Source organism: Rattus rattus, chromosome 5, assembly GCF_011064425.1.
Source record: "Rattus rattus isolate New Zealand chromosome 5, Rrattus_CSIRO_v1, whole genome shotgun sequence".
Lineage (NCBI taxonomy): Eukaryota > Metazoa > Chordata > Mammalia > Rodentia > Muridae > Rattus > Rattus rattus.
This window is the reverse complement of record NC_046158.1, coordinates 105,619,189-105,727,516: the sequence shown is the minus strand read 5'-3', so window position 1 is coordinate 105,727,516 and position 108,328 is coordinate 105,619,189. Positions and strand designations below refer to the sequence as shown.

General features: G+C 38.5%; 1 protein-coding gene across 3 annotated transcripts; it reads left to right on the top strand.

Moving 5' to 3' along the window:
- Nucleotides 1-13,505: 13,505 nt before the first annotated feature.
- Nucleotides 13,506-98,432, top strand: Trpm7 (transient receptor potential cation channel subfamily M member 7). Of its 3 annotated transcripts, XR_004388031.1 has the most exons (41): nucleotides 13,506-13,773; nucleotides 15,847-15,965; nucleotides 30,843-30,922; nucleotides 34,697-34,735; nucleotides 37,763-37,961; nucleotides 40,082-40,295; nucleotides 41,817-41,941; nucleotides 44,121-44,292; nucleotides 46,073-46,247; nucleotides 47,406-47,529; nucleotides 49,574-49,646; nucleotides 54,660-54,760; nucleotides 56,417-56,551; nucleotides 58,221-58,274; nucleotides 60,368-60,508; nucleotides 61,694-61,828; nucleotides 62,662-62,942; nucleotides 64,614-64,842; nucleotides 65,598-65,753; nucleotides 65,831-65,974; nucleotides 68,143-68,271; nucleotides 70,326-70,604; nucleotides 71,674-71,848; nucleotides 73,023-73,149; nucleotides 75,702-75,886; nucleotides 77,618-77,750; nucleotides 78,794-79,506; nucleotides 82,030-82,097; nucleotides 83,809-83,899; nucleotides 85,792-85,859; nucleotides 87,738-87,772; nucleotides 89,224-89,249; nucleotides 90,039-90,087; nucleotides 90,835-90,885; nucleotides 90,964-91,029; nucleotides 92,116-92,399; nucleotides 92,497-92,579; nucleotides 92,723-92,928; nucleotides 94,466-94,517; nucleotides 94,622-94,728; nucleotides 97,022-98,432. XR_004388031.1 is itself a non-coding variant. In XM_032904142.1 (40 exons), exons 2-40 carry the CDS (start codon nucleotides 15,915-15,917, stop codon nucleotides 97,150-97,152), a joined length of 5,637 nt encoding a protein of 1,878 aa, XP_032760033.1. In that variant the 5' UTR covers nucleotides 13,506-13,773; nucleotides 15,847-15,914; the 3' UTR covers nucleotides 97,153-98,432. The 3 variants fall into 3 exon arrangements, 2 of the variants coding, with proteins under 2 accessions (XP_032760033.1, XP_032760034.1); XM_032904142.1 differs by lacking the exon at nucleotides 90,039-90,087; XM_032904143.1 differs by lacking the exons at nucleotides 15,847-15,965; nucleotides 90,039-90,087 and having other exon boundaries at nucleotides 13,645-13,773.
- The last annotated feature ends 9,896 nt before the right edge of the window (nucleotides 98,433-108,328 follow it).

Sequence of the window (108,328 nt, the reverse complement as noted above, 5' to 3'; positions counted from 1 at the left end):
CAGGCTGGCTTCCAACTCAAATCCTCTGCCTCCCTGGTGCTGGGATTACAGGCGAGCACTGACACTGCCCAGCCCCATTGTTATTCTCTTAATTAAGGTACTCATATAAGACTAGGGGTGTAGCTCAGTTTATAAGTGCTATGCTGTGGGTTTGAGCCTTAGCACTATATTAAAAAGTATTCATGCCAGGATTGGGGATTTAGCTCAGTGGTAGAGCGCTTGCCTAGCAAGTGCAAGGCCCTGGGTTCGGTCCCCAGCTCCGAAAAAGAGAAAAAGAAAAAAAAAGTATTCATGCCAATAACGGGTTTATTCATATCATCTAAAGGTTGGAAGGTACATGGCAGAAAACATGCATATGCTGTGAGTTAAGAGAGATAATCAGTTGGGAGACTTATATTTAGATTTAAATAAAATTAATTTATGTTCTCTTAAAAATTACATTAGTTTGAAGTTCATCTTGTTACACTAGAACATGGGAAACAGAATTAAATTTTATATTAAGGTCATTTCCATTTTTATAATCCTATGAGGTCTACAGTCTTAAGGTTTCATCTTCTTGGGTTGTCCCAAGTGGCCCAGGTCAAGTTTAATTCAAAGTAGGGGCTGTGGGTGTAGCCTAGTGAGAGTTAATGCTTGGCCTGATAGCTAAGAGCCCTGATTTGCTTCCTAACACTAAAATCTATCAATCAAAAGTAACAATGTTTGTCCCCAGGACCCCCAAAATAGAATGCATCAGAAACGCATGAGTTCCTGTGTGGTGGTCTGAGAAGGGTTTCCACAAGCTGGTGTTTGAATGCTTGGTCCCCAACTGGTGAGCCTGTTTGGGATAAATTAGGAGGTGTGGCCTTGTTGGAGGAGATGTGTCACTGGGGATGGGCTTTGAGGCTTGCAAAGCTCCCTCCCTCCATAGTGTCTTCCTCTACCTCCTATTTTAAGTCAGGATGTGAACTCGCAGCCGTGGCCCAGCTCCATGCATGCCTGCTGCCATGCTGTCTGACCTGATGAGCTGACCCTCTGAAACAGTGGGCAAGGCATCCGTTAAATGCTTTCTTCTGACTGTGGTGTCATTTGTTCTGCAGTATTTCTGTCCACACCTATTCTCAATCAACACGTTTGTATCAGCTCTCGTCTGTTAAACACGTTTATCCCTGGGCCTTGGGCTTATCATTCTCGCTACATTAATGAATGTTATTGCTGGGGCTGCATATTAAATGTACAATGAATTATTTTGGCTTATTTAGAGGGGTTAGAGACATCACGCTATAGTAAGCCATAGTGTTTTGCTGATTTTGATTAAACTAATTTTAATGGTATAGCCATCCCTAAATCACCTGACTTATTTCTCAAGAATTAAAAAAAAAATCCAATACCATTTGTGTAAAATTTTAATCTGTATTTACAATACCTAAATTGTAGTCCAGAGACTTAACTGCTTAAATGTGAGTGATGCACTATCGAGAGTGGTTTTGAGATATTACAGATCATAAAAGCATGCTCTTGGTTTTAAATCTTCACTGTCTATTTTCAAATTGTTAACTGGTAGTTCTAATAATGAACGGATATTTATTCACATTAACACATCCATGTTTTTGAGAAACTCAGGAGATAGACATGTAAAGATGTAGGTCTGTTTAAACTCGACTACCTGGCTTTACACTTAATGCTATTTATTCTGCTATTATTCTAGGTTCCTTTAAAACAAGTTTTCAGGGTCTGAGGGTGGGTGGGTAGTACTCACCTTTAACCTTAGCACTCAGGAGGCAAAGGCTGGTAGAAAGGTGAGAATGGCTCCTTCTGAGAGAAAATGGGGTTCTTATAGAACTCTTAAAGGAATTACCTGGTCTGCTTTCTGGGCCATTTGCGTGAAGGATTTGAATAGAGTTTATCTTGAGGTAGTAAACACTAAGTGTCCTGAGACTGGTGACTTGGGATGCAGCCCCCAGGGACCATTCCTCTTGAACTGTTTACATAAGGCGTCTCAAGTCGCCAGTCAAGCTTCTAACAGAGTCCAGCTGCAGTAGATGGGGGATGTTGCTTTTATTTTTGGCCTTCTACCTTTCTGTCTCTATAATTAGCATGGAAGTTTTGCTAGATTTGAAGGGAAATTCCTCAGTATGGCTACTGATAATTTTATGTTTGTTTATTGAAACAAAGCCCTGGCAGCCTGGAACTCACAGAGATCGGCCTGTCTTTGCCTCCAGAGTGCTGGGAAGGCATGGGCCACCACATCTAGCTCTGGGAATTCCTTTCAGACTTTGTGTCCCTGAAAGAAGGCTTTTAAAACTTTTTTTTAATCTTTATTAACTTGAGTATTTCTTATTTACATTTCAATTGTTATTCCCCTTCCCGGTTTCTGGGCCAACACCCCTTTCTCTCCCCATCCTCCCCCCATTACCACCCTCCCCGTAACAATCACGTTCACTGGGGGTTCAGTCTTGGCAGGACCAAGGACTTCCCCTTCCACTGTGCTCTTACTAGGCTATTCATTGCTACCTATGGGGTTGGAGCCCAGGGTCAGTCCATGTATAGTCTTTGGGTAGTGGCTTAGTTCCTGGAAGCTCTGGTTGGTTGGCGTTGTTGTTCATATGGGGTCTCGAGCCCCTTCAAGCTGTTCCAGTCCTTTCTCTGATTCCTTCAACGGGGGTCCCATTCTCAGTTCAGTGGTTTGTTGCTGGCATTCGCCTATGTATTTGCTGTATTCTGGCTGTGTCTCTCAGGAGAGATCTACATGCGGTTCCTGTTGGCTTGCACTTCTTTGCTTCATCCATCTTATCTAATTGGGCGGCTTTATATGTATGGGCCACATGTGGGGCAGGCTCTGAATGGGTGTTCCTTCTGCCTCTGTTCTAAACTTTGCCTCCCTATTCCCTCCCAAGGGTATTCTTGTTCCCCTTTTAAAGAAAGAGTGAAGCATTTGCATTTTGGTCATCCTTCTTGGGCTTTTAAAACTTAATGGAGAGATGCATGCACATGCCACTGTGCATGTGTGTGCGCGCGTGTGTGCATGCACGCGAGCATGAATCTGTGTGTATGCCAGAGAAGAGTTGGGTTCTTCCTATCTGCACATGGCCTATAGGGATTGCTTTTGGGCTGGTGTTGTTAGATCTTGAGTACCTTTACTCATTGCTACCTTCTAGCCCTCCCTCAGAATAATTTTACAGGTAGAAAGTATCTTTCTTAAGTAATTATGTTTTGATGGGTGGGGTTGGGGGACAGGGGATGGAAGGTTGTGTCTTTCTGGTTTGGTGTTGATGATCTCCTTCAGGGACTGTATGTTAAACATGCTCTCTCCCACCAACTTACTCCCTTGGCCTTCTCCATAAAGTTCTCTCTCTCTCTCTCTCTCTCTCTCTCTCTCTCTCTCTCTCTCTCTCTCCCACACACACACACACACACACACACACACACACACACACACAAGTGCGTACTTGGTATACATGCACTAACAATTTTAAGAGGAAAGCTCTGAGGGTTCTGTGGCACACTTCAGTGATAGAGCACCTGTATAATATTCCTAAAGCCCTGCATTTATCCACAGCCTCCCATCATAAATATATAAATATATACATATCATAAAAGTTTTAAAATATTTTAGTTGTATAATTAGCATTTTCACATATGGTTGAAGAAGAACTGTTTTCATCTTCTTAAGTTACTCTGGAAATAGATATTCAATACTTATGAGGTACCAGACTCTGTGCTGTAATGGGAATTCCTGGAGAGAAGCTGTCTGCAAAGTCTGACTGATTAGAACGTCATGGATGTGAAGAGAGTGGAAGTTGCAGGGCCAGAGCCTAATTACAAGTTATCTCAAAGCTATCTTTAGCCCCCAAGTGCCATTCCTCACCCACTTCTGCTTGGACATAACAGCCTGAGACCTTACATCCTGCGACTAGCAGATAAAAGCTTTAGGAATGCATTAACTTAATAAAACCCTACTTCACCAACCAGAGGGCCAAGAATGCTCTCCGGTAGTGTCTAAAGCTTGCAGGGGGTTTTCTCCTTTTCCCATTGTGACAACCCACCTACACGATGTGCCCAGTGATGTATTTGAAAAGTGTTTTGATTTATGACTTTCTTTGTTTCTGTTAGTATAAAAAAATTCATGAAACTGATTCCATGTGAGAACATGGATTTTGAGGTCAACTGAATCTGTGTTCCTGACTTCCTTCTTCTAAGCTCCAGAATCAACTGTCTTCTATCTGCTTTGAGATGACAGCTGGTCTTTTCTTTTTCATCAACAGCATCAAGGTACTGGCATTAAAGATTAATTCAAAACATTCCAAGTGTTTATAATTGACATTTATTAAGTTTTCTGTTTGTGACAGGGTAATGCTTTTGAAATAGAATTTCAAAATCCGCAAGTCTATCCAAAGTAGTGCAACTGGTTTAATCACCCTCTGTATAAAAGATTCTGTGCTGACTGCCAAAACACTCGGAACTATCAAACTTCGAGGAATGGAGATGTTACATTAATTAGACATTCCACACACTGGCTTTCTTTCTGTTTGATTTGATTTGATTTGAATTACTTAATGTCAGCATTATTTTTATTTCATTTTTTGCCTGTAAGGGTGTTGGGTCCCCTGCTTTTACTAGCATTGAAAGCAAACCTTCAAAAGCTGACTAGATAGCTCAGTGCTTGCCGATTGAGCTTGAGGACCCCAAGTTTAGACACCACTTCAGGACAACAGGCAAGAACATTCACCTCAGTTTGCAGCTGTAAAAGCTCAACGGAGATCGTTCAAAGAGTTTGTGTTTTCGCTATTAAATTAAGATCATCTTGCATTCCACTTGCAATTTGGGCGCTAATTCTATGAAGCCAAAATTTATCATCAGGAGGCACTTCTGGCCAGAAGCCTCCTCTCTACCCTGAAGTCCTTTCTTCCTATAGTTCACCCGAGTCCACTCATTACCACACATCGGGTGTTAGAGAAGCCCTCCTGAAGTCTCAAGGCCACTATCAGTTCAGCTCCTTGGGGGTGGGGAAAGCTTGCATCTTCTCATTCATTTTCTTTTCAGAGCCGCCTTCTGACTCACAGGAAGAGAGAAGAACACTCCCACTATTGTACACAGAATTTAACTCACTGCACATCATTATTTCAAGTTATTTCGCTTTTATATGAAATTCACTTTTGCTCATCCATCTACCCTCCATTTTCTTTCAGTTTAGTAATTTTTCTGTATCTCCAAAAGCTAATTTATCCTGCACTTCAATAGCTAAATTTTGACAAATTGTTTTATATATATCTTGCAAATAAACAGACCTTCTTGCATATTTTTTAAGAGGAAAGTAAACCCCTATATCATCAAGACTTGGGGAGCATATTTTTAAATATTTTCAGGATGTTTTAAAACCTGGCTAGTGAGAGACATTTGTAATCACAAATTGTAATACTTTTAACTTACTGGTTTCTAAAAATGAAGTTTCTGGACCGAAGTTTATGATGGCAGAGCACATACCCAAGCGTGTTTAAAGTTAACCCACAGCACCAAAAATAAATATTAATTTAGTTAAATTTCAAACCTAGAATTAAGCCCATTATTCACTACTTTAAAAGGAAAACTTTTTTTCCACAAGCAGACATTATTTTAGCAGTAAATCTGGAACTCTTGCTTAAGCAAGGACACTAGAAATTGTATCCAAAACCGACCATTTCCTACACCGTCAAATATACAACGGTCCTCTTCACACTGTCCAACACTGGTCGGTGAGCAGATTGAGTTCTTATTTGTGTCGCCGTAAGGTAACTCGGGCTTCTTTTGAGGCTGTGGCATCCCAGGTGGAGGGGAGTGAAGGAAACAGTTTCACTTGGATGGGCTGCTGCAGTACAGCATACCAGTCACGGTTAGTCTGCTCTGACCATGTCCTCTGGTCAGCGCAGTGCTCCTCCCTCCCATATATCTTTAAAGTGAAGCCAGTGGAGGAACTGAGCACCACTGCCTTTCTCTTTATTCAGCACAGACACTCTGGGTTCCCCAGGGGAAGAAACAATTGCAGAAGGGGCTCTGGTCTGTATGTGGCCACAAATGTCACAGCCATCTGCTCTGCCTTTGTACATTCCTGTGAGATTTCAGAATCACAGACTTCTACAATGCCTCAACAGTAGATTCAAAGCTGGCAATGCCATCATGGAATATACCTCTGTTGTCTACAGAAGAGTGATACCCTTGAGAAAGTGTTTATGCCTTCTTTCCTGTACATCTTGGGAGCTGCATCAAATTGTTGGCATGTTCTGAAGAAGTTTGAATCGGAACTTTATTAGCATTTATTAACATCGGGAAAGAATTCAGCCCTGGCAGAAGCAGCCAAATGCAGCAATGTACAATAGAGATAGCTGTTCTTCCTGAGCCTGTTGCTTTGAAAATGTCAGAAGCTACACTTACACAGATTAGCCAGTGAACTGGATTGGTCTCTTAGCTAAACCACAAACACCATTCTGTTTCAGTGCAACTGAGAGTCCATTAAATATGCCCTTTAGGAGGGCCACCTATGGGTGGCATTTAGCCAAATCTAAAGGAATGACGTCAGGGTAAAGCAGCTTAAAACTTAAAACTCACCAACTCAATGGGCAGTGGTGGTGCAGACCTTTAAACTAGCACTAGAGGCAGAGAGGCAGAGGCAGAGGGAGAGGCAGAGGCAGAGGCAGAGGCAGAGGCAGAGGCAGAGGCAGAGGCAGAGGCAGAGGCAGAGGCAGAGGCAGAGGCAGAAGCAGAAAGGCAGAGGCAGAGGCAGAGGCAGAGGCAGAGGCAGAGGCAGAAAGGCAGAGGCAGAGGCAGAGGCAGAAAGCAGAGGCAGAGGCAGAGGCAGAGGCAGAGGCAGAAGGCAGAAAGGCAGAGGCAGAGGCAGAGGCAGAGGCAGAGGCAGAGGCAGAGGCAGAGGCAGAGGCAGAGGCAGAGGCAGAGGCAGAGGCAGAGGCAGAGGCAGAGGCAGAGGCAGAAGCAGAAAGGCAGAGGCAGAGGCAGAGGCAGAGGCAGAGGCAGAGGCTGGTGGATCTCTTCTTGAGTGTGGGTCCAGCCTGGTCTACAGAGTGAGTTTCAGGATAGCCAACAACAACTTGCTACACAACAAAACCCTCACTTTAAAAACCACTACCGGGGTTGGGGATTTAGCTCAGGGGTAGAGCGCTTGCCTAGTGAGCGCAAGGCCCTGGGTTCGGTCCCCAGCTCCGAAGAAAAAAAAAAAACAAAAAAAAACCCAAAAAACCACTACCTACCACCACCGCCACCAAGAAAGCACCAATGCCACATCATGCATAAGACTCTGTTGAGCCAAATTCATGACTATGTCTTCCACAATATCGGCTATCAGGTTGCAGGAGCAAGGGCCTGTGGCTTGAGTCAGGGCAGGTGAGGCCATCGTGTACCAGCTACAGATGTGGGTGGAAGAGGCTTGCTGGTGCCAAGTAGCCACCAAGACAAGAAAACCTCGCCCTAAGATGATCAACACCCAACTTCTCCCTCAAAAAGGTTTGAATTTCCAGAGATTTAATGTCCCCTTGACCCTCTATTTCATGTCTTTTCCCTGATGAAACTTTCTAATGTTTAAAATGGTTGTTGTGGGGTTGGGGATTTAGCTCAGTGGTAGAGCGCTTGCCTAGGAAGCGCAAGGCCCTGGGTTCGGTCCCCAGCTCCGAAAAAAAGAACCAAAAAAAAAAATAAAAAAATAAAAAAATAAAATGGTTGTTGTGGGCCTATTTGTATAGCTATTTCCTGAGATTAAGACCTTTTATCATCAGGGAAAGCTCATTGCGATATGGAATGTTTAAAAGGAGGCAAAACAAGAGGATACTCTGACCTGAGGTGAAAGGTTTCAGTAAGTTCCTGAAGATGACCACATCCACTAGGCCACTTTCTCCCCTAGCAGCTATAACCTGCGAGGGCTGCTGAGAGATATTTTTAGACAAGCTGGGTTGAGACAAACTCAAACCACTTGAGCTATTTGAAGGAGACAGCCTTCCTCGTGTTAAGCTGCCTTGAATGACTGACATCTTGGAGACTAAAATTTATTGTTGTTGTTGTGATTCTGGGACTCAAAGTCATAGTTTCTGTGGAAGCTCAAATAGATAGGCTGGTGTAGCAGGTGTAGTGGCTCATGGATTGATTCACTTTGCACTGTACGACCACAGAATTGCATGTTATGTCCATGTAGCATCTCACATGTCATCCTCCTCTATTTAGGAACAGCCTCTTGTTTCAATTTGACATGATGCTCTACATGCCAGAATTGGGGGACAAGATTATGAATTGAATTACATATTATGAAAGTGTTTTTATTTTCATGTATATGTGTGGTTATCTGTCCCTCTGTGTGTATGTGTCCTCAGGGGACAGAGAGCATGTTAAGATAGATACCTTGGAGCTGGAGTTACTGACAGTTGTGAGCCCTGACATGCTTACCGAGAGCTGAATTCTGGTTCCCTGGGAAATCAGTACTTAAGGTTTGTTTGCTTTTAAGCAAATGCCTATATATCATTAAGTGCTGAGCTGGGATACACTGGTGAAGATGGCTAAGGTGAAGATCCTCCTTCATTGAATGTTTAGTGGACAACGACAAATAAGTTGGTAATTAGAGTTGGAGAAATGCTCACAGCTGAGAGCACATACGGTTCTTCTAGAGGACTATCCACAGCCAACATGTCAGGGGGCTTACAGCTGTAACTACAGCTCCATGAGGATCCAATGCCTGTGGCTTCTACAGACAAGTGCACTCATTTGCAATACGATCAAAAATAAAATCTCTTTTTAAAAAGGTAAGTTTTAAATAGGAAATATACACTATGCAATGGGAACATTCTAGAAAAGGCTCCTCAACCAAACTGCATGTGTGTTGAGAAGAGAGCTACACATTCTCAAAATAAGAAGCTTGTAAGTTATGGTAATAATGGACACTTCATAGAAAAGTAGACATATAAGAGACAAGACTGAGGGGGTTGGGGATTTAGCTCAGTGGTAGAGCGCTTGCCTAGGAAGCGCAAGGCCAGGCCCTGGGTTCGGTCCCCAGCTCCGGAAAAAAAAAAAAAAAAAAAAAGAGACAAGACTGAAGTGAAAAATTTTAAGGTATGTAGGCTTTTGTATGTATGTACGTATGTATGTATGTATGTATGTATGTATGTATGTATGTATGTATGTATGTATGAATGATTGAAGCAAGGTCCCACTATATAGTTCTGACTGGCCTCAAACTCACAGAGATCCCCCTGCTTCTGCCTCCCACGTTCTGGGATTACACCCAGTCAAACTTGTTTATGAGAACAGCAGAGCCACTGAAGGATTTCCAGTGTAGGAGCGATTTAAAGGGCAATTCTTACTGCATTCATTCAGATATTCTCTTGTCTGGAATGCCTTCCTCAGTATATTTCCACAAGACTCAGTTGTAATTCAACTGCCTTGAAGATTTCCAAATGTCCCCCAGTTGTAATTAAATTCTATCATGGAATAATGACCTAGTGATGCCACAATCTTATCAGTTAGATATTGCTACATAAATTATCCAAGAAAATTAGAGGCTTGAAAAAAACACTTCCCTGGGGCCAGGATGTTGAGAAGGGCTTAGCTGACTTCTTGAAGAGTTCTGGAGTTACTGAGAATGCCGACGCCCTCCACAATGGCTTGGCTATATGGCTGGCAGGTAGGCTATGGGCGGGGCCTTAGTTCTTTGCCATGTGTACTTTCTGAAAGGCCGCTCAGCTTCTCTGATTGAGTGATCTGAAAGAACAAGATGGAAGCCAGAGTGTTCTCTGTGATCAAGCCTCAGAAGTCACACACTGTCATTTCTACAGTACCCCCATTGAGAGCTTGAGGTCAGCCCTCCTCGGTGTGAGACTGTTAACCGTAGGGTAAGATGAGGAAGGAGAGAAACAGGGAGGGTACGCACTATCCAGGCGGTTAATACTGTTTTGGTGACGTTTGCCTTCACTGTGGGTTCATCTTACATTTCACTTGCACTACTCACACTTGCAAGAGCCCATTCCAGGGACCCAAAAGTCTGTGCCTCCCTCAATGACCTCAGGACCTCCCGCAGACGTCATCTTCAGCATGATTATTATGATTATTGGAGTACAGGAAGATACAGGGCGGGTTGGGAGACGGCTCATCTGTAAAATTCTTCTGATTCTTGCTAGTGTGCATGTGTGTGAGGATTCTCTTTCCACCTTGACAATGGTCCAGGGATGGAACTCAGACCCCTTGGCTTGTGCAGCAACACCTTTACCCACTAAACTATTTTGCCAACTTCTGAAAAGCTTCTTGAATTAAATTTCTTTATTTTTAATTTTTAAATTATTTTTATTTTATGTGTATGAGTGTTGTGATGGCCATTCTTGGTTGTCAACTTGACTACGTCTGAAATGAACTATAATCCAGAAATGGAGGACATACCTGTGAGAAATTTTCACCTTGGTTTGAAGAGGGTGAATCCACTTCCAGTCTGGATCTTTGAGGTGGGAAGACATTTGGTCCTTTTGTTTGTTTGCTTGTTTGGTTTTTTTTTTTTTTTTTTTTTTCCAGACGGGGTTTTTTTTTTTAGCTGTCCTGAGCTCTGTGGACCAGGTTGGCTTCAAACTCAAGAGATCACCTGCCTCTGCCTCCCAAGTGCTGGGATTAAATGCCCAGCTCATTGGTCTAGACAGAAGCTTTTAATTCAGATCTTGAGGTGCTTGCTAGGCAAGAATCTGAATCTTAATGCAGAAAGACATACCTTTAATATGGGCCATACCTTCTGCTAGATGTCTATATAGAAGAAACTTTTCCTTTTTAACCAGAGTTTTAAACTTCACAAGAAATAAACTAATTTCATTTTGTTATATTTTGATTTTCTTGTTTGTCCTATCTCCTAGATTATAAAGAGAGAAAAGTCACAAAATGTATAGACTCAATTGAAATTGAAAAGACAAATATAGTTATTGAATGATTGCATGTTAATCAAGATCCTTGGAATATTCACTGGAAATCTATTATATATTTTTTTTTAATTTTTTTTTGAGACATGCTCTCACTATGTAGTTTTGGCTGGCCTGGAACTTGCTATGTAGACCAGATTGGCCTTGAACTCACAGAGGTAAGCATACCTCAATCTCCCTAGTGCTAGGATTAAGGACATGTACCACCATGGCCAGCAATTAAAATACTTAAAAACACTGTTCCTCCTAGGCCTACAAGATGGGGAGTGCCTGCAGATGGTTTATATACACCACAAAACTTGTTAGAGATACAGTGGTTGGATGAATTTTGTTGAAGAGGCCTGCCTCAGTGAACTGTGGGTTATATTGCTTGGTAGATAATGACTATTGAGCATGGAAGAAGCTAGACCAAACCAAATTAAGCGCACATTGTACAAAACTTCAGATAGTACAGCCAAAGTACATTTGTAGACACAAAGCAGGCTAGTGCAGTTGTCCCACCTTATACATGGGTTCTATGTGGACTCAATCAACTAAAGAAGGAAAGTATTTGGAAATAAAATTATATCTATATTGAACATTTTATTAATTGCTAAAGAAATACACGTTTGCATTTTGTTGGTTATTGCATGTATTAATTTATTTTTTCAAGAGGTTTTATTTTTGCTGTAATTTAGGCTAAGAAAACACAAATGTATGCACAACTGGGATTAGAGAGGACAGCGGAGGCCTATCATTTTAATGGAACTCAGGAGGAATAAGCCAGGAATGCTTCGTGATAAACTTTGTGATTAAATGCAGGGCTGTGGCTCTCTCTCTCTCTCTCTCTCTCTCTCTCTCTCTCTCTCTCTCTCAAGATTTAATTATTTATTTTATATATGTGAGTACACTGTTGCTGTCTTCCGACACACCAGAAGAAGGCATCAGATCCCCATTACAGATGGTTGTGAGCCATCATGTGGTTGCTGGGAACTGAACTCAAGATCTCTGAAAGAGCAGTCAATGCTCTTAACCACTGAGCCATCTCTCCAGCCCAATTTAATGTATTCTTGAAGATATATATTATGGGTATGGGGAGTCTTGGAACCAATTCCCTACAGAGACCTAGAGACACTTGCAGTGTGAATGTTGGTTCTCAACCTGTAGGCTGCATATCAGATATCCTGCATTTCAGATATCTACATTATGATTCATAACAGTGGCAAAATTATAGTTATGAAGTAGCAATAAAAAGAATTTTATGGTTGGGGGAGGTTCACCATAATATAAGGAACTGTGTTAAAGCCACACAGTGTTAGTAAGGTTGAGAACCACTGAGTTAGAGCGATGAGATCTGTACACACAGGAAGTGTTTAGCAAGGGTGCCAGAAATCTGGGACTAATGAATACGTTCATTGCCTTGATTGGAGTAGTGATTTCATGTCGAAGTTTATCAAATTGTACACTTAAATGTGTCAATTATTCATCAGTGAATCTGGTAGGGTTTTTTTTGGGGGGGGTGTTTAATTGAGACAGTGTCTCACTATGTATCTCTGGCAGACCTGGAAGTTGGCTTCTAACTCACAGAGATTTGCCTGCCCCTGCCTTCTAGAATTATAGGCGTTTGCCTGCCCCTCCCTTCTAGAATTACAGGCGTTTGCCATCTTGATTTTTTTTTTTTTTTTTTTTTTTTTTAGACCAGTAGTGGTACATGCCTGTAATCTCAGCACTCGGAAGGTTAAGGCAGGAAGATTACAGTAAATTTGAGATTAGTTAGAGTAAAAAGAGCAAAGATAGAGGCAGAACGGAGCTTCAGGCAGTGGAGCCTTTAAATTTGTAAGAGCAAAAAGATGATGTGTCAAAAGCAGATTTGGTTTTGTGTTTTTAAGACGGTGTTGTCATTCTAACCCTCACTAGTCTCGAATTTACTGCAATCCTCCTGCCTTAGCCTTTTGAGTGCTGGGATTATAGGCATGTGCCAACTACTCCTGGTCAAAACAAAAAACAAAAACAAAAACAAAACAAAACAAAACAAAAAAACCAAAATCCAAAAAACCTTTCAGGATGGCGAAAGCTGGCAATCCCAGAACTGTGGGATTAAAAGCAAATTCCATAGTTCAAGGTCATTTTAGACCAGGAGCCTGAGCCACAAGGGACTCAAAAAACACTAATTGTCTGACATTCCAGTTCCAGATGATCTAGGGCGGTCTTCCGAGGACACTGCACACATATGTTACACAGACATACATGAGGCAAAACACACATACACATAAAATAAGCCACTTATAATAGCAGCGATAATAACAGACTGCACCCTTGATGGGAAAGGATAACGTGTGGGAAGCTATCGCTAATAACCAACATAGACGGATGCGATAGCAAAAGAAACAAGACAATCGTGTCTGGCCGCGGGAGTTACTTTTTGGCGAACCCGGGGATCCGGTCATTAAAGCGGAACAAGTTCTCACAGACGGAGGCAGGGGAAGCTGAAGCCAGCAACACCAGGGAAAACCGCAGCTCTGCGCTTCCCGGCCGGCGGCTGGGCGGGGATTAGGGGTAGGCCGCAGTAAACGCGCCCTTCACGTGACACGCCCTCCGCGCGACGCACTCGACGCCCCCGTCACGTGGCTGCCGCGGCCCCGTCTCCGGCGGAGGCGGGCGCGGGCGCGTCCCTGTGGCCAGTCACCCGGCGGAGCTGGTCGCACAATTATGAAAGACTCGACTTCTGCTGCTAGCGCTGGAGCTGAGTTAGTTCTGAGAAGGTTTCCCGGGGCTGTCCTTGTTCGGTGGCCCGTGCCACCGCCTCCGGAGACGCTTTCCGATAGATGGCTGCAGGCCGCGGAGGAGGAGGAGGAGCCGCTGCCCTTCCGGAGTCCGCCCCTTGAGGAGAATGGTACGGAGCCGGGCCTGGCGCGGGCGGGCCTCGCGGGAGCCTGTGCGCCGCTCCGGGGAGCTCTGTGGCCCTCCGGGCGCCTCCGCTCGCAGCGAAGCCGCGGAGTTGACACGGAAAGGGAGGGAGGGCTGAGGTGTTACGGAAAGGAGAAGGGAGCGGGTTCCGAGCTGTGACTTATTGGCTGTGCCGCAGACTCTCTACAGGTACATTTTCTACTATTATTACTTTTTAATAGAACGGGAGTGATTTTGACGGTGTAGACTGCGTTGTGGTTCGGACTTTTCTTTAGCAAGGGACAGGGAAGGGACAATTCCTGGGAGGTTGAGACTGCGTTGCCAGGTCTGCGTCGAACTACCTCATCTGTTGTCCCAGACAGTTTGAAGCCAATGTGCAGACTGGAGGGAGTCGGTGTGTTGCAGCGTTGGCTAGAGCTTTTGTTGTTAAGGCCAGGAACCGGATTTGGAGATTTCTTACAAAGAAAGCCATTTAGATCTAGGATCTGAGCAGGAAAGGCATTCCTGCTCAGTAGTTTAACTTGATAGGCTTTATGCAAACTGGTGTTCCTTTGCCGAAGTCTGACAGGTTTAGTTTTCTTCTTTTCTCTATTTTTGAGACAAGGTCTTGCTTGTAACCCTGGCTGGCCTGGAACTCGCTGTGTATACCAGGTTGGCTCTAAACAGAGATCCGCTTACCTCTGCCTCCCAGAATTAAAGACGTGCGCCACCACGTCCGGCTAGGTTTAGAAGTGTCTTTAAAAAGTACATGTGAAAGTAATGCATTTCTCACTTTGGTTTGAGAAGTCATTGAAGACTACTTTTACTTGAGACTGGGTTACATGTAGCCCAGGCTGGCCTCAAATCCAGAGGCCCTCATTGAGTTCCTTATCCTCTTGCCTCCATCTTCTGAGCTCTGGAATTACAGGTGTCTGTCACCTCGCTTTTCCTATTTCTTGAAAGGAAAGTTCAAATCCCTCTACCTCTGCTAAATCATTTCATTTAAATACTTACGGCTTTGATTTAAAGGACTCTACTGGAGGGTGAGTTGAATCCAAGTGCCTTGCAAGTCGTTAAGTACTGCCTATTCAGTGGTATATCTAGTTTTTCATTTTAGATGGTAAACAGCATACATTTGTTTAAAATGTTTTCATTAACCTCCCCAACCCCCAAAATAGCTTTAGTTTTGTAAGTAATTCGTATATGGCACATAGTTTGAACTTAGTATCGTTTGGACATGCATAAACTTGTTGATTCTGTAAGAAGAACAGTCTCACTTTAAAATTTAAAATTAAGGGCTGGAGAGATGGCTCAGTGGTTGGGAGCACCTGACTGCTCTTCCAGAGGTCATGAGTTCAATTCCCAGCAACCACATGGTGGCTCACAACCATCTGTAAAGAGATCCGATGCCCTCTTCTGGTGTGTCTGAAGACAGCTACAGTGTACTTATATATAATAAAATGAATAAATCTTTAAAAAAAAAAAAAAAAAAAAAGAAGCAAAACACCGGGGTTGGGGATTTAGCTCAGTGGCAGAGCGCTTGCCTAGGAAGCGCAAGGCCCTGGGTTCGGTCCCCAGCTCCGGAAAAAAAAGAAAAAAAAAAAAAAAAAAAAAAAAAAAAAAACCAAGAAGCAAAATTTAAAATTAAGAATCTTAATTTTATTTTTTTGTCCTGCTTAATTCCTAATAGTGAGTTGAGTGATTAACATTACACTATGCATTTGAGTTATAGTAAAATCTTAGGAGAGCTTAAAATATTGTGTGTGTGTGTGTGTGTGTGTGTGTGTGTGTGTGTGTGTATGTTTCTTTTCCTCCCTCTTTTCCTCCTCCTTCCTCATTGTCATCTTTTTTTTTTCCCCTCCAAGACCAGGCTAGCTTCTAAATAAGAGATCTGCCTCCTGAGTGCTGGGATTAAATGCTTGCACCACCATACTTGACTAAAAAGTGGGTTCTTTATTCAATAATTCAATTCAGTTTCCTCACCTTTTGGGTCATCTGTCAAAAAAAAATCGCTTGGGAATAATGGGTCTATACTATATAATTCTTATTATAAATTGTTATTTTCATGAGTCTGTTACAGGCCATGGAGATGGTTCCTTGGGTAAAGGTGGAAAAGAAAGGGATTAAGATGCCAAAAATCAAAGAATTATGCCAGCCATGGTAGTGCACACTTTTAATCCCAGCACCAGGGAGGCAGAGGTAAGCAGATCTGAGTTTAGTCCTGCCTTGAAAAATCAAAATAAATAAATAGGTAACTTTTGTGGACTAGTATTTCTAGTGTTGTTTATAACCAACTGTTAAATGAAACCATGTTGTAATTTGATCATTGCCTAAAAGGTGCAGGTATGATGGTTGAAGGCATTACTTAAAATATAAACTGAAAAAAAATGCTTATTCCTGGGTGCATAGTTTACTGGCAGATTGATTGTGTATGGAGTATGTGTAATGCTTCGGTTCAATCTCTAACATTGGAGATGGGTAAGTAAAAGTTTTGAAGTGGTCTATCCAAGTTAGCACTTGGAAAACTGAATAGAATGTTCTAGTCAGAGGTTTTGTGACACGGTACCCTTATATTTTTGTCCAGTATTTGAACACTAGATTATATACTTCCGTGTTGAAAAAAAGAAAAAAGATTGACCGGTGGACTTGTTATTAGCATTAGCTGTAGTTCTTAATTCAATCACACAATACTTTTGGGTCGTAGCCGTTAATGATGTTTGCCATTGATAATTATTCAGCCTTGGTTCCCTTTCTTTTTAGGAAACTTTCAACATTGAATATGCTGCACATGTGTTTTGTGTTTTGTTTTCTCTTTTGAAAGTATGTTTTAAGTTTGATATCTGGAAATAAACTTAAGAGTAGTTGAGATTAGCTTGGAATATAAACATCATGAAGATTTGAGCTCCTCATTTATGTGAGTATATCAAAATTTAGATGAATGTAATTTTTTCTTTTAATTTATTAGTGCAGGTACCTACAAAGGCCAGAGCTAGAGTCCCCTGAAGTTGGAGTTACAGGCAGTTGTGATCTGTCTGATTGGGAATCAATTTCTAATCCTCTGTAAGAATAGTGTGTGCTCTTTACTGCTGAGCCATCCCTCCAGTACCAGGTGTCACTTTTTTTTTTTAAATGAGGTATCACTAAGTAACTGTGTAGCTTGGAACTTGCTGTATAGATCAGATTGGCCTTGAACTCATAGATATTCATCTGCTGCCTCCTGATTACTGGGACTAAAAGGGTGTACCACCAAGCCTGGTTCAGTGTGTCACCTTTAAATGGTATTTTACAATTATTAAACTAATTCCAATGGTTCGTGTATACAAATGAATTGGAGAATTGAACCTTTCAGTTTATTTTTAAAAGATAAAAAGATAATCTAATTTGAAGTAGATAAGTACTTTCAGAGATTTATTGACTCTGGTTTGGTTCAGTTTGGATTTAGAAAATGGTTCTCCATCTATACATCATGTTTTTGGGTAGTATGCTCAGTTCTCTGAAGATTTAGATTTGTATTTTGCCTTGTTTTTCGAGACAGGGATTCTTTGTGTAGTCTTGGCTGTCCTGGAATTAGCTCTGTAGATCTGGCTGCCTCTGCCTCCCAAATGGTGGGATTAAAAGTGTGTTGCCACCACCTCCCAGCTTTAGAATTTTTAGAACCTACTAAGTCTTGCTCTGTGAAGGTGAGAAGTTCTTCTGGTAGACTTGGCCCTTACTGAATCATCTTTATCTTATCTCTTTTATTTGGCTATATTGCCTAGGCTGATTTCCTAAGGGCCTAAGGGATGGATCCTATGTCTCCACCTTCTGGATAACTGTAACTAGTTGTACACTGCTCCATCTGATTTAATATATCATAGCCTGTTATCATTAACTTCTAAAGGTAAATGGTCCTTTCTTTCTCTTTGACGTCAGGAGCTGTGTCAGGATTAAAGTCTGTGAATTACTTTTTGTCTCTCCTACCGTTATTTAAACACACTAAAACCTTAAGTATCTCAACTATCTATATTCCAGACTGCCAGAAACCTCAACCTTTTTCTTTACTTATGGAAAGAAAAAAGACTCCCAAGTCAAGCCATATCAATAATATAGCAACCTTGACAGAATTTACTTATTGTAGATATACAAAGTGAAAGTTAGCAGTTACCCACTTTCTTCTGACAGTTTTGTAGTGTGCCAAAAGCGATAGAAGAAAAGGTAGCCAAGAAGCTGTTACTATGAGGAGGAGATTGGAAAAGGTTTTTTCAATTAGAGTGCTTCACCTTATCTTTTAGTGTGTGAATCGAGTCTTTAGAATCTTTAAGAATATAAATTTACTCTAACAGACACAGGATATTCTTGAATCTAATATGTTTTAAACAAAATTTGATAGATTAGCTAGTAGATATTAACATTTAGATCTGACTATTCTAAATGTTTTACATATGCCAATTACATACTGTTCACTCAAAAAATTATGAAGTAAACACTTTATTAGTTGCACAATCACTGATTAAAAGTTAAGCCTGGTGGTGGTGGCAGCAGCTATACAAGCAAGCCTTTAATCCCAGTACTCAGGAGGCAGAGGCAGAGGCAGAGGCAGAGGCAGAGGCAGAGGCAGAGGCAGAGGCAGAGGCAGAGGCAGAGGAGGTGGAATCAAGCTTCTAGGCCAGCCTGGTGTAGACAGTTCAAGGACAGCCAGAGAGCTATGCCAAGAAACCCTGCATCCTGAAGTTACTAATCGTTAGGTAGATGTTGATCTGCCAAACCAGATGCCTGGAAGTGGAGCTTGTTATTTAAGGAGATGTGTACTTGTGAGCTCTCAGGTGAAAGGTGTTAATGTTATATAGTTTTATTTTGTTTGTTTGTTTGTTTAAGTAAAATTGGAAGCTGGAGAGAAGTCTCAGTAGTTCAAGAGCACTTTGCTCTTTGAGATGATCAGAGTATGGTTCCTAGCATCTCTTTTGGGAGGCTCACAATCAACTGTAACTTCAGCTCCAGGGGACCTAACACCCTCTTGGTATCTGAGAGTATCAACACCTGGCACACACTCACAGACAATACACAGAATAAATCTTTGTTTTTAAAAAGTAAAATTGCTTAAAATTGGTAAAAATGGTTTTTTCATTAGTATACTATATTTTCTTCCAGTAACATGAAACCTAGTAGAATTTCCTTTATTACTAAGTTTCTTACATATAGACAACTCCAGATGCAACTCCATTTTATGTACTTTACTTTGACAGAGTATATGAGGGAGGGTTCTTAGGAGATTGGAAAAGTTATCTACTAAACCAAATATATTTCTTTGAGAGGAAATTCTGTATTAAGGAAATTCCAAAAACATATATGTATTAAAAAACTGTCAAAATACTCAGACAATGGTGTTAATAGCATTTGCTCACCGAGTAAAACCTGGGCTTTCTAGTAGATAATGCCCTAGTATTTCTTTAGGTACCCCTTTTTCAGATTAATTTTTGTTATATATCCAAATATTATCATTAGCTATTGGTGGGTGGGTCCATTTATTTGATGTATCTGCTGCATTGTTAGGAAAACAGCTACTTTATTAAGAGAATCTACCTCCAAGCATCTGCTTTGAGTGAGATATGTCTCTCGTAGTCTTGGGTATTTGAACACTTGCTTCACGTTTGATGATGCTGTTTGGGGAGGGTTAGGTATGCTTTGCTGGAAAAAGTATATTATTAGGGATGGGCATTGAGATGAAGAAGCCTAGCCTATTTCCAGTTCTTTCTCTGCTTCATATTTATAGTGAAGGATGTGAGCTCATGGCCATTTTCCTGCCATGATGGACTCCTCTATCCCTCTGGAATTCTAAGCCCCAATAAATTCTGTTTTATCACAGCAACAAGAAAGTAACTAATATATGCAATATGAACTATTAACAGTAAGCTGTCTCTCTAGCCCAGCGGTTCTCTGGGTTTCAGCCTCTTTGACTATCTCCAAAAATACTTAAATTATGTACGATTCATAGTAGTAGCAAAATTAGTTATAAAGTAGTAACAAAAAATAATCTTATGGGCTGGAGAGATGGCTCAGCAGTTAAGAGCACTGATTGCTCTTCCAAAGGTACTAAGTTCAAATCCCAGCAACCACATGGTGGCTCACAACCATCTGTAATGGGGATCCGATGCCTTCTTCTGGTGTGTCTGAAGACAGCCGCAGTGTACTCACATACATAAAATAAATACATAAATCTTTTTAAAAAATCTTATGTTTGGGGGGGTGTCACCACAAATGAGGAAACAATATTAAAGTGTAGCAGCATTAGAAAGGTTGAGAATCACTACTTTGTGCGTGTTTTTTGTTTGTTTGTTTATTTTGGTTTTGTTATTAGAGATAATGATTTCTTTAGGTGACCCTGGCTGTCCTGGCACTCATACTGTAGACCCAGCTGGCCTCGACTCAGAGCCACCTGCCTCTGCCTCTAAGTGCTGAAATTAAAGGCATGTGCCACCACTGCCTGACCCCCTCTTATAGTTTTTAATATTCTTAAAGTAAGTGTGTGTGTGTGTGTGTGTGTGTGTGTGTGTGTGTGAGAGAGAGAGAGAGAGAGAGAGAGAGAGAGAGAGAGAGAGAGAGAGACCCCTCTTAACCTCCCCACCAATATGCTCCAGGACTGCTTGGATTTACTTTGAGCAACACTGTAGGAATGGAACTGTGACATTTTTTTAACCTAACTAAAATACCTAAAAGCCAAGAGGTGACCTACCCAGTTCCTGATGCCCATCCCAATGTTTCATTCTGGACCTACTGATTGTAACTCTTGAGGAGCCTGCCTCATTTACTGACTCATCTCAAAGCTTTTTTGTTCCTTTTCAGTCTCAGACCTTGTTTGTTGCCCCAGAGCCAACATGGTGCCAGAAGGGACACCCTTTATGTTTTCAGCAACTTTACTTCCCACTGCTTGGGATGTGGGAACTGTAAGACTGGAATTGTGATGATGGATTAGCAAACAAAACCTTTAGTTAATTAGATGCCCACCCATCCTAGTAAAAATGGGATTTTTTACTATCCATTGTCACAAAAATGAATGATTTTCAGTAGCTGATAGCTATAAGTAATGCTGATTTCACTGTCTAGCTAGCAGTTTTAAGGGTGCTTGCTCAATTTTTTTTTTGTTACTAAATTTTGTTTTATGGTATTTCACAAATAACACATTTGAATGTATTCATTGTAGTTAGGGTTTTATTAATGGGAAGCATGTGGATTCTAGATAGTGAAAAACAGGTGTTTAGAACAGTGGTTACCAGAAGTAGAGACCCTTTCCTACCTGGTCTTCATAAAACAAGTGGAAGAAAGACGCTCAAGAAGAGCAAGGTAGGGCTGGAGAGATGGCTCAGCAGTTAAGAGCACTGACTGCTCATCCAGAGGTCCTGAGTTCAATTCCCAGCAACCACATGGTGGCCCACAACCATCTGTAATGGGATCTGATGCCCTTTTCTGGTGTCTGAGGACAGTTTTAAATAAATAATAAAAAAAAAAAAAAAAAAAAAAAAAAAAAAAAAGAAAAAAAAAGGTGCTATGTGGACGGTCACAGGCTCTGTGTGGCTAGCACTTTCTGGGCTTTTCCTCAGCTCACTAGCCCATTTCATTTCTGAGGAGTGCTTTCCCTTTCTGAAACTGTTTGTTAGTTTTGGTCCAATTCTTTGTTGGTCCAGTTAAATCGGAGCTCTCTGTGTAGCTCAGTCTCCCAGTCTTCCTGCCTCCATCTAAGCGCTGGGATTAGAGGCAGCACCACTACTTCCAGATAGTTTTTAGTAGTCAGTTGCAGATCAGTAAAGACATGGTTCTCCTACTGAGGGCCAAAGACGGGATTAGATCTGTCTGCTCTATGGTTGATCTAAGATCCAGCGAGGAACAGTTGATGCAGACTTGTTGATAATCCCAGACCTTTTAAAAAATTTATTTGACTTTTATTATTTTATGTATATACCTATTTCGCCTGCATGTATGTGTACTATGTGTGAGCAGTGATATTGAGGATAGAAAAGGGCATCAGACTCACTAGAATTGGAGTTACAGGTTGCTGTGAGCCACAGTATAAATGCTGGGTATTGAACTTGGGTTCTCTGGAAGAAGCATCCAGTGCTAGTAACCATGAGCCATCTATCCAGCACAATCTGGATTTTTGAAGTTTTTATCTTTAGTTTAGTCCAAGAAGATTCCTTGGTAAATATAGTAGTTATTTTTCTGTTGCGACATAGGGAGGCAGGGGGTTTGGGTTAGAGGGATAGAGCCTATCATGATGGAGAAGACCTGACAGCAGGAGCAAGAGGCCTACCTGCCAGTCAGGAAGCAGAGACATCAAATTTTATCTGTACATAGAAAGCAAAGAAAGCACAAGAAGTTGGGCCAACAAACTATAAAAACTACAGGTATTTTGCATCCAAAACCAATATAAACTTCAAGGTTTTTTATAATTCATAACTCCATAGTTCATGGTTATGTGGTGGTTTGAATATGTTTGGCTCATGAGAAGTTGGCACTGTTAGGAGGTGTGGCCTTGTTGGAGGAAGTGTGTCGCTTTATAGTCAGACTTTGAGGTTTCTTGGTGCTCAAGCTCTGTGCAGTGGAAGAAAGCCTCCTCCTAGCTGCCTGCAGAAGACAGTCTCCTTAGTTGTCTTCAGATCGAAGTGTAGACCTCTAAGCTCCTCCAGCACTATGTCTGCCTGCATGTTGCCATGCTTCCTACCTTAATGATAATGGACTGAACCTCTAAAACTGTACGCCAGCCCCAATTTGCCTTGATCATGGTGTCTATTTAGAGCAATGTAAACCCTAAATAAGATAGGATACATCTGATAAATTATATTTTCAAGTAATTTTGTTTTTAATCTTTATAATTTGAAGTTTCATCAGTAATTGTCTTAGGGGAGATGGCTTGGTGGTTAAGAGTACTGGCTGTTCTTCCAGAGGACCCAGGTTCAATGGCAAGCACCCATATGCCAGCCAGTACATTGTCTATAATGCAAGTTCCAGGGGATCTTGCATTAGATTTCACACAGAAATATATGCAGGCAAAACAGTGCACATAAAATGAAAACCTTTGTTTTTAAAAAAGTATTTCTGTTTTTATTGCTATATAAAACACTATAACCAAAAACAACTTGGGGGGAAAAGGCTTTATTCATCTATAACTCAGGTCACACTCCATCATGGAAGGAAGTAATTCAAGGCAGGAACTTAGAAGATGGAACTGAAGCAGATAACTTTGGAGCAATGCTGCTGCCTACTGACTTGCTCCTCATGACTTGCTCTGCTTCCTTTACACAACTCAGGACCAGCTGCCCATGGGTAGCAGTACCCACAGTAAACTGTGCCCTCCAAGTCAATTGTTAATCAAGAAGATGCCTCTCAGACTTGGAATTTGAAGGCATTTTCTGAGGTTCCTCTTCCTAGATATAATTCTGGCTTGTATGAAGTTGACAAAGCAATCAGGACAGCTGACTCCTTGTCAACTTGACACCACTACATTACTATTAAACTGTAACTCTCCCTTTCTTGTTTGAACATCCCAACTTTCTAAAAATCCAGCGGTTTTTAAAAATTAAATCACTTTAAAAGTTCAAAGTTTAAAATAGTGATAACTGTTCATGCAAAATATAAAAACAAGCTAAATGCTTTCTTATTTCAAAAGGGAAGAACCAGGGCATAGTTATATTCAAATCAAAGCAAAACCAAAGTCCAGCAGTAAAGCCAAGTGTTGGACATGTGGGACTAATGATCTTCTGGGTTCAAAGGACATGAGTAGCTCCATTCCTGTCTTTTCACATAGCATGTTTCATAGTCTCAGCCCAGCTTCGTTTTACAGTTGTTGACTTTGATGGTTGTTCCATGATGACTGACATCTCCAAAAGTCTGTAGTCTGTCCTGTAACTAGTCTGCACTTTCACTAGTAGCCTCTCCTGGGCTCTCTTCAGGGACTCTGACCCTGTCATATGGTACCAAGCTTTAGCTTTCCTCCATGGCTTCCTCATTCCTGAACCTTCTGCAACCGAGGCTGCACCTTTACACTGGCCTCTCATAGTGCCAAGCCCTTGCTGCTCCCCTCAACCATTTCATTCTTCACATGACCAAGTTTGGCTGCCAACATGAGGTAAAATCCTTGGCCCCCTCTGGACCAAACACTTCCCAGAAGATTTTGCCTCAGTGATGCTATTCCTCTTCTCTTCATTTTTTTCAAGGTCTGGTCATTTATTTATTACTTTCTTTGGTTGTTGTTATTGTTTTGTTTTTCAAGGCAGGGTTACTCTGTGTAGTCCTAGCACTCCTGGAACTCACTTTGTAGACCAAGCTGGCCTTGAATTCAGAGATCCACCTGCCTCTGCCACACAAGTGCTAGAATTAATTAAAGGGGTAAAGGGATGTGCCACTACGCCTGGGTTATTTGTTATTCTTAAAGACTTCTAACAAGATTTAGAAGTAGAAACTCACAGACAGCCTACATCTATGTCTCTTGGCAATCTGTTTCTGGCATATTTCTTTGGCTTCTTTCATTCTCTTGACTAAAGTTTGGCATTTTCTAAAGTCTTGTTTTTCTTCTTGTTTCTTCAGAGTAGTACATTGATATTTGTGTTGGAGGACATGTAGAGTAACAAGATGCTCAATCTTAGGTGCTTTGGTCTTGAGCTCCTTTTATTCTTTGTTCAAGGACTATCTGACAGCATATTGATGGTCATCATCTTTAAAGATACAGAAAAGCTTAGAGACTGTGAGCTTCTTTGGGCCCCAGCGATTGAAGCACAGTAGTATCTATTAGTCCAGGAATATTCTCATTTTCTGTATCTCTTTGTCCCTGTCTCTGTCATGCCCCTCCAGCCCTCCCCACCCCCCCATGCACACACTCTTCTTTTTTTTCCCCACATGGAGGGGTTTAATGAGAGAAGAAGAGAAGAGAAGTAAAGGCTGGCCATGAACACTTGGAGGAAAGAGGGGAGGGGAATGGGGAGAGAAGGGACAAAGGGGAAGAGGGGAAGAGCAGGGAGCAAGAGGAGATAGAGAGCTCACACACTCCTTTTTATCTTTCTCTTCCTCTCTCTCTCCCTCTCTATCCTTTCTTTCTCATAACAATACCCAAGTTGAGAGTGCTCAGATTGGCATCTACAATTTGTCCCACAATAGACTTATGCTTCCTTTCCCCAGTTTCCCTTGGTTATAACAACCAAAAGGTGCACTCTTTTGCTTCATGGGAAAACCTTGCTTGTTCCCACTGGTGATTCTTACCACATAACCCTTCTACTTTTTACTCAGAAGCAGTAGCAGCTACTTCTCTGGCCCATGTGCTTCTCCTAGAAAGTGCAAAGTTTGTGTTCATTGCCTACTTCTTTGAGTTTCTGACAACTGATGGCTGGAAAGGATATATTCATCTTGATGTGGCTGATCACTTAGGAGATGCCACAAAAAAAGAGCCGTTCTTTTCTTAGTCTTCTACTCCAGCTGACCAGTATGGGTTGTCCTTGCAAAGCAAAGATTTCACTTTAATGTCTCTAGTCTCCTGTTAATGAAAGCTGATTCATATGCACCAACTGACCAAAATTCAAAAATGGAATTGCCCCCATAGAGTGTTTTAAGGGACTCTTAAACTTTCCCCTGAAACTACACAAGCCAGGACTCTGTTATCTGCTCTGTTTTCAGCATTATAGTCTGCGTTCCCACAGCAGCTTATGAAGCTCTGAACATCCAATGGGTTTTCCAGCCCATAGTTCTAATATCCCCACAATTACCCCCAAAACATGATCAGTTCTATTATAACATCCCACAAATCTGGGTATCAATTTCTGTCTTATTTAGGGTTTCTATTATTGTGAAAAAACACTATAATCTAAAACAAGTTGAAAAGGAAAGGATTTATTTCATTTTAACTTTCAGGTCATACTCTACCATTTACTATGGGAAGTCAGAGCAGGAATTTGCAGGAAGCAGAAGTCATTGAGGAAAACCTGTTTACTGGCTTGGTCCTTATTGCTTGATCCTGCTTTCTTTTTTTTTTTTTTTTTTTTTTGGTTTTTTTTTTTTGAGTTGGGGATTGAACCCAGGGCCTTGCGCTTCCTAGGCAAGCGCTCTACCACTGAGCTAAATCCCCAGCCCTTGATCCTGCTTTCTTTCTTTTTTTTTTTTTTTACATTTATTTATTTATTATGTATACATCATACAGCTTTCTGCCTGCATGTATGCCTGCAGGCCAGAAGAGGGCACCAGACCTGATTATAGATGGTTGTGAGCCACCATGTGGTTGCTGGGAATTGAACTCAGGACCTCTGGAAGAGCAGACAGTGCTCTTAACCTCTGAGCCATCTCTCCAGCCCCGATCCTGCTTTCTTAAACAAACCAGGATCTGTTGCTCATGGATGGCAGCGGCCCCAATAATACATTGCACCCTCCTCTATATGAATCATTAATCAAGAAAATGTACCCACAGTCTTGCCTAGAAGCAATCTGATACAGGCATTTTAGGTGTAGTTTTCTTTTTTATAATTTTGCTTGGCTTCTGGGCTTGATGGCACTTGATTGTAATCTCTACACTTAGGGAGCTGTGATATTTCAATTACTCCAATATTAAGAAAACTTGCCTTGTTAGGCAAAACTGCATAAAGAATGAGTATTTGGGTAAGGGTTCAATTTCAAGTTTGAGGTACATTTTAGGTATAAAAAGAGCTGAATGCCAGACAGTTGATATGTGGCATGAGTTTGGGGTTAAAACATAGTTTGTTTTTTGAGGTAGATCTTTCAGTAGACTAGGCTGGCCTTAAACTCACTCCCAAATGTTGGAATTAAAGGTGTGTGCTACCTCACCTGGCCTGCAATTTTTTTTCAATGTTGGGATGGAATGTAGAAATAGACTTTTGTGAGTTATTCAATGTATAGTGAGCTAGCTATGAACATAATAGGAAAATATAGTTGGAAAGAAAGAAATTTAATGTCTGATTTTTTTTTTAAATCTTTTTTAGAAAATGAAGTATGCCAGCCTTTAAAAGGTTGAGAAGGAAGGTTGGGCATAGGGGTACACTCCTTTAATCTCAAGAGAGCAGAGGCAGGCAAGATTTCTGTGAGTTTGAGACCAGCCAGTTTCATGCTAAGTTCCAGGCCATCCAGGTCTGCATAGTGAGACTTGTCTTTAAAAAAAGAAAAGAAAAACAAACAATTGGGGAGGGCTGTGGAGAATGTAGTGGTGGTAGAACATGTCATTAGTTATGGGCATGTTCCTAAATTCAATCTGTAGCAGCCCCCACCTACTCCGGAAATGGGGAAGGAGAATGAATCTGCAAGGAAATGAAGAGTGGACCATACAGTAACATTCAACAATTATCTAATTTATTGAGTGCTTCTATTTTATAAGTGAGAACACAGTATGAGAATTAACCTGGGGATCTAAAGAAATTGCTAGTCTATCAAACTTATTTCACACCTTCAATCCCAGCACTCTAGAGTCAGAGGCACTTGGAACTCTGAGTTTGAGGCCAGCCAGGTCTACATAGAGCGATACCCGATTCAGTAACAGTGGAGCTTACCTGAGGAGGGTGACTTGAAAATCTGACTGCTTTACCGTAGGTTCTAGAAAGTACTGGAAATGTTCAGAGTTAAAAAGCCAAACTTTTCTCTAGTGCTCTTTGTGCTTATCCAGGTCGAGGCAGAAGCATGAACTGGGTAACTTGAGGGAAAAGTGCAGTCAAGAAAAGGTCTGTGTTCTTTCTTTAAAGGCTTGGAGATATTCTGCATCCTGATGGGAATAAACCAGTTAATATAAGGAAAAAGCTAGAAAATTGGTGAAGAATGTCCCTGATTTCAAATGTATGGGATTTAGGGCCAGTGGTTGTATTTGAATGGTAGCATAGTTACAACTGTGAAGGAAAAGTGAATGTTGATAGAGTAGGAGGGTAATTTTGTTGTTTAACTTTGTGTTACTTTGTTTTTGTTGAGACAGGGTCTAACTGTGTAACCCAACCTGACGATCACAGACTCCGTGTTCTCTGCCTTTCCAGGGATTGAATTCAATTTGCTAGTTTGTGCTACAAGTACTTTTGCCCTCTAGGTGATCTTGCCAGCTCTTATAGGAGTTTGCAGTGGTTTTGTTCTGGATAAGAGACTGAGAATGATGGAGAGTAGTTGAGAAGGAAATGCAGGTATACCTAGGGAGAAAAAAAAAAAAAAAAAAAAAAAAGACTAGCAAAGTTTCAAGTATTATAAAAAGACTGCCAGGATATGGAAGAGCTACGAGTTCTTTCCTGAGCAATCAAAACAGTCTTCAGAAAATAACCAGATTTTAGTTTACAAAAAAGGTTCTGGAAGGACTATGCAAATGGCCTTTGTCATGTAAGAAATGTTTGTAAAAGACTCTAAGTTCCATAGGGCCTAGTTGTAACTTTGTTGACTGAAGGTCATGTCGTAATTTTTGTCTAAATAAGCACATTCAAAGGAACTTAATACCTAGTAAATGGAGATTTTGAATGAGGTCAGAATGATTGAATTTCAGAAACAAATAAGATGAATTAAAATTTATCATTAATGTTTGAATTTCACTACCAACATTTTTTTCTAGAGGTTTCCTTTAGAAATATGAGTTCTTTGCCATCTACATGTGTGTAGGATATAACGTAAAAAAGAAATTTTATTTTTGCAGTCAGTGGTGGCACACATCTTTAATCCCAGCACTTGGGAGGCAGAGACAGGCAAATCTCTGAGTTTGAGGCCATCCTGGTCTGTGGAGTGAGTTCCAGGATGGCTAGAGTTATACAGAGAAACCCTGTCTCAAAAACCACCCCCTCCCCCCACATTTTTCTTATGCAGTGTCAGGAATTGAACCCAGACCTAATAGCTCTGTGGTCTCTGCAATCTCAAGACTACTCAGATTTAGAGACTTTCTTTTAACTTCTCCTTCTTGCTGTTTGCATACGTGTGTAGGTCTGAGGCATTTGGGAGTCAGTTCTCTCTCCCAATATGTGGGCTTCAGGAATCAGATTCAGGTTAGCACCTTTACCCACTGAAATATCTAACTAGCTCAGTGTTCCTTTTTGTCATTTTTTTTTCTTTCTTGGAGTGTGTGTATGTTCTGAAACAGGGTCTTACTTGGTAGGCCAAGCTCACCTGGATCTCAGTGCTCCATCCTCTTATCTGCCAAGTACTGGGATTACATGTGTGCCTCACTGTGCTTGGCTTAACAAACTGATTTTTTTTTTTTAATTTGTGTGTATGAACCAGTGCCACTTGTGGTCCTGGTAGAGGCCAGAAGAGTGTACTAGGTCCTCTGGAGTGGGAATTACAGTCAGTTGTAAACCACCTGATCTGAATGTTGGGAACTGAACTCAGGTACTCTTCAAGAAGGCCAAGAACTTTTAACTGCAAAGCAACCTCTTAGCCCCCATTATATTTTTTATTTTGGACATTTGGCTACTCTTTGTCACTGGCACCCACATTTTCCCTCCTCCAATCCCTAAGGCTATACTCTCACTTCACACAGTTTAGACCATATTTATAGCCTCGGTTGTCAAGATTGCACATCTCTGAAAAGGAAATCTCAACTAAATTCCTTTCTTCAGATTGGCCTATGGACATATCTGTGAGGCATGTTCTTAATGGGTACTCGTTGCAGGAGGGCCCAGACTACTGTGGGTGGTTCTGTCCTTAGAATAGCTGTATAAGACTGTAAACAGCATTTCTCTATGATCTCTGCTTCAGTTTCTGCCTTTACTTTCCTCAGCAATGAACTTTTAGTTGGAAGTGTAGGCTTAAATAAACCTTTTCTTCCTTGAGTTGTTTTTGGTTGTGGGCTTTTGTTACCACAAGAAGAAAGCAAACTAGAACAGAATATGTGACACATTATTCACATCTAAGAATTTTAGATACTTGTGTTTGTTTACTTCTTGGTTGGTTGGTTTTTCCAGACAGTGTTTCTCTCTGTATAGCCCCAGCTATTCTGGATCTCTTATCTATAGGACAAGGAAGGCCTTGAACTCGGAGATCTGCCTGCCTCCCAAGTGCTGGGATTAAAGGCCTAACTTGATACTTGTGGTTTTTATTTTGACTCCTAAGTACTTTATTTTAAATATTGAGGATTAATTTGATTTATTAATCACGGTGTGATCAGTCTGTATATTTTATAAATATATACATTGTCGGAATATTTGTTGATTCATCCTTATGGATAAATATACCATAACTTTTTGTGAATTTCCTATGTTGTGTTTGAAGAAAGTAAATGCATTTTTTTTAATGTGGGATGCAGAAGTGGGCACATATTTATCAAAATGAACTTGTTTATTGTGTTTAAAACCTTTTAATATGCATATCCTAGTTAGAAGTGTATTTAAACTTATGTGATCTAGAGTTATTGACATTTTCCTCACTGAGTTTTTGCTTTTTATTTTTTTTACTTACAATCTGATTGTGGTTAATCATAAGATTGACACATGAATTTGGTAGATTAAATGTTAATAACTTACCCTTACCGTATCTCCCGTCCAGGTACTTAAGAGCTCAGCCTTGTTTAACCTACAAGATGAGATGAGATACGCTGCTGCCTGGGTAGATCATAGATAGCCTACTCTGTTTCTGTTTCTTAGCAGTTTTTTCTGATGACTTTCCTTTGACTAGAACTTGGCTTGCTGCTCCTTGGCATCACAGCACCATTAGCCAGTCTGTGTCACTAAGCTTTCCAGAAATCCCTGAGAGATTAGGCTGGGCTTTGTTTTCTCTAAATTAAATGTGCCCCCCCCCCCCAGCTGGGGACAGAACCCAGGGCCTTGCGCTTGCCTAGCAAGCTCTACCATTGAGCTAAATCCCCAACTCCCACTTTTAACTCTTAAGTGGTAAGTGGTTCAGGATCACATTAATTCTTCTTGAGGCTTATGTTTTATTCTGAGGCTCTCATATTTAGTTTGTTTCCTTTGGCACAGCACTGTTAAATCATGTCAGATTTAAGTGGAATTATTTTAATGATGAAGGTGTACCATCACTGAGAATAATATATCACATCTATTTAGTGGTTTAAAGCAAAAATAAATACTATACATGTCTTTGTGTTTTTATTATAAAATTACTTCCTCAGATAAATTCGTTAACCATCTTTAAACTCTCTTTTAGTCCCAGAAATCCTGGATAGAGAGCACCTTGACCAAGAGGGAGTGTGTGTATATTATACCAAGCTCCAAAGACCCTCACAGGTAAGCATACATTGAAATTTAAATATAAATTTATTGTTATTTACATTTAGCAAACAAATGTACATAATAATTTGAGGTTATTGTTTTTATCTTGAGAATGGGAAGAGAGACTTAGCAAGGTACCCAGTGCTCTAGAATTTCTTTTCTCAAACTTTTTCTGAATCATAATTGTCTAAGCTACATGCAGCAGCCATCCATCCTTTGAAACAACTCACCAAATAGCCAAGCTGGGAGCTGTCTTAGTTAGGGTTTCACTGCTGCGAACAGACACCATTACCAAGACAACTCTTATAAATAAGTCCAACCTTTAATTGGGGCTGGCTTACAGGTTCAGAGGTTCAGTCCATTACCAAGGCAGAAGCATGCCAGCATCCAGGCAGGCAGGCATGGTGTAGGAGGAACTGAGAGTTCTACATCTTCATCTGAAGGCTACTAGCAGAATACAGGCTTCCAGGCAGCTAGGGTCTTAAAGCCCACACTCACAGTGACACACCTACTCCAACAAAGCCACAACTCCAAACAGTGACACTCCCTGGGCCAAGTATATCCCAACCATCACAGGAACCCTTCCTGTGTGCCCTCCAGGGTTGCAGGCACACAGTATTGATGGTGGGAGTCTAGACTCAGGACTTCATGTTTGTGTGACAAGAAGTATACTGACTGAGGCAACTTCCCAGACCCTGCAAAGGTTTTTAATTCTTTCAATCATTAGATAGCCTTAATGTCCCTGAAATAATTAACTTTTGTAATTATTTTTTCTAATGTAGCTTACTAAAGATATGTTATTGTTGGGGTTGGGGATTTAGCTCAGTGGTAGAGCGCTTGCTAGGCCCTGGGTTCGGTCCTCAGTTCCAGAAAAAAAAGAAAAAAAAAAAAAAAGATATGTTATTGTTATATCACAGGTAACACAGTGGGTTAATATTTAGGATCTTGGTTCTAAGGCACCATTTTCTTCCAGAAAAGTATGATTTTTGCTATTATTTAAAAACAATAGATTCAGAGCTAGTGGCGGTGGTACTTGCCTTTAACCCCAGCACTCCAGAGGCAGAGACTGGTCTACAGAGTGAGTTCTAGCACAGCCAAGGCTATACAGAGAAACTGTAAAAACAAAAAAAACAGAAACAGAAAACCCACCAAGACCTTTCCCCCAAAACACCATCATAATCAACAAAACTCAGAAGAGGTGATTGGGTGTGGTGATGCAAGCCTTTATTTAATCTTAGCACGTGGGAGACAGAGATGTGGGTTCTGAGTTCTAGGCCAATTTGGTCTATATGATCAGTTTCCAGTCTATCTAAGACAACTACATTGTGAGACCCTTTGCCCACAAACAAAAACAATAGATTGTATAAGTGTTGGGGAATTTATTTCTTGTGATATTGTTAATTTTACTCTGAAGTAGAAATAATATAAGCACTTGCCAGACATTAAAGGAACAACGACCTGTTACAAATACTTTAAGTGAAAGTCGCCTTTCTTACTACCGTTTTTTAGTCATAACTTCACAAAATATTCTGGTACTGTCCATTCCTTGACATAACTTCCAGAGAGAGAGAGAGACCTGGATAAAGTACAGTCATTCTCAGTTCAGCTCCCTAGCATTCATCTAAAAGCTAAGTATGGTATCATATGCCTGTATTCTTAGCACTGTGGTAAGCCGAAATAGACATATCCAGGGGCCATATTGACTAGTTAGTCTAGCTATAACAGCAACCCCAGGTTCAATGAAAGAGACCCTGTATCAAAAAAACAAAAACAAAAAACAAAACAAACAAACAAAACATCAATGTGGAAGGCTGGAGAGATGGCTCACTGGTTAAGAGCACTGACTGTTCTTCTGGAAGATCCTGGTTCAAATCCCAGCTTCCACCTTAGCTCACAATGATTTACAACTCCAGTACCAAGTGATCTAGCTCCCTTTTTTGACTTCCAGGGGCATTATATACATGTCCACAGACAGACATTCAGGGGAAAACACCTATACATATAAAAATAAAAAGTTGGAGAAGTGATCAAGGAAGTCTTTTTGGCTTTCACTCTTGCATAATCATATGCATACACTGTCTCCCATACCTTCTAGAAATAGTCTTTGCATGTCCGAGCAGAGGTATATATAACCTTCTTCTCAACTGTAAAGTTTACACTGTTTAATCTATTATGTTTATTACTTATCTTGGAGACCATTGCTTCATTCTTTCTGTCTGTTTTCTTCTTGAGACAGGGTCTTACTGTATAGCCTCACGGGCCTGACCTGGCTATGTAGACCAAGCTGACCTAGAGCTTACAGACATCCTTCTGTCTCCCACATGCACTAGCACACCTGGCACAGACACACACACACACACACCCACCCACCCACACACACACACACACCACACACCCACACACACACACACACCCACCCTTTACTTTTTTAGTGGTTCTAGGGATAGAACTCTTAAGCCTTACACATGCTAACATGTACTCTACCGCCGAGCTCTATCTCCAGCTTAGTACTTTTATATTCATTTGTTGCATGTTATGTCTAAATCATTTGTGTTAGTACAGTATACTTTATTGATGGATATTTTAGTTATATTTTGTTTTTCTTTGTTAGAAATGCTATAATGTATTTTCATTTTTTACCTATACTTCAGATACTTTAAACAGATTTTAGCACATGCTTTTTTTTTTTTTTTTTGGGGTTCTTTTTTCGGAGCTGGGGACCGAACCCAGGGCCTTGCGTTTCCTAGGCAAGCGCTCTACCACTGAGCTAAATCCCCAACCCCAGCACATGCTTTTTAAATGCTTTTTGGGACTACAGAGATGGCTCAGCGGTTAAGAGCAATGACTGCTCTTCCAGAGGTCCTGAGTTCAATTTCCAGCAACCACATGGTGGCTCACAACCATCTGTAATGGGATCCGATGCCTTCTTCTGGTGTGTCTGAAGACAGCTACAGTGTACTCATATAAATAAAATAAAAAAAAATTTTTTTTAAATGCTTTTTGGTTATCAGTGCTGAGGAGTTGAACCCAGGGTTTTATGCCTGTTAGACAGGTGCTCCGTCACTGAGTTATATCCACAAACCTGGCCCATACTTTTAGAATTTGGGTTAGAGTGTGAGCAATAGATATTTTTAATTTTGACAGGTATCATCAAATTGATGTCCATAAAAATATTGATATATATTTCTCCAGCAGATAGGACTTCCTTTTTTTTTTTTTTTTTTTTTTTTTTTTCCCTGGAGTTGGGGACTGAACCCAGGGCCTTGTGCTTGCTAGGCAAGCGCTCTACCATTGAGCTAAATCCCCAACCCCCAGATAGGACTTCCTTATGTTTTCATGAAACTATTTAAATATTAAAATTTTCCTGAGTCTTTCATATATGTATGTCTTTACTGTTAAATCTGTTCATATCTTTCCATTTTTATGTTAAATGTTAACAAATTGATTTGAGGATGCTCTACTAGGGAAACTAACTTTCTTTTCTTAAAATTTGTGTTTATGTCCTATTAGTTGCAGATTTTTCCTACATGTAAATGTGATTTTGCATTTAATTTGTCATTTTACTCTATTGTTTCTTGGTTTTATTTCAAAATTAAAAATACTTAAAACAATTCTATGCAAATTTAAAAGGTTAGTTAAATGTATAAACCAAGGTATGCATGATCTGTGGAATTTATAAAAGATATATGTTTAGATTTTGTTTTATACTTTTTAATGAACTTACTATTATTTACTTTAAAATAAATGTTTTTTTCTTGAACTAGTAATTTACCTTTCTACATTTTATAGATGTCTTCCAGGATGTCAGATTTGTCAGCAACTTGTCAGGTGAGTTTATTCTATACTACAGAACATTTGAAAAATAAACTTGACTAATATTTAAGAAACACCAGGTATGGCACAGTGTAAAAAAATTGGTGTTATTATATTTGCAGGATTTTTACTCAAATATTTGACAGTTCTGTTTCAAACTTAAAGCTACCAGAGTAAGGCTCTGAGAGTGAGAGTTAGTTGAGAAGAGAGGGAAGGAACAGGGGATTCTGACAAGCAAAACAGGCTGTGGGAAGATCTGACAGTTAATGACCCGTGGCTCTATTAGGAAACTACAGTGTAAAAAATAGAATGTGGTTGGTAGTCTGGGCTACCAGCATTCAGGAGACAGAGGCAGGCAGATCTCTCTGATCTCAAGGTTAGCCTGTCCAGGGCTACACAGTAATTCTGCCCTGCCCCCAAAACAAAACAAAACCCAAAACCCCAAACCAATTAGAAATGAGTAGGGACTGGTCATTTATGCTTAATATATAGTATATCTTCTGATTTTTTAATAAGAGGTTAGATGCAAGCTGGAGAGATGAATCCTTGGTTAAGAACACTGGCTGTTTTTCTAGAGAACCCAAGTTTGATTCCCAACAGCCAAATGGCAGCTCACAACTGTCTTTAGCTCTTGTTCCAGGGGATCCAGTGTCTGCCTTCAGCATCTTTGGCATTGCTTGCATGTGGTACACATACATAATTCAGATAAACACTCATACACAAAAAATTAACATGCTAGATTTTCTTCTCCTCTCTCCCTTTGCAGCCGTCATTCTTTTTCATGTTTGTTGTCTCTGTTGAAGACAGAAATCTCATGTAGTCCATGCTGGCTTCAAACACTTGGACCGAGGCTGAGATTTTCTACTCTCTTGCCTCCATTTCCCAAGTGTCGGACTTACAGATATGTGTATCACACCTTGCCTGATCTATCAATTCCTTTCTTTTGTTTCCTTTTTATTCTAGCTTGTTTAAAGACTTATTTCCCTTACCGTTGGTTTTCAGCAGTGTACTAGTTTTTGTTTTGAGATAAGTTCTCTCTGTAGCTCTGGCTGTCCTGGAACTCAGAGATCTGCCTGCCTCTTGACTTTTTTTTTTAATTTATTTTGTTCATATGAGTGTATTGTAGTATCTTCAGACATACCGGAAGAGGGCATCAGATGCTATTACAGATGACTGTGAGCTACCATGTGGTTGCTGGGAATTGAATTCAGGACCTCTGGAAGAGCAGTCAGTGTTCTTAACCATTGAGCCATTTCTCCACCCCTTGCCTCTGACACTTAAGTGTTGGAATTAAAGATACGTATGACTACTCCTGGCCATAGTATAGTTTTTTTTTTACTGCTGAGATACATGGATTCAAGAATTTTCAAAATTCAAGAAATTTCAAACTTTTTTTTCAATGTGTCTTCTAAATTTGTATTCCCATTTCTTTTTAAGGCTTGAATTTTATGCATTGAACTATTTGATGTCATTCTAACTTTTGAGATGTCTTTCAGTTCTCCTTCCTTGTGTTCACATTTCCTTAACTATCTGTGGCATATTTTTAATATTTGGATCTTTATAATACTTGTTTTATATCATCTGTCATTTTTATTTTATTTAATGATGTTTATTTCCTTTAATAATACCTTTTACTTCATTACATGCCTAGGATAAACATGTTAAACATGTTTTCAGTTTTGTTGATGTTTGTTTTGTTTTTGATGAGTTATTGCATATACCCTGCAAGCCTCAAACATGGTCGTCTTTCCTTGTTCTCCCAATACTTGTGGGGTAGCATGTGTGGCTTCATGATGAGAAGTTTTGATGAGTACTGAACATAGTGAATTTTAAGATTTGGAGGGGTTAGATTTTGGGCTTACTTTAACAAGCAATTAGGTGAATTTGTTTCAGGTTGGTCCTTTGAAGTTTTGCTTTTGATTTTAGTACTTGTGCTATTTAAGTCTAATTTAGGTTCATTAGTCAAACTCTACTTTTTTTTTAATGTATATAAATACATTGAGCTGTCTTCAGACACACCAGAAGAGGGCATTGGATCCCTTTTAGATGGTTGTGAACCATCATGTGGTTGCTTAGAATTGAACTCAGGACCTCTGGGAGAACAGTCAGTCCTCTTAACCACTGAGCCATCTCTCCAGCCCGACAAAACTCTTCTGAAAAGCCTGTTCTAGGACTTATGTATCAGAAGGCTGTTTGTTCATTCTAGCTATGCAAACTATTCTGTGCGCTGGATGAATTTCAGAATTGTTCCTATACAGATGGTCTGCCTGCATGCATTTAGAACTCTTTTCCTGGGATCACTTTTGCTTTATCAATTTTAAACTCTGCTGTGGTTTCCGTATTGCACAGCTCTGTGTTTTGTTTCTTACAGTAATGGTCCAGTAGGTACTTTAGGTAGCACACCATCACTCTTTGTGCTCCTGGCCTCAGGCAATGATTTATCACCCTTTGGTGACTTGGTAGATTAGTTTGGTTTTCTTGAATTCTGTAGTCCTGGAGTCATACATTCATCGTAGTGTTTGGCTTAGGTCACAGGCAACATAAATTCTACCCATTATTGTGTCTACTCAAATTTCATCTCATTCTGTAGCAAATATTTCTCTTATGTAGTTGTACCACATTTTATTTATTGTTTACATTACAGTTTTCATTATTAGTACACCAATGTACTTATTCCTATACTGTGGTAAAAATATCTACTTATAGATATCCTAAAATTAAAATGTCAAACTATTTTTATGTTCATTCATTTTAATTCCATTTTTCAATAATTTAATTTTAAAATTTACTTTCTAATTAGCTTACAGATTAGCAAGTTTCCTGGCAGCATTGACATTCATACTTAGTTTGGGTTGCGCCCTCCACCCCCATCCTCCTCTTCTCATATCCCTGTTTCCCATCCTGACTTGAAGCCCTTTTGTTGCCAGTCTTCCCATGTTACTTTCACACCATAGGTGTTTTATTACTCTTCCTACCTACTTTCCTTTCACTCTTTTAATTTTTTGAAAAGTCTCATTATAAACTCTTACTTTTTCCCTTTAGATGTTTCTGTGGTCGTTTGGTCAAGCAGCATGCATGCTTTACTGCAAGTCTTGCCACGAAATACTCAGATGTGAAATTGGGTGAACACTTTAACCAGGCAATAGAAGAATGGTCTGTGGAAAAGCACACGGAGCAGAGCCCAACAGATGCTTATGGAGTCATCAATTTTCAAGGGGGTTCTCATTCCTACAGAGCTAAGGTATGTCACTTACTGGATTTGTTTTTTATTTAGTTTATTTTGTAATATGTGTAATACCAAAACAGAGTAAGGTGCAGTGCATATATTAAAGTTCTTAACATAGGTTGACATAAATACAGAATTACTGTATTTTGTGGATCAGATCATCATTATAAAAAGTCTTAATTTCATGTTTATTGTCAGAATCTGTTTTCTGAGAGTTAAATCTCTTTTCTGTTGCTGTTAAATTAATGTTGCTGTTAAAATAATTTTGTCTTTTATCCCACACTAGATCTGGCACCATAGTGCCCATGACATCCGTTGGATGTTTAAACCTCAGTCAGCCAAGCCCCTCACCTGCTTTGCTCCATCCCATATGTCACACTGCCGATGGCTTCTCTCTGAGCCTGCCAACAATCTCTCTACCTGTCTAGTTCTCAAGGCAGGTTGCCACCATGCCAGACATATGCATCCCAATTCCATGGCGGCACAGTGTCTCCAGCCACCACACACTCTCTTGAATTCAATTAAATTACCACATGAAAGAACACACAACACAATAACCTCTGATCCAATTGGTAAGATATAATTGCCCATCTAGTCATACAAAGCCTTGTACACATCCATCCTTTAAGAATATTCATAACAACCTGTAAGTGTGCAGAGAGGAATCTTAACATCCGCCTCCATGTTCTCTCGGCTGCTTCTCCTCCTCTCTCACTCCCATCTCTTCCCCCTCTCTAAAACTTTTCTCCTACCCATTCTTCCTTCTTGTCTAATGACAGGCCTTGTTCTATCCTATACCCACCTTCACCTGTATAATGACATCATCCTACACTTTTCTTTCTCTTTTAACATTTTCTTTTTTTTCTTTTTTCTTTTTTCTTCTTCTTCGGAGCTGGGAACCGAACCCAGGGCTTTGTGCTTGCCTACAAGCGCTCTACCACTGAGCTAAATCCCCAACCCCTTAACATTTTCTTAAGATAAAAGGACTCATTTTTTTAGGCATTGTGACATATGCCTGACATCCTGCTACCTGAGAAGCCAAAGTACAAGGATTATTGAACCCACTTTTGGGATCAGGCTAAGCAGTATCGGAAAACCCTATGTGCTAAAAAATCAAATCCCCCAAAGTGGTAGCATGTATAGATGGTCTTTTAAAATCAAATCTTTGTATTTGAGTTTAAGTTTAAGCATTGTAGTATTAGCTATCTACTTGTCTTCCTTTTTTTTCTTTATTCACTTGTCTTATTTTGATTGGGTTCCTTTTTTTATTTTTTAAGATTTATTTATTTATTATATATAACTAGACTGTTGCTGTCTTCAGACACACCAGAAGAGGGCATCAGATCTCATTACAGATGGTTGTGAGCCACCATGTTGTTGCTGGGATTTGAACTCAGGACCTCTGGAAGAGCAGTCAGAGCTCTTAACCACTGAGCCATCTCTCCAGCCCAATTTGTTTCCTTTTATTCATACATTATTCTTCTGTTCTTTAGTGTGATCTTGTTATAAAGTACAGTTTGAACTTACTGCTCTGTTAAAAATTATCTCCTCCTTGCTTTTACCACTCAACAATGTAAGAACTTTTAGAACATCTGTAACTCCATTTTTTCTCTTGTGACTTATGTGCATTTGTTGGCAAATATTTAAATATTGCATATTTTTAAATTCTGTAATGTAATTTTAGTAATTTTATAACCTTTGCATCCTTCTCTTTGTATTAAGACATCATGCTCCTCTCCAAGTTTTCTTATTTTCCACAAATTCTTACTGCTTTTGTACCTGACTGATTCCAAAAACAAATGCAATTTGTCCTAATGCCTCTTACTCTTGGTATATTCATAGTTAAACAGGGCACTAAATGTTATGGATGGGTTAATTGATAATCGAGTATAAATAGATAAATTGACATCTTTATTTTGATTTTGGTGAGTTACAATGCTAGTATTATAAATATCACAGGAATTTTTCCAAATTTAAAAGCCATTTGCTATTTTTATTTCTAGGAGTGTAAGTATTTTGATAATGGCCCATGAATACTTCTTACATGATCTAACTTAAGTATATTTTTTTTGATTATCAGATGTTACATTATTAAATCTGCGAACATAGTTATTTTGGCCCTTTGTTTGTTTTAGTATGTGAGACTATCATATGATACCAAACCTGAAATCATTCTGCAACTTCTGCTTAAAGAATGGCAAATGGAGTTACCCAAACTTGTTATTTCTGTACATGGAGGCATGCAGAAATTTGAACTTCATCCAAGAATCAAGCAGTTGCTTGGAAAGGGTCTTATTAAAGCTGCAGTTACAACCGGAGCTTGGATTTTAACTGGAGGAGTAAATACAGGTAATATGAACACTATCAATTTTATTTAGTGTTTGCCAATCTTTCATATCAGTTTGGCATTTGGAATAACAAATTAGTATAAATATTTGATTCTTCTGTTACTCTATATAATCTTTGGTAATTTTCATTGATAGAAATATCTTAATCTTTTTGGTTGCCATTCAGGCCTTTAAAATACACACTTTAGGACAAAAGTTTGCAAAGCTGTGTGCCAGATCCGGCTTAGGTAATTCTTCTTGTGAATAAAGGTTTATTTGCATATAGCCACAGTCATTTGTCTGTACTTGTAACAAAGACTAGTAAGTACATACCACACACAGCCCAAATGTAATGCTTGTCTCAAACGTTTGCCAAAACACTTGCTGACTCTACTTTAATAAAGTCTTGTCACTTCTAACTACCGATAAACTGGTAGAAGAATGGTAGTCTGCTCCTTTGGTAGTGGTAAAGGCATGTCCTTTGGAGGCTGGAGAAATGGCTCAGCAGATAAGAGCACTGACTGTTCTTGTAGAGGACATGGGTTTTGTTTCCAGCATTCACATGATATCTCACAATTATTTGTAATTCCAGTTCCAGGGAATCTGATACCTTTTTCTGACTTTCTTGGGCACTAGGGACATATGTGATTCACATACATGGAGACATGTATACACATAAAAATAAAATTGTAAAAGAGAAAAGTGACCTTTAAAAATTAAATTTTCATCCTGGCAGTGATGGCACATACCTTTTATCCGAGCACCAGAGAGGCAGAGGCAGGTAGATCTCTGTTTGAGACCAGCCTGGTCTACAGAGTGAATTCCAGGACTGCCAGAACTACATAGTGAGACCATGTGTCAAAAAAATAAGTAAACAAACAAAACTAAATAAATAAAAAAATTAACTTTTTTAAAAAATTATTTTTTCATTTATTAGCCTCCCTTTCTTCAAGATCTTTTGTATAATGTTTAGTTAAACATTATTTATATAAATCACCTTAATTATCTTATTCATATTTTATTAATAATTATTTGTTTAGACTCATCGTAAGACATTATTTGAGCATGGTGTGTTATAAGTAACAGACAGACAACTTTTTAAGATCTTACAGGACATTAACAAACATTGTGGCTTTTACTCTTGAATAAGAAGGGAAAGGTTTTAAGGTGTTAGTTGGTAAGAGCAAAGATTATCTGAATATGTTGAAAATGGACTGCTTTTAAGCAAGCAAGGCAGTGAGAACAAATCAGTGCTGATGTTATTTTCCTTGTCTTAATGTGAAAGAGGAGATATAATTGTTACAAGAAGAAAATTATCCATCACTGTTAGGACTAGCCGATGTGATAGATTCATTACATGGGTTTTGGACAGTTGCAGTGGATTTTATATTTGTGGTTTTGTTAATCTGTGGTTATCTTACAATTTTTATAAGCTTGGCTTTGGACCGTATAGCCTTAGAATCTTATTTTAAATAAATGTCATAAATTATAATGTTAGAATGACAGGGTTTTTCTAATGGTGAATAAAATTTTGTATGAACAGGTGTGGCAAAACATGTTGGTGATGCCCTCAAAGAACATGCTTCCAGATCATCTCGAAAAATTTGCACTATTGGAATAGCTCCATGGGGAGTGATAGAAAACAGAAATGATCTTGTTGGGAGAGATGTAAGAAAGCTTTTTTTTATGTCTTAAATTTGAGCTTGTATACAAACAGGAATAATGCTAGCCAACTTGATAGACCATATCAGACTTTCACACTAAGTTTAAAACAAAATTTTCAGGGGTCTCTTTTGATCCTTTGGAAAATGTTTATCAATATAAATGCTTATAATAGTGTTGGTCCTTCTTTTTTTTTGGTTCTTTTTTTTTTTTTTTTTTGTTCTTTTTTCGAACTGGGGACCGAACCCAGGCCTTGCGCTTTCCTAGGCAAGCTCTAACCACTGAGCTAAATCCCAACCCCAGTGTTGGTCCTTCTTATTTTCTGTTTTTAATGTAGAATGTTATTTTAATATATTTCCCATATAATATTTGTATTTGTAACTGATTTTTTGTTTTGTTTTGTTTTTCAAGACTGTTTCTCTATGTAACTGTTGTTGTTCTGGGACTTGCTCTATAGGCCAGGCTAGCCTTGAAATCAGAGATATAACTATTTAGTTTAATGTTGAGGATTAAGCTTGTCACCAAGAGTAGGAATCATATGCTAGCGCTTTATTCAAGAAGATTGAAGATGTGGACTGGTTTATAGATATCAGGAGCCTATTAAAGTAAAAGTGGCTGGACGTGATGCTGCAGTGCCAAGGGCTTTGAGGTGGGGCCTTACCTGGCTGAGGGCCTTAGGTTCATTGCTGATAGGGCACCCACAGAGGAAATAAGGTATCACCAAAGGCACAGAGAGAACCCCTCGATGGTCAGGGGAATTTAGCAGCTCTGACTGTCAACTGGTTATTTATACAAATTTCACAGAACAAAGATAGGCTAATGGTTATTGTAAGTGGTACAGAATATTTTTTGATTTTTCATTTCATGTCCATGGTTACAAGTTTAGTTATACAATTAGAAAATACAAACAAAAACAGATTTTATTATTAACCCTATAACTCCAATTTAAAGAATATAAAGAATGTCTCCTCTGAAGCAAACACATTTATTACATGACAGCCAGCTTTTAGGCACTCCAGGCAAACAGAAAGTATCTGAACCAGTCTTTTTATGAAATACTAATACCTAACTTACTTTACTGTTGTGTCATCATTTACCCTGTGAAGTAGGAAATGTTTGTTTTAGTCAGTTTAGTCCATCTGTCTTAGTTACTGAGTTGTAGCCCTTCAGGTGTGTATACTGTAGAACCCCCCGTCTTTAAAATTTCTTTGCTGAGAGCTCTACATCTATAATAAGAAGAGACCTTGAATATGTAACCTATTCTCCTGGATAGCAAGTTTGTCAATTGACTCTGTTTACCCTGTGTCAATTATGCTGTTTGAGGTTGCTCAGGGGCAGATACTCAAAGAATATTTCTGGAGTAATGGCCTCATCTAGCCATATGCTTATCTGTGCTTAATGATGTCCAGGGCATAAGGAAAACTTGTAAAGAGTGGCCAATAAATTTAATTTTAGTATTTTCCTAAAAAGACTCAGATATAATTTTTCTTAATAAAAGAAATAAAATGAATTATAATGCAGAAAAGTCCCCAAGAGTGCAACACGCAGAGACCACAACTCAGAAATAAAGTGACAGCAATTGCAGCAATCTGTTCCGCTTTGCTGGAACTACATCAAGCAACTGTGCTAGTTTCATGATTCTCAGTGTTCCCAGTGAATATGGCTGTGCCATTGGAGGCTTTTAATCCCAGCACACAGCACATGGAAGCAGAGGCAGACCGGTCTCTGAGTTTCAGCTGAAGCCAGCTTGATCTATATAGCAAAGTTCCAGGCTAGTGGGGCTTTATAATGTAATCCTACTTTAAAAATAACCAAGAGGAAAAATTAATGGTAATCATTTTCAAATGATACTGAATTACTAATGTCTGTTTTAAAAGACTATATTTATGCTTTGGAAAAAAATCACTTTGACATTTTGCTGCTTTTTTATTGTCTTCTGTATTGTACTTTACTCACTTAAATAAATTTATAATTAGCACTGCATATTTTACTGCTCCTTTTGCATGCATGATAAAAACATGGCTCATTTTATTATTGCTCTTCACATACTTAAAAGTTTGTTCTTTTTCTTTATATATAAATGAAAATAGAATTATACGTTTTATCCATGGGTCACTTCAGAATTTATTTTACACTGTGTTGCATTCACCTCCCTTTCATTGACTCTTGTTTTCCTGTTGTTTAGGTGGTTGCCCCCTATCAAACCCTATTAAATCCATTGAGCAAATTGAATGTTCTGAATAATCTACACTCCCATTTCATCTTGGTGGATGACGGCACGGTTGGAAAGTATGGGGCAGAAGTCAGACTGAGAAGAGAACTTGAAAAAACCATTAATCAGCAAAGAATTCATGCTAGTAAGGGAGTTCATAGATTTTTTTTTTATTATTGTTAAAATACTCAAAGGTGTATTAATAGCCAGCAACATACTTGAAAAGTAGCACATTCTTTGAAGTAATTATACTTTTCTTTACATAGTAAGAGAACCTATAAAGCAACTAAAAAGCTGATCTAAACAAAATGGTAAGACCCAGGAAAAGACATCCTAAAAGAAAAGTTTTGTTGTTCTCATTGTGGGTTGTTTTTTTTTTTTTTTTTTTCTTTCTCTTTTTTTAAACTTATGTTGATATTTTTACAATATCCTATACAAACCCCTGTAGCTCAGGGTACTTACTAACATTCTTAATGTTTGTGGTCATTCTGATACATGACTTTGACTTTCAAGATAGTGATATAAAAGGACCAATATCACTTTGTTAAGAATTAGCTTTCCCTACAGTTTATAAAATAAGTCTATATTGCTGTTGGCACATGGGTCTTAAAAATTGATATTCTTGGAACAGATTTTTCTTTCCAACTATGACGGAACTTTCGCTTTCAACATCTATATTTTATTACAATCTGAAGTAGTTCTGTAACCTAGTATACAGAGAAGGTGAACTCTGATGAAGTGATACAGAAATATAAAATAACAGAACACGCATAGTGGAGTCACAATATTTGTGAAATGGAGTAATTTAAAAAATATTTTGGGGGCTGGAGAATGGCCATTAGTGGCTGAGAGCACTTGTTACTCTTGCAGAGGTTCTGAGTTTAGTTCCCAGCACCCAATCAGTGTCTCAGACCATCTATAATTTCATTTGTGGGGGATACAGTGTATTCTGACCTCTCAGGGCAGTAGGCACACGTGTGGTCCATAGATTGGCATTAGGCAAAACACTTATCCAAATAAAGTAAACAAATCTCTAAAAATTTTAAATTTTGTCTCCCCTACCCTGTGGGGTGACTGGAGGTCACAAGATACACCTGGCAGTTGGTTCTCAGGGTTCACTCTGTGGGACTTGGGGGTTGAATGCAGACTATCAGAAGCTTTGTTAACTGAACCATCATGGCCACCCTGAGAATTTGCAATGCTGTACAAATCTACAGTTAGACATATTCTGTGTTTTGTTACCACATTTAAGGTTGTTGTAAAAAATGAAGACTAGTATTCTTCACTAATTTTTTTATCTATTGTAAAAGTCTTCCACCCTTAATGATCAGTTCCCCTTCCGTAGCTCTCTCTAGTATTAATTTTTATACTAATGCCTCAACTACTTGGAATAAGAAGCATTGTAAAAATAAATAAAAATAGGTATATGATAGAAATTCAGCTAATACAGTATTAAAATGTAAAATCCCCCCCACCCCTGGTGGCTTATGCTTGTAATCACAGCTCTCAAGAGACTGAGACTAGAGATCTGCTTGGGTTACATATAAGACTTTCAAAAATAAGAAAAAGAAAAGGCTAGACATACTGAACCACAAATTATTCCTAACATACCTTGTCAAAAGTTCAATTAATAAATACACAAAGATTTGTTTTCAGTTAATATGCACATTCTAGTTGGTATTAAATCATATGTTGAATTTCCTAATTTTTCACCCAGAGGCGATTTCAGTGAATAAATGTTTAGAGCACTATTATATTGGTGCTTGGTTATTTATATATATACTGGCTATTGCTAACCTTCAGTGTTCAAGGTAAAGCCGACTGTCTGACAAGTAATTTTATTTTAATTTTTTTAATTTAAAATAATTAAGATTAATTTACTGAGTTTTGTCAGAATTTACTAATTAAACTTTTACCCTTTTCAGGAATTGGGCAAGGTGTTCCTGTGGTGGCTTTGATATTTGAAGGCGGGCCAAATGTCATCCTTACAGTACTGGAGTACCTCCAGGAAAGCCCCCCTGTTCCAGTTGTTGTGTGTGAAGGGACAGGCAGAGCTGCAGATTTACTAGCATATATCCATAAGCAGACAGAGGAAGGAGGGTGAGTGTAGAGTATAGCATACTTTACAGTATAGAGTGCTATAGCTTATGTAATACTGGATTTCTTTGTTTATTTGATGAGAATGAAAATCTCAATTTCAGTAAAATGCTTTGTTCAGACTTACGGCAGTAGTTTGTCTCATACATTATTGGTATGAAAGTACAATCTTTTTGATTTTTTTATTCAAAGGATTATTTTTATTATTGCTTCAGAAATATACCTTTGACCTGATTGTTTAATTTCACATAATGGTTTTTACAAGTAAAGCGGGTTTTGTTTTGTTTTTTAAGATTTTTTTATTTATTATGTATGCAGTATTCTGCCTGAATATATGCCTGTAAGCCAGAAGAGGGCACCAAGATCTCATTACAGATGGTTGTGAGCCACCACTTGGTTGCTGGGAATTGAACTCAGGTCCTCTGAAAGAGCAGTCGTGCTGTTAACCACTGAGCCATCTCTCCAGCCCTGTATAAAGTTTTTGTTGTAGGGTTATTTGTACAAGATAAAGACATAGAATATCTACCAAAAGAGGCCTAAGTAAGTGATGGCATGTGTATACAGTGGAATGACGACAGCTGAGTAACGAGGAACCTGTGTGTTAGAGTACTCAGCTAGGGCAGCACACACGATGGCATGTGCAGAGTAGTGTGTCCCTTATGCAAGGATGACATGCAAACTTGTGAAGCATTCCAAACTTTTAAAGAAGAGTTAAGAAAATTACTAAATAAGATCTCAGAGCACCGTGCAGGCTAACAGTGATTGCTGAAGAGAGGTGAACTGTAGAAGGCAAAGAGAAGAGGAAAGGAGATTTTGATTATGAATTGCTCATTGTGATACTCTGAGGCATGTAAAGTTTCCGTGTTTAAGGCGCGTTGGAAAATTATCTTATAAAGCCATAGGATATAGAATTGCCATTATGATACCTTGTGAAACCCAAGTACTAATACTACATCACATGCTTTGTTTAAAACATTCACAAAATAATTCAAAGTGAAAACACTCTACTCCTCTTCTTATGCCAAGGATTTAATAATAGGTATCTCAGGAAATTAGTTTTTAATATTAGTACAGAATCTCTAGAAGCTTTGCTTGTATTTCATTTTCATCCTACAGAGGAGATGAAATGAATGAAGTAAGTTGATTTTCTTCTTCTACCAGGAATCTTCCTGATGCAGCAGAGCCTGATATTATATCAACTATCAAAAAAACATTTAACTTTGGCCAGAGTGAAGCAGTTCATTTATTTCAAACAATGATGGAGTGTATGAAAAAAAAAGAGCTTGTGAGTAGATTTCAGCAGATTAAGCCTGTTATTTATTCTAATTCATATATTGTTTCATCTTTATGTTTTAAGTTTTTAAAGCTGTTCTGTCATTTCCTTATTGGTCTTCAATTGAGTGACATAGAAGGGCTAATTTTCATACAATATTAAGACTATGTTCTTTTAAGGGAAGTTTTATAACTGAGACTTAATTGACTGTGCCTAGTATTTAAGAAGAATGCAGAAAAAGAAGCAACATGGTTCAGTGGCTACTGGTGCTTGCCACCAAGTCTAATGACCTGAGTTTGATCCCTGAATTCACCTGATGGAGGGAGGAGAGAACCAACTCTCACAGATTGCCTTTTGACTTGTTTGAATTGCTGTGTGCAATTCTCTCTCTCTCCCTCCTTCCTTCACCCCCTCCTCTCATATATAAACACACACACACACACACACACACACACACACACACAGAGAGAGAGAGAGAGAGAGAGAGAGAGAGAGAGAGAGAGAGAGAATTGTAGTTGTTAGTGACTTCTAATAAAATGTCTGGAAAAATCTTTTAAGACTACTAGATTAAAAGTCTGTGCTGCTTAATTTTATACATGTAAACACAGGCTTATATTTTTAGAGATAAAATTTTAACAGCTCTGTCAGTACATAGAAACATGGATTTGTTGTCTGTTCTTGGCCTTTGGGCCTTGATCAGGTGTTGATTTGCCTTGTTTTGACTTTCATTGCAAGCTTTGTTCTCCATGAAATGAAATTAGTTGAACTTTTTACTAGTGTAGTAATCATCTTTTACTTTCTGAAAACTATCCAGGTAAAACCCCCTAAATTGCTTTATATTTCACTTGATTTACGTTCCTTCCCCCCCAGAATATGTGTGCTGCAAGGCATAGTGGTGCCCACCTGTGATCCAGCTCCTGGAGGGTGAGCAGGAGGGTTCTGAGTCGCAGTACAGCTAGAACAACTTTATAAGTTTTCTTTAAAAAAGTGTGTGTTGGGGGGTCACTTGAATAAGTTTTCACTCCGTAGAAAGAACAGCAAGATGTGCTCTGATAGTAATCTCTTGTCTCTACCCACAAATTGCTTATGTAAGCTAGAAGACATAAAATAGGGTAAAAAGAAGTGACTATGTTAGGAAACAAACAAGCCTTTAGTTAGTCTAGGCACACAGGAAGCAGGGTGCAGACAGGGCTACGCAGGGAAACCTAGTCTCAACAAAACAGAACAAAAAAGGAAAAAGAAAATACTGTTTTTGGATATGTCTGCTAATGTGATTGATGTAAGTAAAGAAGTCTTCATTTTCTGTTCTGTGTTTAGGTTTGAACTGATTTTAGATCACTTAGATCTATAGATTTAGAGATCTGTATAGTTATAGCAATATGTTAAGTGACTACAGAAATCTTTCTGTTTAAAAAAACATTTTGTGTGTATGGTTGTGTGGGCATGCATGCATGGAAATCACTTTGTGGAGTCAGTTTTTTTCTTCCACCTTTAGTGGCTTCACGAGGTGGAACTTAGTTGTCAGGTTTGTCTTACCTTTCCTGTCTTAACCTTTTTCTGTTGCTGTGAAAAGGCACCATGACCAAGGCAACTTAATAAAAGAACATTTAATGTGCTCTCATAATTTGAGAAGTGAGTTCATGGTCACATAGTAGGGACCACAGTGACAGGCAAGCATGGAGCTGCAGCAGTGCTGAAAGCTTACATGTTGAGATAACCACAAGGCAGGGAAGTTAACTTCTGGAATGAAGGCTTTTGAAACCTAGAAGCCCCATCCCTGGTAACAAACCTTCTCCACTCCTGATCCCTCTCCAATAGTTGTACCAATGAGGGTCTAAGCATTCAATTATGTGAGCGTACAAGGGCCATTCTTATTCAAATTGTAATATGTGGCAAACACTTTTACCCACTCAGCCATCTTATCAGACATATAAATATCTGTTTCTATACAAATTTTCATATAAACATTTCTCTTTATATGGTTTGAAATTATTTTTTGTTTTATAATATTTTAGCTTTAAAAATGAAGAAATAATATTAATATATTCTTAAATAGATCACTGTTTTCCATATTGGTTCAGAGGACCATCAAGATATAGATGTGGCCATACTTACTGCACTGCTAAAAGGTAAGGATTTTTTATTTTGTTATGAATCATTGTCTTTACATAGCCCTGCTGTCCTGGAAATCACACAGATCCTTCTTCTGCATCTGGCTCCTAAGTGCTGAGTTTAAGGTATGAGCCACAGATGCCAACTAAAAAGGTAAGATTCTAAAAACATGTTCTCTTTAGAGTATGTTCTATTTATATAAGGTAGAGCTTTTTCATGTCATGGTCAGAGGAGTTGATTTTTCAGTCATTTTCTTTATGAAAGGCACAGGTTAAATTTTAAGTTGGCAACAAAATAGTTTTATAGACTTAGAGTTTGTGTCTTGAAGATTTAACTGGATGGATGGAAGGATGGATGGATGGATGGATGGATGGATGGATGGATGGATGGATGGATGGATGGATTCATTCATTCACCATCCATCCGTCCATGTGTTTTTATATCCACATAGACATGAAATGGGATGTATTTCAAAAAATGACTTTAAAGGTAATCAAGTATTTACTTGATAGAAATAAGAGCTTACTTAAATAAGCTAATTTCTTTTGAAGAAAATATGAAAACCATGTGGTCTTTCTGAATACTAGATACCCAATGGTTTTAAAAAAATATCATAGTGATAAGTATTTTCAAAATCAGAAATGAAAATTATGCCCCATTGGGAAATTATGTCATATTTGTATATAGGGCAGGATCAAAAGTCTTGTTATCCATTAAGGTGTTCCAAATATTAGATTACAACAAATTATCACTATGTTTTTAAACCTAATATAATTAAGTATAAATCATCTTTGATCAAGAGATGCTTAAGTGTTCAGAAACCATAGATGTAGTAAGAAAGAGAGATGACATAAATATCACAACATAAGATAATAATAGAATACTATTTGTACTGTTTGCCATAGATTTTCTGTGTGCTAGCCCTTGTATGTAAGTGGACCATATCTTATTTTATCCTTCCATTGGTTCTACCTGCCCTGTTTTCTTTGTCTTTTCTTCATTTTACAAAGGAAGAATCTAAGAAATCAAATGATGAAGTCAAGGAATTTTAAAATCACCTATATTGGCCCATTGAGATGGATTAGTGGATCAGACCACTTTCCACATGAGCTTGAAGACCCTAGTTCTGTCCCTGGAATCCATAGTGGAAGGAGAGAATCAATTCATGAAAGTTGCCCTCTGAGCTACATGATGGCTGTATCGTGAGCACACCCAAACACATGCACAGGCACCCACACAAAGTAATTTGAAGGCTATAACTTAAAGAAAAAAATGAATGCCTTATGGAAAAAACGAATATGAAAATTTGAAGAAGAATCCAAACACTTAGATAATGAACTTGTATTCCATTATTATACAAAAATAGAAATGAGACCTTCTGTGTCCTGGCCCTAGTCCAATAAATGTAGCTCTCAATTCTTTTTTTTTTCCCCCACTGACTTTTTATCTTTTTTTCGTTTCTTTTCTTGGATATTTTCTTTATTTACATTTCAAATGTTATTACCTTTCCTGGTTTCCTATCCAAACCACCCCCTACCCCCATCACACACACTCTACCCAACTCCCTACCTCCATGAGGTTGCTCCCCCACCCACCTACTCTATCCTGCCTCTCCACCCTGGCATTCCCCTACACTGGGGCCTTCACAGGACCAAGGTCCTCTCCTCCCATTGATGCCCAACAAGGCCCATTCTCTGCTACATATGCAGCTGGAGCCATGGGTCTGTCCAGGTGTACTCTTTTGTTGATGGTTTAGTCCCTCAGAGCTCTGGTGGGTTGATATTGTTGTTCTTCCTATGCGGTTGTAAACCCCCTAAGTTACCCCAGTTCTTTCTCTAACTTCTCCATTGGGGACACCGTTCTCAGTCCAGTAGTTGGCAGAGACAGCTATATCAGGCTCCTGTCAGCATGCACCTCTTGGTATCTCCATAGTGACTGGGTTTGATGACTGCATGTGAGATGGATTCCCATGTGTAGCAATATCTGGTTGACCTTTCCTTCAGTCTCTGCTCCACACTTTGTCTCCATATTTCCCTCTGTATTTCTTCCCCCTTCTAAGAAGTACTGAAGCATCCACACTTTGGTCTTTGTTCTTCTTGAGTTTCATGTGGTCTGTAATTTGTACCTTGAGTATTCTGAGCTTCGAAGTCATTGTTTTTAATAGCTTAATAGTAGTACTCCATTGTGTAGATGTACTACATTTTCTGTATCCATTCTTCTGTTGAAGGACATCTGGGTTCTTTCCAGCTTCTAGCTATAATAAATTAGGCTGCTGTGAACATAGTGGCGCATGTGACCTTGTTATATGTTGGAACATCTTTTGGGTATATACCCAGGAGTGGTATAGCTGGGTCCTCAGGTAGCACTATGTCTAATTTTCTGAGGAACCGCTAGACTGTTTTTCAGAGTAGATGTACCAGCTTGCAGTCCCATCAACAATGGAGGAGTGTTCCTCTTTTTCCACATCCTTGCCAGCATCTGCTGTCACCTGGGTTTTTGATTCTGATTGGTGTGAGGTGGAATCTCAGGGTTGTTTTGCTTTGCATTTCCCTGATGACTAAGGATGTTATTAAACATTTCTTTAAGTTGTTATGTCTCCCTTTTCATTTCTGATTCTGTTAATTTGAATACTGTCTCTGTGCCCTCTAGTTAGTCTAGCTAAGGGTTTATCTGTCCTGTTGATTTCTGTCAAAGAATCAGCTCCTGGTTTTGTTCTTTTAGTTTTTACTTGGTTGATTTCAGCCCTGAGTTTATTTCCTGTCTACTCCTCTTGGGTGTATTTGCTTCTTTTTGTTCTAGAGCTTTCAGGTGTGCTATCAAGCTGGTGACATATGCTCTCTCCTGTTTCTTTTTGGAGGCACTCAGAGCTATGATTTTTCCTCTTAGCACTGCTTTCATTGTGTCCCATAAGTTTGGATATGTTGTGCCTTCATTTTCATTAAATTCTAAAAAGTCTTTAATTTCTTTATTTCTTCTTTGACCAAGTTATCATTGAGTAGAGCATTTTTTAGCTACCATGTGTATGTGGATTTTCTGTGTAGCTCTTAATTCTTATCAAAGAAGTTTGTTTTTACATAAGACAGGAACCTTTACAAAAAGCTATAGCTGCTTAAAATGTAGAGAATAACTATCAGTGGGATGCCCATTCCCAATTGCTACATTTACAACATAACCTGTAACCTAAGACAGGAACATTTTGAAAGAGAGGAGAGGAAAACTGTTAAAAGCTAGGGGACTAGGAAGTTGACTGTGATATTGTATCTTCTAGATAAGACAGTGTTACCACGTACAATCTCAGTGCTATCTAAACAAGACCTGAACAATGACAACACCATTGCTAGTTGGTGAGTCTTAAAAGCCCTGCTCCTGGATGAAGAGCTACAGGCAGTTAACCACTGCTGAGACAGGGAGACTTCGTCTTCAGCAGGAAGAGTCCCACATTTGGTTATGCAGCACTGGGTAGTCATCCTAGAACATAAATTTCATTTATTAAAAATAATTAAGTAGAAGTAAACTGTAAATAAGTGCTACCTCCTCCCTTCCCAAACAGAAAATTGCAGATCTTTTGCCTTACGTAAATGGTGCAACCATCTCGAAGCATGCTTTTGGTGTATCAGAAATCTTAAAGTGATATTCTTAAATCCAGTAAATAATCAAACATAGACTAAAATATACTTGAAAATTTTCAGAGTAACCTAAACATCTGTGTACTGAAATGTTAAACTATTTCAATTTAAAAGATTAACACATAAAAAATATAAGGCAGCTACTAAAGTTGTGTGTTTAATCATATTTGCTCTGTAGATTTTACCTGACTTTAAACTCATGATAGCCCTCATGCAGCTTCCCCACAGCAAGGATTACAGCTGTTACTGTCATGGTCATCTTTTATCCCATTTCTTCATATCTCTGTCTCTGTCTCTGTCTCTCTCTATACAGTATGTGGGCGCGTGCACGCGCGCACACACACACACACACACACACACACAGACAGATAGACACACACACATACACACACATACACACACAGAGTCACATGATTCAGGTACCTTCTTTAGTCTCTGAACTTGGAGTTCACAGATCCAGTGAGACTGGTTGAGAAGCAAGCTCCAAGGACCCACTAGTCTCTCTTTTTCCTAGCCCTATCCTAAGCCATAGGGTCACAGATGTGTCACCATATCTGTCTGTCTGTCTGTCTGTCTGTCTAACTTCTCTATCTATTCAAAGGTGCTAGGGATCTGAACACAGGTTCTCATGTTCTCATAGCATATCCTTTACCCGATCTTCCATCTTCACATCCACGATACTATTTATTCCATCTTTAAAAAGAAAGTTACATGATTTTAGCTGGTGTGTGTGCACATTTGAATGTGCCATGGTGCATGTGTAGAGTTGTAAAACAACTTGAATTGGGTTTCTCCTTCTACCATGTGGAGCCAGAAGATGGAGCTTAAGTTGTTGGGCTTGGCAGTAAGTTCTTTTACTCACTGAGCCATCGTTAGATCCCATTTAATGTAGAGTATACCCCTTTCCTAATAAAGTTTATGGTTATACTTAACATTTGTGCAGAAAAGTACTTGAAAAAACATTTTTCAGAATTTTTAAGATATTGAGTATTTTGTCTGTGATGGAAACAAATCATCTTTGTTTTCTCAGTTTCTGCATTCTGATTTTTTTTCAACTGAGGCTTTTTTTTTTGTTTTTTTTTTTTGTTGTTGTTTTTTGTTTTTGTTTTGGTTTGTTTTCTGGGTATTTGATTGTTTGTTTTTTGTTTTTTCTGAGACAGGGCTCTTACTCTGTAGACCAGCCAGGCTGGCCTCAGTCTCAGAGATCAGCCTGCCTCTGCCTCCTGAGTCTGGGATTAAAGGGGTGCACCATGTCTGGCTAAGCAATATAATTTTTATACTTGAACAGTAATGTTCCATCTTGGCGTATATGATCTATATAAAGTAAAGGGTTCTAGGGAAAGTTTATAAGTGCGTAGAAGGTGATGGAAACATATTTACCTACTGGTTTTCTTTATTCAATAGGTACTAATGCATCAGCGTTTGACCAGCTTATCCTTACACTGGCATGGGACAGAGTTGATATTGCCAAAAATCATGTATTTGTTTATGGACAACAGTGGCTGGTATGTAGATAATCTAAATACATAATATAATGAAGTTAACCACAGTGGACCTTTAATAATTTGCCACAGGTTTTATATTTAACTAACCACAGAATGAGTATTCTGTATGTAGTCAGATCTACTGAACATGTACAGATGTTTCCTTTCTTATTCCATAATCAATACAGTTTTAATATCTGCTTCTATTAAACTAAGTATCTTGAATAATCTAGAGATAGAATATTTTCGTTACTGCAGACAGCATACACCATTTTGTTAAAAGCATCCATGAATTTGTGTCTCTGAACCAGGTCCTTGAAATAGTCCCCACCACAAAAAGGAGTGATTATAAATTAAAAGTATAAGGACTGTGTTTCTACTCATATTTTACCTTCTTACCCACATATAAATATTAATAGTAAAAGTCATATATCCTTTACAACTTTGTTTTTTAATAAGGTATGAATATCTGTAAAAATTCAACAGTTGAAAAAGTCATGGAACTCTTGTTCTGTGTATATAATTCACTATAGCATGCCACGATGTTTGTTCAGTTCCTGTGAAGTTCCTCCTATTTACTATTTATTCATGGTTTATCTTTCTGCTCCTAGCAATTACATTTTGTGAGTTCAAGAGTATTTTTTAATTGTGTCCCGTCTTCACCTGCTCCCCCACCCCTCCCGCACACATGCACTATGTTCACTGCCTGAAAAGTGTCTGATAGTTTTTGTTATATGTCTAAATCCCTATGGAGACATGGTAAATGTGTAGTGTATCAAAGTAAAATTAAAGTAGGTTAGAATGTAAATATTATAAGTAAGAACAAATAATAGTTTGCACGTGATGAGAGAAAGAAAATAATCATATATAAAATAGGAATACTGTCCGTGATAAATTATAGGCTATTTGTAGAAAAACTTCATTCTTTTTTGTTTCTTTCTTTCTTTTTTTTTTAGTATAACATCAAACTATTTTCCTTGTCAGAGTACTGAATAGAGAAAAAGAATTTTTTAAAGCATGCTTCTGTCTTAATTTCATCATCTGTAGCTAATATGTGTGGTTACTAGGTAAATAAATATACATTAGAGTCCATACCCTCCTCTAGGTAAGGAAAATTAATAATGATTTGAAGATAGTGATATAAGATACTATAGAGAAATTGTGTAGTTGTATGGCAACCTCTGGGAACAGAATCAGAATATTTAAAATAATGATTTCCAAAATAATTTTTTGCTACAAACATCTAATGGTGAAGTAATGAAAGTATAGCTGGGATGTAGTAGTTGGTCTAGTTTGTGGGGAACCCTGGGTTCCATACCCAGCATGACATAAACTGGGAGTGTCGACACGCTTCTGTAATTGCAGCACTAGAGGTGGAGGTAGCAAGCAGGGACATCTACTCCCTGAACCATCCTGGCCCTGTTTCTCAGTTTAATTGATGGTGGACTTCTTGTAGCTTCTTTCTCCCACCCCCGTATAACCTTTGTTGTCTTACAAATAGAACATTTGTGTGATGTTATTTAGGGAGTACAGTGAATCTAATTATTTAGGTCACTGTTTGCATCGTTCTAATTCTATTCCCAAATTATTTGAGAATATATAAGTATAACTCATAAGGACTTGTATTTAAGTAATCAATAGTTGGAGGATGTGAAATCTATTAATTTGATACTCTAGGTTGGATCCTTGGAACAAGCTATGCTTGATGCTCTTGTAATGGATAGAGTTTCATTTGTAAAACTTCTTATTGAAAATGGAGTAAGCATGCATAAATTCCTTACCATTCCCAGACTGGAAGAACTTTATAACACTGTAAGTCTGAAATTTCTTTGTTCACCGTTTTACTGTCTTCTAAATGCCATTTTACCTGAAGTGCATATGCCTCTTGATAAAGTTTTCAGTGTCTTAGCTGCTACGGGGGAGAGATGCTCCATTCTGATAATTGTTACTATGTGACAGCCTGAAACCACTATACTGTTGCTGTTCTAGAGGCCCTCCTCTATTAACATAGTCACACAGTAAAAGTGAGGTTGACTTAACCCATCTTTGCTTTACCTTTATACTTTTTAAAAGAATAGGTCAACTTCTTACTTACAGGATGTGTTATTTTGGATTTTTTTGACTCTTGTTTATTGGAAAGCATATACTATATTTTTCTTCTTGTTCCTTACGTCTTACGTTCATTATTGTTGACCTTCTGGGTTTTTTGTTTTTTTGTTTTTTTTTTTTTTTTTTTTGGTGTGCTGTTTCACTTTTCTTGTAAAAACTTAGTTTTTTTATTTCATATTTCATGTTAGTACTACTAAGGAGGGTAAATACTTCATGGTTTTCTGTGGAGCCACTGTAAATTTAATTAAGCTCTGCTGTGAAGAATACTAAACAAAGCCATGGATTATAATTTCTAAAACACTGCATACTAATTCATCAATTTCTACTGCATTTTTATTCTTGGGTGTCTTTGTAGTGCTACTTGGTCATTTCTAATTAACTTTACTGTCACTGTTAATCATTTTAATTTTCTTACCTATATCTTTTAATCTCTTTCCTTGATCAAATTCATTTTTTCCCCCCTGGAGCTGGGGACCGAACCCAGGGCCTTGTGCTTGCTAGGCAAGCGCTCTATCACTGAGCTAAATCCCCAACCCCGATCAAATTCATTTTTAATAACATATTTAACTGTGTCTTTCTGTGGATTAGAAACCTTTTGTATCTGTACTATATTGCTTAATTGAAATAGAGACTTTGATTGTTTTAAAATTCTGAGACAGGGTCTCACTATATAGACATGGCTTGCCTACAACTGTCAATGTAGATCAGACTGTCCTGGAACTCAAAAGTGGGCTGCATCTGCCTCTAGCGTGCTGGGATTAAAGGCACTGTAAGGATTAAAGTGCTGTTTTCACTATGCTGGATGGATGGTAGTCACATTTATGCCCTTCCTGTTTTCCTCCCGTTGTTTTATTCGGTACCTCAACTTCAGATACTGTGTGTTCTCAGTATATTTTCTATTTTCTAAACACAAGCTTTTTAGAATGTTGATTACTTGATTATGCTGGCCTGCCCTTTTCTATCTAGCCTTCATTTATTGAAATTTTATTTTGTGCTTAAAGCAGGTCACATGCTCTACTGATTCCAAGAAACCTACTAGACTAGTTAAGAACAATTTCCCTGTGTGTTAAAATTTTCTTTTAAATAGGATTATATTCTTATTTTGGTTTTATTTGTTAATACTATCTACTATAATTACCCTGATCCTTATATGTCTCCTGTCTCTTGTTAACTCATGTAAAAATTAAAATGATTACTCACTTGGATAAACATGGAGTTTTATCTCTGAAATATAAATCAAATATAAACCGATAAAAGCGAAAATTGATTGTATTAGCAAAGAAGTATTTAGAATTTGCACAAGAGATTAACAAGAAGGGAGATTGTGTGTTTTAGTCTAAATCTAATAGGTTCCTCGTATTTTTCCCTAAAGAAACAGGGTCCGACTAATCCAATGTTGTTCCACCTCATTCGGGATGTCAAACAGGTAAGAGACTATCTTTGTTATAGTGAAACCTTAGCTTTTAGGGTTTTTTGTACTTCTTCCTTTTTTTTTTTTTTTTTTTTTTTGCTTCCAGAGCATTTTTTAAAATGGCAGTAGAAACAACAGCTCTTTGTACAAAGTAACATAAAACTATCTTTGTCATAAGAGCTTTGGCTCAACTGAAAGTAAGGACCCAGATTCTATTCCTAGCACCCACATGGGAGCTCAAAACAGTCTGTTACTCTAGTTTCCCAGGGTCTTGTGCCCTCTGCTGGTTTCTAGATACCAGGCACATGTGGTCCACAGACACACATATGTGTGAAACAAGTTTATGGTTAAAAAAAGCTATGAAATTAATACCAATTTTCTAAGCTTCTAGTCATATCAAATAGAACATGATACATTTTATGATATTCATTGGTCCAGAAAAGGAAGATCAGTGATTGAATATGTCTTCTTTATCTGATCAGAAATATCTTCCTAGACAGTTGTCTAACTGTAAAGTGAATGAGTGAGTGAGTGAGTGAGTAAGTGAGTGAGTGAGTGATGTACTAAGTATTTGGTCTCCATCCCTGAAAAAAGACTGAAATGTGCTGCCCTTCCTTAGCATTAGTCACAGTGGACTCTGCAGTATCTGAACAGATAGATGCAGCATGACACCTCTTTTCTCCTCTTGCTGTACTGTAATTTAGTCATTTTAACCATTTCTTAATTGATTTTAGTGTCTTTTAAATTACTGGTGGGAAATACAACTTGTTTTCTTTTTGTTTGTGAGATCTCTCTGCCTGATTCTCAAGTCCCAAGCACCACCACACCAGGCAGTAGTTCAAATATTTGAAGATTTCTAAAGCCAAAATACTTTTTTTGTTATATTTTGATTTGAGACAGCTCTGGCTGTCCTGGAAATCATAGAGCTCTACCTGCTTCTGCCTCTGCTTAACGCTGGAGTTAAAGGCATATGCTACTCTGCCTGGCTTAAAGTACTTTCAAAAATTCATTTTGTAAACACTTTCATGTTCTACTGTGAGTATACTATTAATATGCCCACCCCTACACCCCCCTCCTTTAAGACAGTGTCTCTTTATATAGACCTGGCTGTCCTGGATCTCAATATGTAGACCTGGATGGCCTTGAAATCACAGAAATATGCCTGCTTTTTTTTGCCTCATGATTTCTAGAATTCAAGGGGTTTGCCACCGCCACGGGTAATAAACCAAGCTTAATACAATTTCCATTTTTGTGGCTTTTTTTTTTTTTTTTTTTTTTTTGTAATATAGAACAAACAAGGGGTTGGGGATTTAGCTCAGTGGTAGAGCACTTGCCCAGCAAGTGCAAGACCCTGTTCGTCCCCAACTCAAAAAAAAAAAAAAAAAAGAAAAGAACAAACAAACTTTTAAGAAGTTGGTAGTTTATATATTAGAGAGTTGAAAGTTACAAATTTAAACATTTAAAAAGCAGGGGATTGATATTGATATGAAGGCAGAATTAGTTATTAATAAATAACATTCATCTTGTAGATTATCTTTAATATTTAATAAAAATTTTAAAATTCTGAAGTGTATACATTTTATAATTTCATAAATAGCTTATATTCTAAACGTTCATTTGTAAGTTGATTTACTGTTCTAGAATAATAAAATTGCAAATGATAGTTAAATCCTGAACAAGTGTATAAAAATGTGTGTGGAATGCAGTATAGCTAAGAGAGAAAATGTCTGTTTAAGAAGCATTTGTGAATATTTCTGGGCTAGTCTAGAAACAATACATTTTTGTAGAAAATGAAGTTTGTGAGATAATAATTTATCTCTAATAGTTTATAGCCTCTGTGTGTGAAATCTTGGAAGATATAATAATAAGCTGTCTCTCTGTATGTTGGACTTACTCAACCAATACCTAAGACCTCAAAAATGTCACCTCCTCACGAGTCTTAACTCATATAAGGAAAGAGAAACAGTCATTTATTTCTTTTGTAAAGATAACTCTTGGCAATACTTTTTATAGCAAATAAGTATTTCCTAATTTGGCAGATATTTCTATTCCTAGGCATGGCAAAGTAATAGTAACATTATTCTGTCTATTTAATATTTTGTTTCCAGGGTAATCTTCCTCCAGGGTACAAGATCACTCTAATTGATATAGGACTTGTGATTGAATATCTCATGGGAGGAACCTACAGATGCACATACACACGAAAACGTTTTCGCTTAATATATAATAGTCTTGGTGGAAATAACCGGGTATGTATAATTTTGGTGGTTAAATGTTAAGAATTAATTACAAGAGCTCAGTTTGATGGTTCATGCTTATAATCTCAGCATTTGAGAGGCAAGCGGTGCAGGAGAATGACTGAGTTTGAGGCTAGCCGGGTTTACATAATGAGTTACAGGTTAGCCAGAACTGTTGGTAAAACAAAATAAAATTAAGAGGATAGAAGTAGTTCCAAGGTAGAATGGTTCCCTAGTTTGTATTAGTCAGTCTTTAAGTTAGATGCCCGGGATCATAAAAAGGACAGAATGTTAGTTGCATTAGAACAGTGGCAGTTCAGGCAGTAGTGGCACACACCTTTAATCCCAGCACTTGGGAAGCAGAGGCAGGTGGATCTCTGAGTTTAAAGCCAGACTGGTCTTCAAGTGAGTTCCAGGACAGCCAAGACTACGTGGAGAGACCCTATCTCAAAAAACCAACAGAAAAAAAAAAAAGGATAGTGACAGTGATATTGTCTTTAAATGTGAGATTTTATCTGGGTATGGCAGTACACACCTTTAATCCCAGGGTTTAGGAAGTAGAGGCAGGAGGATCTCTGAGTTTAATGCTAGCCTAGTCCACTAGACTTCTAGGCCAGCCAGGGCTACATAAACCGTCACACAGACACACACAGACACACACACAGACACACAGACACACACACACACACACACACACACTCACACACACACACACCCAGGCCAGCCTACCAAACTCTCACTCTCTCTCTCTCTCTCTCTCTCTCTCTCTCTCTCTCTCTCTCTCTCACCCTCACACACACACACACACACACACACACACACACACCACACCCCCCAATGTAATTCCAATTCCTCAGATGGCTCAGCCAGGTCAGTCACTTGAGAGAGGCTTGGCAACATAGAGAGAGATCCATCACAGATAGAAAGAAAAACTACAGCTAGAAACTAGTTGAGTGGACTCGTAATGATACATATATAATCATTGGCTTTTGGCTGCAGAAGCAAGTTCAAAGCCAGCCTGGGCTACATAGAAAGACAATACTTCAAAAGAAAAGGAAAAAAGATGGTAGTCAAAATCCTATGTTATTTTTATACATTGGCAATATTTGCAAATATTTATGAATTACCCTGGAATTTTTTAAATAATATTTCAGCATGTTTTAATTTTTTAAAAAAATAATAAACTCTCATTCTCAGAGGTCAGGTCGAAATGCCTCCAGCAGTACCCCTCAGTTGCGAAAGAGTCATGAAACTTTTGGCAATAGAGCTGATAAAAAGGAAAAAATGAGACACAATCATTTCATTAAAACAGCCCAACCCTACAGACCAAAGGTACGTTTGTTTATTCTTTAAAGAAAACAGGTTTTTTCTGCTTATTAAAAATGAAAATATTATCCTTTCTAAAGTTTTGTTTTTATTAATTAGTATTACTATGTAAAAACTTTGATTTAGTGAGAACTATCATTTGTTTGTTTGTTTTTATTTGTTTTATGAAACAGAGTTTCTCCGTGAAGCCCTGGCTGTCCTGAAACTATAGAACAGGCTAGCCAGGAACTCAAAATATCTGCCTATCCAACCCCCCAAAAAACAAAACAAAACAAATATAAAATAAAATAAAAGTTTCTGCCACCACACCTGGCTTGAAAATTATCCTTTGGTTTGGGATATTTTTTATATCTTTAAAGCTTCAATTTTCATAAAGAAAGATAATCATTATAAATTAATGATTCTATTAAGGTTGTCCGGTTTTAGCCGTGATAATAACCAGATTCCAAAAATTTTTTGACTAGTTTTATTCTGTATAAAGAACAAAAGTATTATCTAAACTTTAAATTTGCATTTTATAAGATACTACTAGTTCATATATTATGATTATATATACTTTAACATTTTTGTTGAAAAGGCATTTTATAAAATGAATGATAAATTACAATAAAAGGTAATGTTTTTAAAATTTGTTTATCCTGCATTATGAAGTAGAATAGAGGATATTTTTATTAAAGTTTAATTATGTTGGTTGATATAAGACCTGTCATTACTGTCTTTACTGGTTTAAGATGCTGGAGGTGAGAAGCAAGCCTCTTTGCAGCCTATATCCCACATTTAATGTCCCCAGCCCTCATATGGCCTTACTGTGAGTCTTACAGTATTTGTTTCCTTTGAAGATGGATGCATCTATGGAAGAAGGGAAGAAGAAACGAACCAAAGATGAAATTGTAGATATAGATGATCCAGAAACCAAGCGCTTTCCTTATCCTCTTAATGAATTATTGATCTGGGCTTGCCTTATGAAAAGGCAAGTCATGGCCCGCTTTTTATGGCAGCATGGTGAGGAATCAATGGCTAAAGCATTAGTTGCCTGTAAAATCTATCGTTCAATGGCTTATGAGGCAAAACAGAGTGACCTGGTAGATGATACTTCAGAGGAACTGAAACAGTATTCCAAGTAAGTGACATTTTAGCATATATAAGTGTTTGCCTGCATGTTATAGTGTAATGTTCTTAAGAGGGATGTGTGTAAGGGTCAGTGGGGGTATACAGTTTATTGGTGTAACTAAGACATATTTTTTAGTTGCATTAGGTAATTTTAAAAATTGGAAAGAAACTGTTTTGCTGTTTCATATATTAAACGTTTCAGAAAATAATAAATGGGAGAAGTTAAATGCAGTAATGCAGCAGTTCTGTTAAGAATTGTGTTTGGAATGCAAGAGTGTTTTGAGGCGTGTTTTTAAGAAATGAACTGAATTTTAGCTGGGAGGACATTCTGAAGGATGGAATCACAAATACTAAGGAGTAAAATAGTTCACAAGTTTATAATTTACTTAGGGAGATACAGCGTTCATAGTAATCTGGAAAGGTATTTTTTGGAAGTTTTATAATAGGTATTTAGCTCTTCCTTTCTCTTAGCTCTAAGACAAATTTGGAAGAGATTAATGGGTGTTGCTGAGAACAGCTCTGATAGGGATTCAATATCTGCTTAATGAGAATTTACAGTTTATTTGTCATGAGTAAGTTAGCCCCTAGATACATTGTTCTTGTTTCCATGTTTGAAATACAATGTAGAATGACTAGAGAGATGCTAGAGCACTGACAATTCTTCAAGAGGACCTAGGTCCAATTCCCAGCACCCACATGGCAGCTCACAACTATCTGTAAATTTCAGTTCCAGTGCTACTGACAACCTCATGCAGACATATACTCAGGCAAAATACCAATGCACATAAAATAAAAATAAATTTTTTAAAATAAATTTTCAGGAATAAATGGTGTAGAGATACTTTGAACAGAATATTGTATCATTGTTAACTTTGTTTTCCTGTAAAAACATGATTTTATTTATAAGACCAGGAGAAAGTACTCTGGATTCACCTTGTAACATTTATACTTGGTGTGATGTATTTTAGTATTTTGTGGTTTCCATATACATACAAATACCTGTTGGAGTTACCATAATTCTAGTGCTTCACAGATCCATAAATGTGTGTGAAAATATTAAAAACAATAAAATTGGACTGAAGAGATGGTTCAGGGTATAAGAGCACTTACTGCTCTTGCAAAAGCACCCACACAACAACCCAGGACTCCCTCTGCCTCCAGTTCCAGAAGATCTGATGCTTTCTTTTGACCTTTGTGGGTTCTGTACACTTGTAATGCACACATACACATTCAGGCACACTCATAACCATAAAAATTTAAAAGTAAATATTTAAGGAAACAGCAAAGTTATAGAATAATTTAATTTGTAATATGTGTATGGGTATTTTGTTTCCATATATATCTTTGTACCTCTTGGGTGCCTGACACTCAAAGAGGCCAGAAGGTGTCATATCCTGGGGAAGAGGTACTGGCAATTATGAGGCATTATGTGGATGCTGGGATCATACCCAGGAGATTTGGAAAAGCAGCTACTGCTCTTAACTACTAAGCCATCTCTCCTCCTCTGATTCTTAATTAAAATTATTTATTCTTTTGTTTGGGGAAGATAGTAGCGTTTCTGTTTAACATGCTATTAAAGATGCTTGATTCTCAGCAGAAAACAAAACCACTCTTCAATTTCTTTATCAGTGTATACTCTAGGGGGTTTTCTTGTTGTTTGTCTTTATGTTTCTTTATGTAGTGATTTTGGTCAACTCGCCGTTGAATTACTGGAACAGTCCTTCAGACAAGATGAAACAATGGCTATGAAATTACTCACTTATGAACTGAAAAACTGGAGTAATTCAACCTGCCTCAAGTTAGCAGTTTCTTCAAGGCTTAGGCCTTTTGTAGCTCACACTTGTACACAGATGCTGTTATCTGATATGTGGATGGGACGGCTGAATATGAGAAAAAATTCCTGGTATAAGGTATACCTTACAAATAATTGAAGTATGTAATGAGATACAAAGAATAAGCAAATTAGCACACACATATGTAGTAAAATGATTTGAAAGGGTAATGGAAAGAAATTAGAAGACGAGGAAATAGGTGATTGACATTTCATTCCAAGTAGGATAATGTATACTTTTCTGCACCTCTTCTTAACTATTGAATATTTTGTAATTTGTGTATGATTATCGTTCTTCTGAGCTAAAAGTATGAAGGCAGTAAATAGGGAATGTTGACATTTATTCTCCAAGTAGCCCTGTAGAGTTACTGGTTTTTAAAAGGATTTCTAATTTCTAAAATTCCAGACATATTATCTAATTTACTGTATTACTTTTAGTTAGTACTGAGTAAATATATCTTTGTGCCTAGTATTTCAATGTATGCAGGGTTTTAGGTTAAAAATTTGGGTAAAGTAGCAAGTCTTTATTGCACCTTCGTAATGCTTGAGTTTGTCTAAATTAAACATATTTTTTAACAAATTGTTAAAATAACATTTTATTCAAAGGACAAGTCTGTACTGATTATTAAATTCATGCTGTCATTATCATAATACTCAGATAATACAGTATGTAAAGAAAAAATAAATGTTTTTCCTTCAGTTATAGGGTAAAATGAGTAACATTCACAAGACGCATAATGCATAAGTTACTGTTTTATTTTCTATGATTTCTATTGATTTATAAAGGTCATTGATTTTAAAATGCAAAAATTTTTATGTTTCTAAAAATTTTAGGTTATATTAAGCATTTTAGTTCCACCTGCCATATTAATGCTAGAGTATAAAACCAAGGCTGAAATGTCCCATATCCCACAATCTCAAGATGCTCATCAAATGACCATGGAGGATAGTGAAAACAATTTTCACAACATAACAGAAGAGATACCCATGGTAAGACGAAAGACTTCAGAGCATATGTAAATTTGTTATGTGCTAAATAAAAACTAAACACATATTTTTAATTTTAGGAAGTATTTAAAGAAGTAAAGATTTTGGACAGCAGTGAAGGAAAGAATGAAATGGAGATACATATTAAATCAAAAAAGCTTCCAATCACACGAAAATTTTATGCCTTTTATCACGCGCCAATTGTAAAGTTCTGGTTTAACACAGTATGTTTTTAAATTGTTTTTCATGGTTTGGTTTGGTGGGGTTGTTTTAACTGTTATTTAGTTCTGGGAAAGAGCATAGTGTTTATTTTTAAAAGTTGCATAGAAAACTTTTAGTCTGGAATTCATATTTTCATTTAATTTGGATTACTAAAAACACATTGCTTGTTAAAAGAGCATTAATTTTGGCGTACTTTCATCTGAGCTGCCAATGTGTAGAATAACCAAATTTTAGTTCTGATTAGAAACTAAAATGTATTGATATAATATATGCCTTTCTAAAAGGTACAAATATAAGCCAGGTGTGGTAGCACATGACTCAGGAGGCAGAGGCAGAGGCAGTTGAGACCTCTGGGAGTTCAAGGATAGCTAAAACTACATGTTAGAGGGCTGGAGAGATGGCTCAGTGGTTAAGAGCGCTGACTGCTCTTCCAGAGGTCATGAGTTCAATTCCCAGTCACAACCATCTGAAATGAGATCTGGTGCCCTCTTCTGGCCTGCAGTCACATATGCAGGCAGAATGCTGTACATAAAATAAATAAATAAATCTTTAAACAAAAACAAAACAAAACAAAAAACTACATGTTAGAGAGCCCTTGTTCCTGAAAATACAAACAATCCAAAACCACAAACAACTAAAAGGTAACAAATTTAAATTGTCTATTAAAAATAAGCTTGTGAGCAGTATAGAATAAAATTGAGTGTTGGTACACATCTTTGATCCCAGCTTGGAAGGTAGTCAGATGGGTCTCTGAGTTCCAGGCCAGAGACTTGGAGGGAGCTACAGACAGGGCTACTCAGAGACACCCTGTGTCCAAAAACCTAAATAAAGTTGTGAATATAGCCCAGTAGTAGAGCTACATGCTTATCATGTGTGAGGACGCCCTACATTCCTCTCCCAGTACTTGATGGAAGTGGGGAAAATCTAAAGTAATGCTGAGAGCCAGCAACATGGCTGTAAAGGTAGAACAGACCCAAATCGACAGAGTTGTTCTCTGGCCTCTACATGTATACAGTGTAACACACACCCTCCACAAGTATCATATATACACATCATAATAAAACAGAAATGATTCTGAAAGCTCAGCTCAAACCCGTACACTTTGTGATTTGTGTTTTAAGGTTGTGCAGATAGCACACTAAAGACTTTAGAAATAAGTCTGCTGCTTTAAAATAGAAGGCAGAGAGTAATCTAGATCCAGCCATTTCTTTAGTTACTTGCTCCATTGCTTTCCTACATTAGCCTTTCTCTTTTTCTGTAGGATTGACAAAAACATAAGTCCATAAAAGCATGTATCCATATGTTGAAATGTTTTTATTCATTGTTGGTTCCTTAAAAAAATCTAGTTGGCTGTCTTGTTTGAGGCATCCTCTAGGGAGAAACATCTGAAAAAACACTTAAAATTAGACCCTCCTTTAAAACACCGGCTTCATGTGACATGGTTTTTGGTTATTTAAAAAAAAAAAAGTTTCATGTAGCCAGACTGATCTTGAATTTACTACGTAAGCTATGCTGGTCTTGAATTCTTTTTTATTTTTTTAACATTTATTTATTTTATGTATATGAGTACACTATTGCTCTCTTCAGACACACCAGAAAAGGGCATTGATCCCATTACAGATGGTTGTGAGCCACATGGCTGGGAATTGAACTCAGGACCTCTGGAAGAGCAGTCAGTAGTCTTAACCACTGAGCCATCTTGAACTCTCGATATTCCTACCTCTACCCTACAAGTTCTGGGAGTAGAAATTTATGATGTTTGCATATGGTGGCAGAATCAATCTTTATTCCCTTTCCCAGGAAAACAAAGTAATGTTACTTGTTCATTTTTATCAGTATTAGACAATTGCCAAAGTTGACCAGTGGTTTTATGTTAGGGATGGGTATTTGAGAGTTTGTTCCTTCAGTTGTTGCCTTCTCTCTCACACTCACACTTAACTGTTGTGGATTGATTACTACATTTTTCAGTGCTAGATACAGATAATGCAAACCTGTTATCTGGTACCTAATCTGTCCCACTAATGCATATAATGAAGGTTGCTTACATTTGCATTTTAACTAGCCTACCATAGCTCAAACTAGATTTTGTGTGTACATTAAATGTCCACAATATGTTTTATTTTGTAATTGATTTTATTCGTGTAACTTTTGTTTCTGTTTTTTTAATTAGTTGGCATACTTAGGATTTCTGATGCTTTATACATTTGTAGTTCTTGTACAAATGGAACAGCTACCTTCAGTTCAAGAGTGGATTGTTATCGCTTATATTTTTACCTATGCTATTGAAAAAATTCGTGAGGTATGTCTATAGTTTATCTTACCAGTAAGTTATGTATGTATGCAAGTTTATTTTAATTTTGTTGTGGGTGTGGGTATGTTACTGTTATTTCAGTTGGTGATACATGAGAAGTATGGAACATGTTTGTTTTTGCTATTCTGAAAACCATGTTTTGTTTTTTTAAATATTTTTGGTTAAGCTGGGCATGGTGATGCACACCTTTAATCCTAGCACTTGGGAGGCAGAGGCAGGTGAATCTCTGAGTGCAAGACCAGCCTAGTCTCCAGAGCAAGTTCCAGGACAGCTGAGATTAAACTGTCTCAAGAAAACAAAATAAGACAAAACCGAGAATGGTTATTAATGTTTACTTTGAGTACTATTAGTAATTAGTCTGTCTTCAGAAATACTAAATATGTATGTAGGTAGTCAAGAAATTGAAAGATAGATGTTTTTAAATTGTATAACACCCTAATTTTGAAGGGAAGATTTTTCCTTTTTCTTAAATCCTTAAGGCAATGTATGGTAGTACACATCTATAACTCCAGTGTTGGAAGGCAGTTTAGGATCATCTGCTATACAGTGAAGATTTCAGGCTTGCCTGGGCTATATGAAACCCTGTTTCTGAAGTAAAAACAAACTATTTATTAACTTTATGTGCATGAGTGTTTTAACTACGTGTATGTCTGTGTATCCTGTGTGACTGTTGCCCACAGAAGCCAGAGAGGGCATCAGATCTCCTAGATGAGTTATGATCTGTTACGTAGGTGCTGGCAGTCAAACTGGGGTCCTCTTGAAGTGTATTCATAAAAGCTTTTGCATGTATTTATGAGAATGGTATTAATTGTATCTGTGTTTAGTGGAGAGGGAAATTGCTTGAGAGAAAAGCAAAAGTAGGAAACATTTTGTAGTGTAAATATATTTCTCAAAATTTTTAAAAAGTTACTCAGGGATAGTAGATATTTTTAATAAGTTAGATATATACAAATATTTAAATCATATAATAACTTTGGACAAATGAGGCATCTTTGGAATCTACTGCCAGTGTTTTCAGATATTGCTTTAACTTGAAATAAAACATTTCAAAAGCATTTCACATATATCACCTTAGCTTTCTAATTATATCACCTTGCTGAGCAAATCATTCATTTATAAGAACTCTGTGTGTTACCCAAAGACTATACATGGACTGACCCTGGGCTCCAACCTCCTAAGTAGCAATGAATAGCCTAGTAAGAGCACTAGTGGAAGGGGAAGCCCTTGGTCCTGCCAAGACTGAACCCCCGGTGAACATGATTGTTGCGGGGAGGGCAGTAATGGGGATGGGGAGGGGAATACCCCTAGAGAAGGGGAGGGGTAGGGTTTAGGGAGATGTTGGCCCGGAAACTGGGAAAAGGAATAACAATCAAATGTAAATAAGAAACACCCAAGTTAATAATGATGGAAGGAAAAAAAAAAAAGAAGGTTGTGCTTACCATACCAACCAACCAGAAAGAACTTCCAGGGTCTAAATAACTAACGAAAGACTATACATGGACTGACCCAGGGCTCCAATTGCATATGTAGCAGAGAATAGCCTTGTTTGGGCACCAGTGGAAGGGGAAGTCCTTGTTCCTGCCAAGGTTGAACCCCCAGTGCAGGGGAATGTTGGAGGGGGGGCAGTGAATGGGGGGAACACACTTAGGGGGAAGGGGGAGGGAATGGGGGCTTATGGGCAGGAAACCGGGACAGGGAATAACATTTGAAATGTAAATAAAGAAATATATCTAATTTTTAAAAAAAAGTCTGTGTGTGTGTTTGGTTTGCTTGTTCATTTTGTGACAGGCTCTCAATAAATATAGCTCTGGCTGCCAGTTCTGCCTGTTTCTGTCTCTTGAGTGCTGGATTTAAAGGTATTTGCCACCATATCTGCCCATAAAGACTTTGTTATTGTACTGTTTTCTTATCAAATGAAATCTCAAATTCTTTGAAACATTAAAATATAAGTAAAATTTTTCTGTGAAGTTATAATCAGGTTCTATATATGATTTAATAGAAAGGATTTAATTCAACATTTTTTTTTCTTCTTAAACCTTTAGGTCTTTATGTCTGAAGCTGGGAAAATCAGCCAGAAGATCAAAGTGTGGTTTAGTGACTACTTCAATGTCAGTGACACAATTGCCATAATTTCTTTCTTCATTGGATTTGGACTAAGATTTGGAGCAAAGTGGAACTTTATTAATGCATATGATAATCATGTTTTTGTTGCTGGAAGATTAATTTACTGTCTTAATATAATATTTTGGTATGTGCGCTTGCTAGATTTTCTAGCTGTAAATCAACAGGCAGGACCTTATGTAATGATGATTGGAAAAATGGTAAGTTGAAATATCTACTAATATGCATGAATTGTTTCTTAAAAAATCATAAAATATATGTTTTCATATAGCTTTACCTAGCCCCAAAATTTCTGTTAGTTCATATTTATTTGCCTCATACTCTGTATCTGTAATTCCTTAAGGATATTTTATCAGTATATGTGCTTCTGTAATGTATGTTTGTGGTGAATTCATATGTGAGGGTACATATGCACACATGTAGTGGACAGAAGTCATGTTGGATATTTTTTGTCACCCTTCACCTTATTTCTGCAGACGGGGCTCTCACTGACACTAGACTTGTTTCCTTATCTTCTTTCCCTTCCTTTAATCTTCTTTTGAGCCCCATCTTTTTCTCCTTCTCTTTCTCTTTTTCACCCCTCCCCCCTTTTTTTAGTTTTGAGATAATTATAAATTCACATGGAGCTGTACCAAATAAGAATCCTGGTAGCTTTTATCTTGCTTCTTCCAAAGATTACATTCCATTCTTTCCTTTTAAGCTTTATATCACATATTCTTGAACTCTTACATGTGATGTACTCACAAAGGCCTTTGCATGGTGGTACATATCTCTAGTCCAGCTTCTAATGAAGTGAGTAAAGTATAGATATATGAGGCCAGGTAGAGGAAAGTCTGCATTTCCATTGCTAATTCACAGGCTATAAGAATTGGCATATATTGGAATTAAGTCTCCAAATTTGCCCTTGTAAGTATAGTTGTGGATTTGTCTTATATTTGGCAAGGATAGGCTGTAATTTGAACTAATCGATATAGTTTATTACAGAGACAATCTCCTTCCTAAGACTTATGCAATGGGGGTTGGGGATTTAGCTCAGTGGTAGAGCGCTTGCCTAGGAAGCGCAAGGCCCTGGGTTCGGTCCCCAGCTCCAAAAAAAAAAAAAAAAGACTTATGCAATGATAGCATTTTCCTGAATGGTATTATTAGCAATAAATGAGAACTCAGTTATTCTACTTACCCACTAAAACATTAGAAACACTCTTTAGGATGAAATTTGTTGTAGGAATTAAGTTCTCTTATATCTTAACACGTTTCTTTTTTTTTAAACAGGTGGCCAATATGTTCTACATTGTAGTGATAATGGCTCTTGTATTACTTAGTTTTGGTGTTCCCAGAAAAGCAATACTTTATCCACATGAAGAACCGTCTTGGTCTCTTGCTAAAGATATAGTTTTTCATCCATACTGGATGATTTTTGGTGAAGTTTATGCATATGAAATTGATGGTAAGGATTTGTGTTTACAAAATCATCTTTTGGTTATTTTATAAAGTCAGGATTGCCTCTTAAAATACTGCATAGTTTCCAGTCAAACTTGCAACCTAAATATCCCTACTATGCGTTAATAGCCCCCCTCCCAAAAAAAGATCAAAAAGAGGTGTTTTGAAAATTGTTCAACCATATACATTAGAAGTCTGTTTTAATTATCTTAGACAATTAAGATATTTAGTAATTCATATAACTAAAAGTTTAATTTGGTTACAAAGCCACTTCAAGGAATGATGGTTGTGATGGTGATTATGATGATAACTTGGTTAATGTGCACATTTTAAAATGACTAAATAGTAACTGTAAGTGTATATAAGAATTATCTCTAATTCATGATCATTTTCGTCCCTTTCCTACTCTAATGAATCTTGTATTACTCCTTGTAACTGTGATGGATGTTAAACTCTTCCTTCCTTGCTTATGTTTAGTTATGTTCTAGCTTCAAAAATGTTTCAGGCATGAGTAATGAATGCAAAGGAATTCAAATTTAGTCACTTCATGTGACGAAATACATGTTTATTTTTAGTCCTGTGTCTTCGTATGTCTGTGTGTGGGTTTGTGCACCTAAAGTGCCTGCGGAAGCCAGAAAGAAGCATGGGATCCTCCAGAAGCTGGAGTTACATGCATGGTTCTAAGCTACCTAACATGTGTGAAAATAGGTTCAGTTTCTTACTTGTAACCATTTGTCCATCTCTGCAGTCACTAAATCTAGTAATTTTCTATTTAAAATGCATTTTAGTCCTCATCTAAAGAGGTTTGTAACATTATAGGTTTACTACGATCTGTCATGTACTTCTTAGGTTCAGATATTTTTCTTACATAAATGTTACATTTTCGCTGTATCCAGTGATTTTATCTACCGTTATTCTCAGTCTAACCCTTCCTAACAATGATATAACTTATAATACTGGTGCTTGAGTTCAGTGCAGTGATGGCGCACGATAGAAAGCCCCATAGCTCTAAGTGTCTGTCGGAGGCTTCACAAGGCAGAGCTCTAAAGGCTAGCTGCCTGTCTAAGATCCTTTCCTTTTAAATTCTTAAGCAGATTTGCATGTGCTCAAAATTTTCTGTAAGACAAAGAACCTTGTATACTGAACTCCTATATTTAAAATTCTCTTCTCTCTCCCCAAAGTGTGTGCAAATGATTCCACTCTCCCGACAATCTGTGGTCCTGGAACTTGGTTGACTCCATTTCTTCAAGCAGTCTACCTCTTTGTACAGTATATCATTATGGTTAATCTTCTTATCGCATTTTTCAAGTAAGAATTTTGTTTACTTAATATATTTGATACATTGATCATTTTGAGTAGATATTCATTTTCTTGCTTTTAAATTCTCAATTTTAATGTAGTCTTAAAGTATTGTCTTTAAATAAATTACAAATAAGACACACATTTTTCAAACCAAAGGAATTTTAAATGTTGGGGTTTATTATTTTCAACATAAGAAATGTGTATAAGTATGTGCTCCATATGTAGCAGATATGCTGTTTGGCCTCACATGGGTCCCAAACAACTGGAGTGGCAACTGTCCGGAAAGCTGTTGCCTGTCAGTGGCATATGTTCTAGCTGGCTGATTTATCTGGCCTCAGTGGGAGAGGATGCTCCTAGCCTCACAGAGACTTGATGTGCCAAGGTGGGGGGGGGGGTACCCAGGGGAGACCCTACCAACTCAGAGAAGAAGGGGAGAGGGTGTGAGGATTGTCTAAGAGTGTGATTGGGAGAGAGCCAATGAGCATGATGTAAAGTGAATAAGTAAAATAATAATAATAATAATAATTAATAATAATAATAATAATTTTAAAAAATGAAAAAAAATATGTCCTCATCCATGTGCCTGTCATTGTGTATGTTAAATGAAGGTAGGAGGTAAATGTTAGCTGTCTTTGTTGATCATTCTTTACCTTTTCTTTATTTTAAAATTATTTTTTATTTTATGTGTTTGGGTGTTTTTTGCCTGCTTGCATATTTATTTTACATTGGTGTAATATCCAGGATGGTCAGAAAAGAGTATCAGATCCCACAAAACAGCAGTACTGTTTTGAGCTTCCATGTGGGTTTTGCAAATCAACTCTGTTAAAAAGCACCCAGAGCTGTTAACCATCTGTCCAGCCCTCCAACTTACTTCTAAAGAAAGGCTCTCTCTGAACCTGGCTGTTATCAGTCTGGCTAAGCAGCCTAGCAGTGAGCCTATGTGGTCTGCCTATCTCACTGTGCCTCAGCTAGTTTGTTTAAAAAATAATCTTTTGGGAAACAAGCAAACAAGGCTGGCGAGATGAGTTGGTAAACGTGCCTATTGACCAAAAAAAAAAAGATGCCTATTGACAGACAAGTGAGATGACTTGAGTCATTCCCAGGCCTACATGGAGAAGAGAGTTCTGTACACACACCTGTACATGTCACTCGTAAGGAAGAAAGATGCTTTTTAAATCTTACATCCTTACCAGCAAATTTTCCTAGGTTGCTAGGGAATTACAGAAAAACAAAGAACTCATGTAATTTTACTTGGTTTTTATGTGACATTCATGTATCATTTTTGTGTATATAGAAATTGTAGTTCTCAAAATAATCTTACAGTTTTACCTAGTTTTCCTTTTTTCTCTGCGTAGCCCTGTCAACCAGACTGGCCTCAAAATCACTGAGATCCTCCTGCCTTTACATGTTGAGCTTTGGGATTAAAGGCATGTGCCACCACTGTACAGCTTCATTTATCAGCTTTGAATGACTATGTCATTCTCCACAATGTAGACCATATTTCAAGCCAATGTATTAAACTGCTCAATTACATTGTAATATTTTGTTACAAAATGTTTTATTTCCTCTCTAAATGATCAGAACTGTTGAAGATCTGTACTTCTAGGGCTGTCTAGCTTTAAATCAAAGTAAGGCTCTGTCCCTTACTTCTTGCTGAAGCCAGGTATTAAATTTCTTATCTTTACTCACTTGATAAGTTAGGGTGACTTTATGTAGTTCAGACTAAACTTAAAATTTGGAGTGGTGGTGATGGTATGTTTGGGGCGTGTGTGTGTGTGTGTGTGTGTGTGTGTGTGTGTGTGTGTGTGTGTGTGTGTGTGTGTGTGTGTGTGTGTCCATGCATACATGTAGAGAAACAGGATGAGAGGTAATTTCCTCTGTAGCTTTTGGCTTTATTGTCTTGAGGCAGGGTCTCTCACTGAACTTAAAGCTTGCCGTTTCACCTAGGTTGGCTGTCTAGTGAGTTCTGAGGATGCACTTTCTCTGCCCCACAACACTGGGTTATGTTACATGTGCAGCCATACTTGACTTATACATGTATGCTAACCATTAAAATCAGGTTCTCATGCTTGAATAGCAAGTATTCTTAACCACCAACATCTCTGTAAGGATATATGTGTCTCTCTACATAGCCTTGGCTTTCCTGGAACTAGCTGTGGAAACCAAGCTAGCCTCAAACTCTCACAGATATGTCTGCTTCCATCTCCCAAGTGCTAGGACACCATTCCTGTTGAGATTGAATTCTTGATCCTCCTGCATTTTAGCCTTCCAGGTTTTGGAATTACATGCATATGGCATGGCATTTAGCAAGATTTTCTTTTGTTTTACCCATTTACATAATTTGTTTTAAAAGCTTATAGTTGTTCTTTTTCCTACTCAGTTTTCTGACATCTTTTATTAAGGTCCAAAACAGGATCAGCCTTTTGGTTACATATATTTGTAATTACTTTTTTTTTTTAAATGATGTATCCTTGCACATGTAGTACAGAATTAAATAAAGTAAAATCTTTAGTATTTAAGGTGCAGAATATAATTGTTTGGTTTTTTTATTATTCTAGTAATGTATATTTACAAGTGAAGGCAATTTCCAATATTGTATGGAAGTATCAGCGATATCATTTTATTATGGCTTATCATGAAAAACCAGTCCTGCCTCCTCCACTTATCATTCTCAGCCATATAGTTTCACTGTTTTGCTGTATATGTAAAAGAAGAAAGAAAGATAAGACTTCTGATGGGCCAAGTAAGTAAAATATGGAAAATCTCTTTTCTTGATTCTCAATGTTATACTGAAGGCTAAATATTGGTCTTTTTTTTTAATTACTGTGAAAAGTTAACATTTGCCTAAGTATAAAACAGTTTTTAGGTACAAGTGGAGTGTCCATGAATAAGAACTCTACTTTGGATGTTGAAAACCAGTCTTTTTCATAATTAGATCAAGCACATAAAGGATAGCTATGAAATCAGACTGGCCAGAGGAAGACTAGGATTAAAAATTAGTAGATTATTACAAGTGCTTTAAACATCAGTGTTTCACAGAGCACAAATAACTAGATAGGGAAAGAAAATGTACCAGTTGTTTAAAGAGTTTGCTGAGACATGTCCAGACGTGTGGTTGATTAGCACACCTGCTTCCTTTATCTGCTACTTGCACTTTATTCCCCTGAGCGGGGCTCTTCATTATTTTAAGTATGATGGTCCTCTTAACTAAATCAGATACTATGAATAGCCCATCCTAGTTTGTGGGGATTTATACTATAATATTTGATAGTAACATATGACCCCTTCCTACATGCACAAAATGTGATATATCAACCACAGGGTTACTGTGAATGAGAATTCCAGGAAAGAGCCGTGCCTGCAAAGGCTGACTTGAGTGATTAAAATGTCAGTGACTGTGCAGTGTGGAATGCTCTGGGTTATTTATCTTGACTAAGAATAGTCAAGTAGATTAACTTGACTATTTAACCTGCTAAAGCTGTTGTTGGAGCCACTCTCCACTTCCCACCCTGTGTCAGATTTAACATCCTGTCTACAGATAAAACGTTTTAAAATGTGTTGACTTTTAACACCCTAATTTTCTACCAGTCAAAAAGTTTAAGTGCCATTACGTCATATCCTGGCCTTATAACTGATATGTTGTTTATAAATGCCTTGATTTATGACTTTCAAGGTTTTGGTACTATAAAATCTTCATGAAACTGCTTTTATGTTTGAACATGGAATTTGGGGTAATCTAAAATCTCTGTTTCTGGGCCATGGTAATCCATATTTGGCCCCAGAATAAACTGTTATTCATTCAAACAAAAGCAAAGCAATACAATATTAGATAAATTTAGATTTATCATCTTTTGGGGAATGGTACTTAAAGGTTATTGTTTTGGGGAAATGGTATTTAATGGGTTTTGTTGTTTCTGTTGTTTAAATGGTATAAGCTATATCATTTTATCTGTTGTACAAGGCATTCTTAACATTCTGGGTTTTTTTTTTTTTTTTTAAAAACAAAAAACAAATTTAGTGCATCCTTATACTACTTGGGTAAATCACCATGTCAGTTGTGCTTAAATTTTTCATGGTTTTCTTTCTCTGATATGTGACAAGAGAGCTGAGAAAAATAGAAAGGGTATAGTAAGAAAAGGGGAATTAAAGAAAAATATAAAGTTTGGTGGGCATGGTGGTGCTAACCTTTAGTCCCAGGATTGGGAGGCAGAAGCAAAGGGGTGTCCATGAGTTCCAGGCCAGTTCGATCTACATAGTGAGCTCCAGGACAGCCAGGCTTTGGAGAAAGTCACTTTCTATTAGATGGATGAGTGGGTGGATGGGTGGGTGGATGGATGGATGGATGGATGGATGATAAGCTGTGTAGAGGGGCCCTGTCCAAATAGATAAATAAAAGACAACACTGAAGTCTGAAAATCTGGTGGAGGTAGCCTTTATGATTTGTGTTCTAATTTCTTTCTGGGCTTCTCCTTAGAACTTTTCTTAACAGAAGAAGATCAAAAGAAACTTCATGACTTTGAAGAACAGTGTGTTGAGATGTATTTTGATGAGAAAGATGACAAATTCAATTCTGGGAGTGAAGAGAGAATCCGTGTCACTTTTGAAAGGTTTGTATGCTCTTTAATAATGTCAGAATGAACCCTGTTAGTTGATACTTGTTTACTCTTCAGTTTATTTTAACAAGTAAAAAAGTTTCATGTTTATACATTGAGAAAACAGGTCAGTTTTCCTACCCAGTAGATAGAGCTCTTAAACAACTCAGCCACTGTCTAACCCATTACTTTATTCTTAGTGGTGCTGTGGATCAAGTTCAGGCTTCACACTTAATTAGGGAAATACACCTCTGAAAGTCTGGTACTTAGAATTAGCACTCTTGTATTTTGACTGTAGTTGCAAAGGAGAGAAGAGTTGGTGCTCTTAATTATTTAAGAAGAGAAAATAAAGCTGTCATTACTATTTTAAAGCTTTCATTCCTTACATTGTTTTTGCTTCATATTAAAAGCATATGGTGTTCGTGTATGACACTATGGTGATCTTTTGTAGATATATATAGATTTTGTGAATAGACTCAAATAGCTTTTGAAACAAAATTTGCTTTTAAACTTTGTGTTTTAAGCCAGGTAGTAGTGTTGGTGCACACCTCTAATCCCATCGTTCAGAGACAGAGCTAGACAGAGCTCTTGAACTCCATAAATGAGGCCTTCCTGGTCTAGAAAGCAAGTTCCAGGACAGCCAGAGAAACCCTGTCTCCAAAACAAAACCCTTCGTGTTTTAATTATGGTAGCATTAGCACTGTACCCTTCTGAAATACAAGGTGTGATTTGTACAAATTCATAACCATATTTTATTATGGCAGTGCATTGTTTAAACAGTAAAATTTCTCTTACTCCACTATCATCCATTTAGACTACAAAAAAAATCTATTTTATTTTCAAAAACTTATTGCACCTGTGTATGGATGATGTGGGGGGGGGGGCTGGTCTGCTTTGGCATAAGTGTAGACCTTAGAACACAACCTTGCAGAGATGTTCTTTCCTTATGCACCTATGTGGATTCCTGAGCTCAAACTCTGCTCTCCACTGAACCAGTCTCTTTGTCCCATCTACATTAATTTTAACAACTGTAAAATGCCCTTTTTATCCCCCTACAGAGTGGAGCAGATGAGCATTCAGATTAAAGAAGTTGGAGATCGTGTCAACTACATAAAAAGATCGTTACAGTCTTTAGATTCTCAAATTGGTCACCTGCAAGATCTTTCAGCCCTAACAGTAGATACATTAAAAACACTTACAGCCCAGAAAGCTTCAGAAGCTAGCAAAGTGCACAATGAGATTACACGAGAATTGAGTATTTCCAAACACTTGGCTCAGAATCTTATTGATGATGTTCCTGTAAGGCCTATGTGGAAGAAGCCTAGTGTTGTAAATACACTGAGTTCCTCTCTTCCTCAAGGTGATCGGGAAAGTAATAATCCTTTTCTTTGTAATATTTTTATGAAAGATGAAAAAGACCCCCAGTATAACCTGTTTGGACAAGATTTGCCTGTGATACCCCAGAGAAAAGAATTCAACATTCCAGAGGCTGGTTCCTCCTGTGGTGCCTTATTCCCAAGTGCTGTTTCTCCCCCAGAATTACGACAAAGACGACATGGGGTAGAAATGTTAAAAATACTTAATAAAAATCAAAAATTAGGCAGTTCACCTAATAGTTCACCCCATATGTCCTCCCCACCAACCAAATTTTCTGTGAGTACCCCATCCCAGCCAAGTTGCAAAAGCCACTTGGAATCCACAACCAAAGATCCAGAACCCATTTTCTATAAAGCTGCAGAAGGGGATAACATAGAATTTGGAGCATTTGTGGGTAAGTTTGGCAAACTCTTACTGCTTTTCATGTCAGAAATACCACCTTAGAAAAATAATTGGCTAACTTGTAAAAATATAGTATATGACAGGATCAGAAATATTAAACAATCAGTTGAATTGGGATGATAAGTATATTGTTAGGTACCTGCTTGGTGCCATTCATTATAGTAAAAGTATTTGGACTCTGTCTTTTGAATTTAAATATGTCTTCAATTCGGTTTGTCAATTATTGGAGGGATCTGGCTGAAAGTAGGGTCTATAAGGGAGGTTAAAAGCTGACACCATTATAAATAGGGCCAATGTGTCAACAGGACAGTATTGAAAGTGAAAGGTGAACTACAAGTAATTATGTTAGGACTTGCATACTCATTCACTAACAGTGATGCATTATGATCATATGAATAACTATAAACTTGCCTAATTTTATTACCCTACCAATTAAATATATGTCTGTATTTATGTCTACTCAATTATGGATGTAAAGATGAAAGCATGATTCTTTTTTAAATATTTTTCTTTATGCGTATGAGTTTTTGCCTGCATTTATCTCTGTGCACCATGAGTGTGTCTGCTACCTATGAAGGTATCAGGTCCCCTGAAAGTCGAGATTTGGACGAGTAGTTGTAAGCCACGATGTGGGTGCTGGGAACTGAACCCGGATCCTTTTCCAGCAAGTACTCTTTTTTTTTTTTTTAAAGATTTTATTTATTTTATCTATGTGAGTACACTGTCGCTGTCTTCAGGCACACCAGAAGAGGGCATCGGATCCCATTACAGATGGTTGTGAGCCACCATGTGGTTGCTGGGAATTGAACTCATGACCTCTGGAAGAGCAGTCGGGTGCTCTTAACCACTGAGCCATCTCTCCAGCCCCCCAGCAAGTACTCTTAACCACTGAGACATCTCCAACTCCCTCTTCTACTTTTATCAGAATCTTGTACACTACAGAACCAGCACAGAGGACGCACTTTTTATATAAGAGTTTGCACTCCCAGTCACTTATCCTCAGTATCTTAAGCAATTCTGTGTCTATGCACTGCCGCCTTCTTGCTGCATAATGCATTTCTCTTACCATAGTTGAGAACAGCCCAGGTCTGTCAGTATAAACCGTCACCTAGAAGGTAGTTTGATACATCATCAGTTACCAAAGTAATAGTTTAGTGGTAAGATCTACCTTGTGTCCTGTGACCTTCTCAGACATGGATTTACAATTCAGGCATTTATCCTTTGTACAGCAGGCCTCAGATCCAATTAGAAAGCAGTTTACTCCACAGCAGTCATACCACCATCAGAGCAGATTGGTGCAAAAGAAAGTCTTATAACTGTGATCACTTAAGTAATGGCAAAATATGCTCTTTTTACAGTAATCCTAAATTAATAACGTGAAAATTATTTGGCCAGGGAACTATGAAGACCTAGACTATAATGAAATAAATAAATTGTGAGTGTAAGGAGAATGTATAAAGGGTGGTTGGACAAGTCCCTGAAAAGCTTAGTTAGGATAGGAAGAAGCGTTGGAACTACACTGATTTTTATGCTTAGAGTGTTTTATTTGGATTTTTTTGTTTTTGTTTTGTTGTGGTTTGTTGTTGTTGTTGTTGTTGTTGTTGTTTGGTTGGTTTTTGGAGACAGGGTCTTGCTACATAGCCTAAGTTGTCCTTGAACTTAGAATTCTCCTGCCTCAGCTTCCCCAGTAAGGGCATTATCATAAGCATGGTCTATCATAATGAGCAGGTTGTCTTGGGTTAAATAGTAATATAGACCTTAGCATATTTAAATGCAGGCCTTATGCCACATAAAGAAGAGTAAAAACTGAAGAGAGAAAGTGTCATAGGACTAGCTACGTTCTGTGATTTTAGTGTTGTAACTAATTGTTTCCTGAATATTAAAGTATTTGACTATAGAGTTTCTAGAATAGCCTGCTCTTCTGGACTTGTATTCATACTGTTCTAAAAGCTGTCTGTGACCTTTTGCCTTCTCCTGTCTTTAGCTGTTTTTCTAGCTTTCCCACCCTACACATTTACCATGTTGTGGATACTGTAATGATTAGCCGGAAGACATGTTAATAAGGTTGGGTAGTATATCCATATTTAGGCCAGCCTGGCATGCTCTCTGGGTACCTAAAATACTTAGGTTTATTCTTAGCTTATCTGGAGAATTGAACATTTTCCAAGTTCCTTTAGGCTGGTTTGGTCCCGCCTCCACCTTACAGGTGCTGAGATTGCAGTGTACACCAGCTCAATCTATTTATATTTCACCATTAAGAGTAAAAATCCTTTAAATTCCAAGGTTTACATACATCATTTGTGGGGTTCTCAACAGGAGATCTTTGTTGTTTGCTGTTGGATATCTTCCTGGTGGCTATTTTCAGTATGAGTGTTAAAAAAAAAAAAAAAATTTGCAGAGCCTGAAAATTACTTGAAAGATCAACATAAAACATTTGTTTCTAAAATTGTGCTTCATTTAATAGGGAAGAAAAGGTTTTCATTGCAACCTTTTTTTTTCCTTTTCTCTTGTTAAGGACACAGAGATAGTATGGATTTACAGAGGTTTAAAGAAACATCAAACAAAATAAGAGAACTGTTATCTGTAAGTAGAAACTTTATAACAGCACAATTAAATGTAATTTTACTTTTATGATCATTTCTCCTAAATAAAATAAAACTTTTTTCAATAAAAAGTAGGTTAGCTGAGGTTGTCATCAGTATAATTACCCCACATATTTGAAACATGAAAGGGGAGAAATACGAAAAAGTTTCAAGTAGCTTGCATTTCTGTTAACTGAAATAAACTGTTTGACATTGTCTTTTTTAAAAATGCTTTTCTCTGTTTCCTTTTTTATGGAGTAATTACTGAGCTTAACTTTTCTTCTGGAACTCAACGTTCATTAGAATATGATCCTAGCTCTCAAAGAACTTGGAATCTAGAAGTTAAAAAGCTATATATAAAATGTACATATGTGAACTGTTAAATAAATTCTTACTAATGTTTAATGAGTACATAGAATGATTGTCAAAAAAAAAAGTATTTCTTGCCTGAAAATCAGTTTTTATTTCTATTGCTGTCATAAATTGCCTATAAGTCCTCATCACCTTAAGAACAGTGATGTAGCTAGCTGCATTCTGACTGCCTCGAAGTGCTTTAACTATTCTGTCCCTCAAACTTACGTTTTCCGAATGATCAAATGATAGTAAAACAGTGAAACAGGATTTTTTTCTAAATACACAGTCAAGGATCTAATAACTGAAAAACTTGAGTCATCCCTCCTCATATGATCCAAGGTTAAGTGTTTCATGCTACCAGGCATGTTACATACTGCCTTGCATGTAAGAGGCAGGCTTAGATGCAATTTAATATTGATGGTTATAATGACATTTGTGTTTATAATAACATGTATTCTCATTAAAGCATTGTACTAAAATGATGAACATAATATCTGGTAAGAAGATGCTGTAAATTAGGAATTTAATAGGTGAATGAATATCAGCAAATTGGGTAGCAATGGCTTTGTGTTTCTTTCCTGTTTACCTTAAAGTTTGAAAATGTATGATTTTCTCACTTCAAAGAGAGACAGCAGGATGATATATAAAACATGGTCATGGTGCATTCAGAGGTGCCTGAATATACAGTATTGTCTCATTAGAGTGTGGAGGAGGCAGAACCAGTTTACATTTACATAACCTTTTAGATGGAGGAAGTCAATGTAAGTTTAGTGGACCAATCAGAGACTGTTCTTTGCTCATAGTTGCTCCTCACCACTTTTAAATCTTTTGATAATTTTGAGAATCTCATGTAGTCTAAGCTTGGGCTAGTTTCTGAGTCCTTATCTGCCTTGCCTCTACTTCCCAAGAATTTGGATTGCAGGCATGGGCTGTCACATTCACCAAAGTAATTATTAGGCCAGAAAGGCAGTGGGCCTTTTAGATGTGTGAATAATACGAAATAATACGGAACCTTTCAAAGGGATCGAAATACTGTATCAGAGCAGATTCAAAGAGAAGTTACAGCTTAACAAGCAGTTCCTGCTGAATAGTACACAGTAAGACACATTAGCACCTACTTCTCCTTTAATAATAGTTATGGCTTCAGTTTTCCCCACTTCTCTCTATTTCCCCCAAACATCTTGAGAATTTACATTAATATAAAAAGAATTCATTCAGATGAGTAAGTAGTTTCAAGTAGTTTGTGAGTTTCACACTGTAGTAACCAGATCTTTTATATACCTTTTAATGATAAAGTAGAATAAAGTATATTCAATTCAGTTGCTTTTAAAATTTATGTGCATGTACAATCTATACAGAATGATACTCCTGAAAACACTTTGAAACATGTGTGTGCTGCTGGATATAATGAATGTCATAAGACTCCTACTTCTCTTCATTCAGAACAAGGTGAGTGTTTTGACTTTATCAGGAATTCTGTTAACAAACATACGAAGCTTTAAGTTTATATTTGCCAAGCACCTTAGTAATAAATAGTATGTAATTTACTATAGTGCATGATAGCAGCATATTCAAGCCTCAACATGTCATTTTAATAGCTGCAGAAAAGGCATTTGTTAAAATTGAACCATTTGTTCATGAATAAATCTTACTTAGTAGTGTGTGAATGGGGTTACAATAAAAGTTATTTGTAAAAACGTAAAAACAAGTCATATTTTATCATGGTATATTGAGAACTAAGATGAGAAAAAAGACAGAAAAGTATCTGTTTGTATTTTATATTCTAGTCCTAGAAATAAGGCCAGTAAATATAGAAGTAATTATCAAGGAAAAGGTGAGACTGTCAGATAGTATTTTAGATAATGTGTGTTTTATTCCTAAAAGTAACACAATTTTATATTGCTCAATCCTCTTGTTTCACTTTTAGGTCACATCTCTTAGTTTGCTTGCTTGTTTGTGAGCCAGGGTCTTCAATGTAGCCCTGGCTGTCCCAGGACACATCACAGATCTAGACCATGCTAGCCTCAAACTCCCAGCAATTTACCTGCCTCTTTCTCCTCAAAACTGAGATCAAAGGCGTGTCCCACCGTGTCCGCCTCTTAGTTTTTTTTTAACTAAGTGGAAAGTGAACTGTGTTTCCCACTGTTTCTGGATTGAACACATAACATAAGTTACCTTCACCCTTGCCTGCCACTGCAGCAGTGTCACAAGTATAGTTGAGACTTTTAATTTCTTTTTTTTTTTTCTTTTGGAGCTGAGGACTGAACTCCGGGCCTTGCGCTTGCTAGGCAAGCACTCTACCACTGAGCTAAATCCCCAACCCTGAGACTTCTAATTTCTTGACGTTGCCAAAAATACTTTACATTTTACTTGGATTAAAAAAATAGACTGTGACAACAGGGTATTATTATCTTAAGTCAAGAGTGGAATGGACAATATGACAGTCATTATCATCAGAATAAAAGATTAGGAGGGAGAGATGGCTGAGCAATGAAGGGCTACTCTTAAGAGGATCCAGGTTTGATTCCCAGAACCCACATGGAGGCTTACAGTCATGTAATTCCAAACCACAGAATCTTTTTTTTTTTTTTTTAAGATTTATTTATTCTATATAAGCGCACACTTTCACTGTCTTCAGATACAGCAGAAGAGGGCATCAGATCTCATTACAGATGGTTGTGAGCCACCATGTGGTTGCTGGGATTTGAACTCAGGACCTCGGGAAGAGCAGTCAGTGTTCTTGACCTCTGAGCCATCTCTCCAGCCCCAAACCACAGAATCTTAATTTAAAAATTTTAATGATAATAATAAGATAGCAGTCAGGTGGGTCTGTGTAAGCTGGAGGTAAGTGTTCTATACATCAGATTCCAGGCTAACTAGGGCTATACAAAGTAGGACCTGTGCAAGATGACGGTGATGGTGTGATGATTTGAAGGAAGAGGAGGAGAAGAAGGAATAATCCTAATCATAATCCTATGTCCTTTCATGGAACATCTCCAAGCTTAAAGTTAATAAAACCTAAACAAATCTTGTACAGTGTCATTAACTATGGCCAGGGCTACTCAAGTGACAGAGGTAAAAGGGTCATTTTTAAGATGGAGACAACCTGGGCATCCTATTGACTTGTTTTTAAATTATGTTTTATTTCTTGCTGGATTTTCACAATAAATTGAATGATTAGAATAAGTTTTACAGCTTGAAGGATTTATAGGTCTCTTATAACTCTTCGGTTTAGCTTTCTAGAGAGAAGAAATCTTAGGAAGGTTATACTCTACCTAGAAACACTTTGCTTTATTAGTGAGTACTTTAGTTGTTCAACTGTGTTTAATTTCTTGTAACAGAGAGCTGTAGTAGAAGAGCGTCGACAGAAGACTCTCCGGACGTAGATTCCAGAGCAGCTTTGTTGCCGGTTCGTACCTTTCAATTAAATTGCATGTTCACAAGTACACACACTTAGGAATGACTGCCTAGAGTGGCAGTTAATAGTTTGTGGGCAGTTAGATCAAGCTCTTTCTTAGAAAACTGACCACAGTGCATGGTGGCAGTTAGAGAAAAGTCACCTCCTCACATGAAATTTTACACAGAAGAAAAAGGCAAGACCTATTGAATTGAAGCTAATTGTATTAATTCATTCCAAGACACCTGTGGTAATGTTTGATTTCCATAAACTTTTCTAAAAACCCAGATGACAACCAAGACAGAAGCTTAGGTGAAGGCAGATAAGTGTCTAGAAATCAGCATTCAAACAATACGGTCAATAGAACAGTGACTTATATGTGGTCAGTTGTTTTACTAAAACACTGCATCTTTGGCACATATCTACAGTCCCAGAATTATAATCTCAGTAATCCATAGGTTGAAGCAGAAGATCTCAAAATTTGAGGCCAGCCTGGATTAGATAGTGAGACCTTGTCTTAAAATGCAAAGCAAAAACCCATGTTGTTTTTTAAAACATTAGGAAAAAGAATTGTTAGTAGAATTTCACAGTGACATTTTCTGCTCTTTAGGAGTCTGTTGAATTTGAATTGTACAATATTGCATTAAAGTCTTATTAAGATTATTTCCTTTTCCGAGACTTTATTCAACATCTAGTAATTAAAACTGGGATGACTGATTATAAATAATAAATTGTGCTTAAAGTGATTAAAAATAAAGCATTAGATAAGGAAAAAATACTATTCAAAAATTTCATAAATTTGAAAAATATATAGAGAAATGAGAAAAATTCCAAGCTTGGTGAGACCTCTTTAATCCCAGCATTCACAAAGCAGAGGCTGGTGGATCTTTGGGAGTTCAAGGTCAGCCTAGTATACAAAGCAAGTTCTAGAACATGTTAGACCCTGTCTTACAAAACCAACCAAAAAAAAAATAATACAAATATTCCGTGGATGTAGACTACACGTCTGTAATCCTAGTCCCTGGGGATAGAGAAAAGAGGGAGCCTGTTTAAGGCCAGCCTTGCTACATAGCAAATTTCAGATCAGCCTGGCCACACAGTAATATTTTGCCAAGAACAGAGGCAGTCTAAAGAGAATTACTGAGTGAAGCCAGAGTGCAACACAGACAAAAGTACATCTTGACAGAAAAGAAAAAAAAAGACCAAGGAAGTACATCTGATTGGCTGTAGGAGTGTCAAGAATTTGAAGAATGTAAACAAGTTGATTTTCTAAATTGATGAACTATAGGAAAATTTAAATTCAGAAAATATGGATCCCAGTCTAGAGAAGTTAAATAAGTCTAGAAACATGAGTACTAAGTTTGCCAAAGAAAACCCACGTGAATTGGTGTATGAAATGGCTACAGTGTCTTAATGCTTTATTGGCATTTAGGTGGTGTGATTTTAATTTTTCTGCTTATATTTTGGTATTCTTTGGCAAGAAGCACCAATTATTAAAGTCAGAGACATGCTGATACATTATTACTAATAATGTAATCTGGAAAAAAAAAAAAACGAATCTGAAGAACTGGAAAATCTGGAGGCTGGGGAGATGAGTCAGTTAGGTAAAGAGCTTGCTATAACCAAGCCTCAGGACCTGGGTTTGGATCACCAGCCCCCATATAAAAGCCAAGCCTGGGATAGAGGAAGACACCCACATAGGTGCTCAGAAAGACACACAACTATTGTCGAGAATAACATTCCTGAATTTGCTTATTCCCCTTCATGGGACTATGAAACAAGGACTTCATATTAGGCTCTCATATTAAGAAACAAATGTTAAATAGTTAATATTGATTCTATAGAACCGCTTCATCTAAATTTGTTTTTCTGTTTGTTTTTTGACTAAAGGATTGGTTACGAGATAGACCAACAAACAGAGAAATGTAAGTCTTTCTTAATGACATGAAGACTTAATGAATACTGTCTTTGTTCTTCTCTTTCTTCTTTAATACTCCTTTTAAGATATTTGTTCTAGCATTACTCATCTTTACAGACAAGAAAGTGGAGGAACTGTATGATAATCTTCCTATATAGTTACACAAATTTATCTTATTTCAGCTTTCTCTTCACTAACTTTGGAGAAAGACCAGTGTGATGTCTTTAGTTTGTACATGGTTACTATTAATATATTTATCAATCATTCTAACCCAACATTAAACTGCTTGTGAATAATACCTTGATTTGAGCAGTAATACACAAATTAGAAAGCTTGGGTACTGAAGTTATCTGACAAATCCAGAACCAGAAGAGTAAACAAAAACAGATTAGTGGGTAATTGTCCTTGATAAGTACTACTGGGGAAGAATGCCCAGTTTCAAGCAGTATGTGTTTCAGTGTCTCCCCTTTGTGAATCTGAAGAAGTATGAACATAGAGGAAAGTAAACAATGGTGTTGACATAAATAGGTAGCTCTGTTAGTGTGTTCCATTTATAATGTCATTTATAAGACATTATAACCAAAGCCTTAGGAAATAAACACAGAATACAAGTTAATTTTCTTTTTCCTTTTTTGGTGCTGGGGATTAAGTCAAGTAGAGAGAAAAGAGTGGCTTACCAGCATCCAAAAAGGGAATAATGCCAGATCAAAACGCTCCTTACAAGAAAATCTTTCCCATACTGAAAGTAAAGAGAACCTTTGGGGCCAGTTGGATTCTGGGAATTGGGAACAGACCATGGTGGCTCTGTACTTCCAGAGTCCTTTTGGATCTAGTTCATGATGTCTCAAATGAGTCTCATAGTTTGTATTGGGAGGACTCCATCTGGAGCTCATCCTAGACACATCCCACTCCCTTTTTCATTACACCCACCTCATTTGCACAGGGGCCCTTAGGGTTCATAGAACTTCCATTTGGAACCAAGACTTGTTATATATAAATGGGTTACATACTGGAAATTGAATGTTGCAAGATGATGAAGCCTCGTCCTTTTCCAATCAGTCTGTTGGAATACTTCCATTGTATTTGAAAAGAAATCATAGAAAATAATTTCCTGACATTGCCACAGTACTGGAATGAGTCTTTACAAAAACTAAGCTATGAAATAAAAATATTATATTATTAAGATCTAGTTGCCATCAATTTAGCACCAAAATAATGATATTTATGTAGCCATACAGTGAAGGTACAAGTGATTGGTAACATGGATACATGTAAATATATTACAATGTCTGTATATGGAGTAGGAGACTGGCAAGTGTTCAAACACACAGATTTGAACATCTGTATTCCTTTAACTACATTTCATTAAATAATTATTATAGCCTTATAAATCACACACTAAATGATAGTCAAAACTAAGGTTGTTGCACAGCTTATATTATTTTTATATTTCTTTAGGCCATCTGAAGGAGGAACATTAAATGGTGAGTCCGTGTGGTAGATTTAATAGGGAAATTAAAGGTTATTATTAAAGCATTTACCATATTTTTGTAGGTAAGACATGTTAGACTTCAAGTTTTAAAAAGCCAGGGAAGTTGGAAGACTTCCCTCATCTTTAATACAGATATTTTACAGTCACATGACCCACCTGTAAATTATTATGACCACTTTTCTGTTACCACTCCCCATTTACCAGCACCCAAACCCAGAGTAATGCTAACACGCTAGGCTCTGCTGTGGCCTCCATCATAAATAACACAGTGGCTTACCTTATGTGGGTTTGTGGTACAGCATAAATGGAGTCATGCAGATGTAACTGTTATGAGAGTCATCACTGTTACTGTATCAGTGTAGTTTGTGCATTACTGGTTTTTCATAGTATTTCCTTATTGGAATATATTGAATTTATCCATTCTATTTGATGACCATTTCAGCAGCTTCCAGTGTGTAATCATTATCCTTTCTGTTGCTATGAGCATCCTTGTTCATTTTGTTTGGTAAACATAAATTTGCTTTTCATGGTTTTATGCCTAGGGGTGGAATTGCTGGGTTATAGCTTATGCATATGTTTATATTCGATATTTACTGCCTGCCAGATAGGTTTTCAGAGTAGTTATTCCATACTGGCTTCCTTCCTGTAATTTACTACTAGTCTATCTTCTACCACCAAAATAATTCCTCCTAAGAGATTTGATCTTGCCACTCCTCTGCTTTACATTTTTCCCATTGTCATTCAGTAAAATGCAGTGTCCTTTCTTTGCATGACATATTAGGCTCTTCACAATTTGATATTGCCTGCTTCTGTAGCTTCACCTCCTTCAGGTATGCTTATGCTCTTGCTCGTTAATTTGCAATCTTGGTTGCATATTCAGGTCACTGTAGCGTCATCTGTGATGCCACAGACCCGTAGAATTAGATATTCTGGACTGTGTCAGTGGGTGATGTTCAAATAGCTCCACAAACTATTCTAATTGTATGTAGTCATTCATACTAAACTGCCTGGGGTTTCTCACATGTAGCATGTACTTTAGCACTGCAGATATTCTTGTAAAGGGATCCCCACAAATCCACTGCCTTGCAGATTGCTACTTCTCTCCCCTCTACCCTTATTAACCAGGCAGCCTTAGTTATCCCCCACTGTGGTCCTCAGGATGCACGTGCACACGTGTATGTGGAGAGGTGTCTGTATATATATATACTCTGTCTCTTTATAGTTTTAGGGTTAAAACTGTTGGCTTTATTCTGTGTGAGGGAGCAGATTTCCTTCTCATTTATATTCTAGAACTTAGTACCTCACATATCTATTGTCCTCCCATCTCTTCTCCCTAAGATTAAAAGTAAAATCCTCAAAATAAATACATAAAATTAGCTAAGGAGAAGGCGATCTGGGGTATCCTGCATCCCAGCTCACTTCTCACGTTAGAACACCTAAAGCCCAAAGGGCAAGAAACAGAACAATTTTTCTTTTCAAGTGGCAGGTGTGAAAGTGCAGTTTATGCCAAGAAATGTCTGAGCTTAAATTTATACTGCATGGGTGCTTTTTAAAGTCTGATTTATTTACAATTTTAGGTCTTGCTTCTCCATTTAAACCTGTTTTGGATACAAATTACTATTATTCAGGTCAGTGATACTAAAAACAAACTTTACTGAGCTTTGAAGTATTAGAATTTTCATCATTTGTCTCTCATTTCAATGCAGCTGTGGAAAGAAATAACCTGATGAGGTTGTCGCAGAGTATTCCCTTCGTTCCTGTACCTCCACGAGGTAAATCCCAAAATCACAACTTAGATCACTGGTCTCTAATCTTAACTTAGAAGGAACATGGGTCAGGACAGAAAGAGGAGGATTCCTGTGAAGAAATACCAGCTTTGTGCACCTTCTTAGCTTATGAGAAGAACAGAGTGTGCTAAAATGTGGGAGAGCATTAGAAACCACTCTTTGTTCTGTTTCACGACCTGTAAAGTTGACATTATGGGTGTGTAAAACAGAGGCTCTAAGCAGCAGTCGCACATTTACCTCGGAACTATTTTACTTGCTTCCAAAAGAATTTAACCTCAAGAGCTAGGAGGATGGGCCAGTCAGTAAGAAAATGAGTTCATTCCCAAAACGCTGTGAGGAAGCCAGATGCACCTGTCTGTGTTGTCATTTCTGTCATTCTGGCCTGCCAAGTGGATTCCAGGCCAATTAAAGACCCTGCTCCAGGGGTTGGGGATTTAGCTCAGTGGTAGTAGCAAGCGCAAGGCCCTGGGTTCGGTCCCCAGCTCCAAAAAAAGAAAAAAGAAAAAAAAAAAAAAAGACCCTGCTCCAGAAATCGTGGATGGATGGCTGCTGAGGAATAGTATAGTCGAGCAGTGAGGTGTTCCTCCTCCTCTCCCCCCATCCCTCCTGCTTATGTAGATTGTACTCCCTGCACAGGTTGTCTTTACAGGCTACAGTTTGAAAAATGCTTGTCTTTAAATGTAAGTTCAGTGATAGTAAAATGTTTTTATTATTTCAAATAAATCTATGCATGAGGTGTAATGGAGTATGCACACAGACACCAGAAAACGTTAGTTGTCCTGCTTTGTTACTCAGTGCCTTGTTTCTTGCTGTCCCTGGAACTAGGCTGGCAACTAGCAAAGCCCAGATCTCCAAACAGCACTGGGTTACAGTTGCCCGTGTGCTGGTCTCCTCAAGTTTGCCCAACAGGCATTTTTATCCAGTTAGCCACTTCCCCTTCCAAGGAAGTGTATTTTTATTTCTATCACTTATCACTTTTTGTAAAATTGCAAACTTTGGGGTTATCTTTTATTTCTAACTTAATATTAACCTAGTTATAAGTTGATCTTAAACTGTTCGTTTGTGTTGCAGGTGAGCCTGTCACAGTATATCGTCTGGAGGAGAGTTCTCCCAGTATACTGAATAACAGCATGTCTTCTTGGTCTCAGCTAGGCCTCTGTGCCAAAATTGAGTTTTTAAGTAAAGAGGAAATGGGAGGCGGTTTACGAAGAGCAGTCAAAGTGCTGTGTACCTGGTCAGAGCACGATGTCCTGAGATCAGGGCACCTTTATATCATTAAGTCGTTTCTTCCAGAGGTGATAAACACATGGTCAAGCATTTATAAAGAAGACACAGTTCTGCATCTCTGTCTCAGAGTAAGTGTCAGTGAACTGTGACTGTAGCTGTGACCTGAGTGGAAGTGTGAATTAACCAAATGGACTCTTACTGACCAAGGCCTCCCCTTCTCTGTAGGAAATACAACAACAGAGAGCAGCACAGAAGCTCACATTTGCCTTTAATCAGATGAAACCCAAATCCATACCATATTCTCCAAGGTAAATGTCTACATTTGGTGGGATCGTAGTATTATTTAAGTAGTCTTTATTGCCACTCATTGTTGCTGTTGTGTTTATTGTATGTGCTGCTGATCAGTTAGAGTCTCACTAACACCCCCGGTGGTACCTGACTTTTTTGTAAGGTTCCTGGAAGTTTTCCTGCTATACTGCCATTCAGCAGGGCAGTGGTTTGCTGTAGAAGAATGCATGACTGGGGAATTTAGGAAATACAACAATAATAATGGTGATGAAATCATTCCAACCAACACTCTGGAAGAGATCATGCTAGCCTTCAGCCACTGGACCTATGAGTACACCAGAGGGGAGTTACTGGTACTTGACTTACAAGGTAAATCTATTACCAATTGAATTACTGAGGTGAAGTTATGTGGTGGGTTCTTACCTATTTATTCATCATGTATTACACATGATATACAGATAGATATCTGCTAATTTAAAGTCTTGGGCTGACAGAAAGTGTAAAATGAGTCATTTACAGTCATAACAGTATAGTCATTGGGGTTTTGAATAATGAGATTGGTTGTCTTTCCTTTTATTAAGATACAGTTTTACTATTCATCCCAAGCTGGCCTGATCCTTGTGACCTTCATGTCTGAGTTTCCCGAGTGCTGTGACTAAAGGGACATGTCACCACACCTAGCCTGGCTTTCTTAATAGTTGGGGTGATACATGTTCATGTGAAATCTATTTCAATATTTTTAGGTGTCCCAGTTTTTAGTATTTCATAGGTATAAAATTATTTTTTACCAAAGCCATAATGAGTGTCTTTGTTTTTTGTTTTATGTTATCTTTCACTAAACTATCCAAAAATAAATTAGTAGCTTAAAACAGCAACTGCTGAACGCATGACTTCCAGAAACCTGAGGAGGTCAGAAGAGGGCAGCAGATCCCCTGGAACTGCAGTTCTTACAATAACCCCTGGAGTCCAGGCAGTTGTGAGCCTCCATGTGGGTACTGGGAAGAGCAGTGAGTGCTCTTACAGTCTGAGCATTCCTTTAACCCATGCTTCCAGAGTTTAGATAGACTGTGATGGGGATAGTAAGTACTCTTATAGTCTGAGCATTTCTTTAACCCCATGCTTCCAGAGTTTAGATAGACTGTGATGGGGATAGCTCATCTCTGTTGTCCTTTCTGAGGGCTTGAATTGCTGAAGACATTGGATAGTTTAATTGAAATTAAATATCTTTGATCTCAGTTTACCACCTATCTGCGTGACTAAATGGGGTTTCCTATATTAGGATTTTAGTAGTTGGACTTCTTGCTTGGCAGCTGCTTTTCCCAAGAGAAAAAGCTCAGACCCTTTCCCCTGCCCTGGTTTTTTGTTTTTGAGACAGAGTCACAGTGTATTCTTGTATCCTTGGCTGACGTGGAACTCACTGAGTAGACCAGGCTAATCTACAAACTCAAACTCACAGATCCTCCTCCTCCTCCTTCAGGAGTGCTGGGATTAAAAGTGTGAGCCAACACACCTAGTGGTAAAAAGCTAAGGCAAGGGCTTGTTCCAGATTCTCTCCACCTGGTCTCCCCTCACATGTGATTTTTACATGCTAGGCAGGCACTGCACTACATTGCCTGCTGTGTCACTGAGTCTGAGGTATTGGGTAAATGTGTGGCATGGAGGTACATGATGAATGTCTGCATGGGTAGACCTTCACTCCAGTTTTAATTTCTATAGACAGACCTGTTGCTGCTCTCTTTTCTGTCAGTGAGCTCCTAAATTGGCTTAATTGAGAGATTAGTACAGTTCTATTAATATTGTGATTAAGAATGATGGCTATAAAATCTCTTCAAACCTTTTTATCATGTGAACATACACATTTATATTACCTGCATAACACATGTTTTTTTTATGTGTGCATTTATAGGTGTGGGAGAAAACTTGACTGACCCATCTGTGATAAAAGCTGAAGAGAAAAGGTAGTAAGATTTAACTGTTTTGTTGTGGCATGGTTTGCTCTTTTAAACTCCACATTTCCACGTCTTTAAACTTTAACTCCCTTCTTTGCTTTCCAATTCTGCAGATCCTGTGACATGGTTTTTGGCCCTGCCAATTTAGGAGAAGATGCAATAAAAAACTTCAGAGCCAAACATCACTGTAATTCTTGCTGTCGAAAGCTTAAACTTCCAGGTAAAAATTTTCACTCCTTAATATTTATTATTATTATTATTATTATTATTATTATTATTATTATTATTATTATTATACATTTGCCATCGTGCCTAGCTTATAGGATTTTAATCCATATGCTGTAAATGGTGCTTACTATAATAAGGCCAGAGGTACCAAAAGGTTTGGGTAATTGATCTGGAATTCATAAGTACACATGAACTCTTCTTCCATAACTCCAGTTCCAGAGAATTTGGCTCCTTTTTCTGGTCTCTGAGGGCACTAGACACACATGACAAGCATACATAAATGCAAACAAAACACACACCTAGAAAAATAAACAGGGCTTAGAGGGAGAAAATTATTTTAATTTTACTTAATTTTTTTTTTCTTTTCTTTTTTTCGGAACTGGGACTGAACCCAGGGCCTTGAGCTTGCTAGGCAAGCATTCTACCACTGAGCTAAATCCCCAACCCCTACTTAAATTTTTTTTTAAATGTCAGTTTAAATATTTTTTAAAGCTGTTAACTATATTTTTACACTTTGATTAAATTGAGAATTTTTTTTCTTTGTTTCTTAAAAATGTTCATTTTGGTGGGCATAGTTAAACATGCCTTTACCCAGCATTCAGGAAACAGAGTCTGTGTATATCTGAATTTTAAGGCCAGCCTGGATTACATAGGGAATTCTAGGTTATTCAAGACCACATAAACTCTCTTTCTCAAAATGGGGCTGGGGGTGTATTAATTCTTTGAGAGTTCTACACAGTGACTTTTGATCATATTCACTGTCAGCCTCCCAGTTCACCTGTGTGTCCTCTTTCTTTTTTCTTAAACCCATCAAGGCCATTTGTGCTACCCATATATTCCTGGATGTGTTCATTACCTCTGGGGCTCTTAGTCTTCTATCCCTCCTTCCCAATGTGTTTGTCTGTTCTCTTCATGTTTAGTTTTTTTGGTTTGGTTTGGTTTGGTTTGGGTTTTTGTTGTTGTTGTTGTTGTTGTTGTTTGTTTTGTTTTGTTTTTGTCATTCAGGATCCTCACTCCTCTGTCAGATGTTTAACTGTTAGAGCTAATTCCCACTTTCTTCACTCAAACGATGGTGTTTTTTTTTGGTTTGTTTTTTTTTTGTTTTTTTGTTTTTTGTTTTTTTCTGTACAAAAACATTTTAGTTTCATGAAGTCTGTTTACTAATTGTTGATCTTAAATGTCTACATGGCTAGGATCCTGTTGAGAAAGTCCTTTCATAGTCCTTTCATGTACTAATGAATTTAAGCCCAACTGTACCCTTTATCTGATTCAGCACATCAGCTCTTATGCTGTGTTCCTTGGTCAATTTGGAGCTGAGTTTTGTGATGGATGAGACATAAATATCAAATTTCATTCTTCTACATGTAGCTACCCAGTTTGTAAAGCACATCTGTTGAATGTGCCCTCTTCCCTTCAGTATTTTGTTGGCCTCTTTCAGGTGGCTATAGGAGCATGCACTTACACGTGTGAACCCTCAGCTCTAGACCACTGTTCCCTTTACAATAGCTCTGTAGTATCTCTTGAAATCTGGATGGTAATTTTTTTTTTTTTAATGATCATGGAAAAAAAAAAAAAAAAAACAAGAAAAAGTTTTGGCTAATTATTTCTTTCCATGTGAAATTTAAGATTCTTTTTCAATTTCTGTCAAGAATTGTGTTGGAATTTTGATGGGATTACATTGAATCTGTAGATTGCTTTAAGTGGAATAGCCATTTTCACAATCTTTTTTTTTTAATTCACTTACTTATTTTATGTATGGGAGTACACTGTAGCTGTCTTCAGACACACCAGAAGAGGGCATCAGATCCCATTACAGATGGTTGTGAGCCACCATGTGGTTGCTGGGAATTGAACTCAGAACCTCTGGAAGAGCAGTCAGTGCTCTTAACCACTGAGCCATCTCTCCAGCCACCCATTTTCACAATCTTAAACCATAACAGTACATGAGCATGGGGATTTTCCATCTTGTGGTACAAGACTGTGACTCCGTAGGCTTTACAAAAACAGGGCCTTGTATACTGTGTTCATTAATGTATCATAATACTTCCAAGATCACAAGATTGTATACACCTTACATAGTTTGTTGCTGTGTTATCACATTTACATGATTTAGATTTGTGGTCCTTATGTAATAATTATATGGAGATGTATGACTATTAAGTATGTAATTTGAGGAAATAGATCTGACACATTTAGAGGAAAATTAATGTAGAAAATGTTCTAAATTCATTTGTAAGTTTCTGACTTTTTTCCCCCCTTTTTCTCTGCTGGGGTTGTGAATATAGATCTGAAGAGGAATGACTACACACCTGATAAAATTATATTTCCTCAGGATGAGTCATCAGATCTGAATCTTCAAGCTGGAAATTCCACCAAAGAATCAGAAGCAACAAATTCTGTTCGTCTGATGTTATAGTACTGAACCATTGATTTTTGCCCACATTTCACAAAAGTGTAACTGACGTTTTTCCTTTCAGGGGGGAATTGATGGTATAGGAAGATGTGTGCAAAATGAGCTTGCTGGCCCCAGACATAGTTCAGAGGTAATGTTCTCATTGAAAGGCGCCTCAAGGCTACAGATGACCGCTGGGAAATGTTAACAGTGACAGAAAGTTAGTGCTCTCGGCTTGTGAAGGACCTGAAGCTTTGCTGTTGAGGGTGGTGATTCTCTGTCACTTGGTGCAGTACCATTAACCAAAGTCAAGTGTCTTCAGATTTTATTGGCTGCTCGGTTACAGCCATTCAGCTAAAGAATCTAAATTATGCAGCTTTTCGGTTAAGTGGCTGAAGTCTTCCTCGGTTTGTGCTCTCTGATAATGATGTTAGCTCTCAACTAGATGTTTGTGGTCACAGGAAAACTATTCCTTACAATTTTGCTTCACAGGCATGTTACAAAGCCTGCACTAAAACCGTTTGTCTTCCCTCCCTCCCTCTCTTTTCCCTGTAGCGTAGAGGATCAATCCAGGGCCTCACGAAGACCACTTTCCAGGAAACAGTCTAAGAATCAACTTTAGAGCCTTTGTTTATGGACACAGCCAGTTTTTGTTAAACAAAACGGAATTGTGCAAAAGGGTTTTTTTTTTTTTAACATTTATCAATGTTAAGTAAAAGAAAGCCATGATAAATAAGGATTAACTCACTGTTCAGTGGGTGTTCCCTGTGAGGAAGGTTACAGTTGTAACAGCCTGCAGTTGCATACATCCCCAAAGATTTACAGACTTAGTGTATCAAATCAGAGTGTCATGTGAACTCTCACATTTAAAATTCTATAGGAATGTGTCAATGTGAATTCTATGTCTGGTACTTATTTAAGAAATCAGTTGTTGGATTATCCTTATATAGTATAGGGAGATCACAATACAACTTTATGCCAATAAAATATAACTTAATTGCCCAGATATTTTTGCATATTTAGCAACAAGAAAAGCTTATCATTTGACTCAAGTTTTATGCTTTCTCTTTCTTTTCATTTCCTAGGTACTAATTTTAATTTTTATTTGGAAGGGAGCAGTGTAAAGCTTATTTGTATTCAATAGTGTATCTCATAGATACAGACAAGGCCGCAGAGATAAGCTGTTAAATAGTGTTTAAAGTTGATGTGGAGAGAAAAGGTGTATTACTTAAAGATACTATACCATATATGTTTTGTATATCATTAAATCTTTAAAAGAAATTAAATTTATTCTTGTTTACAGATGTTTAATGAGTTATTCATTCTGAGATGTATGGTTTGTCAGCGTCAGTGTGTGTGGTTGTGTGTGTGTGTGTGTGTGTGTGTGTGTGTGTGTGTGTGTGTGTGTGTGTGTGTGTGTGGCATGCAATGGATTATGTTTGGAGGTCAAAAAACAACTTCAGGTGTCAGTCCTCTCACCTTAAGAATACATTTTTCTCACACTTATTTATTTTGGCTGGGAGTCGTACACTTCTTGTGGTATACATGTAGTCACAGCACTACTTGCAAGAGTCTGTTTTCTCCTTTCCACCGCGTAGGTTCCAGGGATTAAAATCAAGTCATCAGGGTTGGCAGCAAGCATTCCCTGCTAAGCCATCTTGCTAGCCGCTTCAACCTTATTTTGATAGGGCTCTTGTCTCTCAGCACTGTGTGCACAGGCTTGCTGACCTTGTATCTAGGGGTTCTTCTGCCTTTTCCTTCCGTCTCTCCATAGGAAGCTTCAGGATTGCACTGCTGCTGCTCTCATCTCGGTTCTGGCCATCTAAACTCTGAGCTTTCAGTGGCCAACTTCTCTCCTCCCGTGTGGAGCCCAGGATTGAATTCAGGTCATTGGGTTAAGTGGCAAGCGCCTTTACCCATTATGCCATGTCTTCTTTTGTTTTTAATCTCCAGCTAATCAAAAAAAATGGTTCATGTTTAATTTTACATTATCTTTACAAAATAATTTAGAACTTAATTCTTAGGGCTGGAGAGATGACTCAGTGGTTAAGAACTCTGGTTGCTCTTCAGAGGACCCACCTACCTGTCAGCTCATAACTGTTCATAACTCAGTTCCAGGGGATCCAATACCCTCACACAGACATACATGCAGGCAAAATATCAGAGCACATAAAAAGTTAAATATTTTTTAAGTGCTACATATTTTTAAGCACTTTATGTACTTAAGCCATATTATAGTCCTGTAAAATATTAGTCCGTTCTATAGGTGAAAGAAATCAAGGTTACTACAGATACTTTTAGTATGTAGCTATATTAGGATTCAGACCCAGACGTGCTGGTTTTTCCATTCTTTTAAGCAGTGTTCAATATTGGCTGTCAAGCAGTGATCATTGATGCTTGCTTTTAATTTTACTTAAATTTTACTTACTTTTAACTTTGAGACAATTTAGAATCACTTGGAAAGAGTTTCAGTTGAAGAATGAATCTAGATCAGGTTGGCTCTGGGCATTCCGTGTGGGATTCTTAACTGATATGTGAGGGAGGTTCCAGCCCAGTCCTGGTTTGGGGCTCTGGACTGTGCAAGAGTGGGAGGGCGGCCTGAGTGCAAGGCAGCCAGATGGGGTGCTGTAGTCATTCCTTTGCTTCACTGTACATGTGGTGACTAACTGGAGCCCTTTCTGCTTCTGTAGCTTCCCTGAAATGCTGAGTGGGGATCTGGATTAGTACATCAGATACACCCCTCCTTTCCTAACTTGCATTTTGTCCAGAAATTTTATCACAGCAACAAAAATGAACATTTACTCAGATTCATTTCCTTAGACCTTTTTGATGTTATTGTTGTTTATTCTGGAGAATTACCTGTAAATGACACTTTTTATCTCAAACAAGTATTGCCTTTGATTGAAGAATCAAGTGCTGTATCCTGATCATCAAAGACATCAGGCACACAAATACTGCAAACAATCCATTAACACAATACCTAATTTTTTTTTTATTAACTTGAGTATTTCTTATTTACATTTCGAATGTTATTCCCTTTCCCGGTTTCCGGGCAAACATCCCCCTAATCCCTCCCCCTCCCCTTCTTTATGGGTGTTCCCCTCCCCATCCTCCCCCCATTGTCGCCCTCCCCCCAACAGTCACGTTCACTGGGGGTTCAGTCTTAGCAGGACCAAGGGCTTCCCCTTCCACTGGTGCTCTTACTAGGCTATTCATTGCTACTTACGAGGTCAGAATCCAGGGTCAGTCCATGTATAGTCTTTAGGTAGTGGCTTAGTCCCTGGAAGCTCTGGTTGCTTGGCATTGTTGTTCATAAGGGGTCTCGAGCCCCTTCAAGCTCTTCAGAGGTGTTTCTTTCTCTGATTCCTTCAACGGGGTCCTATTCTCAGTTCAGTGGTTTGCTGCTGGCATTCGCCTCTGTATTTGCTGTATTCTGGCTGTGTCTCTCAGGAGAGATCTACATCCGCTCCTGTCGGCCTGCACTTCTTTTGCTTCATCCATCTTGTCTAATTGGGTGGCTGTATATGTATGGGCCACATGTGGGCAGGCTCTGAATGGGTGTTCCTTCTGTGTCTGTTTTAATCTTTGCCTCTCTATTCCCCTGCCAAGGGTATTCTTGTTCCCCTTTTAAAGAAGGAGTGAAGCATTCACATTTTGATCATCCATCTTGAGTTTCATGTGTTCTATGCATCTAGGGTAATTCAAGCATTTGGGCTAATAGCCACTTATTAATGAGTGCATACCATGTGTGTTTTTCTGTGATTGGGTTACCTCACTCAGGATGATATTTTCCAGTTCCAACTATTTGTCTATGAATTTTATAAAGGCATTGTTTTTGATAGCTGAGTAATATTCCATTGTGTAGATGTACCACATTTTCTGTATCCATTCCTCTGTTGAAGGGCATCTGGGTTCTTTCCAGCTTCTGGCTATTATAAATAAGGCTGCGATGAACATAGTGGAGCACATGTCTTTTTTATATGTTGGGGCATGTTTTGGGTATATGCCCAAGAGAGGTATAGCTGGATCCTCAGGCAGTTCAATGTCCAATTTTCTGAGGAACCTCCAGACTGATTTCCAGAATGGTTGTACCAGTCTGCAATCCCACCAACAATGGAGGAGTATTCCTCTTTCTCCACATCCTCACCAGCATCTGCTGTCACCTGAGTTTTTGATCTTAGCCATTCTCACTGGTGTGAGGTGAAATCTCAGGGTTGTTTTGATTTGCATTTCCCTTATGACTAAAGATGTTGAACATTTCTTTAGGTGTTTCTCAGCCATTCAGCATTCCTTAGCTGTGAATTCTTTGTTTAGCTCTGAACCCCATTTTTTAATAGGGTTATTTGTCTCCCTGTGGTCTAACTTCTTGAATTCTTTGTATATTTTAGATATAAGGCCTCTATCTGTTGTAGGATTGGTAAAGATCTTTTCCCAATCTATTGGTTGCCGTTTTGTCCTAACCACAGTGTCCTTTGCCTTACAGAAGCTTTGCAGTTTTATGAGATCCCATTTGTCGATTCTTGATCTTAGAGCATAAGTCATTGGTGTTTTGTTCAGGAAATTTTTTCCAGTGCCCATGTGTTCGAGATGCTGCCCTAGTTTTTCTTCTATTAGTTTGAGTGTATCTGGTTTGACGTGGAGGTCCTTGATCCACTTGGACTTAAGCTTAACACAATACCTAATAATGACGTGGAACGTGTTTAGTAAAGTAAGAATTCCTCTGCTGCCGCTGCCGCTGCCACTGCCGCTGCCGCTGCCGCTGCCGCTGCCGCTGCCGCTGCTGCCAGCACCACCACCATATGACATCTTTCGTGTCCACCCAGACTCAGTTTTAACTGGAAATCGTCACAGAGTGGGATACAGAGCCAGACAGTGCAGCCTACACTTTAATGTGAATGTGACCTACAAGCAAGGGACATTTCTAATAAAGGTGGTCATTCTGTCCCTGGAAAAAAGAAATTCCTATAGCTGTTCATTGCGTAGAAGTATGGTAGAAGCTGGGCAGTGGTGGCACACACCTTTAATCCTAGCACTTGGGAGGCAGAGGCAGGTAGGTCTCTGAGTTTGGGGCCAGCCTGGTCTACAGAGTTCCTGGATGAAACTCTGCCTTGAACTCCCACCCGCCAGAAGTATACTAGAAAAGCTATTGGCAGTGTGGAGACTTCTTTTTTTCTTTTACTGCAACTTAGCTATCACACAGTGTGTTGGAAGACCCCACATTGACTGTGAGGTTTTCATTAGAATTCTAAGCTCAGCAATGTTCTGGTTGTCTGTGAAGCCTTTTTTTGGTAAGCTTTTGATATGGTGTGAGGGCAGAGATTCTCTGTTAATGTGCAGCGTTCACCAGAACCAACATAGCTTTTGTGTCTTTTACCCAACAACAGGTAGCTCGCTTCTCCCTAGGGATTTGTATGTCACATACTACATACACAAGTACATGTATTAAAGCATCGTAGATACACGAGAGCATATATATCAATTGGGCATTGTGGCACGCACCTTTAATCCCAGCACTAGGGAGACAGGCAGGCTGAACTCACTGTGTAGAACACACTGTACTTGATGTGTGTTCTGGGCTTGTGAAGGCCAGAAGAGTGTTGGATTCTCTAAAAATTACACGCAGCTGTGATCTGCTTAGCTCAGGCTAGAAACTGAACTCCAATCCTCCCTGAGAGAAGCCATTGCTTTTAACTGCCGGGCCATTTCTCCAGCCCTCCGTGTTCAACTTTAAACATTTTCATTTTTCTTCAGTGTGTGGGTGTTTTGCCTGCAGTGGTGTGATCCCCACTCTAATGGTTGGATCCTGGGAGGAGAAGCCAGGTAGGGCAGCTTGGGAGCAGAAGAAACTCAGGCACAGGCAATAAGAACAGACTCAAAAGACTTCAGTGAGACAGCTCGTCTGATGGGGGAAGCAAAGGCTATTTAAACCTTTTGTAGGGTGAGCAGGGGCTGTGAGGTGTGAGTGTACATCCTTGGCCAGGGTCTAGGTGCTGGGGATGCATAAGGAGAAATTCCATAAGCTGCTGGACATGACCTTAAAGGGGAAAGGAAGTTAACCTGGCTATGTGCTGCATGACCTCCGGAGAGGCAAGGGTGGGGCACAGAAAGGCTCAGGGTAGGGGGAGTGACCCTCCTGCAGATCTCAGGACAAGATTTCCGGGGTTTGCACACCACCCCCTCAGGGCCTGCTACCTGGCCCCACAGCATGCCTGGCTAGAAGAGGGCTTTGGGTCCCCTGAAACTGGAGTTGTTATAGACCTGTATGAGCAGTCATGTGAGTGCTGAAAACAGAACCTCTGTACTGCAGAAAAATAGCCAGTGCTCTCAACCACCGAGTCATCTCTCCAACCCTGATTTATTTTTAATATTTACATGTGTAGAAAATGTGTATGTAGAACTCATAGGTCCCCAGGAGCCATCTACCTTGTTTTTTTAAAACAGGGTCTGTGAGCTCACCAAGTAGACTAGATTGCTATCCCAGGGATCTTAATGTATCTGCTTCTTCAACACAGAGATTACATGCACTTGTCACCACACCAGATCCTCATAATTGTCAGACAAGTACATCACCAACTTAAGCCATCTCCCAGAACTCATCATCTCTTAACAATCGAAGGCATTTTATGGTTAACCTTTAAAAGTAAAACTAGGAAAAAGATTTGGTAGAGCTTTTGACTGGCATGCAGGCTGTCCAAAAAGACAATTCATGCAACTATAAAAGTATCCTTGTAAGAAATCTCAATTGGGCTGGAGCAATGGCTCAGTGGTTAAGGGCACTGACTGCTGTTTTGGAGGATCTATCTGGTTTGATAGCCAGCACCTTCATGGTGGCTCACACCCATCTGTAACTCCAGACCCAGGGGATCCTCTCCCCTCTTCTATGCTCTACAGACACCACACACACAGGTGGTGCACACCCAGACAAAATGCTGGCACACAAACTGTGTGTGTGTGTGTGTGTGTGTGTGTGTGTGTGTGTGTGTGTGTGTGTGTGTGTGTTTAAAAGAGAGCACCGGTTGCTCTTCCAAAGGATCCAGGGTTGGTTAGTTCCCACCCACACAGTGGTTCACAGCCACCTATTACTCCAGTCATAGCATATCGGACACCCTGTTTTGGCTTTTGAGGACACCAAGAACATAGATGGTGCACATACATGCATGCATGCCAGCAAAACACTTATACATTAGAAAAATAATAATAGAATATGCAAGAATTGAAAAGCACAGTGCTTACCTCCAAACTGTCAAAGACCCATCAATTCTAATGTGAATATTTTAAACCTGTAATACCAGCACTCTGAGGCAGAAGGATCATGAGTTCTAGGCCAGCCTGGGCTGCATACTGAGACCTTGTCTTAAGAAGGGGGGGAAGAGGGGTTGGGGATTTAGCTCAGTGGTAGAGCGCTTGCCTAGCAAGCGCAAGGCCCTGGGTTCAGTCCCCAGCTCCGAAAAAAAAAGAAAAGGAAAAAAAAAGGAGTGAGGGAAGAGCTGGGGAGATGTCTTAGCAAGTAAGAGTGCTTACTGAGCAAATGATTGCCTACTCACTGAAACTACAGTGCTGAGGGCCACAGAGATGGCGACTGGAGGTGGTAATGTTGAGGAGAGCTAAGATACGAGGCAACTAAATTGAATTATCAGGAAAACCGAGACTCTGGGAAGCAAGTTGATGTTTGTAAGTTGACTGGCAACTGCAGGGAGCCAGGAAAATATACACAAGGCAGGTGCTTTCACCCTTGCTTCCAATGCAGCTAAATGTAATAGAAGTGTAGGTGAGGACAGCTTTTAACAAGAACCCCAGAGGACACCAACCTGTAAACAAGGAACTCGTGAGGGATAATCAGGAGGGACTGTGGTTACATCTCCAGTAACTGTGGCAGTATGCTATGCTATACCACATGAGAATTGAGAGAGCTGATGAACACTCACAGAACCATCTAGGTCAGAGCGGCAATATTTGCGAGGTTGGCGGAGCCGCACTACCAGACCAGGTTAACAGCCGGCAAACGTGTCAAGCTCAACAAAGCAAGTCCGAGATCACAGGGCATTTGAGAGAGACCACTCCCTATCTGAGTGGGCCAGAAGAACATGCACAGAGTATACAAACCTTCAATTGCCCTACTCCCTGATGTGTGCAGAGAATCAACCAATTGTAATAGGATTCTCAGTCTGTTTGCTTATTTGTTTGTTTGTTTTTTGAGACAGGGTTTCTCTGTAGCCCTGGCTGTACTGGGATTTGCACTGTAGACCAGGCCGGCCTTGAACTTAGAGATCCACCTGACTCTGTCTCCCAAATGCTTCAGTTAAAGATATGCCACTAGGCTCAACTGGTGTTCTCAGTCTTTGTCCAGTTTTGGCTCTAGCTCCTATAAAAAGCCCCTAAACAATGAACTCAACGTTTATTTCTCTCTTGGGACCGCTCCACCACCACTTGCTCTTCCCTAGTTTCTTACTTTGATTTCTCCCAAGAAAGATTGTTTTCACCTTAGGGTTTTATTCATCACAGTTGTGAGATATTTCAGAGCCACAGCCCTGAGTTAACTTTCACTGGCTGCTTAGACTCTGGAAACCCAAGTCTCTGGCTCACGGATATCTGGATGGAGAAAGGTCTCAATGATCTCAAAATTGCATCATATTGAAAATTATTGGGCTGGAGAGATGGCTCAGTGGCTAAGAGCACTGTCTGTTCTTCCAGAGGTCCCAAGTTCAAATCCCAGCAACCATGTGGTGGCTCACAACCATCTATAATGAGATCTGATGCCCTCTTCTGGTGTGTCCCTGTGTACTTATATATAATAATAAATAACTTTCTTTAAAAAGACTTTTAAAAATTATTTTAAGTATGGGTAAACCTCACTCTCCTCAATTTCACAGTGTGGTCTCTTACTAGAGAGCATTTCTCCTTGGTCCTTGTCTTCTTGAAGGAAATAATTCAGCTATGATGAAGACAGTTTAAGCATAAATTTATCATCCCAGGGAGACTGAGGTGGGTGGGCTGGCTGAACAGGGAGGGTCAGCTCACTGGGGACGTTTACAAGGTTTTATCACTACCTGTGACATGGGTTTCATATTCATAGTGGTGAAGTGGACCACTTACTTCCAAAGTCATTGCATCTGATCTCTCCTTTTTGTGATCTCTCACATTTTCTGTGATATTCAAGAAAAGCCTACAGGAGGAGGGCTCTCAGCCCCTAATGCGAAGGACAAAGGACTGCACAGACTGCAAAGGGTGGTACAGACTTGGAATTGTGACACAGTCCTGCTTGTACCCAGGCGACCAGGAAGTGCCTGGCACGTTAATCCCGATCCAGCAGGAAGAACGGAAGTTGCAGCCTCAAGGATGTTTAAGCACAGGAGTATTCTCAGCATAGCAGCTTCTGTTGTTATAGCACACGGAACCCCTTGCCTCCCAGCCTCCCCAGGAGAGGTGAAGTAGATTAGCATCATGAAATTCCACTATATAACACCCAGAGCTTAAAAACCAAGGCGTTTGGAATAATATGGTCGCCCTCGCTACTCGACTATAGCTTAACATGAATATGTGAGAAAGAATGTAGACTATGCTTTCATATTGTCAAAATATTTAAAGTACATGGAGGTAGATTTTAAAAGTGCTGCACAACTTCGAGATAACTAGAAAGAAACGTGTAAGAGGGGCAGAGTCAATCAAGCCGCCAACGAGAGAAGGAAAAATTAAGAAGAAGCCCCCTTAGTTTCCCGTGAGCCGTGTGAGGTGAGGGCACACTGTGGGCAGTGGTGACCTGATGTGCAGCTAAGGCACGAATGTCGCGTGCTCGGCAGTGGGAACACAGCTGGCATTGAGCATTGATGAGACAGGAGCTATACAAGGGCTGGCAGAATCTAGGTGTCTCCCAGTTAGAGTTAGTCTGAATGGGAAGGGAAAATAAATCTAGAAAGGTTGTGATTTTTGGTGTGAATTCTGATTCTCAACACATACATGCACTCACACAGAGGATACCATTATGGATCTAATGCATATTTCTTAGTCATTGTGGGGGCTGGTTTGGTATAATATGTAAGTGTGTGTGTGGTGCAGTGTGTGTGGTGCAGTGTGTGACTTGCAACTAAAAGGCCTAGAAAGGACACTCTCCAGCCTGTTGAGTGCCTCTGGGCTGTGTGTGCTCCTGGAGTCCAGCTTTCATGAGCTGTCACTCATACTGGCATCTTCAGTGACACCGCTGAATCCTATTTGCTCCTGATCTCCCATCTATATGCTATAACTGACCCCATTGAAGTTCCTTGGTTCACCAAGTTGGACTTTGATGGTATCCTTCCTTTGGCCTGTCTTCAAATTCCCTCCCTGGGATAAACTTAGGGCTCTCTGCCTGCTTCCTGCTGGTGCCTGGCTGTCCCAGCAGATCTGCTCAGAGGGCAGGCCAGCAGCAACTCGGCACTCCAGGGGCACGGCCCCAGCACAGGTGCTTTCCCAGGTCACAGCCACGTGCTTCCTCTAGTTAGAGCTGAGGATGCTGTCCTTTTCCTCTAGTGGAATAGTCTAAGCTCAGAGAATCACGTGTGCCCCTTGTAGATCATATATCCTATATCACGTGTGATGGTTTGGCTATGCCTGGCCCAGGGAGTGGCACTATTAGGAGGTACAGCCTTGCTGGAGTAGTGGTGACCTTGTTGGAGGAAGTGTGTCACCATGGGGGTGGGCAATGATACCCTCCTCCTAACCACGTGGGAGCCAGTCTTCTAGTGTCCTTCAGATGAAGATGTGGAACTCTCAACATCTCCTAGCACCTCCTGCACCATTGTGTGCCAGGTCACTCCCTCGTTCCCTCCCGCCTTGATGATGATGGACCGAACCTCTGAAACTGTAAGGCAGCCCCAATTAAATGTTGTCCTTATAAGAGTTGCCTTGGTCATGGTGTCTGTTCACAGCAGTAAAACCCTAACTAAGACAGCCTGTGTGCTACAGGTAACATGTTCATAGCCAGCCGTGTCTCCATCCCACAAATAAACACTTCTGGTGACCTCACTGTAGTGTGCACTGACATGAGAAAATCTCACTACCTCCTCCATAGGGGGAGAGATGTTCTGCTAGGGTTCGTGGGAGCAGTGTTGCCATACGATGTCCCCTAACCTAGGGGATGAACATCTATGTGTGCTCGTGTGTGAGAAACCGAGCAAAGGAGGGAGAGGAGAAAAGTGGGCAATTCATTCTCAAGAAGTTGACCTTT

What these genes read in the sequence shown, in the direction of transcription:
- Trpm7 (XM_032904142.1), top strand. Translation starts at nt 15,915, where the DNA reads ATGCCAGCCATGGTAGTGCACACTTTTAATCCCAGCACCAGGGAGGCA. An exon ending in AGAATTTGGAGCATTTGTGG is followed by an intron (nt 79,507 to 82,029) that starts GTAAGTTTGGCA and finishes TCTCTTGTTAAG; the next exon opens with GACACAGAGATAGTATGGAT. An exon ending in TACAAATTACTATTATTCAG is followed by an intron (nt 90,886 to 90,963) that starts GTCAGTGATACT and finishes ATTTCAATGCAG; the next exon opens with CTGTGGAAAGAAATAACCTG.